The sequence below is a fragment of the Diadema setosum genome, chromosome 11 (assembly GCF_964275005.1).
Source record: "Diadema setosum chromosome 11, eeDiaSeto1, whole genome shotgun sequence".
Classification (NCBI taxonomy): Eukaryota; Metazoa; Echinodermata; class Echinoidea; order Diadematoida; family Diadematidae; genus Diadema; species Diadema setosum.
The window spans coordinates 19,314,088-19,458,266 of NC_092695.1; the positions used below are offsets into that span (position 1 = coordinate 19,314,088).

Consider the following 144,179-nt stretch of genomic DNA (forward strand, 5'->3'; position numbering starts at 1 on the left):
TTTTGTTTGTTTGTTTGTTTGTTTGTTTTTGCTTGCCAAAGATTTTGTCGTCGCTTAGGCCTACGAAGTTGCTTCCGGAGCCTAACACCATCGGTGGTCAAAACAATGGCCTCTCGAATGACAGCAGGTTTATACGATCAGATCCGAATATCAACATTTTCTATGTCGTGTGTCCACCTTTGTTCAATTTCTAGACAGTATGTGACCAGGATTACAAAAAGGGTAATCTTTCTGTGCCAGAGATAATTTCATGCGAGTGTGCACGTGCGTGCGTGTGTTTAATTGCTCGCGTGTGTCGGTGTTTAACTTTAAGTATGCGTAATGGCTATAATGAGTTTTGCGAGTATGTGAGTCAACAGTAATATTATGGCCTTATTTATCAAACGAAGCCTGTTCTTACTTTGTACTGAAGGGCATTGTCATTTTCAGCGTTCATAGCATTGCCAGGAAACATTTATAAACGTGGATAAACAAGGATATTGTGAGCAAACATCTTGTCCAAGGACGGGTGATGTTCGTTATTCTGAAGATTCATTTTTTTCAAAACACACAAATTCCGCATTATGCTATGTAGATGTTCGCTAATTCGAAAACGAAAGAGGATTAGTTAATCCGAACATTTGTGGCATTATTCCCGAGGTTCGTTAGTCGGAAAATGCAGTAACGCTCGTCATTCCGAAGTTTGGTTAATCCGAAAATGAAATAAGGTTCGTTATTCCGAAAATTTTATAGTCTGGAAATGAAATGAGGCTCGTTAATCCGAAAAATGACCCCCCCCCCCAAAAAAAAAAAAAAAAGAAAAAAAAAAAAGAAAAAAAAAGTGTGCGTACCTATACCGAACCTTCGGAATACGAACCTATTTTCTTTCATTATTCGAATTAAACGAACCATTGAGATAACAAACTTAATTTAATTTTCGAATAAACGAAACTTCGGAATAACGAAGCTTCGGAACAATGAACCTTCGGAATAACAAAGCTTTGGAATAACGAACTGTAACCGTTGTTGGGGCGGATGTACCGGGTTTTAACTCACAATCCACCCAGAGTTTCATCCACTGCACCGCAATGTAAAACAAATAAGTGAACTACCTAACAAGCAAATTTAATATTCTGCAAAAAATAAAAGTATGTTATTGTGTAAGTTTGTTCTCATTTCTATAATCGTTGTGCTCTAAAAACTGATACGGCACTGTATCTATAATAGTGGTGTGACAAAAATGTTTTTAAAATCCATTAGGTTGTCAAGGAGTCGGGACATCCAACGTGTAAGATGCAAAGGCTATACATTCAAAGACATCTTTCGGACGATGATTTACGGCAAACACTCAGTAACCTTTTACAACATGAGTGATGAGACTAAATCCAGCCACCCGAGACAAGAAATAAATATATTTGTAAAATTTATTTGATATACATGCGTCTTTTATTTTATTTTACAGACTTTATAGGCGTACATGGCACCCACACGCAAATTCATTCCGCTTTCATTCAATCTTATTTTTTTTTCTCAATAATGTATCAATTATTTACAAAAAGAAAACGATAGTCTCCTCAGAACATTTTGAATTTATAAAAACTCTTATTAAGTCCACATTAAAGTCAATACTCAGATTTAAACCCAATGAGCTCAGAAACGGCAGTTGTTAGTCCACTGAGCTTTAAAAACAGGAGGCCACCTCAATACACAATCATTATTAGTTGTGTGTTGTGTTTCATGCTTTTTTGAAGAGCCTCAACACAACACTCAAGGAGTATGAATATGAAATTGAATGTCAGCCTGTATCTAACAAGAAAATGTTAGATGCTAAATGCATTCTTCGGGCGATTAAGCATGCTTTCATGTGTCTGATTTGAAACTACCAACCTGCCATCGTACCTTAAAGGTCAATTTAGGTTTTAAAGTGAGCCATTCTACAACAGTAAAAAAAATACTGCCCTCTACCGATGTTGTGAGTGCTATTAAAGGCCCGATAGCGTGGGAAAAACCATATGCAATTGGAAGCTGGCCCGGCTCGGATGTCTTCGGAAACGACTGTTGTGTAGATCTTTATCCTCAATCTCTACGCAAGTACATACACAGCAGAAAAACTCCGACTGGAGTCGAACGTTACCATGAGCTTTACGCTTCCTCGCACATATTGAATTGAATTGAATTGAGTTGAATTGAATATTCGCTAGCTGGCGATCTTATTCTAGTAGTCTTGTGCTATCGTCGTGGCTTTCAATCAATTCGATGGAACCAACCTTGTCTTCCCACGCTACCGGGTATTTAAGTCTAGTTTAACACCAGATGGTGATATTATGATACTCCCATACCATCAAACAATTTAAAAAGTACGACAAGACTTTTCCTTACATTACTTTCAAATTAGCATGGCTAAACTTTAAACTCATACCTTGCAGGCTTGTTCTTTATGGAGTGCATCTTACTATGCATTATTCTTGGTAAAACAGTTCCATACCTCATTCGGATTAAAACGTCGTTTATACAAAAAATGCGTCTCTCGGTTTGGTTTGCTGAACATGAATTCGGAGACAACCTGCCATTTTGCACCCACAAAGATAAATCACTCACCAAATTCATACCTGTGAGCTCAGTGATGTATCTCCAAGGCAAGCTATTTATAGATGAAGCGAGTTCGTACCTCCTTTTCATTCAATTTTATCTCTTAATCATTGTCCCTATGATATCATGTATCTCTTCAATTGACACCAATGTTGAAAGTGTACAGCTGTGAAAAGTAGAATCAATCGTTCATATTTGTTAGACATCGATGAACAATCTAAACAGAGTGCCGCAAAATCGTTACTCTGTCATTAGCTTCTTGTTTCACTGAAATTTGAAATGCTTACAGCGGCACGTTGAAACATCTTCAGTCACCAAAGTTACAGAATAGTTGTGTGAAACACTTTAAATAGTTACCATGCGCTTTAGAACAGCGGTAGAACATTATGGATTAAAATAGTTAACATTCACAAATGACCCTAATCATTTTGACAGCATGATAAGAAATCTCACAGTATTTACAGTCATTTACAAGACTTATAACAAGAATGGAAGTATATAGCATGGCATGATGCAATGTAATCTTATTTACAAGATATCTCACTTAATTTCTTTTTATTCATTTGCTGTCTTAACCAAGATGAAATGAAGTTCTTCTCTTTGTGCCGTGTTTGTTTTTGTACTAAAATCACCAAAGTGGTGATAAGATTTCCATAATCTTCAACATCCATCTTTTCTCTCTCTCTCTCTCTTTTTTTTGTACACGGCAGGGAGTTCTTCGGCACATTAGTAAAATAAAACAAGTACACAAAACTTTGTTTAACGCTTTCATATAAACAGTAAAACCTGCTTAGAGAATCTAAAATATGGTTGCGTCAGCGGGACTGATTGTTACAAAATGAGCTCTATCTATGTAGATAAGCTGAATAAACGCATTTTCCCTCGTGCAATATAAATGTTTAATGCACGTAGCATTCAATAGTATATCGCTTTAAGACGGCGGAAAAATAGTGAACAAACATACTGTAAACTTATAGTAATAGGCACCAATAAACCGCACGCAAATTCGAATAGGTATCAGCGGCAAGAGACAAAAAACAGTATAAGGACACAGTCGTGTAATGTATAGATTCACAAACTGGAGCAAGTTTGTCACTCATTTTGATTGTTAATATCGCACACCATGAACAGATCGACCTACGACAACTCTCGAACAGGTTTCTGCGGCTGTGTCGATGCTAATATGTGAGATGATGTAATTCATACATAATGCAAATTATATAAAAAAAAAAAAAAACCTTTCTGCTACAAACATATTTACTACCAGTTTAGACTGGGAAATGTGACAGGCGGGCACATCTTGAAAAAAAAAAAAAAGAAGAAAGAAATGAGCTACATTACATAACTTCGACGAGTGAATAATTCTTAACCCACAGGTGGGCCTTAGCTGTATACCAGTAAATCTATGGGAATTTCAGACTTTCGTAAGGAACAGATAAAACGTTGTCATTAGTTTCCCTTTGTCTGTGTGTGTGTGTGTGTGTCTGTGTGTCTGTGTGTGTGTGTGTTTGCCTTTGTATACGTTTGGCCATTCTCACCAGCCTGGTACTGGGTATTCGACATATCCAATACATAATATACCACTCAGAATTCTACACTCTTAACTACGCAATGTTTTGACACAGCACATGAGTCATCATCCTATTAGGAAAAAAACAAACAAACCGCTGAAAATCGACAGAAACGTTGCCAATTCAAATGACAAAGCTTCTACGTAATGAATTTCATCAAGGTTGCTCATAAACAAAATAATAATTTTCGTCTTCCACTTTTGCGGTTCTTCTTTTTAAAATGGGGAAAAAATCGTAACAGAGTTTGAAAGCAACCAAAGGAAAGAGAGCACAGGAAAATGGAAAAAAAAAACCATGAAGTACAATTCACAAAAACCCTCCGGAATAAACACAGAAAGATAACAAGCTGGTATAGAGACCAAACATCATAATACCAAACATAATACATTAAGGAATATACTTGAAAAAAAAAATTGGGACAAAATGCTCTCAAAGTTGTTTGCAATTACAATGATTCAGTTGGTCAAGTATACATTTGCATATCATAAATAAAGGGGTTGAAATAGGAACAAAAATGATTGTTCTGATAATTCAACACAAAAATTCACTTTATATCAACTAGATCTTAAAGTGAAACATCACTCTATGTTTGAAATGACTTTCATTTACAAAGTACATGAACAGAAAACAGCAGAACTGGAAAGGTTTCATCAAACTCGGACATTGAATAAGAAAGTTTTTCCTATTTAAATCTTTAGATCTGCATTTTCACGTGTTTTCACCAGCATTGATGGTGGTCAGAATCACGTTCGAAAACTCTAATTTAGCAATCAACTCATTTCCACTTATATTATGATTTCCACGGTATTATTATAGTCCAAAATATGATAAAGAATCCTTTAAGAAAATTGAAAAAGTCTGGATCCAGACGGTGATCCAGACCACTCGCAAAATTTAATGATCTATTCTTTGTGTCACTGTCAAATTTTCCTGCAAAATACATCCAAATCCATTGATGATTTTTTTTTCTCTCGTTATTTTGAAAACAAACAAACGGACAGACAAACCAAAGCCGGCAAAAACATTAACTCCTTGGCAGAGGCAATAAGATGAAGTGATGATATCAGTTTTACATAGAATGAACTCTGCAAGAGTAATTTCCTGTCCATAGGTATGTGTGCGAAATTTGTACACATTTGACTCATTGGTACAGAAAAGGTTCATGAAGCTTATCTCCTGTTGCTTTTATTCTACTCTACTGATTAGTTACACTTGAACTTGTAGAGATGTTTAACTTGATTTCTGCCTCTATAAAAACAACACATCAATGGCGACTATATCTTGGAGAGTTCTTGCTTTTAGAAGAACTCTTCTTTTTTTTTCAAGTTCTTTACAGTTTGGCGCAATAACTATATATTGAAAAAATAATGGGTCTTCAACAACACGACTATATCTGTGACACTCGATTGAAACGTAAACCGCAGTCATACTATGTATATTGTTAGCTTCCCACGTGGCATGTGCAGGCGACTCAGCTTCAGACATTTCGCAAACCATTTTTTTTTTTATCTGATGAACTTTGGCTTGTGTCCCATTCTCCTCCTTTCTGGCTCACATAGAAATCCGCTTGCCGATTTTTTTTTTTTTTTTAATCTCTCTCTAGTGATCCTCATAATGTTATTCTTCCATTTTCCATTTTCCATTTTCCATTTTCAGAGCGTGTTAGTGTTTATCGCCCAGTTCAGCGGCGAGCAATAATTGCAATCGAGTCATGGATGGGCGATTTGACAACAGCGTCCTCTTTCGCTCAACACTCCACAACTGTCCGGGGCCGTAAATTGCGGCGATCGGTTCGATTTGGCATCGTCTGTTTCGGGGTTTTTGTCGCCCCTTGCCGATGAGAGCGGGAGCTCTGCAGGAAGTTTTCTTTGAGAAAAATAACAACAACTCTGCCATCTACGTTCGTCCACAGAAAGGCCACATTATTGTTGTCAGCGGGGTCGATATCCATAATATACGTGTTTTCTACAAGGGTAGCTGCTAAGCACGGATGTCGTCCTGTTGCCATGGAGAATGGCATCTTTCTGAGTTGACACTCGTCTCTCTCACGCGGACACTTCTATCGCGATTTCGTTTCACCCAACAAACGTTGACCATTCACGCGCTTTCTGCCACATCTATACCACATCCTTGACCGCTGATTAACAATGAAGGAGTTACTTCTCAAAGAACTTTAAACATCCACCACACCACCGTCGGTATGCCATGACGTCAAAGGACACTTCCAGGCCTTTTGCCGCTCGATCGTCCGCTATAGCCATAACTTTTCATCTCCTTGTCCGTTCCGGAAGTCAATGTTTTGTTTTTCAATATCAAACGATCTGTCCCACCTGCCTTCTAAAGCTAATTCTATACCACTCATATTGTGTCGTCTGTCTATGATTGTCGTAATGCCCGCTTAATACGTCTACAGCATTTTTCCATATTTCGAATCCCACCTGCTATCTCGGGTCAGCGTTTTCTCCTAATGCATTGCAATACAAGCTTTATCGTGTTGATATCCTGTTGGGTAACATCGGGCGCTCGCACAAGCAAACAACGAAAGAGAACAAAATCATTGGTTTTATTCGCTTATCTACCATCTAGCATCTCCCACTAGACCAAGATCACACGGCTATTTGTGCTTCTGAAGTCCTTTCTCTGTCGGTTGCTGATTGGCTGGTTTCGGCAGACAATAGCGTGCTCTTTTTCTGCGATCTACTCCCGCCGGGACCGTTGCGGAAGCCCGAGGAATAAGCGGGGCGGCCGTTGAAATTCGACATGACCCTACTGCCAACTTCTTCCGGGGCGTAACCATGGATTATGCTGAAGACCTTGAATCCACAATAGAAAGGAGGAAAAACAAAAATGAGAAAGAGGGCAGCAAGTATTAGACACAAATAAGAAAACCTTATTTGATGAGCAACAGAATAATTATACAGTACTTGTATTGCACTTGGCATAGAACCGATGCACAGATGCTGTTAAAATTACGCATGTAGGCCTACTTCGAATCAACAAGCGTTCCAGAGGACATAACAACATCATAAATACATCATGTACATTGCTTGATTTTTTTTTTCTGTCAGTAATTCGTGTACTATCAATAGGGCCACGACACAACTTCTGTCATAAGTAGCTTTTGATAAATGTGTATACTTTGTAACAGAAAACAAAATGGAGCGCACCCATATCATTTTCTTCTTATATTCTTCCTGCACCTCATGAGTTGACAGTGTGTACATAATTTCTTTCAAATACATGTCACGAAAGTCACTGAAGCTGGCTGAAATCTCCCTCCCCGTCCCTCACCCCCCTCTCTTTCAATATATATATATATATATATATATACAGGGCTCGACATTAGCGGTGGCCCGGTGGTCCGGGGCCTCTAAAAATTGACGTCGGGCCACCAAATTTCAAAAAGGCTATCTTTTGGTGGCCCATGATGGGCAACTAAGATTCAAAATGGATAGCTATGTTGTCTTTTATTTGGGGGCAATAAATTCCTTTTTTTTTTGGGTGACTAAAATTAAGTTTAAGATTTTAGTGGCCTTAACGGGCCACCAGAGAGAAAGAGAGAGAGAAAAAAAAAAAAGTTACGTATGAATATGTACATAATGTATACCAATGTATAAATACATTAACAACAACGACGATGGACTCACTTTGGGCAGAAAGAGGAGCGAAAGAGTTAGCGTAGTGCAGAAGAGTATGAGCCCAGCGATGATGGCGTAGCTGTAGCTGCTATTCTCGGCTAGCAGGAAGGAGAGCGGCACACCCAGGGCACTGAAGATGACGACGGTGTAGACCGACAGCCCGATGTACCGGCTGTCATTCAGCGCGGGGATGCTGACGTTCCTACAGAGAGAGAGAGAGGGAGGAGATAGATAGATAAATAGATAAATAAATTAGATACATACATACATATATGTACACATACATACATACATACATACATACATACATACATACATACATAGACAGATAGATAGAAAGAAAGAAAGAAAGAAAGAAAGAAAGAAAGAAAGAAAGAAAGAAAGAAAGAAAGAAAGATAGATAGATAGATAGATAGAGGAGAAAGATATGTTAATAAATATTAAGAGAATGAGACGGACAGAGATTATTATAGAAGAGGTAGATTTGCGAATAGATAAAGAGAAGAAAAGAGAGAGAGGGAGATAAAATAAAATGTATGTGTGTTTGTGTGTGCATGAGTGAGAGAATATGTATACGTATATGTTTTAGAAAACGCATCGTGTAAGTGTAATAAATGCGATTTATTGTATAATCAAAATAATCAGAGTCCAAATACAAAATAAATCAAACAAACAAAACAAACAAAACTCTGCCCGTTAACCAAATTTCTGTGCAGGAACAAAGAAGCACGAATTACAATGCCTCTTAATCATAATTATTCGTAATGGCGAGGGAGCGGCAGCTCCAAACAAATCCTCAAATATTCGAGAGTCATAGAGGTGTGACATGAACTGTAAACAACGCATTTACACATTTAATTCTTTGAAATAGTCTTTCAAATGATAGAAACGCAAGTATTTCTTGAAATAAAAGTTTTGTAGAAGTAAGATTTCGACACCGTGTAGTTTATAGGTCTTGTCGCGTTCTGTGCAAGCCTGTTTCAGTTATAATCCGTGCCCATGCTGATCAGAAACATGGAGGCAAAGAGACAATACAAACAAGACAACGAAAAAAAAAAAAAACTCGAAGAAAAACATCCACAAAACATGACGGTATGAGCACGTAGTCATACGCCACGGGCTAAAGAAGAGGAGTTTGCAGCACATTAACACACAGACACTGCCGTTACAGATTTGGAAAGCAACAACAAAACAGAAGGGAAAGCTTTATCCCCCCCCCCCCCCCTAAAAAAAAAAACCCAAACAAACAAACAAACAAACAAACTGGTGACACTTGACATAACATTTAAGTCATTCCGTCGAGTGACAGAGTGGTGATTACACCTGCGATAATTCATGTCATGAAAGACAGACCATAGATATTATCACGACTGAATCTAAATCCATTCACCCCCGCCTCTCCTCCCCTTATTAACAAAAAAATCAGTTCCGTCATGCAACTGGAAAACAGAAATCGGTCAAGGACTCCACGTGACGCACGGGGTTCGTTCACGGTGGATGGCGAAGCTCGTGGTCGTCGGATCCAACGAGGACAGCGGAAATCTGGAGCGCGAAGTCGTCACTGCAACATTGTTATGAATCGACCAAAGCCATGTTACAGTGCCGACGTCAAGCGCCAGACTCCCCAGGGTGAATGTGAGAGGGCGCTGCTACAATTCCAGGGGTCATGCTCGCCCGACCATGAAACTTTCCTTCGGCAATAAAGGCGTAACGTTCCCCTGGATATATTTCCACAGTCCCTGGAGTAATCTGCGACTTGTTTCGTCGACGGCATTAGAATTTTGTGCTTTTCAATCTTTGCCCAAGACAAAACAAGTTCCTCGCTTGTTGATGGGTAAATCATCTAAATAATAACGCTACGTTTTGTTCACCAAGCAAAGAACGAAGTAACAAGTTCAAGACGAAGTGAGAGAAACAATTAGATTCCTGAATATAAAAAGACTCGAGTCAATTAAAGAGAATTTTGAGAAAAGTAAAAAAGAACAAAACATCTTAATATTCATAACAGTCAAATAAATGATCATCTATGCTTGCATTACTTCGCAAATGGTCTCCAAATCATACGTATGCTGAGTATTATAGTTTATGACTTGTACCTTTTACAAATTGTTTACTATATAATTTGTCAAATGTAAACTTACGTATTACCTTTCGTTGGATGGAAGTAAAGTATAATTACTTATGTTCAGACGGAGATACTTAACCTGCAGGATACGCTAACCTCGAGGATAAGCTCTATGGGGCGCCAAGTGTCGCACGGTCGATTTACGAAATCGACCATGCGACACTTGGCGCCCCATAGAGATTATTCTCAAAGTTAGCTTATCCTTGAGCTTAAGGATCACCATCTGAACGTAACTAATGAATTGATAATTTAAAATAAAATCAAAAGACGATAGCCAAATTGGACTTGGGCCGTTATCATAATATGCAAGTATTCAAATATAATCTGTGGCAATCTCAATCTGCTTCGTATCACAACAGCAGTGATGAGTGATAATTAAAAGTAATGTTTTTGAATGTTTTGTAGATGAGCAGACACGACATACCAATTGACATGCAGCAATGAAGTGTTTTTGATATAACAGAGAAAACATATCAGTTCATCAAGTAAACATTTCAAATGCATGACCAAAGTGCCTCATTTTTCCTAAAATGACACATTGTTGAACTGAGCTCACGGCCGTCAAAATAGTGGCCAGGTGTTTCTTTCTAATAGGTAAATACAGAGCTATGAAATAATTCTTCTTCATACAATGTTAAAAGGGCCCTGAAATCCAAATGCGTGCTGATTTGTGTTGATTTATGATACCTTCAACATCACTTTCGCGTTAAAACAAATATCTAGAAACATTCCATATATTTGTAACGATTTTTTCTTCTATTTTTCTTGAGACTAGCCGGGTTCACACGTACATCAATTAGCGGGATACAAATCTCGAGATTTGCATCGCGATCGTCATCCCGAGTTTTTTGCACGTGTGGACAGAAAAAACCCGAAAATTAGCGGGATAAGCATCGCGATGCTAATCCCAAGAAATCTTGCGCTGGTTCGCCAATTAGCGGGATAATTGGCCCCGCGCTGGTACGTGTGAACGGTCGGGATTAGAATCTCGAGTTTTTACATCCCATCATGCAATGCGCACATCACAACAGCGAGGCCTCTGCGAGGAGGTCCTTCACCTCTTTGGAGAACAATAACAACAGCGCGCGAACCACACCAATGACGCGTAAAAGACAATGGACAAAGGAAAGTGCGCACAGGTGGTGATAGAGAAGGGCACTGTGTGACCCAGTTTGCAGGCTTTGCTGTTATCTCTATCGGCAATTAGCGGGATAATTCGGTACGTGTGGACGCTCGCCAAATTAGCGGGATACCGATCGCGATCGCTATCCCGCTAATTTGGTACGTGTGGACGCTCGCAAAAAAACTCGGGATGAGCATCGCGATCGTCATCCCGCTAATTTGTACGTGTGAACCCGGCTATTACTTGGGAACGTCCACAAAAAATTCTTCCAAACTAATCAATATTAATATTCTTGACATGACATCATCTGTCAATCATTGCTGAAGTACTGAAATGTTAAACAAAGGACATTGGAATGCACCTTGCTCTCGACTCAGCATAACTTGCATGTTTCTGTCATATTAATGTGACTAACAAAAGACATGGTGAGGGAACATGCAAGTTATGCTGAGTCGAGGGGAAGGTGCATTCCAATGTCTTTTGTTAAACATTTCAGTACTTTACCAATGGTTGACAGACGAGGTCATCTCAAGAATATTAATATTGATTAGTTTGGAAGGATTTTTTTTTTTGTGGGCGTTCCCAAGTAATCTGAAGAAAAATAAAAGAAAAAATCGTAAAAAATATATGGAATGTTTCTAGATATTCGTTTCACCACAAAAGTGATGTTGAGGGTATCATAAATCAACACAAATCAACATGCATTTGGATTTCAGGGCCCCTTTAACATTGTATGAAGAAGAATAATTTCATAGCTCTGTATTTACCTATTAGAAAGAAACACCTGGCCACTATTTTGACGGCCGTGAGCTCAGTTCAACAATGTGTCATTTTAGGAAAAATGAGGCACTTTGGTCATGCATTTGAAATGTTAAATTTGAAATTTAAATTTTGCAGATTGTATAAACCTACAACACATTTAGCTGTCATGAGTCCGTTTCTGTCTAAAGAGAGACCTTAAGTATACTGGATTGCTAACACTAATACACTGAGTATGATGCACAAAACACCCGTCCACCCGTATCTGTTCTGAATTGGAAATGCATGGAAAAATTCTATTCCCTTAGTTGTCTTGCACACAAGTTATAAGAAAATAGCCGTCTTCAAACTCTACTTCACTCTGTTTGCAGTCGAACCTGTCTTCAGCTATTCTCCTAATCCTCAGGGTTTCAGGAATCTAGAATCTAGAATATCTATAAACCATTGCATCCCCCACCCATACTCGAAAATGTACCCATAGCTCTTTCTCCGTGCGAGACTCAAACGTATGGAGTGGAATATGCAAACAAGCGCCATCTTCACAGACAGCTGATCCTGCAGAACAAAGGGTTTTTCCTCCCTACCGCTCAAAAAAAAAAATGCATATGGCACTGAAACCTCCCGAATTCCTCGACAATATTTACTGACAAAGATGAAAACGTAACTCATTCTCCCCTAGCAATCCTCATCGAACGAGATATCTCTTTCGACGAAACATTCTGAATACAAACTCTTGTGGCAAGTACTCTAACAGCTCGAGACCTCTTCTTCCTTTCCCCTTCGCCAGTATTTCGTTCTCTCCACAAGAACGTAAAGGAAACAACAAAACAGGAACGTGTCCCTCTCCGATCAACTGTCGGATTCCAGGTAGTTCTTTGGAAATAGATATACTCGGCCTGCATGGCAACACAATTATTATTCGCTGTGCATTGGCGAGAATATTGGGATGGAAAGCTAAAGCGCGCCGTGTTCAACTCTCGTAGTCTCCGAACTTCATCATGGAAATGGGACGCAGGATGTTGCTCGGGCACGTGACATGCTTGACTTGAGATGAACCGGACGTGCCGAGGAGCGAGGTAATAGATCAGCGCATAACTTGGTTTTAGATGCTCAAGACGTGAATCCGATCATTTATTTTTCCCGCTATATCAATTTTGATTGAATTTTTCCCTCCGAAATCAAAGAGGTTCGGATTCGCGAATCATGCATTGCACGTTTCGTAGTAAACAAGAATTGAAGTTTTCTTTTGTTTGTTTTTTTTTTTCCAGGGAGATGCAGTGTTCTAGCAGAAGGCAGTTCACAGTTAGCGGTGGTTAGCAATGAACTCTATGAACACGGATTAATCCTCTCATTAGAGGAGTGGTTGAAAACAACGAAGCAGAAAGTGTCATTTTACATGAAAGTGCTGCATAAATGGCTTTTGTTAAATTGGTTGAAAAAATATATAAGAATTCAGCTGTAAATTCCGAAAGCACCTATAATTTATTGCATCAAAATTTTCCATGAAGACTTGTCTTTTTTTTTTTCAAATACCTCATCAGACACAAGTCAATTTCAAGAGAAGGTCTGAAATGACCTTTATTTGCACATGCTCAGATTGTAACTGTGAATTGGCTTGAAGGACAAGTTCACCTGCATAGATATGTGGGTTTTGTGAATGCAGCAATATTAGTAAAACACATCAGCGAAAGTTTGAGGAAAATCGGACAATCCGTTCAATGGTTATGAACTTTTGAAGTTTCTGCTCAGTCACGGCTGGAAGAGAAGACTACTATAGCTTGTGATGTCACGCTGTGTTCAACGATATAAAGAAAGAAAAAAAGAAAATTCAACACATTTTCACTTTTCTCGCATAACAAAAGAACACGTGACTTCTCTCTTTCAGAAAGTAAAGGGAATAATATTAACCTTGACATACGTCAGTAACAAATCGAAGAAATGTGCACTTTATTCAAAAGGTAAAGTTTTGTGAAATTCTCTTGTCATTTTGCTTACATCGTTGTACGCATGTGACATCATACACTGTGGTAGTCTTCTCATCCATCTGTGACTGCGTAATTCATAACTTTTGAACGGATTGCCCGATTTTCCCCAAACTTTCACTAATCAATGTGCTCTACTAATATTGTTACCCTTACTACCACATGTATAATCAATGAAGATGGACTTGTCCTTTAATGGTAAGGCCCGGGGTTCGAGCCCTGCCATGACATCCGTACCCTTGACAAAAAATCTTTAACTACAGTGTTCCTATCTACACAGGCTTGTGTGATGGGTAACTTGAAGAAATGGAAAACTCAGTGAACAATCTTGTGGTAAATGAATTTGATCTGTGAGCTCAGGCACGTGGTATCGAGGATAGAGTTCTGTCAAGAGTGTAGGAATTTCACTGACCAGGGTAGTGATGAATTGTAAAGCCATATAAGGACCATATCGGCATAAAAGAGGTCCCCGTCCTCTTTTTCTTTTATTATCAACATGATTACTATTGCTATTGCCATTAATATCACTATTACTCTTACTCTTACTATTACTACTATTACTTTTCCTATTACTATTGGTTTTTCCTATTACTATTGCTTTCACTATTGCCATTACTATTGCCATTACTATTACTTTTACTTTCACCATTACTATCACTATTAGTATCATGATCATTGAAGTAGCAATATAAACAGTAACGACAATGAGGAAAATGAATTAATTGACGTAATTCTGGCAAACTGATATAAATATTATTATCATTATCATCATCATCATCATCATCATCATCATCATCATCATCATCATCATCATCTCTATGACTAAGTTTCGAGAGCTAGCGGATCAGAGATACCAGAGACGCCCTCCACGTGCTCCCCCGTTACCTGGTTTGCCAAGTGATGAAGGTTCCAAAGACCAGGAGCAGACCCTTGTATATGAAGAGCGTCCAGATGAAGTACTGCTCGTGTTTACTGTCGCAGTTATGCTGTTCCGTCTTGATGATAAGGTTTGGTCTGTTTGGATCCGTCTTCACGTGAAAGTGAATGATAAGTAGGATTCATAATTTCATGATTCATAAGTAAAAATGAAAGACATGACACGACAAATTGAAACAATGATTTTTTTTTTTTTTTTTTAGGGCGATATATTTCAAAGTAATATCAACTCTCTGTTTGAGTCATCCTACCCATATTGCTGTCAAGGCATTATTATCATAATTCTTACAATCATCAATAATCAGAACAAATGTTGTTTTCCACATTGGAGTTAACATAATACACAAATGATGCACAGGACAGAGTGGATCGGTGAGAATGGGATGCAAGAGTTTAACTTTGGAACTGTTTAAACTCACGAGCGCAGCGAGTGGGCTTAGACTGTTCCAAAGTTAAACGAGAGCATCCAATTCTCACTGATCCACGAAATAGGCCTGTGCATCATTTGTGTTATAAAATGGGTCCGTAAATTCATAAAATACAACCATTTTCCCCATTATGCGTCCGGTACACCTACAACACTATACAAGACTTGAGCCACGCATTCGGATTTTACCTAGCCTTTTGTCAAGGCCCTCTCGCTGTAATGGGCGAGCGAAGCGAGCCCAGCCGAGCGCGCCAGCGCGAGGGCCTTTTGAGATCTGCTTCACACATTATTATTCATGACACGTGAATTCTTCTGAATACTCATTTTAATGGCTTCCAGTCAACCAATGGAATGGCGCGCTCCCCGCATCCTCAGCCTTGGTGGTCATGCCTGTTCGCATGCATCACTGACCACCCGAGTAGGTCTGCCACGGAACTCTACACACTCTGTGTGTAGAGTTCTGTGAGGTCTGCGGCAGCTGCGTGCATTCGCTCTATTCAAATCGGGTTCGAGCAGACAGACACGCTGATTGGACCCCGACTTTTGCTCCCGAAATCGGGGAGCAAAAGTCGGTAATTCAAAGGGCTAACAAAAGGATGCGAAGCAGATCTCAAAAGGCCCTCGCGCAACCCCACTCAGCTGGGCTCTCTTCACCATACAGCGAGAGGGCCTTGACAAAAGGCTAGATTTTACCGGACGCATGGCTCAGTGTAGATCTGTACATATCAATGCATGACAATTGACCAATCAGACTGCAGAGATTCTAAAGCCCATTTTATAATCATTCATGATATCATTGTTCGAATTATCATAATATTATAAGTATCGTTATTATTAGCATATCGTCGTCATTGTAGTCGTTGTTATCATTATTAAGATTATTTCCACTGCATGTGGTACTGCTAGTCGATTCTTTCACCATCTTTGTGTTCATCATTGCCATCAGAATCACCCTGAATTAATTCCCCGGAAGAAAGGGGAAACAGTTCTAGGAATCCTCGACAAAAGGTTAACGACGCTCTCGCACAATGACTTTTAGAACTCCCAATTCACAGATGAGATTTATATTAGGCAAACCAACATCATGGCCCTGCCACGGGCTTGTAAACAAAAATAAAACCCCAACCAACAGCCAACAATAACTTTCTGCTCATGGATGTTTTGGGCGTTCATGTAAGGATTGCTATTCCTTACACGGGTTGTGAATGCAGTCACTGGCGTAGCCAGGGGGGAGGCGATGGGGGCGGTCGCCCCCCCCCCCCCCCAAGATTTGGACCGGGGATTTGCGAGGCGGAAAAAAAAAATGCGTGTATACTGTATGCATGCACATGAAGCGGGTCTCCTTTTCAACCTTCCATCAAATAAGATCATATTTTTTCAATATTTCATTCAAAGTGTGCACCAGATCGTTGGAATTCTTTTTTTTAATGATTTTCCATATATTCCATCAAATATGCGTATATACGAGATATCTCAATTTCAACCTTAAAAAGGCAAACGCTCCATCGTATACGGGAAGGGTGGAGACAACACTCCCCCACGCCTTCTCCCTGCTCGCCCCCCCCCCCCCCATGCATAGAAGTAGACTGTTGCTACACTTTGAAAATAAAAAGTTTTCAAAATATGACACAGAATGTGTGCACCAAAACGCTTAACTGCAATCAGAAATATTATACAGAATCTCCTTCCACAGACTTGCTACACTTCTCTTCTGATTGAAAAATTTCCAGATATTCCAACAAAAGTGTGCGCCAGATTGTTGAATTTCAGTTCTAAACGCTTAAAACTGAAAAAAAAGGGCTCCCTTGAATATGGGAGAGGTATCTCGCCACCATTCCAATTGCTTGTTACCCACTTTAGACTTAGTACATTTTTGGGAATGACAATTTCCGAATTTTCCACAAAAAGTGTGCTCCAGATCATTTTATTTCAATTCTTAAAACGCAAAAGCTCCGCCGAGCGGGAGGGGGAATCCCCCTTCCCCTAAGCTCTTCCTCACTAGACTTTGTACATACACACAGATGATGCACATTCAGAATAAGAGCTAAATTTCGTGATTTTAACACTTCGATGAAAAAGTATTGCACCAAAAATTTGCACCAGATCACTGGAGTTAAGGTCTGAAAATGCAAAATCACCTTCGTGTGGGAGGGGAAATGCCCCTATCTACACTCTCGTGTGCATGCTTTTTCTGTTTGATTGCTGAACAGACAGCGTTCACGATATTCAGTGTAAGAATTAATGCAAGACGTTTATTTAAATAATACCATCTTATAGCCATATTGTTCGATGATAATCGACATGAAAATATATTGCTACTTTAAACAAGTGGGACTATTTCAAGTCGATAAAACACGCAAAAACACGCAAAACATGCATCAAATTGCACCATTTGCAACATCAAAATGCAAAAAGTTCTCACCCTGGGAGGGGGACACCCCCTCCCACATCCTCCCCTTCCCCCTCGCTCGCTCCGCTCGCTCGGGCTCAGTCGCGTTCATGATATTCAGAGTAAAATTTAATACAAAACGTTTATTTAAATGATACTATTTTATATATAATATAGGCAAATTGTGCAATAATAATCCACACTAGAATATACTGCAACCTTAAACACGCGGGACTGTTTCAACTCGTTAAAACACGCAAAAACATGCATCAAATTGCACCATTTGCAACATCAAAATGCAAAAAGTTCTCACCGTGGGAGGGGGGACACCCCCTCCCACACCCTCCCCTTCCCCCTCGCTCGCTCCGCTCGCTCGGGCTCAGTCGCGTTCATGATATTCAGAGTAAAATCTAATACAAAACGTTTATTCAAATGATACTATTTTATATATAATATAGGCAAATTGTGCAATAATAATCCACACTAGAATATACTGCAACCTTAAACAAGTGGGACTGTTTCAATTTGATAAAACGCGCAAAAACATGCATCTTAAATCGCGCCATTTACAACATCAAAATGCAAAAAGTTCTTACCGGGGGAGGGGGACACCCCCCTCTCACACCCTCCCCCCCCCCTCCCCGCTCGCTCGGGCTTCGTCGCTTCGCTCCCTCGCAGACTAACCGCCCCTCCCCCCCCCCCCCCCAAGATCAAATCCTGGCTACGCCGTTGAATGCAGCATCATTAATGGCACGAATATAGCAGTTAGATATTTGGAAACGATGCCGATGTATTCAAAGTATACACATTATACGGCATTGATATGAGAAAAGAAGCGTGATATCCAAACTAGCAATAGGTATTTGATAAAAGATGAGAGGTCGCACCTATTGTGAGCAAAGCCCTTATAGGGATATTACAAATTGACTGAGTATTTGATTCCGGTTCTCCAGAAATTCCTGTTCTCCAAAAATTCCTGAAACGGAATCTCTATGGAGCATGTTTTGCTGATCAAAAACCGACCTGTTTACTTTGACGCGCTTCGTCGCTGTCAACAGCCAGTGGGATCTCTATCTTTCTGTATCTCTCTCTCTTCAACAATAGATGGACGAAGAGGGGACGAAGAGAATTTGTTTCCCATGAACGGTTGTATTAAAGGTCAGATTTGCTCAAAAAGACCGCGACTTTAAGTTATCAGAAGCATTCGTTCGTGTTTTTTTTTCCCCAACCCTGTCTTGCCAGTTGTTTCTATTTTTTCTCCCCCTTTTAAAGAGTAGTTCGGATAGTGTCGGCTTCTCTTCATAGGACGAAATGGCCACACAAGAAATAAGACTGGTCACAACAGAGAGGCCATAGGAAGGGAATTGTGTATACTGCTTGTATTTTGAGGCTGGCGCTTAAGTACCTCGCCCCAGTTTTCGTTGTACGACAATATTTATCACTGGAATGAACGTCTTACTTCTAGAATGATGGAAAGTGTATGTCTAGTTGGTATAGTGGTGTAGCGCGAGGGTCCGACGTCACGTGTTTATCTAATGACGTCATGTTCTTTCCGATATTGTCGGCACTCTGTCAGCTCTTGATATGTTTGTTTGTTTGCTTGTGTGTGTGTGTGTGTGTGTGTTTTACATATTGCCAGTACTTTGTAAGTTCACGTTTATTTGTAATCATGATTTCTGAGAGGGAAGATCAATTGCGAGAGTTAAACGAGTTGTATAGCTACTCTCCCGGGTTTCTCAAAGAAATCTGCAGATCTGGAATCTACCGCAGATTATGTGCAAGAAAATAGAAAAGAAATAACAACAGCTAAAAGTCAAAGACAAAGGAAAACATCGGTAGGAGAACACAAAATTATGACTAGATGATTATAAAAACTATTATAGATCATCGGAGGACTTTGCAATGCCCAACGAAAAAATGGATACGAACGGTAGTGTCGAGAGCGCCCGCGGGGATTAAAAAAGGACATGGGGACTCAAATATATGCAGCTGATGCATCGAAAAATCAATTCTCGATTGATGAGAAGTCTTGACTTACCTTGAAATTGATGACCGTGACTTTTACAAATAGCGGGTCGATTAACTGCCAAACCAAAATGACGATGATATCTATGAGGAGAAGAATTCCAACCATGACGAAGAGGCGATAGTCCTTTATCACCTGTTATCACCAAACAAAGAAAAAAAAAATGAAGATAAACGAAAACCCAATATGGAAGAAGGTGCGATGCCCAGACTAAAAATCGATTGAGCGACATACATGTACATAATTATGTATAATATATATATATATATATATATATATATATATATATATATATATATATAATATTATATTTATATGTAGACCTACTATACAAGTAATACGTATATACAGTGTTCTTCCGAACCTCAGCCAACAGTAGCAAGGATCAAATGATTCGTCTCAGTTATAAGTGCCTGTGATGAATGTATTATATTTCGATTCCAAAAAAAAAAAAAAAAAAAAGCACACCAATAAAAAAGAAACCTGACAACAAATTACCATCACGCTCAGACCCGCCACCAAAGTATGGGGCGCAAAGTGTCGCATGGTCTATTTCGTTACAAAATGATCATTTCGTTACAAAATAAAGTCATTTTGTTACGAAATGGCCATTCCGTCTACGAAATATAGTAATTTCATAGCCAAATGATTATTTCGTATAACGAAATGACTGATTTTGTAGCGAAATAGACCATGCGACACTTGGCGCCCGATACCAAAGCGACCACGTTATTCATTATTTTCCTTCCTTGTTTCAAACGTGCGTCAACAGTGTCCTTGGTATTTACTGCTTCTATACCTCACTCTCGCTTTGAGGTACGAATTTGAGATATATGTGTATCATCAAGATCACTACCAAGAAATATAACTTTGCTGAAGACACAGCTGTAGTATATGCATACATATGTATACATATTATATGATTTCAGCCACTTGACATTGGGTGTGCTATCCTTTCAATATATATCAATTTATATATATATATATTTATATGAATATACCTTATACAAGACCAAATGAAAGACGAAATGACAAATGAAAATGATTATGAAACTTCTTGTTCAGTGTAAAGCAAACTCCAGCCATATTGTCCAAATCATGAAATGCAATTTCATTGCAAGAAGGAATCAATAACCGCAAGGTATAAAGTAATTGCTGACACTTCACACAGGGAGAGTGTTCATATTTCTTTTTCATTTTTTCCAATGTAAATAAGATTATCTATCAGGAATATACGGTGTGTATCAAGATACGAAAACAACATTACCTGGTATTTTACGTCTTGCATCCATATAGAATTTTATTTTTCCCCATATATCTCCGTGAATTTGGGAAAATTACATGTACTGCGTGGTATCCGATTTCCCAAGCGATAGCTTGCAGGCTATATACGAAGCCTGATTAGAACGTCGAGGTGCGACTTTAATTTGATGTCTGTATCCAAAGTCTGAATCGCAAAATTATCCTCCGTTTAATGCTGAAATACGCAAAGTGTCTATCTTGTTCATCCGCAAAAGTTGGATTGGTTTCTTTTTCTCTTAATCGGTCAACACAGTTATAAAACTGATGAGTTCCACCTTTTACAGAAAGAGTGTACACGACTATTTTCGGATGTCCCTCCGGATATTTACAGCCACGTTATATATACATATAAATATAATATATATATATATATATATATATATATATATATATATATATATATATATATATATATATATACATATATATATATACATATATATATATATATATACATATATATATATATATATCATATTTATATGAAACAACGACAACAAAAGCATTCAGTTGCTCCTTTTAAAAAAAGAAAAGCCTCTAATGGATCATCCGAACCTCGTGGCCCCACAATGATCGTCACGACTCGATTTCTCGTTAACTTGTCATCTACAATGACGGAAAGATAATTTCTTTTTGACACCCTCTTATCCCTTTCATCACTTTCTTTTTTATCGTCTTCTTTTCTTTTTTTTTTTTTTTTTTTTGGGGGGGGTTAAATTCCTCTCCTCGAATAAACATGAACAAGGTAAGTATCTGCTGAATCTAAACTAATCCACGGCGTCTAGACCAGAGGTGCAGGGGACAACGCGGTAAGCTAATACTCCGAAGATGAGGAGAAATGCATTAATTTCTAGTCTGTCATATTTTGTCCTCTCTTGTTTCATGTATTTCTGGGCCAGACACTTTCATATTTCTTGACGCTTCAGAAGCATGCCTGGGTACATGATAAATCTGTATCTCATGTATTCAGTGTGCAGTATTCTAACTAAAATACGATTTGAAAGAAAAACGAGATTATCATAATACCATGGCGAAAACACTGCTGCTGCTTTAGCCGAATTCGATTGCTTTTTTTTTTTCCATTGAGCATGTTGGGAGGAATAAGGGGGGGGGGGAGGTCTTCAGATTACTCGAACACAACATGAAATGACGGGATGAATGCACCAAAGTTTAAATGAAGTAAATGTGATTAATCGTCTGTCTCGAATGTGGTCTGATTATTTCCATCACATTACAATATTTGCGCGGAAAGTTAGCCGAGTTAATTCAAACCGACTTTGCAGTCGTAGCCCGGTTTCCTTATTTTCAAACCCTGACTTGTTCTCTCTATTACGGGCCCACCGCTGTCGCAAGGGACAGCACATTTATACATGTACATGATTTTCGAAGTGGCACGTGCCTACTACAAGTTTTATGGCATTTCTTATTTTATAGGCACAAAGACACAGCGATATGATGTCTGCAATCGTGCTGTAGGCGAGAGGGAGGATTCGGGGAAGTGGTCCCTTTGCGCCGACACGTAAACCGACCGTGAAGCGTATAATCAGCATGCTTCCGAAATGTCAACTGTTACATTCTCAATCTTTTCAACTGAGGCTCGCATCATGTTTTTGTTTTCTTGTCGCTTTTTTTTTCATATCCAAGGGCTCATGAAATTCGATCATTTATTTTTCCCCGTTTCTTTTTTTTTTTCTTCTTCATTTCGCTACCTCTCTTTTAATAATACACTTTTCCTTCGTACTATATACGCATCCCCGATGGGAGCACTGAGGACCCAAACTCAAGCCCACTCGTGGAGACAAAGGGGGAACACCCGATCCGGTGTTCGTGACCAACCAAACACTTTGTCGTTCCACTTCGACAACATTTTCGGCGCTAAACAGCATAAAAGTCTGTCCGTGAGTGGCTCTTGAGAAGCGAGGGGGGAAGACGGGGGGGGGGGGGGGGGGCTCTTATATTCGTGAGGAGCTTGATGTGTGCGGAACGAATGAAAAAGAGTGAGAGACGGAGATGTTTAAATGAATATAGATGGTGATGGTAAATAATGTAGATATGTATGTCGAATATAGAGAGAAAAACCGCAATGCTCATGGCTGGAAATTGTATTAATGTGTTTACGTACAAATTTGGGCGAGAAGAAGTTGAAACTCCTCGAGTACTGACTTACGTCCCATATCAACAATCACAAGTGCCCACTTTCGATGATGGCTTGAAGAAATCATATTTGGGCCCTGGTACAGTAAAATGTATACACGTTAATTTCGAGGGGGGTTCCCGTGCTTTTTAATAGACGAAACATGTTGACCCATTGTAGACTATAGTCCCGAGTATACTTGGGCAGGCATCTACATGTATGTGAAACGCTTGTTGACGCACAATCAGCTCGTCCTCAACGGGTAAAACTAACATCAAGAGAAGAAGTACCTTCAGATCTCAGAATCTCAGAATCTATTCAAAACTTCCCCCATTTTTCCTCTCCCTCCCCCCCCCCCCATCTCCATCTCTTGCACGGATTCTTGCACGTCTACACTGATACATCGTCAACATGGATCCTATTAAAGGTATAATTTACCATTTTGAAGATGAAACAAAAACCCAGCTTTAGTGCTTCATAATAATTCTAAAATGTGAGTTAGGGATAGAAACAACCAATGTAAAAATTTGAATCAGTATCATTAATGTTAAGTATTGTTACATATACAAAATTATGAACAATAGTTATAATAAAAATGCTTCTATCCAGAATAAACCGTCTACACTTATGATTTATGTTTATTGAGAAAATAGTGATATCTCCTTATATTTTAGACTTTCTTGCAAATTCTTTTACATGGTAGGATGTTTTGTGATACAGCTGACCTACACATAATTTATGCTTCAAATATGATATCGAGAACATTTTTTAAATCACTGCTCCCAAAGGTAAACTGTACCTTTAACACCGATTGACACTTACCCTTTTCTGCAGCTTCTTGTTTGTAAATATGCTGTACACGCGCCATGTTTTTGAAAACATTGCGCCAAATGATAACGTGAACCCAATAGCAAATATCCACGTCCTCGCCTGCAAGGAACATAAATAGAGGAAGATAAATGAAGAAATCAGGTAAAAAGGGAACAAAAATAACCCATCAGAGATAATAAAGGCAAGTCTTTTTTTTTCTTCTTTTTTTTATTTTTTTTTTTATTTTATTTTTTTTTTATAAAGGCAAGTCTTATTGAAGGTTGAAGGGGTACAATGTGTGAAAACAAAAATCTAGTAGTATTTTGTGATGATTTCCAGTTGACATGCGATTTTATAATGATAACAAAGAAACATAAATATGCACTGCTTAGGGAGACTCAATACATTAATGCTGTGTTCATTTGTTGGGGGACGATCGTATATTTAATATATATATATATATATATATATATATTATAGATGTGTGATGGACCTTATCGTTGTATCATATGTGAGTAGGTTTAAAGCAGACTTATGAAACATGCGGTGTTGGATGATAATCTAAATGAGAAGTGTCAGCTCTCACACTTCCATTTTATGGACTAAACTTTATGTGGTAACCACAGCAACCTTTCTACAGAGGTCCAAAAATATCACTATTAACGCTTCTCTTGGATACTAGTGTTGTAAAATGTTTCTGAGCGTCCTACTCTGTCCTCGGTAGTTCTTTCAGAATAACAAAAATGACAAAGGCAGGTTCAATTACACAAATACAATTCTGAAAATTATTGACATATTACATAGTAAGTCATATTTTGTATGTAAAGACAAATGAAACGTTAAATAACATACAAAATGTTTATATGGCCAATAATGACTTAATTCACAGTACAATATATAATATATACATATGATGCAGAGGGCCGCCGTTATAAGCCGTGCTTGAACAGACGGACAGCCAGAGTTAAATTACCATTTTTTATTGTAGTACTTGAACACTAATACAGATGGGCCATGTTAAATCGTGTAAATCCAGTTTTATACAATTACTTGGTAAACAGGAGTGGTGCCTGTGAGTGCATGTGCAGGTGATGAAGCACGAAAGTGTTGATGGTCAGCACTTCTAAGAAAATGATTGGATATGTTGTAATATGGGCGAAGGGTCAAGCAGCAAAGTAAAAGAAAAGGAAAAGGGGGTGGACCAAATATTGCCTTGTTGTTGAGTATAAGAGGTACATGTTTAATGATTACTGTACCGTATGATATTGTGCCAAGAAATATTTCTTTGTATTTGCCTTAAAATATTTCTTTGTATTTGCCTTAGTTACATACACACAGACACAGACACTCACAATACACAAATACAACACACACGCCCACACATACACGCCTACACACACGCGCGCGCACACGCACACACATAATCAGTACAGGTAGGACCGAGTGAACCACCTGCTGGTTTCGCTCCGCAGGAATGTCAGAATTTGTAGTATCTTGTAAAGTGATGCGTTCCCCCCCCCCCCCCTTTAGCCTTAATGAATGCAGTTTTCGCGAAATCCAGCCTAGCATGAATATTCGACCGGCCGAGGCGACAAGGCAGTTATGCCTGGAATGAAGATGAATTGGAGTCGTAACGAAGGAGAACGATGGACGTCTTAATTTAGTGGGCAGACATTAACAACTTTTTCCCCCACGTGCTGCCTAATTTCTCAGCAGTCACGGCCGAGTGTGGCCACATTACAATCGTTTCGCCTCCATCCATTGAGGTGTGCCATCCCCCTCTCCCTCCCTCACTACCTTCTCTCTCGGTTAAAATTATACACGATTACCTGACGCGGTTATATTGGCGATCTCATCGACTCGACTAAGGTTACAATTCCCGAGGATAATTTGAATATTCATTGAATTCAAGTCTGGGGGAAAGGCTTGGCAGTAGCTATTTCGGACAGAGCGGTTAGTCAGTATTTAGTCCCTATCCCGTCCGGCATCATGCTCTCGTATGTAGGCAGTCGTTTATTCGATTATCGCAGTTCTTATTTGGTTATGTGCAACGACAACGAATTTGGTAGGTCTAATCGAGTCTTACTGCAATCACCTGATATCTCTGTTGCCGGCAGGAAGTGGGAAGTCCAAATAGAATTACAACTGCGACTATGCGTTACGTTGAGAAATCACAAGTACAAGCATACACAAATGCACAAAAAGACACACATATCCATGAACGCACGCCATCCTTTAGAATTGAAGAGTGTACCAGTAATACCAATGCGTGCACATTGCGGAACATGTTAAACAAAAGAAAACACACACACACACACACACACACACGCACACACACACACACACACACACATATATATATATATATATATATATATATATATATATATATATATACATAATCATATATTGTGTTTTCAAACTTTAAAGAAGCGCAGATATTAAGTATGTACGCAGGCTAAAGCTTACAGCTGAAAAAAAAAGTTTTAGTGCTTCAAAATAGTCTAAAATGTGAATTAGGGATAGAAGCAGCCAATGTAAAAATGTTAATCAGTATAATGAATGTGAGGCGTTGTTGGATATACAAAATGCGAACAATGGTTTTATCAAAATCGTTTCCAGAATAAACCGTCTACAGTTGTTAAAAACATTAGTAATGTCTCCTTTATATGTAGCTTTATTGCGATTTTTTTTTTATGCGGTAGGATTGTTTGTTTGATACAATTGAACTATACATACGCATCAAGTGTAATAACTCGAACATTTCCTTTAACATTGCTCCCAATCATAAACAGTGGCTTGAAAGTACGTAGGCCCTATTCCTCACTTCTGTTGTCAGATGTTACTGCCGAAAAAAATCGTGTGAGCCTCTGTAATGTTCGCCGAAAGATGGCGGTATTTGCACGGGACGGGGCCACAAAACTACTTGTTCCTCGGCAGACCAGAGTTGAAGTTCAAATCGTGAGCAGTTCACCTCGCTGCGCGCCAGGCTCAATTACGCGCGCTGTTTGTCAACCCACCTGACACATTATCTTAAGGTTATTTTCGTCGAGTAGCCTGATGTCGACACCGAGTAAGATGGCAGTGACGTAGATCAGTATACAGCCGCCGATAATGATGTTGTTCATATTGGGGCTCGACATCTTTATCAACCTGGAAACGGGGGAGAGATAGAAAGACAGAATAAAATCGTACACGACAGGTGAACTGAACGACGTCACATACTCAGGACTAGTAGCAGTAACTTTCGAAAAAAACAAACAACCTAACAACGCAACGGTAAATTGGCTTTTATAATTACCGTGCATTGCACTTTCCTAGGCTTTCCCTCACTGTTCACTTTTTTGTTACTGTCTAACTCGTTTTCTTTCTTTTTTTTTTCTTCAATGCAATGGGGCCCTGCACGTGTATTGGCCTCCGGCAGGTTTGCGCGCGCGTCAGGCTCACTGTACACAGTGAATGAAGAATCTTTGCAATCGTCCAATATTAAGGTTAACAAAAAAAAAAAAAAAAAAAGATATGAGGTGCCAGGATGTGTGAAGAAACCATGATACCATTCTCACTTTGAAATATTTTTTTTTTGTTTTTTTTTTTGTTGTTGAGGAAATCGAATATACACTCGTCTCCACACGTTCGTGGAATCGGGGGGGGGGGGGGGGGAGATTAAAAAAGGACGCCACCCAACGTCTTATTTGTGACAGGTGAGTCAACTTGGGCGTGAAAGTACACGAGGAGGTGAAGTGTAAGTCGGAAGGATGAACAACGTGATCGGCGACTCACTTTTCATCGCGGTAATGCACGTTGAAGGCGAGGAAGGCGATGGCAAGCACGATGCCGATGATGGAGAACGTCAGCATGCTGATGAAGAGCTCACGTGACACCTGATCGACCACAGTCTGGTGGCTGTCTGCGTCTTCGGGCGGTTTCCCGCCATTCGATGCTGTCAGTGCACGTACGTACGAGTAACAAACAGAACGGTTACAACGATTAGATAATACTCATTCAGTAAGACTCAGGTTATCAGTACTGAAAATAATTGCACTTCTGATGATGATATGATTCCGTATAGATCATTACTTGATTGCTTAAATCTTCGTGTTCGCAAAAGGTAGCAAAATCACCACTTTGCAAAATATGAGAATTGAGAAAATTTAAAGGTAATAGTCGGCTTATGGAGCTTACGTTAGCACGGGACAGAAGCATATGTACTGTAATCGATCCATCCGATTTATAATCATCATGAACATCAGCACTCGAAGAATACGTATGAATATTGACAATCACGCACATACCCCCGGATACACGCAACTTTAGGGTTTTTCAAAAATCTTAATTTGATTTTCCTCAAAATAATTCAGTAACAAAATAATCACAAAACTAAACGCATTTTCTATGACATAAACTTACAACATGATGGTACGCAATATTAGCAAGTACGCAATAGCTTGAGAAGATGAACATAATCATACTATAATTTGAGCAACGTTTGTCTGTCTGTCTGTCTGTTTGTACCTCTACTCCTCCCAGGTCCTTGGTCCGATCTCCATCAAACTTAGTGGGTGGATGCAGGTTGACCGCGAAATTTCCCTTGAGGGGTTCATTTTTGAAAAGGTCAAGTTCACTGGGGTCAAAGGTCAAATAACTTCTAATTTTCGTCAGCTGCAATCAGACACCCGATAGAGGGTGCTATGTAGGCCTACTTATATGGGGATTCCCCCAAAAATATAATCAGACACCCGATAGAGGGTGCTATGTAGGCCTACTCAGGTGTACGCCTACTTATGCTTCAAGGAAGTTCATCATCATGGGTCATCATAGGTGATTTTTATTTAATAGTTTAATCCAATTAAATTCAATTCAATTTTATTCAAAAACCAAATATAAATAACAAGATGAGCAAGTTTGGCCAAGATCGGACCAAGGAGTAGCGCAAACAGTTATTTGACCTCCGTAGACCCATAGAGGATTTCTGGCACTCCACGGGTACATTGACTAGTTATCTAGAATGAGAGAAAAAAAAATAACACGCTTAATGTGGGATTTGTACCTGTATTAATAAAGCAACCAACTATTACTTGGCCCCTGCCCATCCCATCCCCCATTATCACATACACTCACACACCCACACACAAGTCACTACAAACAAACACTCCCAGAGCCGCACACACAATGCACACCAGATACACATACACACACACACACACACACACACACACACACACATACACAGTATATTGACACACCTCTTACACTTTACACCAAGCACCTGATATGCATTAACACCTTCCTGCTAACATAATTAGAGATGACGGCTGTGTTAGGACGCACAAACACACACGCACGCACACACACACATAGTACCCACACACACACACACACACATTATAAATATACATATTTTTCTGTGTCTCTGTGTGTTAACGAGTGTAAGTGCAGATGTTTTTATGTTTTGATTGCACGTTGATTAAAATGATCATTATAAAATCTGATCATTGACAGAGTCACAACCAGTGCGAACATTATGTGAAGAAAGGACACTTCGTCACTATTATATACCGATGTGATAACCGTCAAAATCAGCCTCCCACGAAATTATTTCGTGTAATGGAAAGCTAGAGCGTGATTCGCATCATCTCTCTGCTGAAGGTACAGTAGACCGGGTTCACCCTTTTCGTCCTGCTTCGATCATATCTCCCTCTGATACCGAATTTTCCCCTTATTTCACGTTGGTCAATAGATTTATCGGCTTTTGGCTGGTGAAAGTCACTTGCGGTCACTATGTGAAGCGCGATGCATGGGCGGTCAGTAAGATGAAAAGTTCCCAAATGAAACATAAGAATCCATGAATAAATATCTCTAAATTGAAGACAGAGTTCACCAAACGGTGAAAAATTTTCTCTCTTCCCGCTGTTTCAGGTACCACCTTCTCTGTTCCTTGTATTTGTCTCGTTATAGTCCTATATCAAACTTGATGCACTAAATTTATTGTACAGAGGCTGAAAATACACCTTTTTTCTGCCGTTGATCCTTCTGTTCTCATTAGACTTTTGACTTTTTTTAATACCCTGAGGCCATCATCCTAGTCAAGCATACTGTTGACGGTCTCCTCCACTTGTATGTCAAAAGAAATGTTCCACGTATGATAAGTTACAAAATATCAGATCCAGGCTTCTACCAACCTTTAATGATTTGCTGGCTAGCTTTCATCCACTCCTGTGGACTTCTTCAGGCCAGGTGATTACACCGTTTCTCTAGCACTGCCTGCTTGTTTCTTGTATAATAAGCTATTTCTTACTTGTATCTGTATATCTTTGTACATGTTATGAGTAAGTTTATCTAAAAAGGATTTTGTCATATTGTAGTTTAATTGTCGTTGATCCATTACTTTTTTCTTTGTACAAGCGGTCAAACAAAGCAAACTAAAACTGAAATTGTAAATGAAACATTCACCATGTATTATGGTATATTTTGAAAGCTGGAACCCACGTCATTCTTATATGGAGGCGTTTTTCTGTCAATGAAAGTTAAGTCAAACGACTCCTTTTGACCTATAGTGATAGATCAGGTAGTTTGAACACAATTGATAATCACAACCTGAGTTATATTTCCCAATGAGGCCATCAGCCCAGTCAAGCTATGCTTATGCTGACGGTCTCCTGCTTCCTTATTTGATCAAATGTATTGCCTTATTTGTATTATGTAACTATCAATGTTTTACAAAGTTGTTTATGCATGTAGTATAAACTGCACTTTTGTTTTGTATTGCTCCTTTGTCATTTGGTTATGTTTGGTTTAAATTTGTCACATTGATGTCATTCATTTTTTATTTGATTTGATTTGAGAACCAAAATAAATACGAACGAACGAACAATCATCGGATGCATGCACCGACGTAAGACCGAATTCACTTTCGGTGAGATGTTAATCCATTCATCGTCATTGTTTCAGTCTGTGCGGTATTTGACTATAGTGTTCTCACAAAAAGAAAAAAAACCTAAAACAAAACAAAACAAACTACCAACTGAACCATGAGCTGGACGATTTTGTCAGCTTTTGCTTCATCTAGTTTTATACACGAAATTTCAAAATACCCTTCAACTGGTGCATCCATCCCTTAAGACTTTCCGGACTATTATCGGGACTTCTCACACAAAACGCTAGCTAATTCATGGCAGGCAGAGACGCCGACGAGCTTGTGGGCTCCCCCATGTTTCCGCCAAATTATCATCGGCGGGAAACATGGACGTGATACTGTCGGAGGGAGGTGATGGATCATCGTCTGCGCAGAGGGGCAGATTATCATCAATCACACAAGAAAGGGGGAGACTGTGGGATTTGAGGGGCCTCTGGCTCGGTGTTGATAATGGTGGTGGTGGTGGTATTGATGGTGATGGTGATGATGACGATGATTTTGCGGGGCATATGGATTCGGCAAACATATCTCTCAAAAGGAGTCAGCCCGGCTTAATTTCGAGATCATGACCATCCACCTACATGATATTTGCGACATAAAAAGCAAAGTGTCACATAAGATCGACAGAGAGATAGAGATGGAGATAGAAATAGAAATAGAGACAGATAGATAGAGAGAGGGGGGAGATAGAGATAGAGATAAAGAGACAGAGACAGTGGCAGAGACAGTGATAGAGGTAGAGATAGAGAAAGACACAGATATATAGATACAAGTACAGATACAGATCCAGATACAAATGCAGATAAAGATACAGATGCAGATACAAATACAAATACGGGAACAGATACAAATACAGATGCAGACACAGATACAGATACAGATACAAATACACATACAGATACAGATACAGATACAAATACAAATACGGGTACAGACACAAATACAGATGTAGACACAGATACAGATACAGATACAGATACAGATAAAGATACATATACATATACAGAGATAAATTCAAATTCAAACTTTATTTTCACTCTTTTTCCAACAGAATGTACAAAAAAAAAAACACACACACAATATGATACATTTGGCATGCGAGTCGTTGATTATATACATACATATATACATAGTCAGACAGGGATAACAACATGCTCATGTCCTTATGTTTGGTACAAAAAGAAATATACGCTCTATTTATACACTCTGTGAGAACAAAAAGTGGAGGTACCCACTCAAAAGACTATGCTTGTAACATGTGGGCACCTCTGAGGGAAAAGTGGGAAAGAGGGGAAGTAAAGGGGGTGAAAAACTTACAACTACAAAGATTGCGGGAAACTGGGAAAGTCGGGAATAAAAAAAAAGAAAGAAAGAAAGAAGAAAAAGAAAGCAAAAGTGTGAAAATAGGGAACAGAAAATGGGGAGAAGAGAGAGAAAGAGAGAGAAAAAAACCTAAATTATTTTGATGCATACACAAATGGGCGAAGCCCACAGAGACAAATAGACAGAGCTCGAGGTGAAGATGGAGATGGAGATGGAGACCTAAATAGAGATAGAGATAATGATAAGTATGGAAAATGATATAGAGATAATGATAGATATAGAGATAGAGATAGAAATACAGGTATAGATACAGTTACAGATACAGATACAGTGATAGAGGTCGAGATAAGCAGGTGCAGATGCAAATAGAGATGCAGATACAGGTACAGAGAAAGAGATAGGGTTCGAGATGGAGATAGAGACAGAAGTAGAGATATATAGATATGGGAAGAGATAGAGATACGGATACATTAGAAATAGATGTATAGATATAGATAAAGAAAGAGATACGGAAACAGAGATACAGGTACATATATAGAGAGGTATAATAGATAAATAGAGGCATAGTATATAGATAGAGACCGAGATAGAGATAATTATAGATGTAGAGATAGAGATAAAAATGAGGGAGACACAGATGGCTTTGACAGCTCATTCCAAGTTAAGTCATTTCCTCCGAGACGTGGGATGCCGGCGAACGAAATAATTTGTGAATGACTTGAGCGGGAAGACAAATGGTTAATGGGGTGTCTGCGAAATGAAGATCTCATCGACACTAACATCCGCTGGTACGTTCTGCAAATGATTACATTTGGACACAACGCGGTTCACGAATGAATGAGGTGAACCCATGTTTTAATGAAAAAGCTCTTATCTATTAATAAATATAGGTCGAGATATGAGGTCTCTAAATCATTTTTGTAGAAATTACCTTGTTGGGCCTTCACACAATAAGAATACATCTTTGTAGGTCAGTTTCTTTTTTTTTTTCGGCATCTACATCCACATTCTGAGCAACGGGTCACTTTCTCGGATCACTACCACTTCTCTCTTATGATGTACGGTAAGTGAAAGTATACGAGCAACGATCAAGATTGGAAGAATCCAGTGACTCAAGCATCAGCGAGCAGGCATTCCAGTCAGGATTCATTAGCTACACCTCTTCCCTCTGGTTTTGATCTAATCGTGTTAAACGAGGAAATGTAGGACAGATAATTCTTAAAGGGAAAATCCACTCTTTGTTCAGGCTGGCAATTTGATGAGACGGGTGAAGTAAAACAAAACTTTTGGTAGGACAATCGGACTAAAGAAACAGGACAGTTCTGGAATTTTGAAGTTTACTACGCTTCCACGTAAAGATAACATCGTGGTCATAGCAATACAATATGTGTGCATGTTTGTGTGTATACAATTTTATGCACATGATTTTACAAATAATCATCGCTTTACAACCCTCCCACTGGATAAAACACTCGCAATATCACTATATCTTTCTTTTTCTCTATGATTTACATTCACGCCCCTCTAAACTTTATTAAAAAAGCCCTCTAAACTCTAAACTTAAAAAAGTTTTGCTAGATAGTTGCATATCTTATTGGATTCATGTGAAAATTTACATACAAACGAATACATATATACAAAATACGTGGAAAATTATTAATACAGCTATTAATAAAAATACGGAGAAACCGCGTATTACCACAATCAAACATAATAATCTGATTATCAATGATGCTACATCCATTTCAAATATTTTCAATCAGTATTTCTCACAAATTGGCAATAATCTTGCTTGCAATATTCCGGATAGTCAAAAGATTTTTTTTTTTTATTTTTTACAAACTCGTAATCCTAACTCATTGTTTTTTGTTTCCTTAGAGAAAAATGAATTGTTAGATATTGTTCAGAATTTGAAAAACAAGAAAAGTGCCGGGCATGACAGCATTGATAATGTTCTTTTGAAAGATATTATCAATTCTATTGTTGATCCATTAGTACACGTTTTTAATTTGTCTTTGTGTAACGGAGTTGTCCCTGAGGATATGAAAATTTCTTAAGTAATTCCTATTTATAAAAAAGGGGATAGGGAAGATGTTTGCAATTATCGACCTATATCTTTGTTGACTTCTATTTCGAAATTACTTGAAAAAGTTGTTCATTCTAGATTATTGAAGTTTTTGGATATTCATAAAATAATTTCTGATTATCAGTTTGGTTTTCGGCAAAACCACAACACATCCCACGCAATACTTACCTTTTTAGATAAAGTTTCAAAAGCTATTGATCAATTTCTTCATACAATCGGCGTTTTCCTGGACTACTCCAAGGCCTTTGATACCATTGACCACAATATACTTTGTTATAAATTATCACATTATGGTATCCGAGGAAAGGCCTTGGAGTGGTTCAGGAGTTACCTTTCTAACCGTAAGCAATTTGTTTATGTTAATGGACGTACATCTGTCATGCAAAATGTTAATTGTGGAGTGCCTCAAGGAAGTTTGCTTGGACCTCTTTTATTTATCCTTTACATTAACGACATGCCGAATTCATCAAGTATTCTTTCCTTTCTATTATTTGCTGATGATTCTAATGTTTTTTGTCACATTCTGATCCTAATATGTTAATTGATGTTTTAAATGTTGAATTGGATAAATTACTTCAATGAATAAGAGCAAATAAATTGTCCATAAATATAAAAAAAAACTAAATGTATGATTTTTAGTAACTCTTTAGAAAATGTACCTAGGAATGTATATCTGAATGACACAGTTATCGAAGAAGTTTCTTCAATCAAATTCTTAGGTTTGATTATTGACCGTAAACTTACTTGGAATTTACATATTGATTCCATAAGCCGTATTATTTCAAGAAATATAGGTGTTATAAATAAAGTTAAATTTTGTTTACCCAAAAATGTTCTTTTAATGTTATTTTCATCTCTGATTTTACCTTTTTTGAATTATGGTATACTCGCCTGGGGAAACACACATTCTTCTCATTTGGAAAGACTACTTTTGCTACAGAAAAAAGCTCTTCGCATTATTTGCAATGAATCGTGGAGAAGTCATACTGATGTGTTATTTCATGAAAACAAAATCTTAAAAGTTAAGGATTTGTATTTTTTACACCTAGGACAATTCATGTACAAACTTACCAATAATTCTCTCCCATTTGTGTTTGAGTCCATGTTCACTAAAATAGATCTGTCCATTTTTATCCTACCCGGCAATCCAACTCATTTCATTTGCCATTAACTAGGACTATGTTTGCTAAATCTATGTTTTCTTTTACTGGCCCCAAATTCTGGAACACTCTCGATAATAGTATGAAACAAGTTCTAAGTTTAAACACATTCACATTTAATCTGAAGAAGTTGTTCATAAATTCTTATATAGTTGAATGAGTTATATTTTAATTAGCCTTAATTTTGAGCTCTCTTTTATATTCGTTATACTGATTCTTTTCTTTTATCTATTCCTTTCCTACATTATGTACATATACCTCGGTGATCCACCGAATCATGTGCCTCGCGTGTGCTGGTATAGATCTTTCATCTCTTCTCCTTTCTCGCCTTTCCCTGTCCTCTTGTCTCTTTCTGTTTCTTTTTTCAAAATAATTTCCTCTTTTCCTCTTTTTCCTTTACTGTGTTTTGTTTTTCTCCCTCTATCTTTCTCTTTACAAGAGAGGTTGCTTGTGTTTGTTTGTCCGTCCGTCTGTTTGTTTGTTTATATGTATAGGTCTGTATGTGTTGTACACCTTTTATATTATGTCTAGCTAATTGCTTTTTGATGCTATTTAGTCTTTTTGTCCACGAGGAGACTGCAAAATACAAGCTCAGCTTTTTAGCATGTCTCCTCCATTTCCTGCAACTTTAGTTTCAATTCAATTTTCATTGTTTACTTTGCTTTTTTGATGCGTAGTATTGTCAACTTCACGTATTTTTCTTTGTTACTACATTGCATTGATGTTGTGTTATTTTGTGTATGAAAATGTTGTTGGAAATGAAATAAATGAAATGAAATGAAAAAATGAAAATGAATAGGAGTCTTCTAGTTAGGGGATGCCAGGAATTTGTATATCAATATCACCGATATTACCATTTCTTTGAAACACGTAAAAACTGAAAAATGATAAATGTCTCATTTTCAGTCCGATTTTCAGCGGACTTGCTGTGTTCTGCTCGTTTAATTCTTTGTCAACGTCTTCTTTGAGCTATGGTGGATTTTCACTTTAAAAGACTTTCACATTGCTGTCTTCTAGCGTTGTACAAGAAAGAAACTGGGGAGTAAGTATAGTGAACAGAGATGTCTAAATTTACGACTAAGGCATCATGCGTGAGTGGGTGTATGTGTGTGTTTGTATGTGTAACGAAACCACCGATAATCATTGAACTTTGGAATGTTACAAATATAGAAGAGACGGATCTGTCAAGAATGACTCAGCGAGAGAGAGAGATATGAACGCAATAAAAGGCTATATTTTGATTTCCTGTTTGGGGAGAACTTTGCACGGTCCGCTGGAAACTTGAGATTAGACCATTTTTGTACCTATCTATCTCACTGTCACTCTATCTTTTTGTCTACTTCCCCCAAATCTAGCTGTCTGTCTGTCTGTCTGTGTCGATTGTACGGAAAGACTATGCTGACATGCTTATATACCGTGGCTGAGGCATGTGTCTGTACGTCGAGCCCCGCGTTGCCACGAAACTAACTTTCAACCGCTCTCACCAAGCCTCATTTTCATAGAAGTCTATCAATCAAGTTATCAAACGAAATCTTTTGAGAGGATAGACCTTACTCCGAGATTTCTTGGGTATCAGACTTCGACTCGCAAATCTTCCTTCAATCTTCTCGCAAATTAAGGACATACATGATTGAAGATAAGGGAGTTGGTCCCACGCAAGAGCGAATAGAATGGGGAAAAAAGCACGGCATCTGATCTAGAGAATATGTTTATCAAAAAGTAAAAGTTGCACGGTAAGAAACAATCTATAATCGAGAGGTTGTTCATTGCTTGAAGCGGATTTACATGTGAATGCGCAGCGTATGTGCATGGCTGTCATTTCAAAGTTATCTTCTCCAGTGAAGATAATTGAGTGGGAAGATCGTCGGGATATGTTTTTGTTTTTGTTTCTTCGCAAAGCCCACTTAAACTTCGGTACGAAATGCGTTTGATAAAGAATTGGGCGTTTGTAGTCCTTGAAGTCATAGAAAATTAAATCAAAGGGAATTCCAGTGCAGTAGAAAGTTAGTCTGAAAAGAAGGAGTAACGCTTTTATAGCAAAAACAATGAAAATTGGATCGAAACTGGATGAAAAAATAAGGAATTTATGACATTGTGAAGTTTCACTAATTTTTTAGGAAGCAGTTCGTGAACAGTCAATATGAATGTGTAAATAGTGAAGTGATGATGTCATCCCCTCACAACTTGCCTTATAGGCTGTACATATAACATTTTGAAATGTCTAGTTTTTCAAACGCAATTACGCCCGAGTCTCAAATCCTGATCGGATATGTCTAGCTGATCATTGTTCTGAAGTTAGTCATCCAGGAATAACATCATGTTTTGCACCTTGGTAACAGAAACATTGATTTTTTTGTTGTCATTCTATTTTTACAACTATCAATGGAAAATTGTCAGGTAATGACATCATCAGCTCTCTCACTTGCATATTCATATCACCTGTACACGAGAAATGTTTTGCAGAAATTAGTGACACTTTGCAATTTCATAACTTGCCTAATTTTTTATCCGATTTTGATCAACTTAGTTATCACTGTTATATACTCGTAAGATTTTATTCTTTCTTATCAGACTAATTTATAACTGGACTGAAATCTCTTTTTAAGTAAGACAGGAATAATCCTAGTAGTAGCATCACTTAAAAGAATGACAATCGTCATGACAGTCGTCATGACAGCGAAAGCAATTCTAACTGCTATGGTGGTATTAAATCGGAACTTGGATGCTAAAAGACGGCGACGACAATACTAAGACTGACATCGGAAGTGACAACATTGATGACCCACATTACGCAAATAATTCATCGTGACGGTGTCTAATCAAACAAAACGAAACAAAACTGACGAATACTGATGAATGGTGATCAAAATTATAACTGAACGAAGTATCAGTTACATATAATCAGAAAAATGCGTGATCAATTCAGGGACTTTTGGAAGAGTACATGCAAAATATTAAGCTGTTGTTTGTTTATTGTTGTTTTTTTAATCAGACAATCACCACCCCACGTCCAACTTGACCACAGGGGAGAAAACACGCAGAGCACATAATTATGTGAGTTTCGATAAGATTGCCTATATGTGGACCGCAGTGTCAGTCAATATTATATCAAAAGACTGCAACTGCCGGGCGCCATTCCTTGAAGAGGCAACTCAATCTGTATTTTTTCAAACACTTCATTCAGACAATCAATTTGTACATCAACCAATTTGAAAAGATACCGAACAACAACTTCTCATGGAAACTACAGGGAAAGTGCTTCGCATTTGCTTGTGATAAAACGGTATTTTTTTTTGTTCCCATACCTGTGTATCATATTTTCACTATAGCAATATTTCAAAGTATATATGCACTAAACTTCAAGTTGGAGTAGTAATTAGAAATGAAATGGATGGCAGAAATCCATCAAAACTTTCATTTAATAGCGAATGATAATTAGCAGCGTTCATAATTGATATTATTCATTAATAAATTGCGTGTGTTGGCGTCGGCAAAGTTCAACGACTCAAGAGATTATGAAATGGGCAAATACACATCCATCAGTAAGCTCGCATCAAGTATTATAGATTAGAAAGCTATATAGACCTACCAAGGCCATCAACCGTCTTGATAATTATATACCCACCTGGAGCCCGTTGCATAAAAGTTACTATTATGGTAACTTTGCCATCCAATGGTAACTACCATGGCAACAATACTCAACAGCCAATCAAAATCAAGAATTCCATGGAAGTTACCATTGGATGGCAAAGTTACCATAATTGTAACTTTTATGCAACGGGCCCCTGATGATTATGTCACAGTTTTCCTGAACTTCGGGCGGGGGGGGGGGGGGGGGGGGCTGTAAATTCTGCAAAGTGGTAGGGAATTTAAGGATTGGTTATAGAGGCAGATGTCCGAATTCAACGCACAGTGACTCTATGATAGGGGAAAGTACGCTGGGTTATGTAACGGCAGAGAAGCGACGGGAGGACGTGCGAAACGTCCGAACCAAAGGGACAGACAGACAAACAGACAGACAGGCAGTCAGATATACAGACAGACATACAGAGACACAGAAAGAGATAGACAGAGAAGGACAGAGGGATCAAAGGGGTAAAGAAGGAAAGATTTTTGCCTGAGAACACACGTGTACTCAACAAATTTGTCAGCTGGCGTTGGTTGTAGGAAAACGAAAAAAAAAAAATGAATGGGTCGTGCTATGATAGGATCATTACTATTCTTTATGCGCAGGAGCAAGTCACGCAGTCTCCCTTATACCCAGTTTAAGCAAGGAAAAAAACTCATCTGGAAGCGACTTTATTTAGAACATTATCAAGAGCAGTTAATTAGGTCACAACCTTTTCAATTTTCATCACTCTTCGTGCACGAGTATGACTCCTTAACACACATTAGTCCCATAAACCTGACGTAGGCCGACGAACCTGTCGTTCTCCGTGCTCAGTTATTAAAACGCCGCTGCGCTTACTACGGCCTATAGTCAACCTGGACTGATGGCGCCTTCATGTCTTTTAGGTGTGTGTGTGTGTGTGTGTGTGTGTGTGTGACGGCGCCTTCATGTCTTGTGTGTATGTGTGTGTGTGTGATGACGCCTTCATTGTGTGTGTGTGCGTGTGTTTGATGGCGCCTTCATTGTGTGTGTATGTGTGTGTGTGTGTGTGATGGCGCCTTCATGTCTTGTGTGTGTGTGTGTGAGTGTGTGTGTGTGTGATGGCACCTTCGTGTCTTGTGTGTGAGTGTGTGTGCGTGTGATGGTGCCTTTATGTCTTCTGTGTGTGTGCGTGTGTATGTTTACACGCGTTTCACGGAATGACAACAGTGTAGTTGCGCGTCGACAGTTGGTAAAACAGTAGTTCGCTCCTGAAGCGATAATTCTGACTAATTTTCAAATTTCAGTTCAAAGAGTTATATTCCTTGATACGGAGCTTTCATTGAAAACCAAAATTTCTATTTGGATTGTTTACCATCGAGAGAATTTCGTTACGTAATGCGATTTTACCAAGAAAAGTAATGGACCGGTGTCACAGGCGATCCGTTCCGGCCAGTCGATAAGTTCCGCCGGAACTTATCGGCGGACTTTGGCCAGTATATCAGATCCCCCAGATCCAATCGGCGGGATTTTTGCCTCACCGCCGATAAGATCCCCCACCGCCGATTCGATCCGGGTCTCTACCGTACATTGTATACAAAGTGGTAATTGGGAAACACCCCTTCAGTAAAATGTACTCTTCCAGTCTCCCTCTACAGCCAATGAACTTCTCCAAATCTCTCTGACCAGCCAACCGAACAAAGTTGCCAATTTGAAACCCGGACTATAAAGCGATTCCTTTTTTTTTCTCCTCCCTTATCTCTCTCGTCGTCGTCATGGTGGCCATGGTGCTAGTCACAGAACTCTGCTCTGTAGAGTTGAGCACGATGTGACGTTGGTCATGCCAACCTCTCTCTGATTTGAATCATTTTGAACAGAATAACTGAATGAGTTACTGTAATTGGGATGTTCGGCATGCTTCATGTTAACTACTGTAATACAAGGAGCTTCATATTAAACATACTATGAGCTCAAATAGTCCACCTTCATTTTAATGTCTATTTTCAGGGCACAGAGTCTAATCATTTTAGTGCGATATAACGACCAATATAATCGCAAACGTCATACATGCATGTTCGTTTGGTTCATTATTTTTTCAGTTGTAACAACTAAGAATGACTGGATGAATTTTGTTTTTGTGTGTTCAGTTGTCTTTATCATATCTAATTGTGTCCGTGTGTATGTGCATATGAATGTGTGTGTGTGTGTTTTTTTTTCTCTTTGGGGGAGGCGGTCTATCTATACACAGAAATTACTTCAAACAGGCAAGGTATTCTAAAGAGATACAGTATAGTTTTAGTTGAGATGGGCGATTGAAAATTTAACGTTTTGCAAGATAATTAGAAAGCACATTTGAAATAGAGAGCATACGATTGTAAGAGAAATTGAAAGTACATTATACAAAATTGGTTTGGGCTGAAAAAAAAATACATGTGTAGTGGGCAGATAAGGTGGGTCCATCCTTTAATTAGGATCTCTTTGTTTATGCAGTGCGCATAAAAAAAAAAAACGCAACAAGATTTGATTTCAAATTTGTGAAGATTGTGTTAACTTTACACCAAAGTGAGTAGCAACATCTTAAAACCATACATGATGCTCCTCTTCAAAATGATATTTATGCATACACGGTCATGGATGGCTAAGTAATCATTCTTTTTAGACAATGGGTAAATTGGACTTGGGACCAAGTTTAGACACTGCAAGAATCAATGCACCTTATCAGAAATTAACTTAACAAATGGAATAATGAAATTAATTATCACAACTTACCATTGTTTTTTTTTTTCGGATATCTCTTTTTAACATTACATCCCATGCCCCTCAACATGGCCACCATTCCTTCCCACACAGAGATTAGCTCTTTTCTACATCTCACGCACAGCTCTGCGAATCATTGTGGCTTGATGGCGTAGAGCTTCAAATTCATCATTGATTCTTTGTCTCAGAGTTGCAATGTCAGGTTGAGGGATAATGAACACTTTGCTCTTGAGATAACCCCCAAGAAAAAAAAAATCGCAAGAAGTCAGATCCAGAGATTCTGGTGGCCAATCCACATCATGATACAAGGCGATCACCCGATTTCCAAATACCTCAGCCAATCTTGATATATTTCTTACTGCAACTAGTCGATGGGCTGGTGCGCCATCCTGTGCCCACCATAGGCGTCTGAACACACCCCTTTGTTGCACAGGAAAATTTTCCATTAATTCAGGAATCACATGTTCATTTAAAATTTAAGAACCATTTTCGTTGCGGTTGTTTTCAAAGAAAAAGGGCCCTAGGTGTGTCTCACCAGTCTGAACATTCCAAAAAAAAAAAAAAGAAAAAAGAAAAAAAAAAGGTGAATTGAAAAGGATTTATGCTGGTCTCACTAACTGACATATTGTCCAAAAAGAATGATTACTCAGCCATCCATGACCGTGTAAGAATAAATAAGATGTTCAGTTCAAATATCATATTTCCATTTTCTCAATGATGAGATGACAAGATTATTGACAATAAAACAAGAATCATGTCTTTTGATTGAAGAAGAAGAAAAACAAATTCTTGACACAAATGTAGGCCTACATGGTCATATCAGAAGATGTCACAAATAAGTATCAGAAATATGATAAGGCCTACATAAAAAGCTTTAACGCTTGTAAAACTGTAGGTTCCCAAATTCATAGACATATACTTACACGGAGAACGGATATGTTTGCCTTGACCAACTAAAATTATATCATTACAAAAATCGATAAAGAATAAAGTAATGAACCACATAGATATCGTACAAACCAGACTGTACGGATCTCGCGGTGTTTGAAAAGGAATGCTATATATTAAAAAATGCATCGGTACCATTAAATAACTTTGATAACTAATTGAAGCTGCGGACAAGGACAAAAGACTGGGAGTATAAAAAAAAAAAGTTGCTAAACACTTGGAAGTGTATATGCACTAAGTAATAACTGTTTTGATTTGCGTTTGAAGGTGAATAAAGACAAAGAAGAAGTAATATCTTGAGGGAGGTCATTCCAATATCTGGGTCCAGTAAATATAATTGTTTTCTTTGCAAAAATAGTGCGAGTAAGGGGAAGGTGATAGGCGTCACTCTGGCAAGTGGAGTAACAGTGGATAGAGCGATTCCTTTTGAACATGTGGATAAAAACAGATGGTAATTCATTGGTTGTTAGTTTATACATGAAAATTCCGAGATTGTAATGAAATAGGTCTGGAATTTTCAGAATTCTGTTTTGATGAAAAAAAAAAGTTGGTATGAGCAAAATATCCGTGTGGTTTAAGATTCTTATTGCACGCTTTTGAATACAGAGAAGGGAATCTAATATTAGCCGGGTTCACACGTACATCAATTAGCGGAATACAAATCTCGAGATTTGCATCGCGATCGTCATCCCGCTAATTTGTACGTGTGAACCCGGCTATAGTGTGAATTGCATTTCCCCACACCATTGGAAATGGAAAAATTGGATGTCATTGATGGAAAGAGGAGATGGCTTTATGATGTTGCTACTTACTTTGGAGTAAAGTAAACACCATCTTCACAAATTCGAAATTAAATCTTGTTGCTTTTTTTGTACGCACTGTAGCTACATATATCTCAGCAATTTGAAGCTAATTTGTGTAAAATGAACTCTGAATTCTAAAAGAATTGAATGCTGTTTAGTATTGCAGGTTTCTCATTATTTGTTTGTTCTGAACACCATCTTATAGTCAATACTGTACCATCCGTTCAATCTTGTTGAATGTCTTCCCTCTTCATGATAGGGACTGCGGCCCAAAAAATATCTTCTGTTAACTGGGGATGGCTATTAACTGATCATTGGGAATCAGTGGGAATGCTGGGTCGGGGATGATTGTTCCAATCCTTGGGGGATTCAATTAAGAGTACATTTTTTGTTCTGTGAAAATTATTTGCTTCATAATGGTCTCATATTCAAGTAATGTGCAGTCTAATGTTTCCGGGTTAGCATGCCTGTACAGTGACGGGGAATTAAACAACACATTACTTGAATGTGAGACCGTTCTGAAGCAAATGATTTTCATACAACAATAAATATTTTAATGTACTCTTTAATGAATCCCACTAGAATTGGAACAATCATCCCCGAGCATTCCTGCTGATTCCCACTGATCAGTTACTAGCCCTTCCCTTGAAAGAAATTAGAGTGCATGCAAAATATGGGGTATCACAAACTTTTTCTGACTTCTAGTGATACCCTGAACTTGAATATCCAAACAGTGCACCTATGTCCGAAATCTGGTGTTCCACAAAAACAAAAGTTACATTTTCTCTTCGTAAACATTAAGTTTCATTTATATATGTACATACATTTTTAATGGAAATACATATTACATGCACATGTAAAAGGTGTGAAGCCAATAGTGGCAATGGGATAGACAGAAATTGAAAGAGATAAGAAAATGAAAAACAGCTATAGTAAACTACGTGTAACATGAATTGACAAGAAACAGACAGAAATATGGCTTAATGTATCCTAAAATGGAATCTTACAAAGTAAAAAAGGTAAAAGCGGTATAGGCTAACAAAAAGAGAGAGAAAAAAAGACAGAATTAAAAATAAATATATGTGACGTAAATTCCATTCTATTAATGAGATATGATTGAGAATGTGTTTTCATATAATGACGTCATAGTGACGTCACGGTCGACTGATCACTATGATTTTACTAGATCTGTCGTCTTTGGGACACGATACATACATGGTATAAGTTTGAACTTGATAGGCATAGCACTTTCTCAAATACGACATTTTAGCATGGGGCAGCGCTCATCACATTTTATTAGATGAATTATTGTTATTGCAAAAAAGTAGGCCCTACTTCGTATTATCTGTGGGGTTTCGCCACTCAGATTCATTATTCATCAAAAATATAAGATTTAAAATATTAAAGATTTGTTTCTTTTTCAACTGGGTCAATTTATGTTCATCTACAACACAATTGTTCTCCCCAATAGTTTTAGTTCAATGTTTCCACGAAATCAATGGTTTCATGATCATCCTATACACCTAGGCGGTCTGAGTTTCATCTACCCCTTTTGAGAACCTTTAGCTCAGAAAAAATATATATACACCGGCTTTAAATTTTGAAATTCCTTGAGTTCTGAAAAAAAAAAATCTTCATCATTATACTCTTTAAGCGTTATTTATTTTTTTTTAATTCTGGCTGAGATATTTATTTTTCATTATCTATATAGTTTACAGCAAATAAAGATTCATCATCGGTAACACCCTATAACGCAATGAAAAATCACATTATAAAGTAATGAAATTAGGCATTTTATTTCCATAATTTTTCCACAGCTGCATGCAGTCACCAGCTGCTGTCCGAAATACATCCTCAATCATCAGGCAATAATTATTGAGCAAACTGAGGCTGGATAGAACACTGATGGTTCTTTTCTATACAATTCCTTTATCCAATCTATTGTCATGTATAACTTGATTTGTTTTTATGGCAATCTTACACAAAAGGACAAGGCTATAGAATCGATAGACCGCAAAAGTGGCAAAATATCATTGGGTTGGAATTGCCAGTGGTACAGGATTTACACGGGAAAAGAACGATGGTCAAGGTAAACAAGATAATGACCGATTTAACACACCGTCTGTGCGGTTACTATTGCCTGAACAGATCAGGTATCAGACTCTGTCCTCCTCGCACAAAGCGTACCTGTTTTAGAAGTGCTTTTGTCCCGGATTCCATTCACACGTATAATGCCAGAGTTATTAGATAAAATGTAATGATTAGTTTTTGTTGTATTTATTATTATCATTACTATTATTATACTCCCGCATATCAAAGAGTATAAGAAGGTATATAGGAATTGTGTGTGGTTGGTCGGGCGGTCGGGCGGTTCGTCGCAAAGTAAACGTCGCTAACTTTTCTACAGCTCTGAATTAATTCTGATGAAATCTGTGGTATATGGTGATATTGAGTGATTATCTTTATACTGTTGAAGTAATTGAGTTCAAATTTGGTGATGATGAAAGTGAGGTGTATGTTTGTAGGATATAATGTTTCTCGTGTGTGTTTGATAGAGAAAACATTGTTATGGTAATTTTATCTTTTTTAATTTCTTTGTGTGTTTTTATTCCCACAGTATTTGAGTTATGTAATTTTAAATTTCTATGCAATGATTTACACGTGTACATGCAAGACACATTTGGTATTATTTTGATAAGGCGCTGCCGTGGTAATTATTATATACACTGTATGTATATATATATATATATATATATATATATATATATATATATTTATATACATATATGATTATATATATATATATATATATGTATATATATATATATGATTATATATATATATATATATGTATATATATATGATTATATATATATATATATGTATATATATATATGATTATATATATATATGTATATATATATGATTATATATATAATTATATATATATATATATATATATATTGGAATTTTTTGGAGTGAATTATACAAATATATTGGGATATGTAGGTGATATAATTGTTTGGTGTATAAGGATGATGTATGAAAGGATAATATCAAATACATTTATGGGTGGAATAATTATATGAAAGTGATAGAACAGCTGTATATTAATAGTTTTTGTATACATGTAGTTGTAAATGTCGGGTTAATGTATTATGTTATTATGGTGCATACGTTACTGTATGTTAATGTGAGTGAGTTTCATTTTGTACTCTATGACATGTCTGATTGTGGTGTACCTGTGATGTATTGAATGTTAATTTTGTTGCGATATCCAATGTATAAAGAATTTCAGAGCGGACAATTTGAGTAAACAATCTCCTCTTCCGTTTATTCCGTTCAGCGTGTAGGCATTCTCTCTCTCTCTTTCTCTCCTTCTTCCTTTAATTTTGTTTTTGCTCTAATCCTTTCATTCGTATATTCCCCTCAGTTTAGTCATGTCACGTTGTTGTGTCTCTGTTGTTTGTTTCATTTTGTCTTACTTTTTTGCATTATGCATGATTACGTACTTGTAATTATAATAAGTATTTTTGAAGATATTTTAGAGTGGTCTAAAATCTACAAGCAATGCTTTTTAGTGGACCTCTTAGTTCTCATTTTCACCCTGCAAACATAACTTTCTAATTCCAGGATGTGTGCATATCTTTACCAGTTTGTTAATTACCACTGAATGTCATACTTTGTAATGTATATTTGCTTATGATTACATTTTTGATTTACTTTGTGTTATGTTTTGTTGAAAGAAAAATGAGAATAAAATAAATTTGTTTGCAGACTATTAGACCAACATTCTTTTTTGTTTTGAAGTAAAGCTGAACAATAATTTTCTTATCAGAACAAAGCTCACCGAAAAAAGAAAAATGTTTATCCTTGCTGTACCCTATACCAGCAAAACCTCACTCTCTCTTCCTTCCCACTACAAGCAGTCTCTTATAAATGTAGGACCTATAACTGTAGTACAACTGTATTATCATGCTCTTTCGTTGAACTGTTCTTTGAAGTTTTGTCTATAAATAAAGGCTAATCGCACACTGTCTGTGCAGCGGCTCCAGATGATCGACTCGTACGTATTTGTGCATGCTCTTTAGCTAATACATTGTAGGCCCTACAGTAATTCATTTCTTCGCGCCACTAGTACGAGGCTATAATATGATTCATTTAAAGGGAAATTATCAGAACGTAAAAATAGGTTTGTCCTTGATATCATTTAAAAGATGAAGAAATAGCTTTCTTAGATTTTTGGGTTTAATATAGACATCCACAATAAACAGATATTATTTTGTTTTTAATGAGGCCTACTCGCACAACCCGGATAGGATCGGCGGTTGCGGAACGTTTCTGCGTACTGCCTATTGTGCGGTATATTCGTTCCGCGGAACTAATCGACTGGATTCGGCCAGTATATCGGTTCCCCCGGAACCCGGAACGAATCGACTGTGACACCGGCACGAAGACGAGCATAGTGTAATGTTTCCCTCATCCTTCTGACAGTGTGAACAGTCTGAGTTTGTTTGAAACTGTCAAATTATCTATTACAAATCAAGCGGGGAAAAATGTTGATGACCACTCTTTTTTTTTCTCGAGACACATCTCTTAATAGATGCATAACGCAAACATGACGTGTATAAGCACGCGCTGGAGAGAGAGAGAGAGAGAGAGAGAGGGATAGGGAATGTGTGTGTGTGGGGTGTGTGTGTGTGTGGGGTGTGTGTGTGTGTGTGTGTGTGTGTGTGTGTGTGTGTGTGTGTGTGTAGAAGGCTTTTCTTCTCCTAGCTCAATCGCTGTTACAATTTACAGTGTATGTAGCATTTCGCGTGAGAAATCAATGCTCGCACTCTGAGCAAAACTGCATCCAGTGATGCGTTTGTGAAGACGGTAACGCTGTGGTTGTTGTTAATCTGAGATAGATAGGTAGATAGATAGATAGATAGATAGATAGAAAAAACAAGAAAGAAAGAAAGAAAGAAAGATTAAACCATTTGTAATTTTTTGGTGCTGAGAGAGTCCCAACATCGACAGGTCGGGCCTGCATCGCGAAGAGAGTGAAGAGAGGCGCTTTTCTTTGAAGGCACCTGCTTATTTCATAGAACTCTGCACCGGCAGCCTCAAATTTCACGCCAAATTTAATAAGCCGAAGATAATCTCCTCCTCTTGAATTTCACCCGCTTTCTTGCTTTTTTTTTTTACTCAGGAAAACCGGCAAACAAAGAAAAAAGTGTTCGCACACCGTGCAAGGGCTCGTTTTTGCGGATTCAGTTTTTTGTTCCTGCGGTCGTAAGTGAGAGATGATTTGATGAAGAATGAATTGACGAATGTAGCGGTCTTGGGATATCAACAGTACTTAAAGGGGCGCGAAACTAGGAATACAAGAGGGCGCTGTTGTGATGGCGTGATGATCGCCGCCATGTTAATTATGACGTAAAGCTAGCATGCAGTTGAAAGTCATAGATCGCCGCGCGTATTGCGTGCACTCTCTTTTGTACAGGTTCGATAGTCGTTCACGACTCGCTGTACGTAGCGTAAGTATGGTTTGTTCGTGCATGTTATTGATCTTAAGTAGATTGAGATGTAGTCTTGTACTTACACAGCAATCCGTCCACTACTTCATACACTGTACGTATCATAAGTATTTGCGCGCAGGTTTCCGCGGTTAGTTAGCGTGCAAAACTTGTCTTTGAAGGATCCATACTATGTAGTAGGCAGAACCAGACAGGAATTCTAACATAACGTTACAGTGTACCACATAATGTTATAGAGATGGGCTAAGACGCTGCCCTACATGAATGGGGTCATCCCAAGAGCCAGATACCTACGAGTCATACGGTCCACGAGCTAGACATCAGTTAACACATGTCTACGAGCTGGACACTATGCAATTATGTCGTCTAGCTCGTGGATGGTTTATAGCTCATGGGCCTATTTTACGTGATGTCGAGCTCATGTGCCTTGTTCATTTAGTGTCTGGCTCGTGGACTGAATGACTCACGAGCTGTATAGCTCGTGGGCCGTATGAGTCGTAGGCAGTTTGACTTGTGGGCTGAATGACTCGTGGATGTCCAGCTCGTGACGTAGTGAAATAGGCAGACGGTCTTCATGTGAGAATGGGGTCCAATTCGTGACGCACACTATCGGTCACAAATGATACAAGGGAAGGAATCCAAAGGACGGAAATTTTATTTCCTTCTCTACTTCCTTGACTTTTCATTGTGGTCATGACAAAAACTATTATCTCCTTTATTATTGTTATCACAATTATCATCGTTAAGATTATTACTATTCAATTACCATTTTCATAACCACAGAATGATAAAAATCATCATTATTATCATTACGATCAGTAATTTCAATTCTTGTTTGAAAACGGCCTTTAAGTTTTGGCCACGCGTTTTGCTTCGCTCATCCCAAATATCTGTCATGCGCCACACATTCCTAGGACTCCACTTACCCCAGATCTGCTCCATGGGTAAGAACCACTCGATGCGGTCATTTTGCTTGTAGTAACGGCCTATGTCAACCAGAGTCCCGTCTGGAAGTTGCAGGGAGGAAAAAAGAAAAAAGGTAAACACGTCAATGGTAATTATTTTTTTTTTTAGTCTACACTGAAATGGAGAGCTGGAGAGCTCCACATTCACTTCTCGATGTAAATCAGCAACAAGGTATGAGAAATAGCCTTCTTGGATTTTTTTTTTCATCGCTACTAAAACCACAATCATTTCATTTCGAATTAAGCTTCTGATAATTACAGCAATATAGGCCTACACTCTTGATACCTGATATCCCAAAGTTGCCCATCAGAGTACAGTTCACATATCTATTTGATGTCTAAGAATATATGAATACGGATAAATTGAACGATTTTATCCTAATCATTTTCATGCATTTAGGAAAACAAAATATCAGTCGATTATAAATAGCGTCAAGGGACTTTTGGAGCTGACGCCAACCCAGCAATTATTCTCTTATTCTCTCTCTCTCTTTCTATTGAGCATTTCACTTTTTTTTTCCCAAAGGATTTTTGCCCAACTCATGCAACCTGAAAAATAAGTATTCGAGCTAGAGAACTGTCGGGTTTCGATGCCCCATGGAAGAATATTATGTGCTTTTGAATAATGCACTATGCGCATAATCATTTAAGGCAACAGTCGCCAGGGGACACGGGGCTTGGCGTCAACTGTTGAACCTGCTTTCCTATCGATGGGGACCAGTCGATAACTGCTGAAGCATAAAAAGTCTGTCATACGAACCCCTATAATACATGAATACATACACATTTGTGCGTGCGCTTTTTGCGGTCGAGTATTGATATGTTCATTAGTTCAAGGATTATACCAACAGCCAATCCCATTGTTTGATGCTATGTAAAACATTGATGAAATACCATCTCTTTTGAGATGAACTCCGACGTTGGTCTGTGCATTCTCGCAACACATTACATCATGTGCTCATTGATATCTGCACTCTTTCTTTTCATCGAAATTCAACCGTGAAGCTGGTAGCGCTCCCAAATTTATAACCCACGTACACACAGACACACACATACACACATACATCACATATTAATACAGCCACGATGGGCGTAAGAGAATTTCTTCCAAATAGCTTTGATATACAGAAAATGGCGACAGAGAAAGATAAAAATAAATCAATAGTGATAATAACAATACTGCATTCTCTATCCAGGGTAGCCTCTTCAATGTTGGAACTGGTCTACCAGAGGGCCCTGCCATGAATATTACCCTAGCGTTGCCACTCATATTATACACCTGGGTCGAGAGGGACATGGTGGGTAAAATCATGTTGTCCAAGGACGTAACCACTGGGCGGGAACCGAACTCAGGTCCTCCGATTGGGAGTCGGGAGTCTTATCCACTATGCCACAGCGCCCCACAGAAGATGGAAAAAAACGACTTAAAGCTGCTAGCGGGGAGCTAAAGAGACAGCGACAGAATTTTTTGTCTAGTGTAAGATATAGGCTGGAAGACTAATGGATGGGCAGCGAGAGAAAGAGAGAGAGGAAAAAGAGATAGGTAGAGAGATAAGATTCGGAGAGGGAGATGGACAGAAATAGAAATGGATATATGTGGACAGATAGATTAATAGAAAGCGATGGACAACAAAAACGACAGTGAGAGTGAGTGAGACAGAGAGAGAGAGGGGGAGAGAGAGAGAAAGAAAGAGAGAGAGAGGGAGAGATGATATCGATGTGAAGAATATTCACCAATGCAGTGAAATTGAGGGGTCAAAAGGTCAATTGTTAGCGGAGTTGTCGTCCGCTTATTTTGGTACTGAGCTGATCAAGAACTTGATCAAGGAAAACCAATTTAACGAAGGTATTTACGAGACTCCCACACTAGAGGCTCCGTAGAGGTAATACATGGCTGTCTTGTCAGGGACCACGGAACCGGGTGACTTGGGGGCTATACCAATTCCCCCCCCCCCCCTTCCCACCCACACTTTCTTGGATCTTACCAAAAAATAAAATCAGAAAGAACGGAGAAAAAATCGGAAAGGGAAACAGCCACGGCTTTCCGAAGATTCTGTCCTTAGATTATTCGCATCTAAATGGGGGGGGGGGGGGGGGGGGGTGTTACCATTGACTCTTAACCCCAGTGACACCCTTAACCTCCTCTCCCCGCAGTCCCCCCCCCAAAAAAAAAAGCAAACAAACAAAAAAAACAAAAACAAAAACAAAAACACGTTCCGCTGCCCCTGTTAGTTACTTGACAGGACGTCACAATTAAACTACCTATTAAATCGGATTTGAAATCTACTGAAGTCACCAGCAACAAAAATGACATCACACAATCTTCATATCAAATTCATCAAATGGTTTAACATTATTTGACAAAAGAACTATGTATCATATGACTTCCAGTTCAGTTGTCTATAAAGCTTACAATAATCTTGCTGTTCTTATACACTTGATAAGCTGAAAATTATGACGTACCATCTGCAGCAAAGAGGCGAGAGGTTAAAACTGATTAGCACCAAGGGAATGATTAGCCATCTTCAGAGTAAATTACGAAGTCTGTCTTATGACGCACAGAGACTTGTTAGATAAGTGCCATCTTTTTTCCCCTTTTTTTCCTCCTTACTATAACAGTATGGTGGTGGATCGGCCTTAACAAAATCTTGCACGAAGTTTAGCTTTCTCAAATGGCATACCCAACCATTGTTACCCAAACATACAGGCATTCAGTCCCCGGTCATGTGTAACAGTGCCTGTAGGCGGACATTGTTATGCTAGCTAGCGTTCCATCCTGGGTCGGGGCAAGTTACGTACCTCTGTCTCTTGTTGCTAGGAAAAAAAGTCATCATCATTATCATCATCATCATCGTCGTCGTCATCATCATCATCATCATCATCATCATCATCATAAAAACAACAACAACAAGAACATCATCATCATCATCATCATCATCATCATCATCGTCGTCGTCGTCATCATCATCATCATCATCATCATAAAAACAACAACAACAAGAACATCACCATCATCATCATCATCATCGTCGTCGTCATCATCATCATCTTCATCATCATCATCAAAACAACAACAACAACAAGATCATCATCATCATCATCATCATCATCACCATCATCATCATCATCATCATCAAAACAACAACAACAACAAGATCATCATCATCATCATCATCATCATCATCACCATCATCATCATCATCATCACCATCATCATCATCTTGATAGGCTACCATGTATAGTCAGGGCATCGGGCGGAATGAAATCTTAACGAACCACCTTTAGTTTATCAAATGTTTGCTTTTCTCGTCTTACATACGAACACCGCAAGAATACGATATGAATGTAAAGAAAGTTCCTTTTTTTGCGTACATTTATCTTCACATGACACACGTATTACCATGCAATCTCTATCCAACTTTAATAGGACTCCACGGAAGCAAAAAATTAGATATGAACGTACAGGATAAATACACTCAAGGAACAAGGGCAAGCAGGACAATACTAAACTTACTTATATTTTTGTTGATTCGAAGTACACCAATCCGGTCCCCGATTTCGTTGAAGACTACAGGGCCCTGCCATAAGAAAAAAAAAGAAAAAAATGATACAGTATTTTTATGGTAATGATGATAATAATAGCAGTGATAACGATTGTAATGTTGGTAATAACAACAATAATAGTAACATTCATTAAATGGTGTTATCTTACCAAGGTTAATACAATTCTGTTGGGTTTTTTTAATAGACAGAGGTATTTCACCGCATTGAAGATCTACAATGAAATATGTATGCAGCCATCTATATGGCTGTCACTGATCTCTCATATATACGTATCTTGAAATATTTCGCTCATTTGAGGATACTCAGAATTTGAGCGTCGCAAATTTATTCATTGGGAAAGATCAACAGATTTCAACAGATATCTCGCATATCAAGCAGAGAACACAGATTATCATTCTTGCTTGTATCAATGCAATCGTTAATTTTATCGCTTGATCTCCAGCGTTGCCACATAGATAATTGATTGTATTTATTATACATATGCATATAACTAATATATATATATATATATATATATATATATATATATATATATATATATATATATATACATGTATGTGTGTGTGTGTGTGTGTGTTTATGAAGCAGAGAAGACAGGAAGAAGTCTGTCTTCGTAACATCTCTGTCCTCAGTTGTTGGTAATTTCCTTAAGTGAATTCACCTGAAATTTCTAATGAGTTTTCTTCTGATTTTTTAGCCGGAAACTGCAAGCAACTTTAACGGCGCACGACAGAGTTTTGAGGGAAAAATACTGATGAATGACGGACGTGTGACTTTTAGTGAGGCGGATCAGGGAAAGGAAAGAAAAAAAAAATGTGGAACAGGTAGCACCGTATATGACGTCAGAGGGATGGGTGATGGGTTAAAGATTGAGAGAAAGGAAATGTAAAGGCCACGAGAAGTTTTATTGGGCTGGGCGAGAACGTCCCCCGGTGGGTCGCCCTCAGGAACCGGATATCCGCGACCCTCCGTGTTGAGGACCGATAGAGGGCGGTAAAGGTATCAGATTTAGAATGAATTCTAAAAGAATCAAAGCTTGACTAGTCATATAGTGGGGCGTAGAGGAAGGCTGAAGGTGTAGGGGTAGGGGACGGGAGGGGGGGGGGGGTGTCGTCGCCATCGTTTACTGTTGCGTTTTCACTCTTTTCTCTTTATTTTTTTTCCTGTCCATTATAAACCAGAACGCTGCCTGGACATTTGCACTTTGTCCAGGATACAAGCCATACGTACTCCAAGATATTTCATCTCGCAGAACGGCACTTAAGACGGGACTGATCCCCGGCGCATGAAACCATACACCTCTGATAGATCCCCACGTTGAGAAAGCGACCAGTTGCATTTTATAGGTTTTAGTGCAACGAACCGGCCGATTCACTTCAAATCAAGGAAAGATCAACGAGTACTCAAACCTATAGCTGAATCACAATAAAATGGGCCGTGTACAAAATGTAACTTTAAAGAACGGCCTCTGGGGGAGGGGCAGGGAGCTGTTAATTTTATCGTGAGCAGAATATTCAGTGGTGTCGACGTTGTACGTTAAAAATACACACACCCATACATCGTCATTGCGATCGCTCATGGAACCATTTCAAGCTATGATTCTACAAAGAGAGAGAGAGAGAGAGAGCGAGAGAGTGAGAGAGAGAGAGAGAGAGAGAGAGAAGTTCTGTCTAGAAAACCTACGAAACTAACGAAAGAAAATAACGTTTTGTGTCGTTATATGAGACGCTGCTTGGAATTCCAGGGATCGAGAGACGCCATGCATATTCTTTCCGGCTTAAATAGATACCTAGAAGTCTTGGGTGCCGGAGGGTACAAGATAAAATTATTCAAGAAAGAAAGAAACAGACAGAGAGAGAGAGAGAGAGAGAGAGAGAGAGAGAGAGAGAGAGAAAGAGAAGGAGAGAAGGAAAAGAAAAATCTTGCTCGTTTTTCCTCTCTGGTTGGCCGCTTGTGATGTTCATGACAAAAAAGTAGGAGCGTTACCAAGGAAGTTGACCTAAAAGAAGAGGGCAAAGACAGATTTTTTTTTTTAATAAGGTGCCCATATTTTTTTCTTTTATTTCTAGTTTCTTAAAAAAAAAGAACATAAGGCCTCTGAGTTATTAGCATAAAATTTGCGGGAAATTGTCCTATTTTCGTCAGAAAATGGCATTTATGGGTCAGCAAGTTACGAAGTATTTCGGCTCCTTTCAATATCTGTGTAATAGTACATGAAAAAAAAAACCTGTTGTAGAATGTCCTCCACAAAAAAAATGAAGAAAAAGAAAGAAGACTACTTCTATATGGAAGGAAATACTAATTGTGTTGCGGTGTACTGCAATTTGATAAGGCCAACATGATTGATTTCGTCAGCACCATCATCTATATTCTAACTCACATAACGCCTAGCCTGCTTTAAACGGAACACGATACACAGTGTTACTACCGTCATCACATGACTTTTTACCAACGTTTACAGTTGATATGTAATCATAATAATGTTGATATATTTCATATCTTGAGCAGAATGAATCTTAACGTCGTGTAACTGTCAATGTTCATAATCACTTTCGTTTCAGATTCCTGGGCAGCGAAGTGACTATCAGGTCAAGAATTTCGTTTTGGTACAATGCATCGAAGCTTTTACAGAACATTGTTCGTGCAATTGTTCGGCTGGAATTCTTTACTCGGGCACTATACCGGTACTAGAATACGTGCGATTTTCAATTACCTCTCCATCTTTGCGAGGTTTCGAGAGTAAGATAATATAATCGTTAATCTGCCTCCAAAATGTAAGAAAAAATGCATGCACACAGTACATTCACACAATCAAACACAGTACATTGCTCATTCCTCATTAACTGTCAGTTTCAATTTCCAACGCCACAGCCACATTAATCATCGTTTAATTATTTCCGAGAAAACGTAAGGAGATATCAATATGAATGCATTGCTATATACGGAGTGTCAGCGTGATCACTCCCAGACGACTCATGAATTAGTTTACTTGTCTGAACAGTTTACGTGATTCTCATCTCACTGAGTTCGGCTGAGTTCGGGGAAACTTGCATCCGATATGAATACTTTGTTTTTGAGAATTCAGCGACCATTATTTCATCCGTTTATTTGATGGATCACCATAACCGAACTTTACGCTATCTATAAGTATACTGAAAAAAACAACAACCACACAACTTATGCTGGACTGAATGGTACATACTATGAAGTCGGTAACGCGGTGGAGTCAGTTATATGAAGACTTGTATTATAAGTTAGTTGGTGAAATGATAATTATGGAATATATATATACAGACAGAGACAGTTATGGGTACAAATTAATAGGCGATGAATACCGTTTACAAAAGTTATATCCCCCACATCCAAAGTAAAATTATTTACACAGAGGGCCAAAGCGACGTGTAATATCTCACATGCTATTAGTGAATACGCACAGAAGGTTTTAACTGTGCCATGAAAACATGAGTTAGATCATTTTTTTTTTAATAGAAAGTGCTATCCACCTTGTGAATGGGAATAAATTAAAAAGGTATGTAATGAGGTTGATCTCACCCCAAGGCCCCCCCCCCCCAAAAAAAAAAAGTTACCTCACACAACCATACTTCTCACTAGGAAGAAAGCACTTTTGTTTTGGCTAAAGCCCTGATCGGAGCAATGACATGATTTACCTCCATATTAAAAGCATTTGGTATTAATGTCACTACGGCATCTTTCGAAGCCCTATAAAGTGTCTCCGACGAAAACATCACCCCGCCCCAGCATTCAGCAATAGAACAGGCTATTGCACGCAATACTAAATTATGACAGGCAGTAGACGAATACCAGGCTTCACATCATTCAATGTCATCACAAACTTTACAACGTGATTTCAAGATTTATGAAAGAGCAAGACAGATATAATATGTACGTTTGTACGTAAATATACACGTGTGTGTGTGTGTGTGTGTGTGTGTGTGTGTGTGTGTGTGGTGTGTGTGGGTGTGTTTAAAGCTAATTGCTTGCTGCCTTGATGTTACAGTCTTACTTCTTCAGAGCAGTGGCTGTAAAGTTTTCCATGAGACGAGACACTTTAATATCCCCGTCACCGACAAGATTCTGGAATTCTCATGGACTTTGTTTATTTATCTATTTGTTTGATTGTTTGTTTCATTTCCATCCGAGAAAATGGCTCAAAAACCCATATTCAGTTGCAATAGGTGGTCTTCCATGGGGTCCAGTAAAGCGGGACTACTTCTAGGTGTTAGACACTCTGCTCTTTGCGATGAATAAGTGAAGCGAGATATTTTACGTGCATGAGTTGTAAGTCTCTCTCACACTGGACCTCCATTTTATGTCCTATCCGAGGGACAGAGCGTTTTTTCCTCTTACCAGAGGGGACGGTATGTTTACACACAACATTTGCTCAGCGGGACCCGGGAATCGAACCGGGGTCCTTTGGATCGTGAGGCAGACGCGCGTCCGATTGCGCTAACTCACCGCCCACTTTGAACAGCCCTCCACAGTTTGGCAAAGACAGTGGGTTATAGTAACTCTATAGCCCAGACAATATTAGAAACTTGTTTTCCTGTCTAGACTACACAAGAATAAAACGACTACAGAAATACGAAGTTACGAGAAAATCATACTTAAAAACAGAATAGAAAACCTTTCTAGTTGTGCAGAAAAAGATCTACATCTTAACGTTTTAAAACATCTTGTTCGAAGAGTTTAGTTTACATCGTTTCCACTCTTATGAGTGTTGGTTTTGTCTTGTAGCGGTTTTCCATCTCGCCTCACTTCGGATATCATATTTTGTTGTTAATAGATATTACTTCCGGGATCGATATTAGGCAACCATCATTTTTTTTTTTGGTGGGTTTCCGCCGTTTTTTTTTTCTCGGAAAGCGGTAAATTGCTTACGATGCCATGAGAGGAGTGAAATTTAATCTAATCTTTGCATCATGTTGTCAAGACAGTAGTGTGCCCACATTCCCCATATTGTATTTTCATGTTGTGTAGAAAAAGAAAATGAAATAAAGAAGATCTGTAATGAAAAAAAAAAATGTATGGCGAAACAACCATGACATGACTTCGTCTTCTACATGTTTTTTTCTTTTTAAAGTGATTTTGATTTTGAGACGCTTGGAAGTTTTCTTTCGTATGAAATGTAAGAAACTTGTAAATGTATACTCTTTCAGTACCGTCCGTAACATGTTTCTACAGAATGTCACTGCTTCTTTTAGGCGGCGGTTAGAGAGGGTTATGGGCAGAACTTACCGATACGCCCAGGAATTGCATCGAATCCAGTTGTTCTCGAAACAGGTACGTCATATTTTGACCGATTTGTCCGTACGTGAAGTTTTCGAGGGTGAGCGGCTTGAGGGTTTCGATGGTGCCATTCATGGCCAAGGCGGCCGCCCAGATTGCATCGTAGGCAAACGGACCGGGCTTGGTTTCCCGCGCAAAGTCAACACCAGTCACTCGATATAAGATGTCCCGGTATTCTTGGGCCGTCTATTTGAGAGGGGGGGGGGGGGAGATAGGGGTTGGAGGGAGAACCAACAAACAGACAATAAACGAAGAAATGAGATGAGGAGAAAATGTACAATCAGTTATTGCCTCACCATGTTAAATCATTGTAAACATACACACACGCACACACGCACAGGCAAACAAATGAGCACTCGCGTATCTGTCAACGAAACGCGATCGTAATATCTCGACAGACATGGCAGAAGCGTACAAGATTGAAGGTTCGGTGCGACGGAATGACTGAATAACTGTTTAAGAACTGTTTAAGAATCTTGTGATATTCTCGGCCCTTGGGAATGTGAAACACCAGGATCTGTGAAGACCACTACTTGATTTACGTTTAATTTGGTCATGAAATGAATATGTATATTATAACAATGATTGTAACGAGATTTTTATTTGATAATACGCCGACTCCTGCAAACAATGTGATCAACGATAGTATCCATTCTCTTCTTCTTTTTTTTTATTGTAAGTAGCTACAGTTTCCAACTCACAAGACGAGGCATGTATGGCTGTTTCAAGCCACAGTCCATAAAAAAGTCGAAAGGTCTAAGCTTTCAGTACAAGATTTTTCAAAGTCGTTACCTCATGAAGATGTCATTGTTCATTGTGATCGTAATGTTCGTCAACTTAAGAAAATCAGAAGACAAAGCTTTTACCAGGAATGCTGTCTCAATTGATTTTGTTGGCATCATTCGATGGATTCAAATGCATCATTCTCAAACGAGATATCACGTTTCTTTATTATGAATATTGTAATGTGTGCACTGTACTTAGTTGATCCGAGTCTAATATGAATGGCAAATTGCTAACTGTATGTATGTACTTAACTATGTGTGTATGTGTGTGTGTATGTATGTATATTTGTATGTACGTAAGCGTGATGTGCACACAAATTTTCGCATGCTCCCTGCTTTTCGTTATACCGAAGGAAATATAATTCTTGATATTTGGTCAGAAAAAAAAAATTAAACAAAATGAAAGCTATTTTGGTAACGAAGCGCCCCCACCTAAATGAGTTCTATTCAGACACTCAAGCACTGTCAAGTCCATCACAAATGTAAAAGTCACTCGACGAATATACAGTAGATAAAAGCGTAGAATGGGAAGATGATACATCTCTGAAAGCGCCTAATGCACAAAGTCACACGCAGTCATTTTCAAATGGACGGACATATAATCCACAGGTTGTTGACCAGCCCTACGGCAATCTGTAGGAGTATTTCCCCAGTCCCCATGGGGGTACGTCGAACGTCCAGAGAGTTATTCTCGGGGGGGGGGGGAGGGTTCTCCGTCACATCTGTTTTGATATAGCATTTACGGGTTCCACTCGAGTAATTGCATGCATAGCTAAGAGACTTGAAAGTGAAAAGTAAGGTGTATGTCCCGCGTGAAGAGGAAAAGGCGCGATTTAATTGTGACGCGCGGTAATTGGAGATACCAAATCAGCTGGCGATCGTTCATCGCGTAAGTATATTTGGGGATCTATGATTGGATGAGACGCCAGAGGGCACGGAGAATCAGCAGAGAGGGAGGGAGAGAAAAAAATCCAATTAAGTTTACGATCGAGGCATGCGGAAGACGACAGGAACCGAGTGTGTCGTGATCAAGGTGTGACGCCCTTTGAGTCGTCCACAGGGAGGATTTTCTTCGAAAGAGAGACCTTCAGAAGACCCTGAGCTGTGCTACCTGCCAGTCGAGGAGGTGGATCTCCCCTGGCTCTCCGCTGCCACAACGAATCCCACATCTGCTTGACGGAACAAGCCACTGCCCGAACCGACAACACACACGGGAGGTCTGGACGGTATCTGAACTAGTCAGAGCTCTTACAAGATAAATTCTTCAGATGTAGATATGAACGTATAACTCCACTTGATAGAGGCGTTTCAACGGGCAGCAAAGGTACCCATGGTTAAGGTGGAAAGCTCCAAGCAAAGAATGCTACAGATACTCAACGAAAGAACGCCCGGTGAGCCGAGAGTTGAATCAGGGGTCCTTAACTCAATGATGTGAAAACCTGGGCACATACTAGTATCCGGAAACTTTGTCTGACAAAAGCAAAACCAGAACCGAGAGATAGACACTGTTGAAGCGATATGTATAAATGGCTCCAAGGGTTACCATGCAGATACGTGTACTTTATGTCCAATTGAAAAATGTGATGAAACTTTGTGTAAAGTTTAAATCTACACCGTGTTCAATTTCACTGAATAATGAACTGATTGGAATCAGATAAACAGAATTTGAAAAGTTTCATCGATAGAATATAATTGAGAAATTTTGGAAATTTTGATTTTAACATGTTTTTTTAACAAATACGCTCATATCTGAAGAGGCGAAGATATCTTCACCTTTCCCATTGGTTTGTACAAAAAAGAAATACGATTAAAGGCACACGAACCCTTCATTCAAGAGGGCGTTGTTTGATAGCGTGATGATTGCCGCCATCTTTATTCGAAGTTTAACTATTCAAAACCAACTCATTACTGTCGGTCACAGCAGATCGGGGGCGCGTATACTGCGTGTGCTCTTGCATTGGTTCAATAGTCGTTCACGATTCACTGCACACTGAATCAGCGACGAATCACGGGACGATATCGACACACCGTTCGACTCCGTTTAATATGGACGTTTGGAACATGGCACATTGTAGAAATTACGCAACAGCGCCCTCCTGAATCCTGGGTCCTTGTGCTTTCAAATGATATTTTTGGTCTTAAGCATTCTGCCTTAAACATTGTCCGGACAACAAGCATAGGGTAATACTCCTCTCCTTGGGCAAGTAAAACACAGGAGAGAGAACAAGAGGTATAGTTTTGACAAACACAAACCGAAAAGCCTTCCCCTTGTAGGTTTCCACACGAACCTAGCCGTTCATGCATGCTATCCAACCAAAATCGCGAGAAATGGAATCGACGAATAGCGAAAAAAAAAGAAGAATGTACAGACGTTGTCTGTTTCGAAATGCTTTGTTAAGATGGGGTAGGTCCTGTACTAGGTTGTGCAAGACCACAAATGAAATAGATTTCCTTATCAATTTCATGCACAAAGGGAATTTTCTAACAAATTTGTGTACAGTCCAGTAGGAAAGTTATTTGCCAGTGTGTATATGTGGTTGTATTTCTTATCAATGGTTTGCGGAAAATAAAAGATTCTATAAACTTTCTTTACGAAGGATAACTGGAACAGGGTGTGGAATTGATCCTTTGATAGTCAGGAACAGTGCTTCACGCGAGGAAACACATACAACTAGTGATCACAAATCACATAAAACTGTGTACTTGTGTGTGAAATGATGCGATATTTGATTGCTGTTTGCTTTTGGAGCTACATTCTAAACTTGTTACGTGATACACAAATATGGGTGACAAAATTAAGGACATCTCTGCCCTTGGTCACGTGGTATCGATGCGATCGGAATGTTCATGACTATCGGAATCAAAAGCAGGGCTTACAGATGTTTCGTAGTGATTTATGTGTAGTCAACAAGGTGCTGGATGTTTGCGAGCTTCCAGAGAGGCTATAGTCTTGAAGGGACGTATGATATACTGCATGATGGGGTTGAGTTTACCCCCGCTGTCTGGGGACCAAATAAGTGAAATATCTGTTTTGGCGCCCTACACCCTCAATAATGGGAGGAAAGAATACAAGACAGAGAAAAAGAGAGGAACGCGTTCGGTACATCGGCTTCATACTAACTCACTCCCTAATGGAATCTCTCCTGTGGGTATCACACAAAGCCGATGGGAACATCATAAACTCACCTGGAACGGAGTATGAATATCCAAACGTTTGGCATAACATCGGCGTGTCTGAATGGTGGTATCGAAAGGTATGAAATTCAAAACGAGAATTTGATCTCTTGGGGGAAAAAATATGGTCTGCATCTTCGAACGCATGAAATGAGAGGGGCCCGTGAAACCATTGTGAAAAGGCGTAACGAAGCACTGTGGTTCAGGAATGGAAACGCAAAATCCTGACTTTTTCATCCCCATGTATTTGGGTATACATAGACTCCCTGTTCAGACGCATGCCAGTTTATACCAAAACTCGATAAAGAAACTACTTATAAAGAAGCACCGTATATCCGACAGACCGTTCAGAAGCTAATCTCGACCGTTCTGGCAAACGTCGTGTAGATGCCAAGTTTCCCACTGTTCATGTTGTTATGGTCATGACGTCGCCACTAGTGAGATGAATAGGGTCAACTTCGCGCGAGTCCCCACCCAGTTATACCGTTCTGTGGTCGCCATACGTATAGACGGATAATGGACACGATGGAATACTGATTTGTTATCGAGTTTTAGTTTGAATCCATGCTCGGACCGTCGTTTCGTTATATGTCGTTTCATAAGTCAGCGTTCAAACGTATGCATTCATCTCGTATAGCTATATTGTTTTAGTATAGCTATGCCGTTTTCTATGTTTATATATTTGGCGTAGACCTGTACACATTGAGAGTTACTTAGCCCAGGTTGGCAGTACATCAAAGGGAAAAGAGTATCCTGGTCCTATTAAAGAGACTTTCACCGTCATCTTCCACCTGTGCTCACCACTATCCTATTCTCTTACTTACTTTGAAAAGTCTTGACTTGTGACGAGCTTAATAACAATTTTTAGATCATACTGGATATTGAGTTGGCATCACATCCATCAGCGACGTATACAACTTCGACGGTTCCGGCGGTACGTCTTACCGCGTCGCTCTCATTAACCTTATCTCATACCTTGCCCAGTAATGGAGAAAAGTAACAACTCATTAGAAGTATAAAAGCAAGGATAACAACATACAATGTCCTTGCGGCCTATCGTTCTACCTTCCACAGTCATCAGAACTATGGATGATGGGGTTGTATTGCCAGTGGAGACGGATAATGGAAGAGAATTCCTTCAAAGAGGATGATAAAGATGTAAGTGTAGATACGACGCATTGAAGGGCCTGTCAAAGACGTCGGAAGAGAGAGAGAGAGAGGATGCTGAAACATCATTACCGAGAGGAACCCATCAAATCCATTCATTGCTGGCGACGGGGGAAATCCTCCGGTGATGATGCGAAAACCTGTTTCACTCGTCACGCATAACGACCGGCAGACATCCCGCGTGACGTACAGCCCTCTGCCGTAAAGCACCAACATGAAAAGGTCACTCGTCCATAAATCACAATTTTGTGAAACGCGTTTTAACCATCCGATTAAGTCCTTAGGAGAATGGTAGGCGCCGTGCAATGCTGGAGGATGAAAACTGTGGATGTACAATCGGGAAGTACTGATCCCCTTGGGGCATGGATCGTATCAAGATCAGTATATGGCATGATGTCGTGGAGTCATTACAACAACCCAGACATAGTCAGAAATGTCACCATGTCCTGAAACTTTCCAACAGAAACAACCGCTCCTCAGGAAGAAGATCAAGTTTACGGACGTCTTTGAAGTAGATGCGAATGATTAACGCACGGTCTTACCGTCCAGGGTAGTAAAGTCTAGAGTGTAATTTGGACCTTGCCAGCATTAAGTACAACTAATCCAGCATTGCCAGGTTCCAAGGGCGTAAATCCGTACTGAGAAGTGGGGGGGGGGGGGGATGGTCACCATCACCACGATTACAAGCCCATATAACCGGACGGGGGGGGGGGGGGAAGAAGCTTGGTGCCCCCCCCCACACACACACACACTTTACAGGGACCGGATGTCCCACTCTTTTGCATGAAATATAAAGTGGGAGGAAAGTGGCAGCAAAAATATGAAGACTTTTTGTTCTTGTTGCTTTTTTTTTTTTTTGCTTGTCAGATGACTTTCGGCGGAAAATCAGACCTTAAAAGTATGAAGACATTTTTTTGTTTTTTAAATATCTGTGAGAGGGAGCGGAGCGACCGAACGGGGGGAGGGTGTGTAGGGGGGTATCCCTCTCCCACACGAGGAAAATTTTGCATTTTCAGACCTGGAATTCAGCGATCTGGTGCACACTTTTGGTGAAAATTTTATTTTATTTTCTTAAAAGAAAAATAAGAAAATGAAATATTCACAATATATTATTGAAAGACTTAATCGTGGTATTTCAGCTCTTGCTCCGCCTGTGCGACATCACTGTGAAGGCCTACTTAATAATGGGGCCTATCACCGGCGTAGACAGGATTTGACCTATAGGAGGAGCGGTTATGTGAGGGAGCGAAGCAAACGGGGGGGGGGTATAAATCTTTTTGTATTGAAAATTTTGACATTTTACAGTCCAAAAACTGCCGTTTGTAGCTATATTTTCGCTTTGGAAATTAAGGGGGGCACACCGGGTGCAACTGCTGTCAATCACTGGCAGCAACATCAGGAGAATGACCGCTATTTGATAGCGATTAAATGCGAGCGAGCTTGAAAATTTTGACATTCTACAGTCTAAAAACTGCTATATTTGTCGCTATACTTTTTCGCTTTGGAAATTAAGGGGGGCCGCGCCGGGCGCAACTGCTGTCAATCACTGGCAGCAACATCAGGAGAATGGCGTAGCGGTCAAATGCGAGCGAGCGGAGCGAGCGAGCTTGAAAGTTTTGACATTTTACAGTCCAAAGACTGCCGTTTGTGGCTGTATTTTTTCGCTTTGGAAATGAAGGGGGACACACCGGGCAAAACTGCGGGCAATTACTGGCAGCAACATCAGGAGAATAGCATAACGAATAAATGCGAGCGAGCGAAGTGAGTGAGCTTGAAAATTTTGATATTTTACAGTCCCCCAAACTGTCCTTTGTTGCTGTATTTTTTCGCCTGGGAAATAAAGGGGGCGCACCGGGCGAAAACTGCTGGCAATTACTGGCAGCAACATTCATGGCATAATGATTACATGCGAGCGAGCGAAGCGAGAGAGCTTCAAAATTTTCACATTTTACAGTCCAAAAACTACCGTTCGTAGTTATATTTTTCGCTTTGGAAATTAAGGGGCCGCACCGGGCGCAACTGCTGTCAATCACTGGCAGCAACATCAGGAGAATGGCATAGCGATTAAATGCGAGCGAGCGGAGCGAGCGAGCTTGAAAATTCTGACATTTTAGAGTCTAAAAACTGCCGTTTGTAGCTATACTTTTTCGCTTTGAAAAACTGCTGTCAATCACTGGCAGCAACATCAGGAGGATGGCATAATGATTGAATGCGAGCGAGCTTCAAAATTTTCACATTTTACAGTCCCAAAACTGCCGTTCGTAGCTATATTTTTCGCTTTGGAAATTGAGGGGGGCGCACCGGCCGAAAACTGCTGTCAGTCACTGGCAGCAACATCAGGAGAATGGCATTATGGTTGAATGCGAGCGAACGGAGCGAGCGAGCTTTAAAATTTTTATGTTTTACACTCCAAAAACTGCCGTTTGTAGCTATATTTTTCGCTTTTGTTTGTCCCACTTTTATGGGAGAACCATCCCCCCCCCCGATCGACGCCTCTGCATATGAGGGTGCTTTTGTTAAGTGAAAGATCTGCTGCACACTCTTTGATGAATTAGGGATATATACGTCAATGTCAAAAGTGTACAAAGTTTATCGAAAGGGATCCTGTATAGCGGAGCTTTTGCATGCTTATGATTGCAATACAACGATCTGGTGCATAGTTCTGGGGATATTTGGACAATTTTCCATTAAGAAAGTTCGAGATTTGTCCTCATCTCGGGAATTGCTTGGGGGATAATGATTTGTCTGCCTAAACACTTCCAAAGGGGCGGGGCAAATGCCCCTTTGCCCCCCCCCCCCCCCGAGATAGATTTGACGCCCCTGATCTTCCCCGGGAATGCCCATAGATGTATCCTGACTGAGTAATCAGTCACTGTCGTTTCTCAGGAATGATTCAGGAAATGGAGGGGGTTCAATTATGACGATATAGTTTTTGTTATTGTTTGTTTGTTTGTTTGTTTTCGTACATATTTTGCAGATGGTCCCCAGTTACTCGCGTCATAGCATGTTTACATGTAGGCCTATACTATTTGACGTTGTCAACGTCTGAGCCATACCTTACAGTAACTGTATGTCGATGTTACTTTCTTCGCGAGCGAGCGAAGCGAGCGAGCGCTTGAGAAAATTATGTATACATTTTCCTACAAGATAGAATACTGTTCAGCTATGTTACCTGTCTGAAGGCCGGCGTACAAACGTCATGCAATATTTTTATTATGTCAAAATTGTTACAATCACATTTCTGCTTCCTCCATTTTTTTCCTCAAAATTCAGGGGGGATGATTGTACAGGCCATCCCCCCCTCCTCCATTTCAGGGGGGGATGTATCCCCCCCATCCCCCCCGGGATTTACGCCCATGCCAGGTTCACATTCTTAACCTTGGTGGAAAGAGCCAACGTGGGTAAATACAAATACCAAACCAAAACAAAACCCCAAACAAACATCCTGATCTAAGACGTGGGCACTTGGCAGAATTCAAATTCAAGTCCTTCGCCTGGAGGACATTGTCCACCACACCACTGTACCCCCTTCATCAAGATCAATCATTTTGGTTACAAACGTAACTGGTTAGTTGACGTTCACTGAACATAATGGACGTATTGAAAACATAACATTCGATTTGTAGTAAAGAAGTATAAATGTGTTTGAGAGAATAATACTCCCGACTCCAAATCGGAGGATCCGAGTTCGATTCCCGCCAAGTGCTTACGTCTTTGGACATTTTTTCCCACCCATCCTTCTCGGCCCAGGCGTACAAATGGGTACCTGGCAATGCTTGGGTAATGATGATGGCAGGGCCCTCTTGTAGAGCAGTGGCACCACTGAAGAGGCTAACCTGAATAAAGAATACATTATTATTATCATCATCATTATCATTGTTATTATCATTTTTATCACTATTATTGTTATTATTATTATCATTATCATCATCATCATTATCATAATTATATTGTAGTTTAGTTAGGCTGCTCCCTTGGACTGCATGTGCTATGGACACACAGTGCTGGGTTTGTTAGGCATCAGCTGGCAGTGATCATGATGATGTACTACCTGACGCCCCAGCATTAAGTTCACAGTATCTACAACCACCACTGGAGCGCTGCTTTGATGCCACCCAGGCTGATGGCTCTGATAATCTAACACAATCTTTCCATTTTAGTCAGAAAAAAAGGGGGCATACTATGTTACAGTCGGTTCCATGACATTTGCTCCTGCGACAATTGCTCCCATGAAATATATGCATACTAAGCCAAACATAAATCCTACCCACAAACATAACCCTAACTAATTGTTATCCTCATATCATATTAAAACCTAACACCCTTGCAAACTCATAACCCTAACCATTTTTCATTGCACTGATAGCAAATGACAATTGAAATCATATGTCCCATTGCCATTCAAAGTATCACTTGCACGGGTTGGTACATGTGTGTCCTGTACCACGCCGTCACGCGTAGACATTTTGATAACCGCATTTTGATCCTCAGCTGAATAGTTATTATGTATACGCCATATACTTAGCGAGTCTAATTTCTCGCAAATCAGAACTTCCCAACGCTCAAGCGAGTGGTTGAATTCGCTCTCGGGGATCACACCAAAGGATGCATTCATGTCGGGATTATTTAACTTTCGCCTGTTATGAAATTCGCAAGTAGCAACCCAACTCGCGAAATTCGAAATTCGAAAACACGAGAGGGAAAGTATGACATGTCAAGAGTCAGAATTAGAGACAACCCTCGGAAGCAACGATATAGTCAGGGAGGTGGCCCACCTCCCTGATAATATAGTTGGTTGTTTCCAGGCATGCCTCTAGTACGTCTATGGGTGCTTATCACTTCTACGCGTGAGCTCTCTGCTGAAAAAGCGATTTAACGTAGCTGGATTATGATGCCACTGTAAGACGCGCTCGTACAGAGAATCGATCGAGTGAAGATTGTTTCCGGATCGTGAACAAAGTCTATCATCATAATCAGCTGTCACAGATAGAAAATGAGGCATGACTTGTCGTGCACTTTGATATAAGAAAACAATACCGTAGTGTGGGACCGACATGTAGTTCATGTGAACAAAACACACACGGAAACATATATACATACGATGACGAAAATCATATCCTCAGGTAGGTATGTATTGTTTCTTGCACAACAGTGTTTCTAGGTAGAATTATGGGTTGCGTTTTGATTATGATTGTTCATAATATATCTCAAAGAATATTCCGTGCTTATGCATGACTGGTTTTGCATCAATGTTTGTCTCTATTTGCGTGGATCCCTCTTTGGTCGTGCATTTACGCGATATTAATATAAAATAAAATCACATCTAGGCGTGATTAATTGTTGACACTTAAAGTGAGAGAGAGAGAGAGGAGATATTCCACACTACATGTTGGCAAGCACTGGTGCTGCAATGACTTAGGATATCTCCTGCAATGACACTGTCCCAATACTACAGTACAGAGTGTATATTGCACGGAACACGAAAGGTTAGCGGACCATTGCTGTCCCACTCGTGGAGCCAATCGGGGAGCCAACGCCAAAGTTCGTGTAGGGAATAGAGTGAACTTTACGGCTCGGTATTCTGTGAGAAAGAAAAAGAAAAAAACAGTCACACGCGCGTGCATATGCGTTTTTTTTTTCCTCGTGTGTGTAAGTGTGTGTGCTATAGTGTGATTAAAGCTTAAAGAGTTCGAAAAAGGACAAACATTTTGTGCGGTGTATTTTTAAGTGTGAATGTGCATATTTTCGAATGAAATAAAAATTGTCATGCTGCATCTGCTCTCTTACTTTTTTGGTATTTCTTCTTCTTTCTTTCTTTTTCACGAGAAATTGCAAACTTTGATCTGTTGATGTAGTAACGCGATAACCCTGCCTGTTGATGAAGTAGACCGTTATCTCTTGCCAGCAGAAGGGGAATGCAAAGAAGTCAAAATTGAAAATGAAAATACGTTGCGCAAATGATCATTTTAAAAGCGCTTGCAAGAGATCAGGTTTCATATTGGTGATAGATACCGCAACAAATCCATCCCTGAGAGTAACAATACGCTCATGTTGTGCTCTTTGAACAAACATTGACATTTTGTCTGTTGGAGTATCAATATCTGATGTCTGTCTGATCTTCTTATTAATATCTACCTCCCACAGTGTCAGGAACACATTTCCCAGAAGGGGACGTCATCATCTTTAATGAGTCTTATATTTTTCTATTATGATTTTACGAGTCTCGTATTTCTCTATCACGATTTGGAAGGCTATATATCGAGAGCCATCGAATGATGTCAAGAAAATTCTCTAATTTAAGACTCAGTTTTAGAGGGCTTACATGAAATCTTGCCAAATACATTGTTTGTTTGGTGGTTGTTTTTTTTTTTTTTTTGACGTCTAATGACGAGATACATGACAATTTTCATAGTTTGTCAAAATCTTTACAAGCAAATGTATATATATATATATATATATATATATATATATATATGCATTTTTAAGTGGAGATGTGATCATCCTATCTAAAAGGGTAAATGACAATTTCGAACCCCAATAAAAATGACGAAATTTTGAACAGACGGGAAAATGATATTATGTTTTCACGCACACACGTGTGCTTATATTACGCACTCACATACACGGATTTCAGGTGTTGTGAAAAGACTGTGATATGCGCGGCAATGATATTGAAGGGTTAATTTATGGAAATATCGTCCCTAAGTGGCATCATCGTAATCAGATTTGCGTAGACTTCGCCCACAGGTAATAACCGTTGTTTCAGAGGCCTCAATTGTTTGGCATTTGCTAACCTTTCTGATTCTTTTTTTTTTTTTTTTTTTTTTACAAAGAAAACGACATTAACATTAAGATCGGGAAAACCGACAGCGATATTATGGTGAAGTGATAGACTCGGTACTGAATGCAGACTGCTCGTGCGCATGGTAACTCAACGAATAGTTACCTAGGTACACCGTCTTTTCGAAAAGTTTGGTTTGAATTGAGAGCCTTTATCTGAATCAGTCGTGTCTACATTATGCAAATATCAAAGTTTGCCTTGATGAATGATGTGGCTTTCAAAAGGGAACCGATTCCACTCCCCTGCCACTTTTTTTTTTTTTGGGAGGGGGGGGGGGGGGGGATAAAAAAGGAATAAACAAAAGAAAGGGGTAAAGCTCATGCAATGCGAAGGTATCTCAACTTTTATTTTGATTTTAACGACTGACCTTGATTAGCAGTACAATGACCAAGAGCGACATTGGTACCGGAGGAAATGGCAGGATAATCTTCAGGTGATATTATCGGGAAGAGAGGTATAAGGCGCTCTTATGGAGCAGACGTCATTTCCGCGCACTTTGCACAGACGCGCGCCCTATCACCCTAATTTAGCGCCACCAACCGCGCTCCAATGTCGCATCTAATGGGGCTGGTATATTACTCAAACTGTTCTAAATCATTAAACAAGGTCCCCCTAACGAGACGAATGATGGCTTAAACAGAAGCTGGGGAGCGGCAATCAAATTACCGTTCCCTCTCCTCCCGTCCTCCGCGGGTGAATTCAGTAACAATATTAAACTTCACATTTGATGAACTTTTTCCATTCTGCGCGGAATAATTCGATAGAATAACGAAGTAAATTAATTTCATATTTTTCACTTCCCCCTCGCTGAATACGTAAACGCTCAATCGATCACGAGTTACGAGTACGCATGACGCAGTGAGTGCTGCGAAATCCACGCACCCCCCCCCCCCCTCCTCCGAACACACGATGTAAAAAGGGCGTTTCCATATAATGCAAATGTTGCTTAGCGTTGACTTGCTTACAGAAAAGGCTTGGATGTCTTCATAAGTGCATTCACATTGACCTTTTTCTCTATTCCAACTTACAGGACACCAAAATTGGACTTTCAGACTATGCAGGTACTATAACTTCGTATAGCAGGAATGTCATCTGATAAGCTGTCACGTGATTTGATGCACTTTCGTATTTCGAACACTCTTCGCAGAGAATGATTATTCAAACTCCCTTTGCTGTTTCGTTAAAACTGACTTTAGATTTTTTTTAAAGTTCAAGTTCAAGTTAAATAACTGCAACAAAATGCAAATAAAATGAAACGTTTGAATATTATATGCACATAATGCCACTTTTACCAAGAGTCCATAATATAACCCTTATGTACATTGAAGGCGTGAAGACGTTTTCAACCCGATTAAGATTTTAGAAGAGAATTGTTTTATTCAATTATGATCCACGCATTACAAATGGTATCATCCAAGCTTTCCGACCACAGCATTGTAAAACCGTAGAGATTAAGAGGACTCTGAAAAGGGAATTTATGTAACTTTTTATAGCTGTGTTGTCGCCGGAGGAATTAGGTCCATGTTGTCTTTTTTCTTTTTTTCTTTTTTTTTTGGGGGGGGGGAGGGTCACCACTAGCTCAATCAACTATTTTCTTTCGTGTGTTGTTTTCGGACGATGGTGACATGAGAAGTGTAACTGAGTTAATCAACTGTCAAAAGTCAAGGCAGGTGGAATTATTGGTTATCCCAAGGTTTCTGTTTCCACATTGTTAAGCAGACGAATATCATCCCTCCGATTATGTTTTTCGTTTTCATTTCTTAAAACTTGTTCCCAAAAGGACGAATCACAACAACGCGTCATGATCACATTATTTTGAGGGCAACCGCACAATGACAAGGGGTTACAGATCAAGCTAAAACTCAAACCCGTGCAATATTCACATGAAGACACCCATGCTATATTTTTGCTGATTTTAATGCTGAGATTTGAGCTGGACCGCTGTCACAGGTACAAATCAAAACGTGCCTTTCTACATGCGTGTGGCGCACATCACGACATGAACCTTTACTCTTCGGCGACCCGCGATACAAGCTTCGGAGTAGCGCCTTTGGTCAATATTCGCAAACTGATCCTAAACCACGACTAGGGGATAGTTGAAAAACCTGAAAAACCTCAACCTAAACCGACCCTCGGCGTAATTGGTTCGAAGGTGAAATGTGAGGACGTTTTTGAATTGCTATGCATAGACGGCCCTTTACTAATTGGAATGGAATATACCGAATACATTTTTTACTTTTTTTGTGGCATATTGGATAAGACTAATGACCCGAGTTCGAATCCCGCTCAATGCTTTATACGTCCTTGAACAAGATGTTTTTACCCACTTTGTCCTTCTCGACCCAGGTGTATAGGCCTAAATGGGTACCTGGCAACGCTAGGGTAATAATAATAGCAGGGCCTTCTGGTAGAGCAGTGGCAACACTGAAGAGGCTACCCTGTGTTCATAAGACATTACAGTATTATTATTATTATTATGTCAGTGGCCTAAGTTATCCTGTAATTTTGATACAAATAGTCCACTGTCAATGCAACAATTGGCGATGTGTATTAAAACTTCACGCTTTAATGATGCACAACATAATGATTGGGGGGGGGGGGAGTTATGATATAGGGCAAGAAAAAAAGTAAAAGAAATTTGGTCGAATGTAAAATTTCACTGTTCGCACAAACTTTAAGTTACATTCGGCACCAAAATTCAAGCAATAGGCGGTGTGGGTAAATATACATAACATTAGTAGTACGATGGAGGTCAAGGTTGGTCGGGGTCAAGGGTCAAAGTAAAATCGTAAAATGTCATTATCCAGTCCATAGACCTGAGGAGTATGTATCATCATGTATTACTGCCAATGATGCTAGATAACAGGACTCATCACATTTTATTTTTTCCGGCCAAAATCGGATGTCAGACAGAACGGCATACCGATTGGATGAACCTAGGAATACAAGCTGAGGAAAAGCAATCGACACCGTCATATGATACTGACAGTATCGGATCCTCTATTTTCATCTAAAATGGACACCTGATCCCGTTTTGCTCGATTTGTTTGTATAATGCAACTCACTCCGTTTGAACACGCCTCCTCATCAACCTACCAAGCTTTGGGAGGTCATGGGCAATACGAGTGTTCGCGTAAACGTATAAGAGAGGCAACGATGTTCACAGCAAAAGGTGTATTGAGATAGAGAGTTCACGACATCCCTGACAGGTGGGATACACACACACACACACACACACTCACACCCACACACACAAATTCATACAAGTACCATACACACACTTTCTTGACGACATTCCTATAGCAGACAAACCACACACACACACACACACACATGCCATACACACGATTTTCACGACATTCAGAATATAGGTGATATACACATGCACATGCAAAAAGTAAAAAAAAAAAAGAAGAAAAAGAAGAAGACACGCGTAAAGTCAGCGTGTTTAACCCGTTACCACTCAGATACACCAACATTCCCTTCACCCGTAAATTCCTCCAATCCCCGTCAGCAGTGGATAGACCATCTTCATGCTGAGAATACTCTAGGGAATAAATGAGATGCAAATACCAAGCTCTTAACTGTATCGCCGTGTAGAAAATCTGATCTGGTATCTGTTTTATATACTTTCTTTTTTTTTCAGTTTGGGTGAGAAATCTTTTATAAAGTGCTCCAAGAACTCATGGGGGGGATGTGGATTTCTTCTGCTACTTGAAACTATACTCAAGTCATCCGACAGTAATGGCCTGATTGTAAGTGTTTTTTCATAGGAATACGGATAACATTCGGTATTGCGACTACACAGTGCAGACACCTATATCCTTTCACTGCTTATTCATTTTCTTTTCCCGTAAAGGTCAATGCACCTCTTCGAAATGAACCCTGCACACGTACATCGCACTTTTTTTTTCTCTCGTCATTTCATTGCATTTTGATGTGCATTTTGCGTGTTTTCGATGTCCGGGTGTGGAAAACGAGAAGTAGAACAAGTCACATCGAAGAGATTGCATCGGTCGGGAAAAAGGATCGACTATCACGGAAGTCTTCTTCTGCAATGTTGCTTGTCTCGCAGTCACGTGATGTCGACTTTCGAAATAAACTTAGCCTCATCTCAAGGACCACTTTCTTTTTTCATCCTTCGTAGCAATGCCAAAAAACACGGATAAATGAATGCTAACATTATTTTTTTTTCTCTCTCATCAATGCACTTTATAAAGAGAGACAGAGAGATGGGTGTGTGTGCGTGTGTGTGTGTGTGTGTGTGTGTATGTGTGTGTGTGGATGTGTGTGTATTTGCGTCTGTATGTTTGATATATGTATGACTACATAGTTATTTGAGTGCCAGAAGGGTGTCCACAATATGACCACTTATCGCTACCTATTGTGCTGGCTCCAACACCATGTGTTTTTGTAAAGGGTTGCAGTACTGGGTAATGGTTATGGGAGTATTAACCGCTGTATAGCCAAACATTTAAGATTAGTAGAATTATAATTATCAATCTCGATAAGCATTGCGATTGAACTGACTAGAAAAAAATAAGAGAAGATATTGAGTGGGGCAGGGTAACTATGCTATGGAAGTATTTTTTCCACTATAAAAGTCGAAGTTCGGTAGTAGGAGACTACCGATAAGGAAATTTAGCTCAGCAAAGTTCGTGTGATATCAGGTATGTGCGAAGAGCTAACGATCACGTTTGCCGGCACGTTGGGAAATGCCACATACATTATCTTAGCCTTGTCTCATGTGTATATTTCCATGTGTGTGCGCCGAGTAAATGAAATGCATGAACGGGAATCAATATTTGTACACGAATTGTGTAAAACAGCACATGAAATGTCACAAACATACACACACATACACACACACGCATACTCATGGATTTCTCTCTCTATTCGACGCACGAGCAACGTTGGAACTGAGACGTAAATTCTGGTAAGCTCTTATATATACCTCGTGAAACAGAATATCCAGTACTGCCTGCCTAAACGCTCAAGGCTCTTGGTAAATTTGCATTGACACTTACTTTATCTTCAGATATGCCAGACAGACGAACTACAAAAATGATCCTATTCAAAGTCGATGATAGCTATCTGTTCATCCCAAACGGCAAGAACGCTTGCATTCTCCTTGAGAGAAATAGAAAAAAAGTGGAAATGCCACATATATCATCTCATGCTTGTTATGTTTATGTGAAAGTTGGCGCAAAAGTGTCTAGTTTCTTCACACTGAAAAAAAAAATAAATACAAAAAATATCACAGAGAAAAATGAGAGCGTTAAATGTCAAGTCTAACCACACGTTTGACAATTTCGGCCCATAAGGAAAAGGGCAGGCCATGTTTGCGACACTCTCTTGTTTGCAAAATATCAAGGACTCTCAGACAAAAATAAAGGCTAACGGCCGAATTGATATTCGTCAAGAAAGATGCTCAGAATGCCTTGTAACCTTATCACTATGTTTGATATTTATGGCCTATAGAGCAGTATTGCGTCGTGGCTTTGCCGCGTTTGTCTTGAGTATTATGACTTAGTAGTTATCAACAATCACCAGAATGTTTCAGGAAATTTAAAAAAAAAGTTTCTCATTATTCTAATCTCTTTAACTGATCTCTCCGTGCCGTTTCCGATTGTCGCCTAAACCAGTAAACTAACAGATGGTCTATCAAAATCCATGAATAGGTGAATCCTGTCTGTGTGTGCGTGTGTATGTGTGTTGTTTTTTTTAATAGCACACTATTCCGTTCCCTTTAAAATGCTAAATTGTGACAGCATACGAAGTCGATCAAGGGATACCGAGACATACCAATAACGATTATCAGGGACATCTGTTTCTTGACTGAGAGCCAGAAGCACTAGCAGTTTGTACTTGCTATTTCAGTTAGGACAGATCGAGCTTATACGCGGCACATCCTTACGAAAGCGACCGTCCCCACCCCTATATCCTGCAAATTTGATTGGCCGAGAAAAGGTCACGTGGTTGAATTGTTAAAGCACAGCCAAGGCAATAGTATAATAGTGTCATGGTCACGACATCATGCCAGAGAATCAATGGAAAGTTGATATAAGATCGCATTGCAAGTTGTCGGGATTCGAAAGTACACGCCCTTTCGAATCCCACCAACTTGGACGACAGTAACTAGCCCATTTCCAAGTTGTGGGCGATTGATGCAGAGAATGCCTACGGTTATATTTCGTTTGCTCAAAGTTCAGGGCCTCCATTCGTGTCACTAAATGAAATGTTTGTCTTTGGTGAAAGCGGTCATGTGCTCACTTTTGATCTGAGTGTCGTGGGACAGATACCAGAACTGTTGCCATTGTCAGGTTCATTGGGAACCTATTTACTTGAGACCGACACCGTGATGTCCCCGTAATATCTTCATAAAGGAGTGTCCCAGAGCCCTGCATGGTGGCTAAAAGTTGTACCTCAACAGTATTCCTTGAATGCTCTGAGCATGGCCCCCTACTGTCCACGCTCTGAGAGTGCGAGGGAACGAATATGCACACGGTTTATACAGTGCATCAAAATGTATTGGACCAGCCATGGGTTTAAAAAGAGAATAGACACACCATGCTGATGAATATTTCACCTGTACTTTACAAGCTGCTGAAGCAAAAGTCGGCACATTGGTTTCTTTGATTTTGTGTACGTATTTTCCGCGGGTCCCATACCCTACAAGCTTTGCTTTTCAGTGGGATGTATTATGTATATGTATATACCTTAGAAAGGAATTTCTGTTGTTACTAGTGACCACTTGTACATTTTCTTTGAAAATGTTACAAATATGTTCTGTAAATGTATTGTATAAATTTTTCCCTGTTTATTCAATGGAAATGGAAATAAAATTGAAATTGAAATTGAAAATACATTTTGGCACGAAGTAGAGATTTCGAAACTGATTGTTGAATCACTTGATCACAGAGTTACTGAACGTTTTTTTATGTGATCACTAAGCAAAGCAAACCGGCAGTAATTCATACTGGTAACAACATCTGTAATGTATCTAAATAACATTGATTCAATGTTATCTAGCTGCGCGTGCGCTGTGCGAATATCACACGTATGCGACATGGTGAACCAGTAAGAAGCGTGTCAAAGTGTCTCTCTATAATGTATACGATTTGTGAGCTACATGCGTGCATGAACATATTAATATCTACGTGAGATCATTGTCGAAATAAAAAGGGATATTTTTGCTACGTGTGTAATAAAGTTGCCAAAAATTGGAAATAACCTTTACAGTAAAGGTTTTTGAGCATCTTAATATTATAAAACACATCGTGGAAGATGGATATGTCGCGTGCGCGCGCACACACACACACACACACACACACACACACAAAGTGATCGGTCATAATGAGATGCCTCATAAAATTGGATGGACGGAGTACATTCATGGAGGTAGAAACATCCGTGTACAATGCAGAGCAACATGAACGTCGAGAATGGATGTTCGCTGTGGGACATGCTGATGAATTTCAATAATGACGGTATTCGCGTCTCGTAAAGTCAATCCCATAATATATCTCGGGCAATGCTTTTTTTTTTCTATTTCGAGGTTATTGTACTGCTTGCCGTCCATTCTGAAATCGGATGAGTGGCGTAATTGTAGAAAGAGACCAATGCGAGTGAACGCATGCACGCAAATTGTACTCGACCTGAATATGCAAGGACTGTGCATAAATGGAAGTCACTGGTGCTCCGTATATTACGAGTAAGACCCAATGGATTACGTCACAACTCACAAATTGCTGAGGCGGTGCCCAATCACAATGAAAAGGGGGGAAATGAACGGTGACCTTCAAGTACTTTTCTAATCAGTCAGATCGGTCGGCTTGGAAGATAGATATTCGTGTTTCTGTTGAAGGAACGTTGACGATGAGATATTTTAAATGAAACGATTTTTTTTTTTTAATGCGTGCATATAGACAAACTCGAGATCAGCAGACGATATATTTAAGCGGGACATCGTAAGTTGTGCCATGGCAATGACTGGGAAGGCCTTCATAGGAAAGACAAGATAATGGAGGGAAATCCGCGCGCTTTTTCATACCGGGTTTCCCGACTTTGAAATCAGGTTTCAGAAGCGACAACTCGAAACCTCACGCAAGACACAAATTTCGAGCGTGTAATTTGCGGAAGAATGTTTGGAATTAAGTTACGACATAGACCATGCTCAAAGTGATAAAGGTTATACGCATTTATCTGATTAAGGAAATAAATGATAGGATTACAGACGAATCGCAAATGGTAATGTGAAAGTTCGTCCTATCGCTAATACACAATTAAAGTAATTAAACGTATGAAGCTTCAAAGGTCGTCCGTAATTTCCGTATTTGCGGGAATTTTTTTCCTTTTCTTCTTTGATTTCAATTGATTCCCCTTCTTTATTTCCTCTTCAGAACCGAGAAAGAGGAAGGACATCTTTAAAGTAATATAGATTATTCATAAAGAAGACAATGTCTTTCCAATTAGGCAACTCCTCATATATAATTCAGCGCGAATAAATCATTGGCGAATAAAAACCACGCAGAGATTCAATACAATTCTCCCACCGCAAAGAGGTGTGATTGGTAACATAGATTTTATTGGTTTTAGGAGCGCGCCATTCGGCTACATTTTGCTCTTCAGGGGTCAATCACCATAGAAGGGAACATTTTCCCGCTTTCTTGTCTTCTGTTTGCCTGTGTGTGTGTGTGTTTGTGTGTGTGTGTGTGTGTGTGTGTTTGTGCGTTTTTATTAAGGCTGGCCTCTTACTTTCACCTATATATACATCGTTATAAGAACCCTTTTATATGAAAAATAAATGAATGCCAATGCTGTCTGCGTAAAACCTGACTCTGCAGCAGTGTGATTGTAAGTGGAATAGATGACAAAGTTGACTTGGCAGAAGTTGCGATTGCTCGCGACTTGCGATTATGTATGACAGAAACGGATTGGAAATATATGAGAGTTGGCGCGAACCAATTTTGTGTCGCATGGAAGGTGCTCACAAATGGCAAATTGACACAGAATTGAGTGGCTGTAAGACGCTGTAGCCGAAGAATTTCTATTGCGTGCGTCCCTTCTCTCTCCCCCTCATATTTATACAAATATGAATATCTATATTTATAGAGTTATATGTGCATTTGTGTAATGCGATGTTTATAATGCAAGCGTGTTTGTGCGAATTTACATCTCCATGATAATAACGCAGTCATATTGTCAAAACAGTAACATGCTAGCAATTTTACAGACTATTTCTTCCTTCAACTATACACGAATGAGATATTGCTGCTAACAGTCCCATTCCTCATTCATTACATAGTCAAGAAATATCAAATATCATATGGGGTATGTTACAGAAAAACACTGACAATATTCTTTTACCTTCGTTTGCTCCTTCACTTTAAATTAGAATCTTTACATTTCTTATATGCCTAGTTCCTATATGCATGATATGCTTTGTTACTCCGAGGCTGTCATCCCAGTCGAGCACACACGTAGAGATATGCAAATGTTCACGCGTATGTCCCTGTATGTCTGTATTATGTTATGGGTACGATTGGTCAGCTCAGATTCTGTCATTTTCATAGTTACATTGTTGTTAATCTGTTACGTGTGCGTTGTTTCATTTGAACAGGTGCTGAACGAATAAGATGAACTGAAAATGAAATTGAAAATGAAACGAGGAAAAAAAATATTGGTCCTGGCTGACGGAGGAAAGATGCGAGATGCTACAACCTCATGGCGAGTGGATGCAAGGCGGCACACCCAAAGAGCATGAATGGAGGGATGAGGAGCGCATCCTTATCATAAGCCAGCAGTACCACTTCTAGTGGGTGTAAATATGGTCCGCCTTTTGAATTCTTGAGAGCCGCAACTGCAATTATATACTCACGAGTGGTGTAGTAGCATGAATTACGACCGACGCCAACCGAGCCTCACATTACGACGCGGCTAGGAAGTCAAGGGGAAAATAAAATGGATGAAATGCTTATTCATTCCGGAATAGGATTTTTTTTTCTTTTTCTTCCTAAAGATCCAGGGAGTTGACATACTACTCGTTAACGGAACCTCTGGATGAGAGAGAGAGAGAGAGAGAGAGAGAGAGAGAGAGATAGGGGAAAGAAAAGAAAGGTGAGTATATGGCGCTACACTTTCGTTTCTCTTCCGCGTTAAATCAAGCTCGCGGTGGCGCTCCGATGCGGTAGATGGTAAATCCAAAGTGACGGAGACTTATTGGCTGGGGATACCCTTCTTGCCAAATCGTGAGTTCCTGCAAACCAACTTTGACGGGTCATAAGGACACGCCGTAAAAAGCAGATCCTTACATAAGGTTCACGCGCTAATTTTAACGATGCCTTTGCGATGATTGTCCTGCCGCGAAAGTGAAGAACACAAGTCAACAACTTTCACAAAAAAAGAGAACCAACACATAATAACACTCCGGTAATAATTGAAATAGGCTTAAACTAGGGAGTTGGGTTTCCACCTCCATGGTTAGACGAATTATCCAGTCCTGCCGGCTGTGATTTACTCTCAGCCGTGTGTTACGATATACAGCGAGATTGGTTTATATTCGTGAAACAGATCGAATCGGAGTTATGGTATATCCTTTGTGACACAGATCGAATTGAAGTTATAAAGAAATGCCCTACCACATCATGTCACGCTCTGCGTTGCGGTTCTGATAATATGTTGTTTCAACAGAACAATATTATTTCCCGACAAAATGTCTAAAACATCACAAGATATGTGAGGTCACTGACGACAGTGTTTGTTTGATTGTTTGTTTGTTATTTCGTCTTAATCAAAGGTTGCTCTACAGAGATGTATAAAGTCGTGTAAAAAAAATGTATGAATTCACTTGTTCCAAGATGGAAACAGGCAATCATCTTCAAGCACGGCCGTTATTGTAATACTCATGAAGGAGCCTTGTAAATCTTGTTCAGATGCTGTAAGATTTGTTGTGTAAAATAATGGAAGTTTAAGCTCCAAAACATTCAATATTATGGAAATTACCCTCAATCTTTCCTTGTATTTCGGTGTGGATGATTCACTATTTCTATCATATTTACCGACTACTCTCAAAATGTAAGTCTAAGTATAAATAATCAATATTGTGGTTTGTGTTAAAGCCCAACACGTCCTGTTCAGCCGTTGAAATGCCTTGGAATAAGCCTTTAGAAAAAAAAAAGATAATTGACAGGGAAACAAAAACAAGTACATAAATATCAAACCAAACGACCGCCCTAATAAGTCAATTATATGCAAAATGTTCTATGGAAGGAATTTTAGAATAGCAATATTATTGAAGTATCCGTACACTATGCGACAGCTGGCTCTTGGCGTCGGGTAATTCACGCCGGTGAGGAGGGACACAATATTCCTAAATATAGGTGTATACCCTGTATCTATTCATCATCCTGTCTCGGGGTAACCCTCCCCCTCCTCTCACCCCCCCCCCCCCCCCCCCACCCCCCCACCTCTTCTCTCTCCCCAGAGTTCGCGCTGGTATCTTCTCGTAATCGCATCGTGGTCTCTTTATCATCTTCTCCCGTGTCGCCGCTTCATCATCCTATTATGTCACTCTCCCACACGCGGTTGGATGTTTGGGCCCGAAGTCGTGGATGCGAAAATAAACATTCGCTCCGTTCGCGCCCCAGTTGCTGCCTCATCGGGGGGAAAGCGTTGGACGGGACCCCCAAATTATTCGAGAAGCGGACTCCGGGATGAAATACGTCACAACAATGTATCACCTCAGACAAAGAAAAAAATCATAGGCAAATCACATCACATCGGAAAATTTGTGGGTTGTCCATTTTGCTGTTCTGCCCTTCAGATAAGTATAAATATTCCTTGACGAGTGAATGGTACCTATGAATAGTCCTATTCCAGGCGATGATTTGTTGGCTGAGGTCGCGATAGACACAGTATATCTTAAGATAGGACAAAGCTAAAGAAGTGCTGAATCAATATGGTATTGCAGCCAATCATGCTTGCGATCTTATGCGTGGTATGATAAACACAAACCGAAGATGGTCTATCCGAGTGCATCAAACGTCGACAGAGAGTCAAAAACATCTTCAATAGGGCGATATTTCACTTCCCTGGTGGCATTTGATCGTTTTTGATATACAAGCTGACAAACAAGGTACATGTACATGTACACGTACAAGGCTCGTAGTTATCGCGTGCTCGCGCGCTCGTGCACACACACACACACACACACACGCACACACAGACACACACACACAGACACACACACAGACACACACACACACACAAAAGCTAAGCTGTCCGGAAACGACAATAAGGTGGCAGGCGGACTTGTTCAAACATTCGCATTACTTCACTTCATAGTCAAAAGATTTTCTTCCAGGGATCCCTGTTGCATAAAAGAATGCAATCACACATAAGTCAAAAAATCAAACTTAAGTCTGGTATCAGCCAATCAGAATTGAGTACGCACAAACCTATGTGTGATTTTCTGACTTAAGTTTGATCTCAACTTTTATGCGACAGTGCCCAAATTACAAAAGCAATGCTCTTTCGCTTCTCTGTTGTTGTAGATCTTTCCACTGATTGTGACTCATGGTAATCGCAGAAAGCGATAAGTCTGTAAGACTTATTGGTGAGCATTGCATGAAATTCGATTGATATACCTGGTTGTTTATGAAATAAGATGAAGCTGAAAGTTAAACGTTGAACGTTCAGGTTCTCCATTTCATATCCAAGAACGACAACAACACCAACAAGAGCAACAATTGGAATTAACCGAACCTCACACCACTGCACTAGTAACCGCCCACAAGTTATTAGTGCTACAGACGTGCCACAGACCTATATTCACTTTGATCAGTATTCATCTTATATTGCTATATGAAATGTCCATCAGCCTTTGGCTTCAAGGGTAAGGGAATCCGGTTTCGTCCCAGAGTCCTTCGTATTACTTAAGCCATTTTAACATGACGCATGATAGATGCAGGTACCGTTATATTTCTTCTTTTTATATAATACGATACGTTTTAGTGTAATTGGGAAACTGATAATTCATCGGCTCGTGTTGCCATAGAAGTGTTCCTTTATGGTGCAAGTGCGTGGGTGTAGAACAGTAAATGTCATGCATTTATTTTGTTTTGTATCGTCTTCCAGAGTTCCTTTCAATCCATCAGAAAACGTAACAATAATTATCTTGTTGGTGACGCTGTCCAGAGCCGGGTGTTAAAAAAATAATAACTCGCAATTGATTATCTATTATGCCAGCGACGCAGAGGCAACGATGATGGTATATGAATCATCGGTAATTGGCACCACGATCTTTTCAACCGCAATTTTGTTTACATAGCTGCATGTAGATATGTTTGAATGTTCATAGCTTACAATGAATCTGCTACATAGAAATATAGCATTGAGGCCTACTCCGGCATATAAACGGACTCTCATCTTTCACGCACGCACATACACTGACATAATCAATCTAAATGCGTATTTTACTATGCCATTAAAATGCCATACGATGAAAAATTACTATCACCTCCAAAAGGGGAAATCCAGTCCAAATATAATTTACAGTAGTCTGATAAGAAAGAGTAAAATTTTACGAGTTCAACGGTAACATTTTGATCGAAATTGGATGAAAAATGACGAAGTTATGACATTTTAAAGTTTCGCTAATTTTTCAGGAAAGAGTTCTTGAACGGTCAATATGAATATGCAAATGGCAAAGTGAGCATGTCATCCCCTCACAACTTGATATATGGTTTTACATAAAATTCTGAAATTTCCAGTTTCTCATTCAAACGCAATTATGCCCAAGGTTTAAATCCTTTAATATCTAACTGATCACTATTCTGAAGTTATTCAACAAGGAATAACATCCATAACATGTTTCAGACTTCAATGACAGAAACATTGGATTTTCGTCATTTTTTTTTTTTGTGTACACGATCAATGTAAATTTGTGAGGGTATGACATGGTTAGCTAACTCATTTACATATTCATACCCACTGTACAAGATCTGTTTTGCCGAAACTAATAAAACTTCAAAATGTTATAACTTCATTATTTTTCCTCCGATTCCAGCCAAATTATCATCGTTGAACTCGTAACATTTTACTCTTTTTTAGCAGATTATTCCATATTTGGACTGGATTTCCCTTATAAAGCATAATTATTTGTATAAATAATATATATATATATATATATATATATATATATATACGGCGGAGACCAATTTTTCAACTCTTGTGCTTTTCCGAAAAGGAATAGTAAGAGGAATAATGATGTCAAAGCTACGCATCGATTTCTCCTTCCTTTCTCATATCTCATATATATATATATATATATATATATATATATATATATTAACATGTATTTGTACATACTGATATAATTATATATATATATATATATAGACTAAGAAACGAAATTGAAAACACACACCATGCCTGAGATAGTTTCGTTGTCGCTGCTACCCAGCACGTCGAAAGTGACTGCAATGTATCCATCCACGGCCTCCGAGATCTCGTCCGTGGTGCATCCAGTCAGCTCACTTCCCATTTTCTTGAATTATGATAACAGAAAAATTACAGAAATCATAAAATGTTTAGAAATATTTGTCACTATTTGCCACAGCCCTCATTGTAGGGGTTAAATAAAATCGATAAAAACATTACTTCATTTCATGCATTTCATGTCACGCGCATTTATGTACACTACGCCAATATTTACTATATAATTGTACAACGCCTGCATGTACAAATTGATGTTGCACGCTGTCGATGTTGAGCGTTCAACATTTGTCGAGCAGTTTTGAATATTACCCTCTGACGTCATCACTTTACATTTACTCTCACGATATGCTCTGAATGATGTCGTAGACGTAGTTTTGTAATGAAATAAAAAGAACTGGGGTGTTTCATACAGAATTTAAGTTGATCATAAATCTAAGATCAACTTAAAATTATGGTAGGCTGTGCGTGACTTTGATAATTTTCTAAATTTCATATAAGAATGAAAACTTTGGAGAGTTTTTCATACAGGCATTAATTAACGAAAATGAAATAAGGGACAAAGGATTTTTGTTAAAATTGATAACAAAATGAAGTGGATTCTGAAAACATTAGATAAAATTAAAAAGGGAAACCAACGGCATACCATAGTTTTAAGTCGATTTCAACTTTAAATTTCGACTTATTTTTTTTTTTTGTGAACCCCCCCCCCCCCCCATTTAATCTGATAATTATACTCACCCACCACTCCTTTTCGTAGTGTCCCCAGATGAGCCACACGTAGTTTGGGCCGTAAAGCTTAGCCTTGTACGCCTGGTAAGAAACAAAATAGACTGCATTAACAGCAATCCGTAATCAAATACCTAAAGCACTCTACCTGAGCTCCAAATACACGAAGGACTAAAATCTAACCAACAATCTATGACAAGTACTGTGCCCGAAATGGTAATAACTCTTCAGGTTAGAGAGAGAGAGAGAGAGAGAGAGAGAGAGAGAGAGAGAGGAACATTTATTAAATGGTATAGAGCCCTTTTGCAATGAGCAGGTGGATCTAGTAAGTCGTAGCTATCACAGACTCTAAAGCTCTTTCTGTCATTAATCTGAGTCGAAAAACGACACCAAAAGAGCAAGAAATGATCAATTAAGGGCGTTTATCATTCTTCAATAAAATTGGAAACAAAACAATCACCCTTCGCCTTCTCCCATGTCAAAACTGGCGATGCAACCTGAACGCTGTGTATATATTTTTTTGTTCTACTTTGGTTCCTTTTCTTCCTTTTTTTTTCAGAACATCAAAAGTTCCGATCAAATGGATTCTTTCACAGAATAAACTCTAACTGTGGCGTTGACGGAGCTTCATTTACGCTAATTTGGCGCCAGAGTCACACTGTTATTACTTTTCATTCAATAACGGAAAAAGTAAATAAAGATAAAGAATAACTCGGACTCACGAAAGAAATTAAAGTCATCACATTTTGATTTGTCAACGATCAGTCTGAGTCCAGCACCTCATCATCGAAAAAGCATGAATATGATAGACAACTTTAAAAGTCAGGAATACGTGTCAAAAACTATGAATAAAAATGCAAGGCAAGGTTTCTTATTCGAATGCTTGGGTGTAACTGCAAGTAATGATGATGACAAAATACTTCTCACCTCACAGAAAACGAAGATGGCTTCTTTCTGATAGAAATTGCTGATAATCACTCTCACGTCTTTGTCCTGCGACCGAAATGGATAACAGTGAAAAGAAAAGAACGAATTATTCACATGCTTGGTAACAACATTCGCTACAATGTGCACATTTTCATACAATGGGAAGATGGGATCTAGGTAATTGACTATGATGATTGAAGATCATCTCAACCGGTGCTATAACGGATTTTGCTACTGCTTATGTAATCCCACGAAATGTCGAACACAAATCGAGCTTGATCACGTGAGATGAGGACTTTATTCTTCCTCAAGAGGACTCTTTCACACAGGAATAAAAACAATGTGATTTGTGGTATACCGTGACGTCAAGAGTGATATTGAAGAAGATTAAATCTGTTTTGCTGGACCTACTCCAAAATCAGAGAGAAGGGTTTATAAACATTCCTTTAACCTCGCCAATATGGCAAGTTATCAACGCTCGCAGGTTAGCGGCGGTGTTCAGTGAAAGGTCACGTTTACATATCGTATTGTCTAAATGTCGAGGAATCTATTCGATGACTGATTTTTGTCTGCAACTTTAACAACCTCCAATGAAAGCTTGAGCTGTATTCTCCTTATCATCCTCCTCCTCAACCCTCTCTCTCTTTAGGGATATACTCTTCGCTGTCGGGTACGCTGCCTAGAGGGCCCCCTCGACCAAGCCAATATGAAGAAGAAGGAAAAAAAAAAAGGAATATAATATGAAGAAGAGCTAACTCTTTGTCCTAAGATATCTATGCCAGAGGCCAGATGAATTTTGAAGGGTTCATGAAGGTTCGGTAGGGACAGCCTCGCAGTGCCAGTAAAAATTCTCTTGTTTATTAAGCCGTTTGGTCGCTCCGTTGTAAATTGACTACTCCATGTCATCGGGTCGCATCTATCAAAAGTCTTCTGCTGGATGTAAACAGAATAACTGCATTAAAGCACGAAAAAGAATCATCCAGCGTAGAAGGACACAGACTATCATCGGTGTAACGAATCGGTCGTCTTAAAAAATTCCTCGACGTCTAGACAACTGGGTAACGTCTCCCTTTCACTATACACACAATAATTACGATCAGGAGATGGAAAATCACCACCGCAAGTCTTGGAACAGTTTTCCCTGACAGCAGAAGATGTCCAAAGGTAAATGTTCGGATTAAAGAAAAAAAAAAAGGTTGCAGTTTAACTCCATGATCAAGAATGCTTTGATAGAAAGAGTGAATTTGGACTAATAGAATCGCAGAAGTTTCATCAAAATACCATGTTTGACAGTTTTGAGATCTTAAAGTTTCAAATCTCGTCACGACACATAGATGTCGGTGGTATAATCACATTTGCCAATTACCTGAAGTGTCATCACCTAAAAAAATCCCCCCCCCCAAAAAAAAAAAAACCCGGCACATGTATCTTCATCAAATGTCCCAATTTTGGAATGGAATGTTTTAATTTCAACCAAGTTATAATGAAATGTCCTAATTTTAACATAAAATAAGAACAAAAAACTTCATTCACCATTGCAATGTTCTTACAGACAAACAATGTGGAATATTAAGGGGATGGGATGAAGTATTTAAATGTCGACCAGAATATTATCTTTATGACTCTTGTTTACGAACAAATGACACAATTACAACGTGGTGACAGATGGCCACCATCTGATCTATATAATTTGCTCTATGTGGTTGCGACCGACGGTATTCTTCCCTAAAAAAGCGCAACACTTTGAAACTCCCTAACATTACACCCTATATTGTCTTGTCTTTTTCTGTTTTCCTATTTTTTCCCCAAATATTTTTGTTTCATAAGTTCTGAACATATTGAGAATAAACATTGTTCATGGGGGGGGGGGGATTGCAAATTATAAGACAAGCTTTCAAGCAGTCCCCTCTATTTTCAACCATTTGTTTCTTTCATAGTACAAATTCCACAGTATATGATTGTAGAATTTCATTACAATATGTTTTCCCTTTCAATTTCATTATACTACGTTTTTCCTTGTCATCATAAACGAGCCTCTTTGATATTGCGTAACCATGTATCAGCAATGATCATGCTGTGTTCATACTTTGTTGGAAATGAAATAAATGAAATGAAATGAAATGAAATGAAATATTCGAGTTTCACGAAAACTGTGTCATTCTTTCAGTTCACTTGTTATCTATAGCCAACCTGGGCGTCGAATGTCTTTGCGTTTTATTTTCTCGTTTGGATTTTGCTGCGAGGGGTAATTTCTCCTTATCCCATGGTGTATTCATGCTCGATTGAAGCAAATGAATGTAGCAATATAGCTGATGCTTTCTGTTTCATTCCAACATGTATTTCCAACATTGCTACAACATCACTTTTACAGAAAGTTTCATTCTTTCTTCTAGAATAGTTGTTTAGTGGTTCATCAGCTGATTGAAGTGCACATGCCCAACAGCTCGATCATCTCAATCTTGGCTTGATATATGGAATATTTCTTACCCCCATGCATTTAACGAAGGAAATAACTTCAAGAAAAGGGACACGCCAGGTAGGAAAATATCAATGCATTTGCTTTTTTTAACATAAATTTTATTGGTTCCGTCTTTTGCCATTTCCCGGGTACAGGCACAAGTTAATGAATGTCAAGTTTATGTGTGTTTTTTGACGGAACCGAAGAATCAATTTGAGAAATAAATATCTATGACTTTTTTTGAGTGCCACATAGGGTGGAAATATCGTTGCCACCTCTTCAAGGCACTGGTCGATATTGCTGATTAGTGACTTAGATGCTTTAAAGTGTATATCAATATTATCATATGTAAACAATATCATGATGTTAAATAGTGAACGGTTACTGAGATGTTTATGCAAACACTACTTTCTGTCTGTAGAAACAAATCCAGTCACTTTCTTTATAGTTTCTTTTAAAAAATGTATACAATATAAAAAACACTTGCAGCTTGTAGAACCATACATACAGTTTAGATTATGAAACAGGAAAAATTGTTTAAAGGGACATTCCAGACGATTTTCATAATTTCACATCATGTAGTACATAAATCGACAACTCCATGTATAGATTTGTGGAATTTATTGTGGTTCTTGAGCAGAGAAACAATACTTTGAAAAACCTTAAACAAATTACACTGAACAAGGATGATGACATAGAAGGTTCACATATTTCAGAAATGTAGCAGTGTAATTCCATTACAATACCGCTTGCTTGCGAGTTCACCTATGTATAATCTATGCATGCCTTCTTCTTTTGTTCTGCTTCCTTGAGCCCTAACTCATGCATTCTTATGGTGACTCTGCCATATCATCATCCTTGTTCATTGCAATTTGTTCTAAATTTTGAAAATATTCTTATTTTTCATCCCAATCATCATAAATTCTGAAACTCTGTCCTCTGTATAACTAATTTATAGTTGTTAAAATGTAAAAATCTGAAAATTATCCGGAGGTCTCCTTTAAATGGTGCTTTGAAGTACTAACAAGAAGGAAATATGAAGATCTGACCACGGCTGAGAGGGATGGGGGAGGGGGATTCAGGGCGGAGAAGGTAGGCCTAATAAGATTGACGGACAATACAACAGGTGTCCTCCTCTGTTAACGCTCGCAATGGATACATGAGGAAAAGCAACAAAAGCCGGCGTGCTCGGAGAGCACATTGATTCATTTCATTAATTGAGAAATTGCCCGGCGGAAAGAGAATGCACCCTTGGGTTTCCCCGCGCTAAAGGGAAGTGGTCGGTTGGGGAAATCAATGCGGTACTTGATTGGTCTGTTTGTGAAAGTTTGAATAAACAAACCTCCGTGCATTTTTTTTTTTTTTTTGGGGGGGGGGGGGGTAATTTTGGTCCAAACTTCTATTGTGAGATTTCCTCGGTATAGACACACACTGTAAGGTATGGACGCAGCTTCAAAGTTGCTAGCTTTTCATTAGATAAGATATATATTTCTTATTCAAGAATGATAAATTCACCAGCACTTTTGATTGACCCTTTGACCTATAGAAAAATTTCTTCCTGTGTTTGGTTTTAATCATTCTTGTCTAAGACTTCCAAAAAAATGCTAGTATATCTTGAATTTGGATTAGATTTAAAAGAAAAATGAATTTTGACAGGGCGCTGTCTAGGCGCCTACATTTTCTTGGTCCGTTAATACATAGACGCCACATAAAGACTCCTACGTATCTAATTAGAGCAACATAACACAGGCGGCATAATATATACCGGATGGTTGGAAGAAAAAGTAAAACGGAGACCATGTTGATTCTTGAAGCAAACAGTGGGTGTCAAAACTTCGAAAAAGTGGGGACCTCCCTGTATTTTCTCCCCACTCTGCCGGCTTAAAGATCTCACCAGCGTGTAGACACGCACTGGTGAGCATTAGAGTCAGGTTCACCAAAAGCAAAGAGAAGATTGGAAACTACAGATGACAAATGAGAGAGTGCATCACACACACACACACACACACACACACACACACACACACACACACGCACACACACACACACTCACACAAACACACACACATACACACAAAACACACCCACATTTAATGGTACATGTATGTGTATTCGTTTTTTATACTTCTTTTTTTCATTTCATTTTCATTTATTCATTTCAGCACGGCACATGATTCTGCATGCCACCACGGCTGTTCCTCCTCCTATCCGTGCATCACGAGGTAAAATGTTATAAAAGTTAAATACAAACGAGGCAAAATACATATTTTATAAACAACTTAATGAACCATAATTATGACGACGAATGGATTTACCTTGAGATATGTTAGTGATTGCTTAATGCTCTGGATCTTCATGTCGTTGTCGACCTCGACGTCGAAGGCCTCCTTGACCATCGTGTGAATGTTGGCCAGGGACAGTTTGGTCTGCAAATCGTTGACCACCTGGTGGAAATGAGAAGTGAAAACTTATGATATTCGAGCATCGTTACCAGAACATTACACAATTTATGCAATTTATGTTATTTGAAAACACTACAGACATAATGTACTATCAGAACAAAACTCTGGACACAATAGTGATGATGATAACATAAAAAAAGAGGAAAGTCAACTGCTCGGTCCTTATGCTACGAAATTGAAAATATGTTGATTTTTTTTTAAGAAATACATGTATTTGTTTAGATCGTTTTCCATGTTGAAGTCACAAAAAGTTGTGGTTTTCTCGCTTGTCGATGCACCAAAACTATATAATTAACTCTTGAACGGATCGTCCAGTTTCCCTCAAATGTCGCCGATGTTGCTTACTATAATTGCCGCTTTCCCTCAGTTCACATTACAATTATTCAGGGGGGCATTTCATGAAGGAACTTGTCGGAAAAAAATGTCCGACAAGTCAATTATATCCGACAAGTTCAGAGAAATCAGCCAATCAGACTAAAGAATTTCTCAAAACTTGTCGGATATAATTGACTTGTCAGATATTTTATCCGACAAGTTCCTTCATGAAATGCCCCCCAGATTTCATTCTCCTTGATAAGACTTGACTTCAAATCAATGAGTGGAATGCATTTTGCACTTTTTGTGTCTAATAATATCATTATGAATATGATTTCTATGATATTGAAGAATAAAGAATTATTTTTAAAAAATGTGTGCTTCTGTGCTGTTGTGTGTCCGAGATTCAATAATCTTCGAAGCAGTAACTTAAAACACACAGCCGACTCTCAAACGTACTTTAGGTAATATTCATAAATGTTAACAATTTCATGGCCCATGCAATTCAAATAGCGCGATCTGGCGCATAAGTGGAAAGTGAAAAAGAATACGAAGCAAACGAGCAATATAGAACAGTGTTCTCTGTTTATTGATACGAGTAGGCCCCTACGTGTTCATCGTACACCAATAATCTTGAAACTCTTTAAATATGCATTTATCTGTTTTCTGTAACTAATGTAAAAAAAAAAAAAATTGCATTTCAAAACTTCTCCTCATCCTCTTTTCTTTATTCTCTTTTTTTTTATTGTTGCACTGCGTAATCTTACGTCATCTTACGTCCATCGTCATTAAAATTCAATGGAATTAGTCAAAAAATGGCTGATAAGTTTTTAAGCAAGGCTATGGAAGGAGACGGAAATTACTTGGACAATAATAACGACAGCAACGACAACAAACAACAACACCATGACAATAACATTCATGACAGAAGACCACAATGTGCTCGTAAAAGGGGCGTACAAACGAATACTGATGCAAGGTCGCAAATCTCGTGGCGCCTCCATCATAACTTCATGAATAAGTCAAAACTCATCCCCCGTCTCCAACCCCCCCCCCTCCCCTTATGCGCCTCCTCCTGCTCCTCTTATCCGTGTATGGCATATGACCTCAGAAGAGCATATTGAACACACCCCACAATATGTTTCTTCGAAAGTTCCTGAGGGCTCTCGAGCATTTCCCCTGTCCCGCCACATCCCCTCCCCTCCCCTCCCCTCCCCTCCCCCCATCGACCCCCGACAACATCCTCTCGAAACAATTCCCACCAGAATCATGATTATACGGCTCGATGAGATGAAGCGTTCAGTTTGGTTTGTAATTTCAGTCATGCTCCTGGCCGTCCACGGGATCAATAATGGAGACGTGTCTGCCTCAACTCATCCTGCGACCTGGTCGTCGCCCCCGTACACCGCGTCTGCGTGTACGCAAAGAGAATGTCCGGCACGTATTCTGACTTACCCAAGCGCCACATTAACTTAGTAATCCTTTTTTTTTCTAGATAATAAATGCGTAATATTTATCGGAATTCTGTCAGCTTTACCCTCGTTAAAAAAAAGCTGAAACCTAGTTCTCTTCAAAGCAAGATCCATCGCTTCGAGCGCATTGTTGTCGTCGATGTATTTCATGACCCCCTCCGAAAAACTGGGCCATAAGGATAAAGTACCTTGCCTGAGGGTACAGCTACCATGCAGCGGACTTGAACCACGGACCTCACAATTGAGAAATTGCAGTCCTATCCACTAAGCCATAACGGCTCCTCACCACTTCTAAATGAAATGAATCACCACACGTCAAAAAAAGATACCTTGCAGGAACAAAACACAAGCAAAACAAAAAACAACAACAACGAAGCAAAACAAAGGTAGACACATACAAATGATGATAATGATTGCGATAGTGTACTCGTAGAGGTTTATACTACTTATTTTGTATTTCTTATCTCTTTTATGATTCAGCTTCTCCAGATTCTTCGGATAGTGTGGTGATGATGATGATGATGATGATGATGATGATCATCATCATCATCATCATCATCATATCATCCGCATGGCTCTCTTCTCTATTATTAACCTACAGAGTTTAGTCTTGTTTTACGACAGGTTCCCCCATACCAGAATTCCATAACCTACATAAAGCAGTAAGAGAGTGGAATCCAATGAAGTTATTTAAAAGAAAGGTACTGCTTTAACTTGTACAAGTATGATATCTTTACATTTAAGCGTGACGTGACGAAGATGAAATCCCGCATTGCGCTCGAACTCATCCCACTACCACAGGCACCATTTTAGTTCTTACATGACAATCTATAATCTCGACATATTGGATATACTATAATATGCATTTGTAAATTCACAAATACAAAAAAAGAATCAATATTTTCGCACGTTGAATACATTCTATCCCAGGAGGAGATGGGAAGCTTAAAGATGTAAACCTAGTCAGTATGATTCTCACGTACTCGAGAGTGCGACAGAAGCTTCGAATACCAGAGCACATCGCAAGATGCGCCGAGTCGTCGCAGACCTGTTTCGAATGGTACTTCACCACAACTGGGTCCTCACAATGATGACAGGGGGGTAGGCCAGATTTTCATCTTTAAACTTCTATGCCCGTACGTTATATTGTAGACCATGGTTTAAACCCAATTTAGACTCATTCATGGCTGAGCTAAACCTAACGTTTAATTTTGTATTCTGCGAGCGAGGTTTAGTAACAACCAAAGTATATTTCGGACTTAAATTAAATCCGAAATAGACTGCAGTCTAAATCGAGCTCGACTGCTATAATGAATAATTCATGAACGAGTTTAGCCACCACGGTGCGCTCTGTGAATGCAAAAACTCTCCCCCTCCGAGTATTTTTCGCTCCACGACTCCAGCTAAAGGTCCCCTCACACCTGAGCGCATTGCCTGAAATATGACTTGCGATGGCTGGCGAAAGGCATTTTTGGAAAAATCGTTTTCAATGGTAATTGATAGTAAGTCATATTTACCCTTCGTGTTTGGGTTCGTACACCTTCTGAACTAACAGTTGCGATTATTCAAATTCGCACGGGATTTTTGAACATGTTTAAAATTTCCGGACGAATTGAAAAATCGTCTGTCATTTGCATCTCTTATTTAGTCTGCGGTAATCGTTCGTTTATCGTTCGTGTGCTATTGTCACGCATAGTCCCTCATCGCGCTTTTGCCAAGGTGGACCGATCTCGAAAGAACCCTAAACGAAGCAACACGATGACTAAATATGACTTGCGCATAGAAACGAAGATACTATGACAAACGTATTTTCGCTTGCCATCTTCTATGCAAAGGGAAACCAAGAATGACCTTTACTAAATTTGAATAGCGATGCATACACGAAGGCAGGTCTAAGAGATACTATGACAAACTATGTATTGCGAAGTGATACGAATACGAGCGAATGACCTGACGAAAAAAAAAATTGGCGAATGCTGAGCTGCTCTCTGTGAACAGCCACTCACCACTCTTCTCATATATAAACATTCTACCCGAAAGTTTCAAAGTTTCTTCAGAAAAATGGAAGATGCAGCCCGCCTCAGAGTCCAGTATTTACTGGCAATGGTTCAGAATGAAGTTATACATCAGCAGCTGAACCTACACCAGTTCATCAGAGGCCGCTTCAGATGGAGACGACGCTTCAGACGACGTCGTATCTGGAGAAGGACGTTGCTGAACCCTGCCAGAAGAAGGGCTTTTGGAATCTACGACCAGTTGTTCGTTGAGCTCCGAAGAGAAGACCCTTCGACTTTCAAGAAATTTCTCTGCATGCCCCCTGAACTCTACGATGAAATCCTGGAGAGGGTCTGAGGAAGAATCAGGAGGCAGTACGCCTGGTACAGGGTACAGCAGCTGGAAGAAGGTCTCAAGTTGGCAGCTACTCTCCGTCATCTTGTGTCTGGCACCAAGTACTCCGACATGCAGTATGGGTGGAGGGTGCCTGAAAACACCCTATCTGTAGTGGTCAGGGAAGTGTGTCAGGCCATATGTGGCGAGTATGCAGATGAAGTCATGACAGCCCCTTCAACCCCTGATGGATGGAGACAACTTGCTGGTGGATTCTACAAGCGGTGGAATTTTCCCCACTATGTGGCAGCTATTGATGGCAAGCATGTGGCCATCAGAAAGCCTCCTCTGTCTGGCTCGCTATACTACAACTACAAGGTTTTTTTTAGTATAATCCTGTTGGCTATAGTGGACAGTGACTACAAATTTGTCTGGTGCGATGTTGGTGGTAAGTATGATACAATAGGGGAAAGGGGGTAGGTCGAGTCAACTTAGGGGTACGTCAGATTTGTTATCAACTCACCTCCATTGTTACTGTTTAAATATTAATTTTTTTGCTAAAATGATAGCAATTGGGGCAATTCATCTCAGTTTTTGCTTGATACCCTTTTTCTTCTTCAAAAAAGTGCTTTAAGAATAATTAACAATGTTGGATATTTATTTCACACAAATGATCTTTTGTGTAGAAGCAAAAATCTGAAATTGATTGATTTGTTTCATTATAATGTTGGTATTTTTACGTACAAATTTTCAATTGATGAGCTTCCTGACATATGTTCATAGGAAATAACTCTCTTCATAGTGTATCTACCCAACTCGTCATCGTGAACTATCACCTTCCACGTACTCGCACAATTTTTGCGAAAAAAAAACCATTAATGCTTACAGTGCCAAAATACTGGAATCTTCCGACTGTGGTTGTGAGCATTCCGAAGTTGTGGATTTCTTCCCGGTTGATGCAGTCTTTCGTGCGTTCCCTCTGCCTTTGCCTCTTCCTTTCATGTTGCGTGGATGATTTCTCTGGTCGCACTGAAATCTGGACGGAACTGGTCGCTTTTATAATCCCCGAAGAGCGCACACGCACGTACGAGAACGCCTGATCTATTCTTTCGTCTTCGTTTCAAATCGCACGCCATATCAAACCATTGCTCATTGTTCGTTCGTCTTATCGGGTCATATCAACCCTTCGCTCGCCTTCGGCCGCAATTTACTCAAAGAAGTGAACCGAAAAATCGTTATCCTTCCTATGTCATATTTATCCTTCGCTTACCGTTCGTTAATCATATTTGACTTTAGTTTATAATCGGGTGATTTGAAGGCAATTTTATTTGAAATCGTTGAATTCGCGCGCATTTCGTGCGTTTTTCCCATTCGTCCCCCTTCGTCCCCCTACATTCGCTCAGGTGTGAGGGGGCTTTACGGCAGTGTATCAGCCACATGCGTATGTCTTTGTATTCATTGTGAATAAATATGGAAGTAAGTGTCTGCTCATAAACCCAGCCGTTTACGTTCAGTAGCGCCTGCTTGTACCAAGTAGGTAGGCCTACTCGCCTATCAGTACTCCCTGCCTTTGTTTACACTCTGCACGTATGAACAGCGCACAGGGTACGATTGTGGTAGCACTATATAGTCATCCTCTATGGCGCACCATATTTTGACCAATAGTTTCGAAAAAACTCAGTTTATCGCTAATAAACTATTATTTCATGGCTGAAAAATTTAGTTTATCAGTCGATAAACTAAGTATTTCAAGAGAAACTCTGTTTATCGACCAAAAAAAAAAAACAAACAAACAAACAAACAAACAAGCAAACAAGCAAACAAGCAAAAGAAAACTAAGTTTGACGGATAAACTCTGTTTATGAAGCGAAAAACTAAGTTTATCTTGAGAAAAAAAAAAAACATTTTTTCAATCAACGGCGATTGCAAAACATAGTTTCATCACCAGCGATATCCAGGTTAATCGGAATTATCGAGCAAATGACCCACTGTGACCACCGCGCCGGGGCCGCGTGACTGCTGTGTGCGCTGGTCGTCGATTGGATCGTGAATTTGGAAGGGATCGACCAAATCAGGGACCTCGGGCTAGGAAGTAAGCTCTTCTTTGTGAACGCGTATATTTTTTTTAAACACACGAACGATTGTGAGAATAAAGTGGAAACCATTTTGATATCTATATAACGAAGTTGTCGATAATGTAAGAAAAATAAAGCTTCTTTTTCGTCGTAAATGGTGGTGCATGATGTGTATTGCATTTCGTGTTGATGTGGCTGTATCTAGCCGGCGGCCTATGCGGCGCCGCTAGACTATGAATATACTGTATCAAGATACGTACGTACTCTCCGTACATCTCTACAGTCACGTATCACGTATCACGTTGGCCTAACTGACTGTACCCCGTCGGCCATGCCATGGGTCCATACAACCACACGCGTGTAGCTCTGTATACGCTGCTTTGATTATTTCGTCATTATCTTTATTGCTTTTGCCGGGCATCTATAGATTCAATAATCGTTAAAAATCGTAATTAAACCTGAATTAAACCTCCTCCTAGTAGGTTTACTTTAAACCTCATTTTAGACTGCAGCTGAGTGAAGTATGAAAATGAAAATCAAATCTCACACTAAAGTGGGTTTACATTTAAGTGTCTCAAACCGTTTTTAAACCCACTTTAGACCAAACATTGGTTTGAACTCTTAGCAGAATACAGGCTCAATACTAGATCCTTCTAGGCAAGTATGTATTCACCGTGCGAAAATATGAACTATTTTGGTTTTTATTGTGGATAATGAATTATACAAGTATATATTATGTGTATATTGTTATGAACAAATTATACATTGTAATGTAATGTTGCCTGGTGATAGTGAGATGAGTTCGAACGCAGTGCGCGATATTATAAGGAGGCTGAAGTGCAAATGGCAGATGCAGGTATTAAAAAAAATGGTAACTAATGCTCGTAGAGATGAACGTGACAAAAAAAGGTACAGTTTACCATTGGGAACAGTGATTTTTAACATCTTTGAGTTATCACATTTGATGCATATGTGTAGGTCAGTTGTATCACAAAACATCCTACCATGCACAAAATTTGCAATAAAGCCTAAAATATATTATTATGGAGATATTACCATTTTTCTCAATAAACCATAACTGTTGACGGTTTAGTCTACTATTGTTATTATAACTACTGATTACCTTTTGTATCTTTAACAATACTTAACATTAATTATACTGATTTAGATTTTTACATAGATGTTTCTATCCCTAACTCACATTTTGGAACTATTTTGAAGCACTAAGCTGGGTTTTTGTTTCATCTGTAAATGGTAAATAATGCCTTTAACCACATAAAAGCATGGATATGTACGAATTGAGATAACAATAAATACGCGCAGCTCTTCAAGATGTCGCAATACATGGAATATTCGATCTGTTTTAAAATATGTCAATATGAAAAGGTGATACACATTGCTGATAAAAGAAGGCTAATTTTGATATTTGGAAGGTGATATCATGCTGGGCAGGGCAATGGAATGACGCGGCATTAATAACGCGACAGACTATGAAGATGTACCATATTATCCACGTGTTACGCGGATCTGGTTCGAGACTATAATCGATCGGAGAAAGCGTTGTTTTTTTTTCTTTTTCCGATGGAAAAACGCACGTACTCGCTGATTTTAGAGACAAATTATTTGCGGAAGGCTCGAGTTCGCCGTCGGGCGCAAAAAGGGGTCGTTGAAATAGTTCCATTTGCCTACATAGAGATCGGAAATGGAAACCACGAAATTTGTGGACAGATAAAGAGAAATCCTAGCAATACGCTTGAGTACTAACACCACTCTAAGCTGACGTTTCCATCTACGTACGTATTCTCTCTTCGTCGTCGTCTTCTTCTTCTACTTCGTCTCTATTCTTCCATTTGGCTGGCAAAAGAGCGAGCGATCCCTTTTACCCGGATGCTTTGAGATTGTCCGATATATTTTTCCATGCTAGTTGTAATCAATACGTATAGAAAAAAGAAAAAGAAAGTATATGTATCTAGAGAGTACAAAGGTAGATTAAAGGACCAAAGCAGGTGAGCTGATTAAAACGCCGACAGCCTTGGGTACGACTCCAATCCATCTCCTCTGGAATTGAGGGACTCTGTATCAGAAAGAAATGCGAAGTAGAACACGATATTTTTGTCTTCCCTCTGTTTACTTCGGCGGATCGTTGGCTTACTTTCTTGCCTATCTTCGTAACTCGAGGCATGCAAAGACGCTCTTTAGGACAAAGCTGTAAACACGTTTGTTTGTTTGTTTGTTTGGGTTTTTTTTACGGAAAATTATTCTTCGAAGACGGGGGGGGGGGGGGGCGGGGGATCGATTTGGGCTGAATCCGTGAAGTCTAAATATCAGATTAGCAAACTCTTATTAAAACAAGTAATGGGTCACACAGTTTGAATGCTAGTCATCTGATTGTGCATTGAAGGGGCATTCAAGACGATTTTCATAATTTCACATCATGTAGTACATAAATCGACAACTCCAATTGAATAGATTTGTGGAATTTATTGTGATCCTTGAGCAGAGATACAATACTCTGAACAACCCAAAACAAATTACACTGAACAAGGATGATGACATAGGAGGCTCACATACTTTTGCATCATTTTGCATTCCAACATAACAAGACACGTGTAAACTGGGCGTATTCGAGGACTGGTATCTGACTGTAGTTGGTATATGGGCACAATATCGATGCAAACATATTCCTGAGATGTACTCCTCTCGTCAGATAAAACTATAACTTACAAAATAATCAGTGCAAATTGGGGTTATGTTCGGATGAAATAACAATAAATTGGGAATAATGGAAACCCCAATAGGACTTCGCATGAAGCTTACATAATAGACAAATCGATTTCCTTTCTTTTTGGGGTGGGGGGGGGGGGTGGGTTTGGGGTGGGGTGGGGAGGGAATTCACTGTAGTTATTCCTAAAGCCGGTAGTCGGCAGTTCCACTATGAAATCATGAGATTATACAACTGACAGCGAGGTAAGGGAGCACAATCTGAAGTATCAATGACTTAAAACACACCCACCTCATTCCCAAACACGCACACACACATACACACCACACACAGACAGACATAGTCTTCTGTATATTGGACTCTCCAAAACTCCTCCTCCGCGCCCTTCATTTTTTTTCTTTTCTTTATCTTTTCAAACCAGACACCAGTATGCCGGAACTACCCCGGCCCGCATTACGTTCATGATTTTGTGTAAAACTAGTGAAATCCATCCCGTTCAGATTTATTAATCATATCCACTGGAAATATGCACGTGCGATATTCGAGCTCATCTGACACCACATGCCCACTTACCGAAATGAAGTTCTGAATAGGGTTGTGTTTATTCTTCCTGAGGGCCTTCCCTCTTTCTAATCATGCCAAACAGCCAAGTAAAAAAAAAGTTAAAAAATTAGAAAAAAAAATACTGTTATATCACAAATTATTTATCTCTACCCAATTAAACAAATCGATCTAATGGTCTTAATGGCTTTAGAGCGTAAATCAACAATGAACCCAGACGAAAAACAAACAATGCTGTAAGTTCTATACATAAAGAGTCAATACACACACACACACACACACACACACACACACACACACACACACACACATACACATACACACGCTCCCACGCACGCACACGCACACATACACATGCACACATTATAGACACAGACAACTGCCATAAAATTTCACCTGTTGGTAAGATAGACATGACATCACATGTTACTTCATCTTGGATTTCTACTGGATGTGTGACTTGGCTTATGTAAATACTATGTGTGTGCGTGTGTATGTCTGTCTGTGTGTGTGTGTGTGTGTGTGTGTGTGTGTGTGCTCTCTGCAGAGGTCACGAGACTGCTTGTTGAATACCTAAAAATTGAAACAAGCAAACAACTTCCGCGACGGAACTGAAAATTCCTTCCATGTACATGAAGTAGGCCTATACAAGTTATGACTACAGGAAAGCAATGAAACGAGGACGACATTTAAGATTATGCGGGTTTTTTTTTTTTAATATGATAACATTTTTAATGATATTAGATAAGCTATGTTTGCTATCGCCTTACTAGTCTCTCCTTCTCATTGAATGCACACGGATCTTCACTAAATTTCCTGTTCTGAAGTGTTTTTTTGAAAACTGAAAAAAAGTCATAATCAGTTGTTTGAAATCATTTTGAAGAGTTTGAGTGGTATGGCACTGATAACATCAAGCAATCATCCTCTAAGGTTTCTTGCATCTGCGAGCATCAAGTGCTTCAAGTACCAATTTAAGAAGCAAATCTTCTTGGGGTATAAAGGGCCATCGCACATCGAGTACTGTTGACTTCGGAATGAGATTTCCCCTACCATCCTCCCAACCCCACCCCCATCACTAAAAGTGAAACATTCACTCGTTGGATCTTCAAGATGTACCTGACCTGAAGGCATCATTGCTCATTTTTGTTAATGTAAAAGAGATTGGGAGATTATCTGCCTGTCTCTTCACATTATCTTCATTGTGCTTTGTCGTGTTGATGATTTCTCTCTTCACCCTTATCATCTTATATTACGCGGAGGTAAATTTCACTTGTTATTCCTGGGTCCCATTTCATAAAACTTGTTATCAGTAACAACTGCCACATTTATATGACAAATTTGCTCTCAGCCAATCAGATGCAAGGGTTTCAGTAGCTTATAACAACTATCGTAACTTGTTATTGATAACAAGTTTTATGAAATCTGGCCCTGGTCTCGCTATGATTGAAGATGAAAGAATTAAAGCCACTAAAAAGTAACAAAATTTGGAAAAGGAAATATTATAACATTACACGATGTATAAACCAGTGGAACGTTTGTAAAGTCACGGCGTCATCTCCTCTTGTAGCTGTCATTATGCAAGGTAATATTGTGATTGAGTTCACTGTTCCGTCAGAACATTAGATTGCGTAACCTATATTTTCTTTTCGTTATTCGTTGCAATCGTAGTGACATTTTCATTGTTGCTACTCTGAATAAAATCACTCGTTCACTTAATTCCAGCATATCAGGGTGTGGAGACTGCCTTCAAAGATATTGATGAGTTTAATGGATGGGAAACTGTGTTGTTCAGACACGAATTCATTACAAGGAAATATCATCCTTGGGTTTGAAAGTGAAAACATTGTGTTGTTTTCTGCTCTCCCGTCCAGAGGACGGTAATAGTGTGTAATTTTCATCCCTTGGAGAGCACACTGGCAGCTTTCCTTTCGCTGAGATCGAGCCATTAGCATTGATTGAGTGCCCAATGAACAGTGTGGCTTTTTGTCATTCGAAAGTATAGAAGAGAACACATACGAACAAACAGACAAACAAATTATACGACGTCAGGATGATCATCTATAGCCAGCTCGGATGTCATGTGACAAAGACACGGGGAGATGGACGAATAATGATATACTCACGGCTATGTTATCCGGCGTGTTAACCCCGAGCACCCCGACGTTCGACCACTCCCATTTTTGGCACATCTTGATCCGGGGATCATTGTAGCTGTTCGTGGACGGGATGGTCCGGTACAGATTGTTCATGTTTTGCGTCAGTTTTGGTGCGTGGGACCCATACGTCACCTGAGGGTGGAAAAAGATGGCATGAATACAATAAGTTCTTATCAATTTGTCAGAATTTCGTCTCCCTTACAGAGTCAAACTTAGCGTCAACTTGTTCATCTATTACTCACCCCACCTCCCCCACCCTCGCCATTTGATTCGATTTAGGAATCAAGCAAACATAATATGTTCTTTGCCATTGTCCAAAAGAGCACAAAAAAGGATCGTATCTATATATCTATGTGACTGTTGCGCAAATAATGTAATTTTTTTTTTGCCCAATCTTTATAAATTTTGCAATCAAATTCATGAAGGAGAATTCAAATTTATCATGCAGCTGTCGCTCCCAGGCGAATTGGATCATTCGAATTTTCGAATGCGAGCAATTGAATTCATCAACCGACACGGGGAAGGTCATCGATTAGAGAGAAAGAGCACAGGGAAAGAAGGGCAGCAGTGCTTATGATTAAAGGGCAATTCAGGACCAGTTAACATAATCATAAAAATAAAGTTCAATTCAATTCAATTCAATTCAATTCAATTCAATTCAATTCAGTTCAATTCAATTCAATTCAATTCAATTCAATTCAATTCAATTCAAAGTTTATTTCAATAAGTTATGTCAATAGAAATAAAAAGAAAGAATAACATTTCAGCATGTAGGCTTATATGAGTACAACAGTGAAAATTTGCAAAGAAAAAGGAATAAATACTGTAAAAGTTATAAAATTGTGAAGTTTCGCTAATTTTGGTCAAACAGTTCTCAAAAAGCTGATACAAATATGTAAAAAAAAAAGGACAGTGAGTTGATAATGCCATCAACTCCGTTTGATGGTGTGCAAAAAATAACAAAATATTAGCCTTTTCTGCAGTAAAAGTGTAAAAAAAAAATATTACTGGCTAAGGTTAGAGATCAGTCAGATATGCTATAGAATTTGAGACCCCGGTTTGACAGCGTTAGACCAAGAAAAAAAAATCAATATTTTTATATCTATATGATACGTTGTAAAGCGATGACATCATCAACTCATTTGTATATTCATAATGACTGTTTTGCTTTTTCAATTCTTATCCCATTACGATCAAATTTTCACTGTTGTGTTTATCAAATTTTACTCTTCCTTTTCAGACTAACTTTTAAATTTTCTGGAATTGCTCTGTAAGGGTTTATGAATGCACTCTATATATGCCTAAAGAATTAACAAAACAGCACATTGCATACACACATACAGTACTATACCCATTCATACACACAAACACAAACACATTAATCATTGACCATCATACACACTCAATCGATCTAGCTGTAATTATGGTCAGCATTCAATAAGCCCCAGGTTTTCAAAAGCATCACTAAAACTCCATTATATAAATCTTCAATGAGTGATAGGCTTGGAGCGTACACATTGCTCTGCTACTTAACCAAAATACATGTAGCTTGATGAATGGAGCTAATGCTCACGAATCCTATATCTAAAGTCATCTATTATATAAGTTATTAAGGATTGCGGGGGTGTTATTAAACTATCCTTTTAACGCGTCAATCCGTAATCGAGTGCACTCACATTATTAGAGTTATAAAAAAAAAATCCCCAAATAAACCAACAATGCATGGCTATTTGTGAATTTGAATGACAAAGGGGTGTAGGAGCTGAAAGAAAATGGATGCGAATCCCACTGTCGAGCCTGAAATGAATGCTTTTTTCTGGTGTACTTTTGAATGACCCACATGAACAATGGGGCGCACAGATAGTGAATGCGAATGACCGGATATAAAATTCAAATGCTGATTAGCTGGAAGAAGCGCTGATGATTGATTGCTTTGACATATCAAATTGAAAGAAAAAAACAAAAACGACATGAAATTGAAAAGTGACAACCTATATCATCAAGATCATAGATACCAAGGCAGACATCGGCTTGGATCTCACAAAATGTGTACAGGTGTGGTGGTATCAGACAAACTACTTGCATACGTTCAGAGGCATGGGTACAAAGTAACAAATTGCACCTGATTTACTTAATTCACCATTCTGCACACCATGCATCTCACGTTGCTTTTTTTTTCACCTTCCTCATTCGTTTACATTTATTGATTCCATTAAGTCAGCACAACAACTTTCAATGCCAAATTATATTGTCTTTTTCTGTGTATGTTTCTTTTTGTTTTGTTTTTCTCAGGCAAGCATCACTGTCAAGTACGTTGTCTTGCTTAAGACGGCAGACTCCTGCATTTGTTCTTTCTCTCTCACAGTGGATATATGGATATCACTGACTTATTTTTTTTTCATCATATTTGTTCAAATACTGGAAGATTATCGTGATCATCACACTGTGAATTTATTACGTACATTTTTGTTCCAATTACATGTGCCGTTAATTCATGTATGATTTTCATGGGGTAAAAATGCAAAAATAACATCAATCTGAAATTAAAAACTGAAGCTTAAACCAGTCCATTGAGTTTGCCTTAACCTGGTAAACTTAACTCTACCTTCAATCATTGATATACCTTGTTGGTACATAATGTGAAGGCATGCTAACAACGTGGTTGTGATAGGGTTAAGCATGACCCTGATATCGAAAATCTGATCAGGTGCTAAAATAAAAACCACTGCAGCAAGTTAATGTGTTACCTGCAGTATGTCCCAGATGGCTAAGGGCTTCGCGAGCGATTCCGTGATCTCGTTGCGGAGACCGCCAATCACGAAGAGCTTTGGTTTGATATCATTGTAGAGTTCGTCGAAGAGGATGTTGATGGCTAAGCCCTCATCATTCTGAAGGGAGTATAAAAAAAAGAAAGAAAGAAATGGATAAATTATGAGATATTACACACAAAAAGTCACACAGTCAACGAATCAATAAAACATAACACACTAAAGCAATGTTCGGAATACAAACAAATACTGCAGGTTGTTGCTGTTTGTTGCTTCAAGCTCAGTCTGAAGCAGTTTTAAAAGTAGTTTTTTCTTATTTCTGCATACCTTTTGCTTAAAATGAAAAAGAATCTTTCTAAGCAGGGTATTTGATACTTAAACGAGGTCTGTTACATAAGTGAATAAATAAATGTATACAATGGATATACAACTTAATTCAGATCACCAAAGCGACTGGGATATAGTGTATTGATAATAATGATAATGATGATGACGACGACGATAGTAATAATGATGATAATAACAATGGTAACAATATAACAATAATAATGATAATGATAATGGTAATAATAATAATAATAATAATAATAATAATAATAATAATAATAATAATAATAATAATGATAATAATATTAATAATAATAATAACAATAATAATGATGATAATAATAATAATAATGATATCTCAAAAGTAGCCTCTACAGTGTTAGCACTATTCTTCCAGAGGGCTCGCCATTATCATTAACGTAGCATTGTCAGGCACAACTGGCTCGAGTAGGGGCAGTAACCTGATGGTTAAACATCTTGACTAAAGGACTAAGCCTTTTGAAGGATAGAATTCGGACCTCCGTTTCAAAGTCAGAGTCTTGTCCACTTCATGGTCCACTTTATACAACAGTGCCCTCAACGGTATGAAAGAAATCAAAGCTGATGATCAATGCATGATACCTTAGAGAAATGAAAAGTGTCGCATCATGCTGTGTCCCCGTAACGACTAACACAACATCTCGACGTATAACTGTCAAGATGTACCTGTGATGAATCCGGTCTAACACTCTATGCGCTGCCTTTATGTGGTTAGCTCTTTACCAGATGAACTCTGGGGGACAAATAATGATGGGGCTGACCAATTTTTCTTCTCTCCATCCCTCTGATCTCCAAACGAAAACGAGATTCTCTTGCGTCGATCGAAAGTATTGCGGGGATATAGTCTTTCAGAAATTGAGTGTATGCAGTCGCTCTAATTATCTTCTACTTTTTTGTTGTTGTTTAACGCTTGTAGAAGTTTTCATGGTCAACCGCGATAACACAACTCAATAAAGCCAGTGCTTTGGGAGAGATCGGGTGAGAAAGAGGGACTTTTTTTGTAGGACACAATCAAATAGTCCGACGAAGACGAGGATCGTGTGGAATATTTTTCTTCAACCTCCTTGCGCGAGCCCTTGCACAACTGGGACCCCTCATATAATCAGTTTCAATCTGACGGCTGGTAATAAAGACAATGGTTCGGGAGAAAAACAATCCCGGAGTATGAGCATGAGACGAGAGCCGAGGCACTGCTGGCTCGGGCGTGCAGCGAATCAAGGCTCCGAGTCTGGGGGGAAAAATATCGCACGACATGTTCGTAACTCAACGCGGAGTGAAAGAATGAAAGAAAGATCTCACGGTACATTTCCCGCTCTATGCTCCAGTTGGATGAGAAAAATAGAGTAACACCACACGAATGAAATGGCAGAGGTTTCATCGGATTCTTACCTAGAATATGAAAGCTCTACAAGTTCTAGAAGAAGCTTTAGAAGAAGCACTGATTCTACAAGCATTGACTTTTTAGAGGGTTCCTCCATTTACTGCACATTGTTATTTTCATGTTGTTTACCCCACTGCGATCATTTCAGTTTTCATTACTATGTATCATTATCATATGGTTTCACTGTTGTTGTATTACATTCTGTTCATTTTACATTGTCTTGCTTACCTTATTCTCTCTTACGAAAGAAAGTGATATGTATGTTTTTGTCGAAAAATGGCAAACAAATTGAATTGAAATGAACTGAAGTCTAAGGTTTCATATATTTCAATAATACGGTGTTGTCATTAGCAACCACGTATTAAACATGAGACGATGAGGTGAAGATGCCAGAAGTTTCCTACTTTAAAACCGCAGACAAACGACGTGACATCAGTCAGGAAATGTGTAGCCTTTGCATCATATCAGGGAGGTGCCCCCTCCCTGATCAAACTTTTGATCGGTTGCAATAACCCTGCAATGACTCATAATAACCTCAGTAACTTTGCCTACAGGCGATTGAAATCATCGTAACTACATATTTGATGAAAACATGGGAGGACATGCGAAAGGCTATAATTTAACCTATCATAGCTTAGCGCCAGATTTTGACGGCATTTCTGTCACTCTGATCGTCTGGTTCACTTTCTTACAGCGGACAGCTCGATCATGGTGTAGAGACGCACTTTGACATCAAAGGAAGACTGGAGGTTAAAGCAGGACAGACGTCATACATACAGACAGACAAATAGACAAACGGACAGACAGACACACGAACAAAATGTAAAAGGCGTCCATGTTAAGTGGTTCCACGTCCGCTCATCCTTTTCTCGCCCTACCTCCCCCCCCCTCCCCTTCGAGCAATCTCTTGCATGTCTTCGCATCATCCGTCAGTTCATCTGACATAATATCTTTCAGTGTTTAGGAATATTCTTTTGCCATGGAGGGGGAAAATCAACGCCAGTCGAGAGAACGATGTTTCATCAATATCGAGAGAGTCGTAGACTTACGTGAAAAAAAAAGTCACTATCCATTTCAGGGAAGGTGGGGCATATAGTAGGTAGAGTCTGCATTGAGCTGTAAGCAAGGAAGAAGCCGTATTTTAAAGGGATGGTATAGTTTTGGTTGAGACCTGGCTTCAGGTTTCTTACTTTTGTTTGTGAGATAATGAGAAACCTCTTAAGAAATATGAAAGAGCATGTAATTCCAAAAGATATCCAACGTTTATTTGACGAAAATTGGTGTCGAAATGGCCGAGATATTCAAAACAAAGTGATACTAATGAAAGATGGGACCCACCTTTAATTGGGATCGCTTTGTTTTTACTTTATTTTTTGTTGTTGATATGTCAGCCATTTCAGAACTGATTTTCATCAAGTGAACTTTGAATACCTTTTAGAATGGTATGCTCTGTAACATTTCATAAATGCTTTCTTAGTATCTCGCAAAAAGCTAAAACCTCAATCTTCATCTCATCCAAATACTGTGCCATCCATTTAACTATATTATGTCCTGGAAATTATGGCATCATGCAACTGAGTCGATTGCTCTATGATCATGCAGGAAACAAACATTGCTATCTAGATGGTGGGTCACGTGACGCAGTCTCGGCAAACAGTCCCGGCGGCAGAGTCTTCTTGACCTGATGGATGCAAAGAAGGAGATGGAGGGGGGGGGGGGGAGGGAGGGGGGGCGAGATGAAGGGACTTGGATCATTGTCTGTCAGAAGCAAGCGGCAGCTCAGCAAACTTTTTTTTTTCCCAATTTTTTTTTTCTCCTTCTAGACCAGAACATCTTATCTGGGATTTGCGAAGAGGCTCACTCACTCAACCGGCAGATCCAAAGAGGTCGTCTCCTCCGCCTCCACCCTCTTCCCTCTCTCTCTCTCTCGGCTGGAATCATCTCGTGGCGCTCATGCAGACTCCTCGATTAATGCGCGTTTTAATTTTCCGACGCACCGATATCATTCCGTATATCGTCGTCGTCCGCCGATATGCATCCAGATTGTGTTCATCAAGACCCTCTTTCCCTCTTTCCCTCCTTCTCTCTATAACTCAGTATCTATTTCTGTTTGTCTGTTTGTCTGTCTGTCTGTCTGTCTGTCTGCCTCACTTGCTCTCATTTCACTTCTCTCTGTGCCTAATATCTCCTCTACAAGAACCCATTTCCTCTCATCGACCCTCTCCTATGGAGGAGCATGCTGTCATCAAACCCTCATTGCATTGAGAAAATCAAACAAACAGCCTCTCCCCACCCCCCTCTTCTCTTAAAATGTGAAATTTTGAACGAAGAAACATAGAAACATCTTTAACTCAGCTTGCCTGGTAACACACTTGCCCTGATGTCTCCGTTTGGTCCTTTGTCGATATCTCGTCTTCATAGTTAATAAACATGTCGGCATACATGAATTCTCTTTCATAAATCACCGCTCAGGACCTCTCTTCTCCGCTCTAGTGTTTGTGTACACTGCCTAGAAGACTTAGAGAGTGCTCCTGACAGTGCTTTTCATCCAATTTCTCGATCACTCGCATTCTTTTTACAACCGTCGCTCTTGGCGAAGATTCATTCATAAGGTTAATAGTTCAACCCCATTCACATTCTTCTTCTTCGTCTTTTTTTTTCGCTGCTCCACTTCTTCTTGTTTCTCCCGTCCTGATTTCTATGCGCCAGTGACAACGCCTGACCGACACCGAGGCTAAAGAAAGCATTCAACACTACTTATATACGTGGAACCAAATTATGCGCAGGTTCCCCCAAAACATTCCTCCGGCTGTTTATCATAGGTGTCCTCCAGAGTTGTGATGAATGCCGAGATGCGAAAGATGTGGGTGGAGGATGATGGGAGGAATCTCATTGAACGACTTCCCCTTCTTTTCATCTCGCCTCTCTTTCTTGCTCCTTCCTTAACAGGTTTGATTGATTACAACCAGAAACCATTACAAAAATCCCCACCCCCTTCCTTTTAAGCACCCTTTCACAAACTGCTCTTGCAAGTATCGAAACATCTTTGGAGGCCTGTCCAGATGATGATGATGGTGATGATGATAATGATATTTCTTCTTCCCTCCCCCCCCCCCCTTCATATCGCGGCTCGCCATGTTTGCTCGCTACTTTGCTATGAGTGGAGACACGATATTCGGCTGTCAGGGTTTTCCAAGACGGGACGGTGGTGGAAAAGCCTGTGCAAATACAAGAGCATCAGAGTGCCATTCAGCGACGAAGCTGCTGAGACAACTTCATCCAACAGGATTCAACTCCCATTCGACTATGGTGGCTGCACCTCGAAAAAAAAAAAAGGAAAAGGGAAACAGTACTTCTTACAATTCGGCATTCGTATCCGGCAAGACACTACAGGAAGTCCAGTCACTATTATGTTGAAATTTGCGTTGCACCTATATCTTCACGCAGTTACCTGACTGATTACGTAGCTCACGAGTTCGCCTCATTATCAAGTGTCCTGCACGGCTCACAGTATGACGCATTTTTATGTTTTCTCTGTACGGTCGACCACAAATGAAACTTGCTGCCATTTTTTTTTTTCGCGTGGACCCGCCTTTGCGCTTCTGCTATATGGTAGAGAAAATAGTATAGTAGTAGCAGGAGTGGTAGGAGTAGTAGTAGCAGTGGCAGTAACAGTAACAGTAACAGTAACAGTAACAGTAGCAGTAGCAGTAGCAGTAGAAGCAGCAGCAGCAGTAATAGTAGTAGTAGCAGTAGTGGTAGTAGTATAGGAGACAACAACGTTAATGATGAAAATGATAATGATAATGACAATGGTTACAATACTAACGATGATGTCAATGAATGCAATTGTTGAATAGTAAAAAGAAGTAAGTGTAACAGTGATCACGATAGTCTACTACTACAAAAAACAACAAAATAACAAAAACCCACAATTAGAGCTATAAAACATAACTACCAGCACAGCTATTATTATTACCAGTATCACCGTCACTTTTATCTACTCCTATCATTACAATTATTACTTTTTTCTATTAATATCTACACTACAAATATCCATAGCTACAATGGAACATGATCTACTTCTTCTCTGTCAACCGTTGCTACTATATATTATAGTTCCTGAAAGGCTGCATCTGTAACAGTGATGACAGATTGTAGCAATCTTTGTCGTCACGTATTTTTGTGTCGATGACATGGTCGTCGGTCATACTATTTTTCCTACGTTTGCTATTCCATTTTTTCCCAAGAAAATGCATATTTTATGTGAACGAATCTAACATGATGCGAATGAATCCGTCAAACAAAGGAAAGCAAAATGATCAATCTGTGTGGGATTTTTTTTTTCCTTGAATTTTTGAATTTTTTTCCCTCCGACTATTTCTCATGATGCGAATGAATCCGTAAAACAAAGGAAAGCAAAGTGACCAATCTGTGTTTTTTCCGTGAATTTTTTAATCTTTTTCCCTCCGACTATTTCTCAGCAATATTTTTTTTTCTTTATATTTTCTCAGCAATAGTATAGCTACAGGCGCATTGTCTGATAATCTTGTTAAGCTAGAAAACGGAGGACTAGGTTTCTGTTAGCTGTTAAGAAATTGAAAATTTTGGGAACTCTTGAGTGCGCAACTACAATATATGAGGAGACTGCAATTTTCCCCCTTCGATTTAGTTACCACTTCGATAACTATCAATTTGGACGTAGATTTTTTTTTTTAAAACTTAGGGCTTCGGTGCAGACTGAACAATGATATGAAGGAGACGTCGCAGCTGCGACCGCGCAATTACATTTCGCCCTTCCTGGAAACATGACAGCGGTGATGATTTGGGCTTCTTTCAGACAATTACGGTGGCATTTCCCGCGCACTACGCACGACTCCTACACAATCAGTCACAGACTGAAATATTGCATTCGCTCTACCAGCGAATTCCTCACTTTTGGCAGCGCCACGCCACTATAAACACTAGCAATTGCTTGCTTTCATGCGCAGCGCTATATCAAGGGAGGCCCCCTACAGACAAAGGATCATCTTCCTAGCCCGGCAGTGGTCCCGTCTAAGCAGCCCGCACATCGCAGAAAAGAGATGCCTATCGCCAGTGATTGCATCCGTAAACGTCTTACGAGGGGTCTTCGGTCTCAATACCCGAGACTCCCTTCACGGATGGCGCTATAAATCCAATCATGAATCAATACGAAGTGATACTCCGAGAGCAACTCGGGTCGACATCGAGAGGATTGTCGCTGGATATTTCAATCGCGTGGTTGACCATGAGCATCAAACGACGCCAACTATATACATCCTCCAAAACGCACTGTCTTTCGCTCGAGGCGCTACCTCCCTACAGCGGTGATCGCAACGTGAAACTGATCTTGCATCATGGCAGTCTGATGTCTGTCGTAATTTTAGCAAAATTGAAACATCAGCATATTTATTATTAATTCTAATCATGACAGCAAGTGGAAAGAACATTAAAGGGGCATTCCGGACGATTTTCATAATTTCACATCATGTAGTACATAAATCAACAGTTTCATGTATAGATTTGTAGAATTCATTGTGGTTCTTGAGCAGAGAAACAGTACTTTCAAAAACCTTAAACAAATTACACTGAACAAAGATGATGACATAGGAGCCTCACATATCTCAGAAATGAAGCAGTGTCATTCCATTACAATACCACATGCTTGCAAGCTCACCTGTGTGTAATTTATGCATGTCTTCTTCTTTTGAGCTGCTTCCTTGAGCCACATCTCATGCATTCTTACGGTGAGGCTGCCATGTCATCATCCTTGTTCATTGCAATTTGTTATAAACTTCGAAAACATTCTTATTTTTCATCTCAATCATCATAAATCCTGAAACTCTGTACCCAGTATAACTAATTTATATATGTTCAAATGTAAAAATTTGAAAATCATCCGGAGGTCTCCTTTAATTAATCATCGCCACAAGGACATCATTTTGAGAATACATTTCAGCCTGCACTATCAGCAATGATCAACATTTTCAGAGACATGAGCTGAAAAAGCAAAAAGTGGCATCTATTGCGCGAAAGTATGTAAAGGGATTCCGCTCAAATTGGGAGTCCTAGCAAGTGCAACGTGATAATAAATGTACATTTTCGATCTTTCAATGACAATGATAATGTTTTTCATTTTAGTTTCATGATATAGAACAGTGCCTAAAACTCTCATGTTTCAATGATGATGATGATGATGATAACAACAACAATGATAATAATAATAATAATAATAATAATAATAATAATAATAATAATAATAATAACAATAATAATGTCTTCTTTATCCAGGGTAGCCTCTTCAATGTTGCCACTGCTCTATCAAAGGACCCTGCTATTATTATTGCCCTATAATAATAATAAATCCTGTAAATTGGATTTAAAACTACAATAAATATACGCAATGTTTCTGTGTCTATCATTTCATTTCATTCTCATTATCTTCAGCATCACCACTATCACTTTCATCTTCATTATCACATTTTTCTTCATCATTAACCTGTTAACATCATCATACATCACCATCATCATCATCATCATCATATTTCACGTTACTCTTATTCGTACCTATGCACTATACATATGTAAAAAAATATGTATTTACAGTGTTTTATATTTTGTAGTATTTCTCCATTCCGCAAACAATATAATTTTTTTGTGTATTATGTAGATAGGTCCCTGGGCTGCCACGTGCTCAAGCTTTTGCTTATAGTGGCAGTCCTTCTTCCGCATAATTTCTCAGATAATTATTTGGAAAATTGGTAATACGATTTATAATTTGTTAATGAAATTAATTTACACATCGATTTTCCTTCTTTGAATCATGTACTGGTAATCTGCTTACTGATATTCCATGTGATATTACGGAAAATAATTTTGATTTATGTATGAAATTGTGTTGGAAGAAAAATAAATCAAACAAACAAACAAAATAATATTGTCCGATACCCATTTATACACCAGAGTCGAGAGGGACATTGTGGGTAAAATAATCTTGTCCCAGGACGTAAGCACCGGGCGGGAATCGAACTCGGGTCCTCCTAGTCGGGAGTCTTATCCACTGTGCTACAGCGCCCCCTCCCCCCCCCCCATGTTCATCGATGATGGAACGTTATGATTTGAATTATCATCAGGTTGCCGAAAACTGTCATGATTCGATATTCATCGATGATGGAACATATTTGATTGATGATCAAGACAACGATCATGATATCTGTCCTCGCTTTGAACGTAAAGATGTACTTTAATCTCCTCCACAACATTTATCTTCTCCGGGGAGGTCGGAGAATCCGAAAATTCGAGTGGCTGACATTCTAGTTACCAAACTATCCCCCCGCCAATCCACCCACGCGTGTTAGAATTCCTGAAAATCTGTATTATACTCCTCTGAATGTCGTCTCGCTACAATTATGGCGCACATCCTTCTGGAGTCACTGTATAGGCATGATAGGTGACTATCGTGCAGAAACATCCCGGAAGCACTATCATCATCATCATCATCATCATTATTATTATCATCATCATCATCATCATCATCATCATTATCAATCCCATCTTCATCATCTTTTCCGATACAATTTGATTTCCTTTTAATCCGTTGAGGACGAGTCTCGAGCATACTCGGGCAAGCGTCTGTGGGAAATGCGTGTTGAAGCACAATCAAACCGTCCTCAACGGGTTAAAGCAATCCTCATCAGCGAATTTCCGGTAATATACGTTATCATTGTCAGTCCGGTCAAAGGACCCAGTCCATTATGAAGATGATTTCATACCCGAATGTAGTATATACATAGGGCAGCGATATTAGTAGATTGCTTCCTTACCAATGAATATTGGCCATACGGATTCGCATGGCAATTAAAACCTTTGCTCTTTCCAAAGCAACATAATATGATGGCGACCTTCAGAAACAGGGTAGTATAGAAATTAATATACAATATGTGCAACAGGTGGGCTGATATGAACCCGCCCCTTTGTTGTCTAACCCAATTTTCCAGTTACTACCCATTGTAGTTGCTGGAGGGTGGGAACTAAAAAAAAAAAAAAGCTAAGAAGAAAAGAGGATGAATCCCCCTTTTCTTTCGTCATCGATAAGCAGCAATCAATCCTTACCCGAGATGCACTTTGCCACGGTATAGCGTTCATTTATTATTCAACGTTATGTATTATGTATTTATTGTCCAAGCTTCCTCCTGTCGGAATGTTCATCCAACAACTTTCCTCGGGTTGGATTTTTTTTTTCTCTTTATTTCAGGAAAAAAGTGCATCGAAAAGCCATTCTTATACCCGACATGCTCTTCTTCTAAGTGCATATCGTCCGATGTATGAATATTCGGCCTGGTTACACAGAATCGGGTAATCCATCACGGGGCGAAAGGAATATCCTCCGTGAGACATACATGACGTTAAAACGCGGGGAAATTAACTTCGGGAACGGACAGGCAGTGCGCCGTCTCTCAGATTTTGTTTCTTGTTTATGTTTGTTTGTTTTATTTCCGTGAGTATACAGACAATGCTGGAGACAGGATTTGACACGTGAGATTCTCGTATAAACCAGGATGCGACTGTTGGCCCAGTTCGGCGTCAGATATTATTGCTGTCGCCAGTCTTCAATGAGGCCAGTGTGATGTTAACTTACTGTCCACAGGAAACCTTATAGGTCGTACGTAAAGTCTACAGTATGTGATTATTAAATTTCGCACGGAACTGGTTAAGTTCTCTTGGTCCTATAAAACCGGTGTAACAGTGTTGCATACATACCTATGTATAAGATGCGACCCCCAGCTGAAGAGGTAATATCGATTTGAAAGAACTGCGGACAGAGTTATATCGTGGGCTCTTATGAAATGCTATCATGATTTGAAATGACGTACGCAAACTCTTGCAAGAGCACTAGTGACCATCAACTGTTGTGAGTGTCTGTTGCTATTAGATACAGAATATACAAGCCTAGAGGGAGAGGAGTGGTTTTGATTCTTTTGTCCTTGGTTTTGGCATCATCATATCATGTTATACCAATTACAAATACGATATAGGGCAAATTTAATCAGAAACAATATATGCTTGTCATACTGTCAGGTCTTTCTCCACGTAAAACTGTACGAATCAATGATAAATGATGACAATAAATTTACATTTGTTATGTTCTATACAACATCCCTTCAATATATATCATGCATGCGAACATTGGCATCACTCTAAGGTGGGTCAACCATCAACATTATTCAACTCGTTCAAATTTGATTTTGCCCCGCAATTTGATCGGCGTGATGCTTGTTTGCCGACTGTCAGACGGCATCACGAGGGCTTGGCGGGAAAGACTTATGGAATCATAAATCAAGTTCACTTCGGAGCTAGTTACAAATAATCGCGTTCTCTTGAAATGATTCGCATGGCTCCAAATTTCGATTACACCAGTTCAATGTGCACTTCTCTTGAGCAGTTGCGGCTGTTGCTCATTACACGATGTACTTAGTATGCTGTAAGGTATAGCGTTGGACCCACGGATACAGCCACTTCTAAAACCATAGGAAACCATTAGAAGGACGAGTGTTTTTGTCCAGTAAATATTTTTGTGGATTCTGAAATGTAGGTCATCTCGTCCTCTTCAAAAACATTTAGGTATAAAGAGTATTCACACTGATCTCGAGAGTGACTTCCAATTCTCCGTACTCTCCCTATTTTCCCTGTTCTATCCTTTATTTTTTTCTGCTATACTTGTTCTGTATGTGACGTTTGCTGTCGATAAGTGTAGAGTATTAAAGGGGATGGCTAGTAACTGATCAGTGGGAATCAGTGGGAATGCTGGGGGATGATTGTTTCAATCCTTGTGGGATTCATTTAAGAGTGCATTATATATCTACTGTTGTGTGAAAATTATTTGCTTCAGAATGGCCTCGTATTCACGTAATGTGCAGTTCAATGTTTCCAGGTTGCCATGCCTGTACAGTGTCGAGGCGATCGTTAACAGGCTGTTAGACAACCTGTTATGCACGGTGTGCAATGATCATTTTGCCCTGTAATTCTGCTTCATCAATTCTTTAATCGTAACTAAATAAAAACCCTTTATTTGCACACACACATATCACAAAAAGACATCCATGTGTGACATAGACGAATTGGGTAGATATATGTATCTGAAATGCAACTCCGCCAATCTGACGTTCTTCTTCACGGCAATCCAACAATGATTGGGAGAATGAAATTACGGCCTAATTCTATTTTCCTGGGACAAGAGTAATCTAATCCCGTTTCTTTTTCAAAACAAACGCCTTTGTCCCACCAGCGTCATTCATAATTTGCTCAAATTTTCTTCATTACGCTTCAATAAGCTCGCGATGTATAAGTGTTTCGGCAGATCCGTTTGTTGCTTGTTGTTGTGCTCGGCGCCCCTTTTCGCGTCCCTCTTTATACTAATTCCTGAGAAAGGTGTATATTTTAATATAATCTGCCATCGCGTATACGTTCCGACGGAATCAATTTGGGCGGAGAGACGAGATAATGACCGACGACCAACACGCCTGAGGAAATATACCACACGCCATTACACTTGTCAGCCGGATTACTTCTCGATCGAGACGTTATGTATCACTCCATGCTCGGGACTCCGCCCCTCGTCAAAAGGAAAAGGCGCGGGGAAAAAAAAAAGAGCCCATCCGATAAGGTGAATCTTCGTTTCGCTTGAGGTTCGATTTAGTCGTGATGGATGCACAGTTGGGTGATTCTTAGCTTACTCTGGGGCTCTCTTGATGCTAAAGGTAAGCTTGGTTGATCTTGTGGGGTCTCCTGTGACATCACATACCCCCCCCCCTCTCTCTTGAAAAAGGAACTCGCTATATAGTGCTATCCATCAAGAACTTGACAAACCATTAATAAGGCTTAATAAGGCACACCAAGTTTTTATGGAGACCGGCTTACGAGTTAGTCAGTCATCCTGTGGCATATTATTCGTCAAATTGAATTAGGAATAAACTAGAACAGCAGTTGCAGGTTAAATGATCGTGAAAAATAAGGTAAAAACACGCACGCACACACACACACACACACACACACACACACACGTAGTATTGCCATGATATAGGATTTTTTCTTTCGATTTTCGTCGAATGTTTAATAGAAGATTAATGATATATTATTTACGATTGTTTTAGTGTGTAAGGGGGATGCATACAAGTACTGTTTTTTTTTAATTCCTCCCATCTGCATTTTCTAAACTTTAGCATGCCTTGTGTGTGTGTGTGTGTGTGTGTGTGTGTGTGTTTTTACTTTATCATTGGTATATCCATACATTTCATTTATCATATTTTGGGTAATATTGACATATATATGTACTTATAAATGATGTGAAAAAATATTTACAAGTTTTGATGGAGATGAAAAAAAAATGAATGAATGAATGAATGAATGTTTGCCCAACCTCTGATAAATCAGAGGTGTGTTTTTTTTTTTTTTTTTTTTCTAGGGGGGCGCACAGGGAAAGGAATGCGCAGCTTTTCTTTGTGAATGAGTGAGCACGTGCGTTTGTGATAGCGTTTGTTTAATGTTATGTGTTTGTTAGTTGTTAGTTTGTTTGTGTGTGTGCGTGTGTGTGTATGTGTGAGTGTTTGTGTGCGCGATTAGAAAACGTCTCTTAATCTACTAAGCTTTCATGCGTCATTGCTGTGAAATTACATCTATATAATGAAAATATTTGAAAAATATTAAGAAATATGAGGCTCATTTTTATGTCATTTTTATCAATAATAGAGCAACCTTCACCTTCAAACGCTGTATGCTTCTGGTTCGCATAATATTCGTATATACCCACGCAAGCTTTGATATTCAATACGCAAAAGCGTAAAGTGTATTCGCTTCTTCGTGGCTCAATGCGCCGCAGTTACTATTTGTGTCCGGGAATTGATGATGAATATTTTAGTGACTATCCTTCCGCGTGTGCTATGGGAAATCCGCCAGAGAAGATTTGGCATTTGGAACACCTTAAGCTAGGGTAAGTCGCTCAAAAAAAGGACGGAAAATCCCTAAATGAGGTTAGTATTGATAGTAGGCCTACTTCCCCATAAGGTATACTACCTCGACATCACAGATTCACCCAGAAAATACATTGTATATTTGAAATTCGATTTTGATTGAAATCACATTCACAGAAGATGTTTATCACATAATCGGTATTACTGAATCTAACTTGCAAAAAGGAAATGAACAAAAACAAATTCATAAACATGAAACTACAGTAGCTTTATGGTGTAAATAAGTGTATGTGTGTGTATGTATATTTGCGCGCGTGAGTGTATAATTTTATGTGAATTTTGTATACATGGTATGCTTTGCAATATATATATATATATATATATATATATATATATATATATATATATATATATATATATTGTACTGTAGTACTGTATATTTAAGAAATATATGACTTAGCAGCACAAGTGAGAAGATTACAGCTGCTTTTTTTGTTCATATTAATTTCATTGTGAACATAGGCTGATATCGAGTGAAATTCAGATAAATAATATCATTAAAAAGATAATGAAATATGTAAATATGAATGTACAAAAATGAAATAAAAACAATACTGAGAGTGACAGAGAAAGGAACAGAAAGTTGAAGAGTTCATACCGAGAAACAGAGCTAGAAACCTAGTCCATTTGGCATCCTTGCTGCCTTATATCGTACAACAGATTATGGAAGGGTATACATACCTGAAAGCAACCCGAGTATGCAAAAGACACACATTCTAAGTTTCCTAAAAGCCTCTTGGGAGACCAGAAAACGGTGTCAAATTTGCTTCTGACCACTACCGTAGCGAAGGGGAATCGACAGCTGTGGATATTTGACTTTACAAAAACATAATAAAGTGAAGAAAACAAAAACAACAAAGCAAAAAGACTTCAAACTCTTTGCACTTCTTGCCCCCACCACTCCATATGCGAATGGCAAATTGCCCTCTAAAAGCACACCGTGTAGACACACACGAAATGCCCAGCTCCGAGAAAGCCTTTTATGTCTGCGTGGGAGCATAATTCAATTCACAAGATTACAATATTCCCGAACCTGGAGCAGGAGAGGCAGCGGCGGGTCCCGCCGGGACCCCGTCGATTGGGATAGCAGGGCAGCTTGAAGTTGTTGTTGGGGGGGGGGGGGGGGTTGGGGGGTTAACGCCCTTGGAGGTGAGCCTGACCAACGCACATTATACCTTGCTGTCGTGTGGATGACAGTTGAGGGAATGGTGTCCACATTTCGAGTTTACACACAAACAAATACACACACACACGCACGCGCGCGCGCACAAACACACGCACACACACACCCATACACGAACACATACAAACATTCAAAATCTTATTCGTTTTGTTGAACATAATACATGTGGTCTTTAGCATGGATTTGTTTTCCCTAATTCATTTTCGTGTGTGTGTAATGACAAGTGCAATCTGCCTGTAGGTGAAGCCTATTGACCGTATCGATACGATAAGTGTAAAAATTAGTAATGATACAAATTAATTAGTTATCTTCATTCATTGATTAACCTCCTGACAAGGTAAGGAAAACATGACTTGGAACAAGCACTTGGACAGAAATTCCAGCATTGTAAATCGGAGTTATAAAAACGACCGAAACGTCAAGCGATCAGAATTTATGACTACTTCTGAGAACTCAATATGTTAAAAAAAAAATCAGTTATGCATAGCGCTACCAGTTATGTGTATGTCATTACAAAACTTAAAGTCAGTTGCCCCTTAGTGACCAATATCCTTACCGTCTTGGACCCACAGCTCTAAAACGTCACTAATATTTTATGTCGTGTGGTTGCGTGTAAACGTGACATGCTTGTGCATGGATGGCGTGATTCGAAGTTGCCTTCGAAATCGAGAAACCGGAAAAATCTGTCAGAATGTCCGACATTTACATTACGTCACAGACGAAACCGTGCGTGACATTTTTCCAAACGATTGGAAAAAAAAAATTACCAAGAAAGGAACTATAGAATTAGACTACTCAACAACAAGTAACATGACAAGAAAAGCTGCCCAGTCCATCCTGTATAAAAACCAAATAAACAAAGAAGCGAACAGACACCAAACGACGGAACATGGCTGATTCGATGGGAATTATAATAGAGAAAAAAAAAAACATGCACAGCATGAGAAAGCTTGTTGTCGTGCCAACGGGAGTTGAATGCAAACTGAAAAAAAAAAAATCATAGAAACAACAACATGGCCTAACAAACGCCCAAAGGGAAGCGGCACTCTTGTCACTTCGATCACCCGTGATACACGGGGCACTGTACCGTGATAAGCCGATGCCGGCGCTACTAAATGTTTTTTCTCCAATGAGTCAATATTAGATCAACGCGCGGAGCCAAGCTTTTACTCGAAAGGACACAGACACTCTGAAGCGATCTTCATCCGGTAAAAATTGAGTTATGAGTGTGCGGTAAAATCAGTGTGGAATCACCGACACTTCGGCAGGAAAGATCAGCAAATTTACAGTGCAAACTATATAGTGGTGTGATTTGAGTATAATACTAAGATTATAGTAGAGTATTTTCATGGAGGATATTGTACCTTTGTAATCAAGATGTGAAATATACAGTTGTGTGAAAACTGGTGCGAAATCGCCCTTTCTTTTTTTTTTTCTTCTTCTTCTTACTGAAGCCATCACCCATGCCATTTTCGCCCATGGTTAAGCGTTCTCCTGTCTACTTCTCATGTGCTTAATAACAGTGTCCAATTTTCATATTGCTACTTTTAACGTAACTATTGTTTTCAATCTGTTTTATTTCACCAATTTGTTTGCAATCCTTGTCAATATTTGTTAAAGCAGTAACAACAGCAAACAAATTGAATCAGATCAAATCCCCCGAATCACCTTAAGAAACCAAACTTTCATTACTAAACTCATCACTTCGCATCAAGGCCAGAAACATCAGTGAATGTAAATTATACGATAAACAGTGCAAGGTAAATCGCGGGGGAAAGAGCTCTATCGGGTGCAATCGATTAAGGAGCGATTCATCTTCACTGTTTCGACAGTATCGCTGACAGGCTGCTCATGCTGTTACACCTCGTTTTAGCTTGCCCTTTACGATAGACACAATAACTGCGATCGATTACATCCAGCTCTGGGAAACTCTCAACTAATCACTTTGTCATGCTGTTATGCCTCCTCCGTGCTTTGCTTAGTTCAGCAACAAGTAAAACATTACAAGCATTTTATAAACGTTGTCTTTTCAGTAGGTTCCTCTATTTTTTTTTTTCGTGCATTACACGTACTGTTCTCCTTGGTAATCTATTTCAATATACCATTACATTAATGTATTAAGATATTTCGTTATTGTTGTATGCTCTGTTCGTTTCATAATTATTTCTTAGTTTAAAAAAAAAAAGAGTGAAGTGCATGCAATTATGCTCTAACAGAAATGGAAAGAAAGTTGAATTGAATAAACAACTCTTCAAACTAAACTGACCTTAATAAAATCACCATGTTACATAATTATATTGTGAAGAGGAGAGAAAAATATAACAAGAATGTAGTGTAAAGGATAAAAACATGGCTATGCTGTTTCCGTCATGTGTGAATTTCAACGTCCATACATGCTTACAAATCATATGAATTTCAGCATCCATACATGAGTACATCATATGACTTTCGACATCAATACATACGTGGATTCTGAACGCTGATAGAAGATGCGAATGATAACCCAGAGACGTCCTAGAAATAGATCAACTGAGCTACAAAGAGGGAAGAAATAAAACGTCAGAAACCTTCAAAAGAGATGTGGTTCTGCCCTTGCGAGGTTCGTTTCACTAATTTTCAAATTAACCCTGTTTGCCTGAAAGCAGCGAAGTATCAATTTGCTATCAAAACAGAACGGGTTCTGCGCGAAAAGTAATTGCATATACACCACCCGTAGATATTTCGAATGGAAGTCATAATGTGATATTTGTCAGAATAGAAATACAATTCTCTGCCTACAATTGGAGCTTCCATACACCTCTCGAAGAAAGTGAAATAGGGCTGGCGGAAAGCTTTATACAAGACAGTGAATAAAATGTGTGCATGCACAGAGGGCAAAAAGGGGGCTAGAGTCTCCGCTGCCCCGCCCCCCCCCCCCCACCACATTTTCATTCTCGTCAACATATAGGGGCCCTACTGTTCCTTTGATTGTAATGGCGGTAAAATACCTGTGGTACAAACATCTATCATGCGCTACGGAGTGAAGAGCGAAAGTTAATAACGTCAACAAAATTAGGAACATAGCGTTGCAAACGGCGAAAGAAGAGCAAGTGGCTACCGTTTGTCATAACGAGGACAGCACTTCACCGCTTTATCGTACAATCATTCTCTCGGGTGTTTTATTTTGTTTTTACGATGAAAAATGAGGGTACTGCCAACTGTTACGATGATGATTAAGCCTGTAGTGATGGGTGTAATCTGGTGAACAGACTATTAATGTGGCTTTACAAAGCTCGCCTAGGGTATGATCACGATGCTCTACCTCATCACTCAAATCTGTATTAATATGATGGATCAACAGTGGCCCAAACAGCACTCTTGGCGATAATCGACCTTTGTCCACAATCTGAGAGTTCGGTAACGCCGTCCTCAGCCAATAAAATATGGCAGTTGATGGGAGGGGCGGGGGAGGGGACCGTTAAAAGTCGTTTCAAAGAGGACTCTGACCTCCTTGGTTGAATAGCTAGAATGAATTAGACTATTAAGACTGCGTGATGATCACGACAGAAAATGAAATACTGGTTACATATTCAAAGAGGGCTACTTCGCTGCAATCTGAAGGTCAGTGAATTCAAACAGACACACGATGTAACTCATCAAAGCGTAATGATGATGATGATGATGATGATGATGACAGTTCTGAACAAAGACAAAATCTTGGTTTTTATTAGCAAACAACTTACAAACGTCACCCAATAGTCCATCAGGGCGTTCTATAAGCCAGTTCGGAGATAGCTCATGTGCTCATGGGTACAAATGACCTTTATTTTTTTTTTCTTGTCGGTTAGACACTTCATTCGATTCAAAGCGACATGATTTTTCAGCTTGCCCAACATATCAATTCATGGAATTCGTATTCAAACAAAGAATGGACCTGCATCGACCAGGTGACCAGAATGGTTTGTCAATCAACACTCAGTGGAGCATTCATTTCATTGTTTTGTATTAAAGGCATTAACAAACTTTTTCTTTTAACACTGCCAGATACCAGGCTTGCTGTCAGGTGAATGTACTGGCAAGCACCATCTATAGGGATTACATGAATAATTATAACATCACAGGTGCTTATCTTAGTGAATTTAAAAACCAACCTGTCTCTCAGTACAAATGACCTTTTTCTGCTCATGCGCAGACTGGAACCCCGAACTGTCTTATTGTATTTTATTTCCCTTTCTGTCCTGCGTTCAATCTTCCTTTAATCAACATTACGATCTTCAGTGTACGAAATGTTACCATAACGGAGTTTTCAAAAGCCTCTTGATTGCTGAATATGTGATTATATGATTATTACATGATTATATAACTGGCAATATCTTTGAGAACATTCCTTTTTTCGCTCTCAAAATGAATGTTTTGTAAATTGTTTTCTTTCTTTCTTTTTGCAAATATTTTGATTTCACTCGGTTGAATCACATATTTCTCAAAAAGAAGACATGCAGTGAAATCAAAAGTAGGCAATTTAATGATGACAATATTAATTTTTGTTTTCTGCAGCAAATTTTAAAGGCCTTGATTAATTATGTGCCACCATGATGTCACCCTAATGCGAGTTCGATTCAGTTTTACAGTTTAAATCATGTTCATTTTTTCTTCTTCCACAAAACGTATCATAAACAGTTCACTGCACTAACAGTATAAAGCTTAAAATTTCAAAGAAACCTGAACAAAGAAACAGGCCTTGTAATATATACATAAAGAGATTATGTCGTACTAAGTGGTATTTGCATGGATATGAATGCTTCCATGAAAAATAAATGAAGAGTACCCAAAACCTTAAGTGCTGTATCATCCTAGATGATAATCTGTTGTTGTTGTTGTTTCTTTTGGCCAATCAATACGATCTTCATTTTAGGCGGCAGAACTTTGCAATGCATTGTGTATGCAGGAAGGACATGGCTAATGCGTAAGTATGGCTATCATTACCGTTTCCACCTGCTTCGAAAAACATCAGTGATATCAACTAGATATAGTTGACATTTAGGGAAGAATCTCGTCTTTCCCTATACCATTTCCACTGGCAGGAGAGTAATTGCAAAATGTCATCTTTGTCCCTTTTTTATCATTCCTCGTTGCTCTTATACCCCTGTACCACCCCCCCCCCCCCTCGTGAGTTTCTATGTATCGCTGTGCTACCGTGGTTTTCCCGTTTTCATCGAATACCACACTTCAGCACCGCGCGGAAAGCGAATGACCGAGGCGCAACCGATATGAATAATGTCTTGTGGTTTTTACCTTTTTTTCCCCTTTGGTTTTGGTCTCAGCAGAGTTCTTTCGTGACAACGCTCTGAGCATGGACGAGTGGAAACTGTGCTTGCGTGATAATCTAACGATGTTATTCGAAAGAAAGAGCAAAAAACTGCAACGAAAACAAACGCAAAATGAGACATGATGACAAATCTATCACGTCATCAAAAACAGGACATATGATTCTAAATGTGACGTTGTGACCGTTTAAAGGTAAGCTACCAGAATAACACACGGGAACAAGCAGACGGAGGAGGAAGAGGAGGAGGGGGAGGAGAAGGAGGAGGAAGAGAAGAAGAAGAAGAAGAAGAAGAAGGAGCAGGAAAAGGGAAACGTTTGACGCTCAAAAATTCAACAATGACAAAACATGCATTTTTGCTCGGTGAATAATAATCGCGTGGGTTGGGCTGTTTGTGTAGTTCTAAGCAATAATTTGCTCTATATTATAATGTAAATAACTATCGTGTGATCGGGACATTAAGTTTGATTACGTGCAGTAGAGCTTCATTGTTAGACTGAAATTGCAAGCCATTTTCTTTTTTATGTATCAATATATATCTATTTAACGTCTTCATCTACAACAAAGCAATTTGATTGAAGGAAAAATTATGCATGAGGAAGTTGAATAGATACTGGAAGAATTTAAGAAGGCTGCATGGCAGACCGGCAACTTCGGAAATTAATTTCTTATTTCATGGAGAACAGGGAAATGAACGTTGGTAACACAGCATGATTAAGTCCTTTATGGAGTGCAACAGTGCACTGAAAATATCTCGCTACGAAGTGCTTCGCTTGGCTACAAGAATTACACATAGGCCCCTACTACATTATTTGATGTCATTACCAATGTTTTCTGCAAAAAGAATACACATAATAATTCCCTTTCTCTTATGTGTGTGTGTGTGTGTGTTTGTAGGTATATGTGTGCGAGTGCGTAAGGGGGCTTGAATGTAATTTAGTAAAGATTTCATGTATATCTTGATCCTCGTTTCACGAATAAAACAAAGCATCAAATACAAGTACAAGTAGGTAGATATTCATGTGGGAAAGGCAAGGGAGAAACTACCTCCCCCCCCCCCCAAAAAAAAGGGGATGGTCAAGAGTGTGTCGACTACCTCATGGGATAGTGGCCACATATCGCCCATATTAACCTACTACGTGTCATTTAATAAGATAATAATATCTTTAGAGGATAGAGAGGAGAAAAGCTTAGGAATAAGATTTCGTCCCAGTACAACCTGCTCATGAAAAACACCAATAGCAAAAAAAGAAAAAAAGAAAAAATCCTTTTCTCTCTATTAAGTTGATAGGTATAATTTGAATAGCGATTCGTTTGTCTGTGATTCCTGACTTTATTAGCTCTGATGGCACCTGTGGACATAGATTAGGTTGAATGAAATCATAACTGACAAGCCTAACTGCATGCGACATGCTTCGTGAATCTTATCTACAGAAGATGTGAAGTTAGTGTCTCATATACTGTTGATGATTAAAGGACATTTTTTTTTTTCGTTCTTCCGGATTTTCTGAAAGTCATCTTATTGTTTCGAGACTCAGCCTTCTAAAACAGGCGCCATAAAACACTTTATATACGGCTACATATACGTTGAAAACTTTACAGATTGATCACCTATGACCTGATAAGCATGTTATCTACCTAAGATATGAACCTAGTGTCATGTGTGCTCACTGGACGTTCATATCACACGAATAGCTCTTTCTCTCATACTTTTTTCGGATTTTTTTTCTTCAAAAATATAGCTTGGAAGAACCAAATCACACATAGCTATCGCTTTGAGTACAGTGACACACAGTTTGAAACAACCATGACAACAGGTCGTCAGGCCCGTCAATTTTGTTTGTTTGTTTGTTTCTGAAGCACTCTATTAAACACTCGATGTTACAGCTACACATTCAGAAAAATCCTGATTAATGATCCATTCACTCTGATGAGAATGCCCGATGTTCTGCATGTAAGAAGTTAATGATATGATATAATATGACCGGTGCCCCACATCAACTGTCGGCCTTTAAAAATTCACTAAAAAACATCAACGTCGGACGCTGCGATCAAGTCACCTTGAGCCACCAAGTCACCTTGAACAGTTTATGCGCCACCTATTCAGAACTCCCGGATTTTTTGTCTTTTTAATTCTGATCAGTTGAAATTTAATGCTCATTGTAAGAAAATCGAAGTCGACGCGATTGGGGTGAGATAAATGACCTTTTGAAGAATGCGAGAATGAGAAAAGGGCTCGAGCGAGCTCTCGTGCCTGCGGGCAGATTGCGGAAAATTGTGGATTATTCAGGCGGGGTGACACACTGACTTCTCAAAGACAGCACGACCCGACTTTTATCTGTTTGATTTCGCAAAACCGACATGTTGTGAGCTAAAACGACCTACAGCCGGAGGGCTGGAGGTTTAATGATTGACAAACTCGATTTTTCCGACTTCAGCGAGTATAAGACCCACATTTTTTTTTCTCTCGTTCCCTATCTCTGAACCGTCTGTCTATGTGATGTATGCTAACATACGGATGTATTGTGCAGCAACTGTCATTGGAAATGTGTCGTGTAATCGCTGGTAATAAGCGGCAGACTACCCCCATTAGTTTTCAATTTAACAATTAATCTATTAGCACTTAATGTGCTTCGTTCGCAGATTGGTACAGATGTCTGAAAACTAACTTTCAATGAATACAATTTACATAGTAATCCCCTAATCCCTATCGTGTTTCCATGGTCTTCCCGTTGGGACGAGATATTGAGCGGGCTTGCTAATCTACAACTTGCTCAAGTTTAGATCAATTACTGATTTACACATTAAACACTTATCTAATCAAGCTAGAATATGGTTAAACCGAAGACTACTAATACCCCCTGAAAAGAATAAAATCATAAGGCACGCACTGCTATGTGACACGGGGCACACGCCTGAGTAAATTTTTACATGACATTTTGCCTCTTTGAAAATACACTAAGAATGGGTAATCTGAAAGTCTATTCTATGAAAAAATGCTTAATACGTATGATTTATAGACACTCACACACTCACACTTGTATGTACATAGATACATAATATACCCTACCATGTATATGTATATATATATATATATATATATATATACACACACACACACATATATATATATATATATATATATATATATACACACACATATATATATATATATTATCTTCATACATATCTAGGCAGTTGACCGGTGTATATGTACTAACTACATACACACACACGCACACACACTCACACTGGCGACACATAATAATATTAATGAGTAGGGACTGGTTAGTGTGAACTGCTGTTAATAATCCAAGCCTCGTAACGGAGACGCACTACGAAGTCGATCTCATCGCACAAGAGTAACCGCACCGCGAACTTATGCGAAAAGATATCTTTTCTATTTTTTGTTTAGATACTTTTACACTCGTGAGAATCTAGACATTTGAAACACGGTATGTTAACTTTTTATGTACTGCATCCTCTTTAATGATTTGCTCCGGAGGATATTCTATAAGACATAAAGGCGAGTTATGGAACCCCACTGGTCATCTTTTCGCCTCTTCGCGCCCCTTGGGTAAATGTAAATCCTTCCCGGAAAATTAAAGCACTGTGATAATCTTGGCGGGTTTTTAGGTTTTTGCCACCTATTGATTCAATTACCCATGACGCACTGCTCCGGAGACGCCCGTGCGTTCCTTTAAGTTCAGAAAGTATTCCAAAGACACGTTTAAGTAATTACTTCAGCATATTTCATTGTATCACTGCAGTTTCCTGTTTTTGGCTCAGTAAGAGAGAAAAGGAAAGAAAGAGAGAGGGAGGGAGGGGTGGGAGAGTGATGGAGAGAGAGAGAGAGAAAGAGAGAGAGAGAGAGGGAGGGAAAGAGAACTTCATTTTTTTTTTGCCCTCTGGCCTAAATGGAGAGGAAAAGGTGTTTCGGGAATAGATGGAGAGGTATTGTGACGCCCCGAGGGAAAAATCGACGATAATGGAGATTACGGAAATGAATGGAAAATTTGACGGTAGGTGTGCCTTGGCAAGGGGCAGTCAAAAGCTGGAACGGCCACTGCTTTCTGACACTAACACGCACCTACACATCAGGGAGGAGGGGTGAGGTGGGAATTGGCGCTCAAATTTGAACAACTACCCAAACAGAACTATGAACTCAATACTATCATGATATCATTACCAGTTCGAGATAGAAGTATTGCTTTCAATATTATAGTGTGTAACTGCATTTCAAATCTATTATACATATTTGAGAGTGCTTTTACGGATTCAGATATGTTAGCTTTAATTGCTTGATACTTCATCATCACATCTGCACTTAGTTGTTAAGTTGATGGTATTTTCAATATGAAACTTGATGTATCTTCGTTTGTACAAAGCATGTTCACAATTTAGCCAACTTAATTAATGATAAGAAGATTTTGATTATTACAATGATGATAACAACAGAAATGACAAAGATGAAAATAATGTTTATTATTAAGTGATGAGTATATAACGAAGCATCATTTCCCCCGGATATCGTTGTTATGAAACTGAATCACTTAAGGTATGTCTTTATTACGTAAACCATGCAATTAGAAGTTCACAACACTGAAGCTGAATGTCAACGATCTTCCTGGATTTATTTATTCCACCAGAGTGGTGTTTATCTCTGTGTCTCGAACGCCCTCAACTGTGGACGCGAGAAAGAGGCGTCGGAAAATAAACTGAAATGTTGCTGCTAGAGTTTCAGTTAACTTGTCCGTCTTACTGTCCTGTTGATTACAGAAGAGAGAACATTGATGGATATCCCGATAAAACAAAGCTTTGAGTGACAGCAGTGTCGTCGATAAGCCGATGATATGCCGAAAAGCGCCAATAGACATTGAGCTCATCAACTCGACGAGAAGTGCTGAGCTGAAAACAAGCCCAGACAGATGGAAACTCGGCACGGGGGACTGACAACTTCACGATGTTCAAGTGGTGGCCTTTCTTTATGATTCAATTACTCCGTAGCATACCTCGTTATGGGGCTTTGTCGAGGACTTGATGATGTCAGAACGAAGTGCTAAATGGAAGGTAAACAGACCGCGCAGTTTAAAGTAGTTCCGTGGCAGCCAACCATGTCTTTCTGAAATTCTTGGACTCCGAGACACGCGACAAACATGAGTGACGAAGCTCGTGGTACATTGATCACTTTCTGTGATGACGCCGGTATATTCTAGATAATATACTTTGATTGCAAGACGCAGATAAATCCATCAAAATCTTTGATAGTTACCCCAATACTGATATTCACTTATATATCCATCTTTTCTTCAAATATCATGTCATTCCTGTAGATAAAAAAACAAAAAACAAAAGCAAGATGATTACAATGCTGTGCGAAAATGAAAAAGAATAGCTGTAACCTTGGCGCATGGAAAGCTGGCTTTATTAGTCTGATCCCTAAACTCAAGTTGAACTGAAGTAGATCTCTTTGGAGTTATAAGTCTTTATGATAACGAACGTCAGAACATCAAAACGGCGATATAGATGAAAGGTTTATCACAAAACATATAAATTGCTGACTTTATTCTCCTTTGTCATCCAGTTTATGTCAGACAATCCAAGATTTTGCTTGAAGATTTCCCGCCCTGTGTTAAATTCTTTTCGGTTAGTATTATCCTCCTCCTCACTCTTATGCTTTATGCAGTTTGAGGAAATTCGCTTTGAAATTTACAAGAAACGATCAGCCATGTGAAAAAAAAAACCAAAGTAACATCCTCTTTGAACACCAAAATCTTTTGATCATCAGACAAAACAAACATTGTTGCTCATGTATCTGATGAAAATAATTTCTTTTGAATTTCTTGACACACAAACACACACTCACTTTTATTCATATCATAAATTTGGGTTATGTGCAGATCATCACAAATTATGGTATATCTCTTTTGTGAGTGCAATTGAATAGCATTCGAGCTTTCATAATATGCCCCAAGTCTACATGAGCATCCAGAAACTGAGAAATCGAGAAAACAGAGATATTTCACTTGTCTTCCGTCCCCTCTGCACCAGGGCAAATGTTTGCATGACAAGTTATCAAGATATCACACACAAACACGCACACACACACACACACACACACACACTCACGAGTTCGCAACCATATCTGCCTCGAGATCCATTAGCCGAAGCCATAAAAAGATGGAAAATTGTGACGTTACCATGACAATGGGTCGCCGGCGATCTCTTCAGTTTATAACAAATTTGAAAAAAAAGCTGAATCTAATAAGCGAAAGCAGTGTACAATTCTAGGGAATTTCCCTCCCAACGTAAAGATATAATTTTATTACTGAAAAAAAAAATCTACGGAAGTGTGATGGTAAAATTTATGATGAGAAGTAAGCTCTTTTTTCTAAGACCTTGAGCTTCCAAATGAATAAGGTCTCCATCATAACAATGCAAAGAAACAAAATGGAATAACTCTATCAAGATAGCATTGGGCTAGAGAATATATGGAATACATAGAAACTCTCGCGCTATTTAGAATGGCAATCATTCTTAGGGTAGCTGAAAAAAAACCCTTACCTGAAAGTATAAAGGTCAATGTCTATGCACGTTATGCATACATGCTTTTATACTGTCATACACTTTTGTATATTACTATGTCTCATTCACTATTTCTCTGTTTGTGACATATAGCAGTATACCAATGGATATTACTATTTTGGTAGCCGATGACGCCTCTCAGGTCGTACAGTGGGCATTCTGCTTAAGATCATCACTGATTACCTAAGTACAGCGATTATTTATACACTTTCCACATAACTGATCAATCTGAAATCACTGCATAAAGTAGTCAAGTACTTTCGTAAGGTACTAAGTCTTGCAGCTTTATGCACAACTGCAGCAAGGACACGAAATCATTGACAAGTTAAAAAGAAATAGAATCATATCCCCAAACCGTCAGGATTGATTTCGAAAATACATGATAATGACAAGAGCATCGAAATCGAATGTTTGTAATCATTGAATCTGTTAAAAGTAATGATAAACCCAAAGCTGTCAAAATACAATAATAAGCTAATATAAATGTCAAAATTGTGGTCCTAACTAGCTGTATAATAATATGATATTGATAATAGCACAACTGATAAAAGCGAGAATCTATACCTCGCCAATTCCAGCAGAAAAAATAAAAAATGAAAATGATAATAGTAATAATGATAATAATAAACATAATAATAATAATAATAATAATAATAATAATAATAATAACAATAATAATAATAGTAATAATAATAGTAATAATAACAATGAATATACTACTAATACTACTATACTACTACTAATAATAATGATAATGACAATAAAAGCGCAGGGAAAACTTCAATCCCAGCACAGCAGAAAAAGAAGTTTAGACTTAGAGAGAGCATGAGCTTGTGGAAAGGAAGAATTAAACGAACATTTGTCTCTCTTTATTCTTCAGTATTCATCAATTTCTCGAAAGATTTCACTTTTACCCCTTTTATACTGGGCACAACTTTTAGCTCGCTTCTGAAGCGAGCTAACTTTAGTCGTTTTATACTGCCATTCTCAACCACCCAAGGTTACGTGCGAGACCAGACCTATCCCCCCCCCCCCATTAGCCTGCTGTCTTTCCAACGAGCGCGAAAATTCAGTGACAGTTTTCATGCTTACTTACGAGTACGAATATAGCGTATACGTACTGAGCTGTTCTTTTTCTTTTTTCTTACGATTTAATCATGTCGTTTGCTAGTTCAAAGAGTTCATTGCATTGAGAGTTTTACCGAACAGCGAACACACCAATGCGCTGCGTAATACACAGTACGCCGGTGGCAACAGAACAGAAGTAAACGTACATATTGGCAACCCGAAAGTACCGTACACGCTTTCCGGTCACGGGTCAGTGGATTTAGCCGTGGCTAAACTCGCGAACCTTTTATACTGAAGTTAGCTCGCTTCTGAAGCTGACCTGACCTGATCCACCTCCTAGAGGGGACTAACTTTAGCTCGGACTAATTATTTTTCGACCTATTATACTGAGAGAAATGCTCACTTCAGGTCCGCACCTGAAGCGAGCTAACGCCCAGTATAAAACGGGTATTAGTTCAACCAAACTCGATGTTCCTGCTCTCGAAATAGCCCTATATCTCGCCACCGAGTCATGCGCTTAAGGGAACAACGTTAAAAAAATCAGCGAGATCAAGACCTGCAGCATGTATGTTTATTGTCAAATCAAAAACAAAGTATGGAAACAAATTCCTGTTTACATTGTTAGGAAACTTACGGGGAATAGAAAAAGAAGTTTCGATGATTAGAATAGAAAGAAAAAGAAACATCTCAGATGATTTCTCAGAAAAAGAAAATGGAACTGGAAGAAAATAATACACAAGAATACTATCCAAAATTACGCGAAAAATCGCGGTTCGCCTCATGGAGCACATAGCTTCACTTGAGCTCGTAACTGAGTTAGCCTACTTAACGTACAGCGAGTTTGGTGGCTAATAGCGCTGTGATTGGATTTGTGCTTTCTGTAAGTGGGACTGTGTGCCCTCGAGGAACTCGTTTGGTGTGTCTTCTGTATGCAATCTTTTTGTCCTATTATACTGCATTTTCTTTTTTAAATGATTCATTATGTTGCAACACTTTCACGAACAACAAAGATGATAATCAAATACACCATCATGTCACTCTTAAAACATTACATTTTTTGTAACATTACATTTTTTGTAACGTTCTTCCACTTCCTGAGTCTGGTATCGTCCTCTCAGATATCACTGACCATTATCCTATATTTGCTCAGGTTCCAATTAAACTGACTAAACAAAATAACTATTACAAGCGACGTAAGATTACTGCAGATAAGCTTACAAGTCTCCAAAACAGCCTCAAAAAAATCGACTGGTCCTTTGTATACAACACCAGCGATGTCAACTTGTCTTATGACTACTTCATATCTACTATTCCCTCCGAAGTCGATAACCATATTCCGCAGCGTAACATAAAAGATAGATATAAGCAAATTCCAAGACTCCCGTGGATAATCCAGTCCATATTACGATCTATAAATAGAAAAAATAATTTATTTTATAAATACAGATGCAATCCTACTGAAAAAAAAAATAAGAAAAAATATGTTTCATACAAAAACACACTCACCACATTATTACGTACGCGGAAGAAAATTTTTTACGTAAATCAGATAAGTAAATATAAAAATGATATCAAAAACACATGGAAAATATTAAAAAATGCTATGAATGCACCTAACAATTCATCCAATATTACTGAAGTTCGATGGGGCGATGCCTCCAGCAACACTCCCGCTGGCATGGCTGAAATTTTTAATGACTTCTTCTCTTCAATTGGACAAAATCTTTCTCAAAATATTCCTCTTTCTAGTAAAACTTTTAGTGATTTTTTAGATACACCTAACTCCAAAACTATATTTTTTGACCCTACATATAAAGAAGAAATAGCAAGGATTGTTGCCAATTTCAAAGAGGAAAAAGTCCTGGCCACGACGGAATTGATAACCACCTGATAAAAAACATAATTCCCCAAATAGTGGATCCCTTAGTACATATTATCAATTCATCGCTTACAACTGGCCATGTGCCAAATAGCATGAAAATTGCGAAAGTAATTCCTATTTTCAAGAAAGGGGAGAAGGATGATGTCAACAATTATAGACCTATATCTTTATTATCTTCTATCTCCAAGATCCTTGAAAAAATAGTTTACATTCGGACAGTACGTTTTCTTAAAACCTGCGACATATTTTCAAGTTTTCAATTTGGATTCAGGGAAAACCACAGCACAACACACGCATTAATCGCCCTCATCGACAAAGTCACACACGCACTTGACACATTTTCACACACGATAGGTATCTTCTTGGACTTCTCCAAGGCCTTTGACACGATTAACCATGGAATACTTCTCGCCAAATTATCCCATTATGGCATACGTGGAAAGGCCTTGGAGTGGTTCACGAGTTACCTATCAAATAGATCCCAATTTGTACATGTCAACGGCTTTGACTGTCAAAATAAAACGATAACATGTGGTGTCCCACAAGGGAGCTTACTAGGCCCGTTGTTATTCATTATCTATATCAATGATTTTCATAGATCCTCGGAGAAACTATCGTTCATACTATTCGCGGATGACTCTAACCTTTTCTTTCCCCATCCTGACCCAAATATCTTAGCAAGAACAGTAAACGAAGAACTCAAAAAGGTCATACAATGGATATACGCAAATAAATTGTCACTTAACATTCAAAAAACAAAATTTATGCTTTTTAGTAACTCCTTAGATAGCCTTCCGGGCAATATATCATTTGATACTACTCCCGTAGAAGAAGTCTCTACTTTTAAATTTCTTGGTGTTTGCGTTGATAACAAGCTTTCGTGGAGGAATCATATTTATAGCATATGTAAAATTATTTCACGAAACATTGGCGTAATGAACAGATTAAAATATTATCTTCCTTCATATGCATTATCAACTCTTTACTCTAGTTTGATACTACCTTATCTAAACTATGGGATTCTTACTTGGGGTAATACATATCAGATATTACTTGATAAACTTTTTTTATTGCAAAAGAAAGCGCTCAGAACTGTTTTTAACCTAAATACACGAGAACATACAGATCCTCTGTTTCTTGACCATAAAATACTAAAAGTAAACGATTTGTATGTGTTTCAACTTGGCCAGTTCATGTTTGATTATAACAGCAACTTTTTACCCAAAATATTTCACGACTCTTTTCATCGAAACAGTCATGTACATAACTATCCTACGCGACGATCCGACGAATTCCATCTTCCATTAATGAGAACCCCACATGCCCAAAATACATTTCTGTATACCGGACCCAGACTTTGGAATAATCTAGAAAATAGCTTAAAAGATTCACCCTCATTCCTCACATTTAAATACAAATTCAGAAAACACTTATTATCTACTTATAATTCTAGATAATCTGAATTAATTGTTTTAATTTATGCTTGAGGTTTCACCTGCCCTGATGTCGCAGCACTTGGCGTGTTCTGTATGCAGACCTCTCTTCTCGCTTTTTTCTTCTTTCCTCTTCCTTTCCTGTCTTTTGTTCCTCGTAGACTTGTATTTTCACCGTCTTCTCACTTCTCGGTACTGTCTCGCGTCGTATATGTGTGTGGGTAACTAAATGTATGTACGAGTGTGTTGTCCTTCTCATATTTTCCCGGTACACCAGTTCAATGAACACCGTCTGGGCGTTAGCATTGATACTCTATTCTTATTTCCTATTATTGTCGAAGCCAGCGTATCTCAAAATAGCTATATTTTTACAAACGACTTAAGTAATCTACATTCAATTATCTAGCGATCCACGTCCTACAAGCTTAGCTTTTTAGTGGATCGCTATTACCCCCCCCCCAAAAAAAAAATGAAGTTATTCTCTGAAAGCTCGCGAAGTATACATGTATACCCATCGTTCCTTCTGATTATTGTACATATGTTGATGTATGTAATTTATTTCGTATATTACATGAACCTTTTGTAAAAAGTTTTAGACAACATCATTTCATGATATGTATACTTTGTATTACGTTTTGATTTTCGTTGATTGGAAATAAACTATGATTGATTGATTGATTACAATAATGTGCCATTGCATCACCGTCAGCCCGAAGATCACGGCAATGCGTCCTCTAATAGTCGCAACTTTCTATTTCACCGTTCTTTATTCTTAATGAATCGTAGGTAAACAAAACAAAAGCATAATTTTAAAGCATTTAGATGCTTCTCTTGATGCATATCCTTCTGCCTTTCAACGGCGTACAACGATGCAATAGGACAAGCACAAAAGCACCAGAATGCCTACAGGGAGATCTCATAGTTGTCACGTGCAATGAAACCATTTCAATACAAGGCAAGCATCTCAAAAAAAAAAATGTCACGTTTTTGTGCTGAAGATGGGTCTTTTATGATGGCATCCATATGTGTCCTAAGGAAGATTGCTTCATACAGTGTAATTTTAATCCGCTGGATGAAGTGAATAGCTGAAGTTGCTTCCTTACAAGCCTTTGATCGCTTCGTTAGCGGCTACGCAAAGTATATTCCAAAAACTTGAAGAGTTCTGCTGATATGTGTGTTCTTTTTCCTGATGAGCCATGTAAACAGTGTAAACAGTCTTTTTTAGAAGCCTCCGGTGATGTGGTACAGTGAAAACATATTCCCGACTCTCAGGGAAAAGAACCTTTACAATGAAGAGGCTATTCCCCTTGATAATGCAGTTATCATGATAATGATGATGATGATTATAATGATAACAATATTACTAATAATAATGATAATACTAATGATGATGATGATAATAATGATAATAGTAATACTACTACTACTAATAATAATAATGATAATAATAAAACAGTAATGATAAGGATAAGAAGAATACCCATTTATTATCGAGAGTGATAGTGCTTATATTCTACTATCTCTACCAATGATTATTATTGTTTTTGCATCACGAAATATCATGACAACAGTAAAGAATAATGTTCGTAATGAAAACAATGACATAATCAATATTATCATCACTAAAAAAAAAAGTGAACACTTTTCATTATTTTCCAGTTTGCAATATTAACCACTTGATGCTTTACAGAGAGGAAATTGAATAAAATGCATTAAGTTCAAGACTGGTAACAGAATTTCGACGGGGACAGCCTCGTGCAAAATGCCGGGTGCAATCCACAACCTGCCTAATGGCGGCAAGATAATGATGTTTGGCAACATGAATCAAGCCGATCGTCTGTTTGTCGTGATCGAAACCTGTCGGCGGTCATCTAATCGGCGAGGGAGTCATCAGCCGCCTGCTCTCGCTTGTCGCCTTGGTTACCATTAACTCGTCGCTTGTTATCCCCTGCTTTAGCAGAGCGGCACCCCCAACCCCTTACCTCATCAACCGGGAAAGAGTTTATAACTTTCATGACAATATTTCATTACGAGGATTATACCTGATAACGACAACACGATAGCTTATTCCCTGAAAATTTCAACTGATTTTCTGATGATGTGATTATTCACTACTTCATTTTTGAAACTCCACACTTTCTATACTACCAGGTAGAGTATAACCTTTTTTATCTGTTCAAGAAAGAGGATGTGATTATTCATTACTTTATTTTTGAATCTCCACACTTTCTATACTACCAGGTAGAGTATAACTTTTTTTATCTGTTCAAGAAGGAAGATATCAGACGGGTCTTTACCATTTATTTTTTTTTTTCAATTCAATAGTTTATTTATTTCCATCATCACAAAGAAAGAAAAGAAAAAGTTGCCATAATCCAAAGTGATACAATTTTTTTTTTCATTTCTCTTACACTCGTCCGATATTTTGTTACGGTATCATTCGTAATTATTAAACCGAACAAAAAGAACAATGCAGATAGTCGCGTTCCATGTTCTTATCTCGGATATACCCAAGTATAATACACCTCTTTCGTAACTGTGAATCTGCATTAAAGTCCTGATTACATCTTGCAATAATTATACTTTATAGCACTGAGACTTATTGTTGTTTCCATCTTTACAAAGTATACAAATGCAGGGCTCGAAATAAGCTATGGCGCGGTGGTCAGGGGCACTAATAATATAATGTCAGGCCGCCAAAATTGAAAAAAAAAACAGTTATCTGTTGGTAGCCCAACTAATGTTCAAAATGGATTGTTACGTTTGCTTTTGTTTCGGGCCACCATATATCTCTTACGGCCACCAAAATTTCAGATTTAAAGATTTGAGTGCCGCGAGGAAAAAGTTACGTCTGGCCCTGATATATGCATGCATGAGAATTATGTAGATATATCATTTGCCGTAAACACATGACTATTTTCCTTTTTTTCATTTAAAGCGACGATGCGGTCTTCATCACTTACTAGTATGCCAGTTCTCGTCTACAGTGCATTACGCGTGGTGTGACGAATGCACACCATGCATGAGCGGAAGGGCGTCGCAACCACCACTCTACGGCACGTGATGCAAATAGAGCGATGCCTTTCCCCCCTCGTTTAACATCGCAGCACGCAGATCTTAAGAACGTGATACGGTAAAGCAAAGTTCTCTGTCCTCTTGCGTTCTCCTCCTTTAAAGGTACTGCTTACCATTGGAAGCAGTGATTTAAATAAATGTTCGAGTTATCACATTTGATGCATATGTGTAGGTCAGTTGCATCACAAAACATCCTACCATATATAGACATTTTGCAATAAAGCCTAAAATAAAAGGAGATATCACTATTTTCTCACTAAACCTTAACTGTGGACGGTTTAGTATTGAAGCAATTTTATTGTAACTATTGTTTACAATTTTTGTATATTCAACAATGCTTAACATTGATTATATTGATTAACTTTTTTACACTGGTTGTTTCTATCCATAACTCACATTTTAGAACTATTTTGAAGCAGTAAAGATGGGTTTTTGTTTAATCTGTATATGGTAAATAATGCTTTTAAGCGGCATGGATCTGTGAGAGTTACAGGTGTGTGTATTATTTCCATTTCTCTCTTCTTCTCACACATCCACACTCTCTCTTCTAATGTGTGTGCATATACACATTTATATGCATGATCATTTTATTATACGTCTTGTCCTGGGCAACGCATCGATGTAATGATATTGTTATTTTTGTTGTGTTATTACGTCTTTCAATGTTTCCCTTAGTTGTTGTTTGATTAACTTCAATAGAATGTACATTCAGTATATGCGTTCGTTTATGTGTGTGTTTGTGTGTGTGCATAGAATATGATGTAGATCAATGTAGATGATGTTCGTTTGTATTTATTTTGCTTCTCAAATCAATTAAAATCAGAATGAATTACATGGGTGTGACAATTTTAAACAAGACATAACTCACACCTGAACCTTCACCCCTCTGAATAATATCTTTCTTTCGTTTATTCTATGCCTTGTCCGCCTTGGACTACTTAACATAACAATGTCGGAATTTCGGAGCTTGGTATTTGTTCCATGTTCATCGTGTCACTGCCTGCAATCAGGGACAGCCTGGTGGTAGTGTCGCTGCCCGGAAAACAGTAGATGACAGGTTCGAGTCCCACTGGTTCCTTTTTTCCGACATGTTTGTTAATTTACAGATCAGCAGTTGCGATCTTAACAAATTTAATTTGTAGAGGGAGACAAACTGAAGAAACTCACACCTGAACCTTCACCCCTCTGAATAATATCTTTCTTTCAAGACATAACTAACTGACAAAGGAGCAATAGAAAAGCGAAGTTTATACTACATGCATAACAAAAAAAGTTCAATCCCTCCCTATCCCTCCCTATCACAATCCATCCCTCATGTTCAATTCCTCCCTACCCCCTCCCTTTCGTCCCCTGTCGTCCGCATGAAACGAGTATATGGGACGTCTGCCGTGGTCGGGGTATGACATGAAATCGATGAATATCACCGCGTGATGGCCGGTGAGCATCGGCCCTCTGACGGCTGGCTCAGACCATAACCTGATTGAAATACATCTTCTTCTTCTTCCAACCAAGACGTGAAGACACCACCATTTTTGATCATTCAACGCACAAACGCTCCCGGTGCTCTTTGGGGAGCCCGTCCCCGCGGGGACGTGACGGGGTCAGACAGGGTCTTGTGTGTGGCGGAGTGGTGACACGGAACCCCGCGGGAGGGGAAAAAAATCTTGTTGGGACGTTAAAATCTGAGCGTCCTGCTTGATTTTAATCTCTAGCACGTCGGGGTATACGAGCGTGTCACTGATAACAGATAACAGCCCTACGGTGTCTGCAAAGCGTCCTGCAGGAAAACGTGAGGTGTGGATAAATGTCGCGACTGTTTTTCAGGAAAGTGCCGTTCCCCTCCCTTGCCCCCAAAGAGACTGCAACGATGCGCGGGCGTGTAAATTGGCAACTCCATCAATCATTAAACGACATCAGCAGCAGCAGCTACAACAAGAAACAAATCGCGAAACAAACACACATGCACACATCTGTACGGATTATGTGTGCTGAAAACCTTTTCAGTATTATAGATTCATGATCCCAGTGCAGAGAAGCATTATATGGCCGGCTGCCAGACACATGCAGCAAACATGATTTGAATGCCCAGCGAATCAGAATGGAACCGTATTACCGTGGGATCAACTTTCACGGAATCTTGGAGGTGCTTCTGGCGGCATCATTGCACTCACATTTTCGTTATAAAGCGTGAAAACAAGCTCTCAAAATTTTCAAATTCAGAAGGGAACTTGAACACCTCTATTTTTCAAGAACTAGTCAAACCAGTCACCATCAGTGGTATTACGCGTCATTATTTCGTAAGATATTGTGTCCCTTTAAGGAATACAGCAGTTCCCATTATCTGAAAGCATACTCTTTCGACGTTTCTTTCTCGGGACCTATCAAGTCATATTTTCAAAACTTTTCTACTGCCATATGAACTTGAAATAGGTCGCATTTGACAGTTGTCGATCGCGAATGAGGTGTGTATCGACCAAACACTGTCGCTTTCCATTGTGGCTGGCTGCGGCTTTCACACCAGTTTCTTCGTTTACCGCGGATACGCCTGTCACGTGAAATGACAACTCGCCAAAGAATCACCCCCTCCCCTTTTCACACAAACACACACACACACACACGCACACACACACACACACACACACACAGGTACACACACACACACACACATATATATATATATATATATATATATATATATATATATATAGTGTCTCACTGTAATCTAAACAGATTTGAATATGCAAGTATGAAATTGATGAATGACATTAAATTCATGCAAGTATGAAATCGGAACGACCTTCCCGTTGCCAAACACTTCAACCTCCCCGGCTACTCACTAACGGATGTCAGAGTGTGCATTTTCGGGGGAGGTTACAAATCAGCAGAGGAAAGAAAACTCACCGAGTTACAAGTAATCGTGAAGAGTAAGAGTTTTCAAGGGGAAGGGTTGAACAGGGATTTATACATTCTAAACGGTTACTCATTCTTCCGTTAGAGAGAGGAATAAGTCATGACGAGGATTCTAAGACATTTTTCTCATTGATAATAGTTTCACATACACTGATGTTCAGATAAACTGGTGGGTCATTCTATCTGAGATTATATCATAGAGAAAATTATGATTTAATGTCTCAATTTTTATAATCAGTTTACTCAGGTTTGTTTTGTTTTCTACAGATGAATTTATATATATATATATATATATATATATATATATATATATATATATATATATATATATATATAGAGAGAGAGAGAGAGAGAGAGATAATATATATATATATAGATATATAGATATAAAGTATCAACACTCGCCCATCTTGAAGAAACCATAAAAGGGATAGTAAAGTTTTGGTTGAGATGGGAATTCAGGTTTTAAAATTTTGCGAGATGATAACAACACCACGTATGAAATATTAAAGGACAAGTTCACCTTCATTAACATAAGGATTGAGAGAAAAGAAATAATTAGTAGAACACATCATTGAAAGTTTGAGGAAAATCGGACAATCCGTTCAAAAGTTATGAATTTTTGAAGTTTTTGTGCAGTCACCGCTGGATGAGAAGACTACTGCAGTGTATGATGTCACATGCGTACAACAATATAAGGAAAATATAAAGAGAATTTCACAAAATTTCATCTTTTGAAAAAAGTACACATTCCCTTGACTCGTTACTGACATATGTTATGGGT

General features: G+C 39.0%; 1 protein-coding gene across 1 annotated transcript; it reads right to left on the minus strand.

Moving 5' to 3' along the window:
• Positions 1 to 6,745: 6,745 nt before the first annotated feature.
• On the minus strand, positions 6,746 to 103,503 carry LOC140235197 (gamma-aminobutyric acid type B receptor subunit 2-like). Its single transcript, XM_072315231.1, has 15 exons — positions 103,363 to 103,503; positions 91,620 to 91,748; positions 86,847 to 86,912; positions 85,932 to 86,003; positions 85,123 to 85,242; positions 58,677 to 58,913; positions 53,371 to 53,434; positions 49,818 to 49,898; positions 27,571 to 27,730; positions 26,811 to 26,943; positions 23,803 to 23,910; positions 19,557 to 19,679; positions 14,652 to 14,794; positions 7,787 to 7,979; positions 6,746 to 6,952 (listed from the first exon to the last, which is right to left on the minus strand). Exons 1-15 carry the CDS (start codon positions 103,486 to 103,488, stop codon positions 6,746 to 6,748), a joined length of 1,962 nt encoding a protein of 653 aa, XP_072171332.1. The 5' UTR covers positions 103,489 to 103,503.
• Positions 103,504 to 144,179: the final 40,676 nt, after the last annotated feature.

What these genes read in the sequence shown, in the direction of transcription:
- LOC140235197 (XM_072315231.1), bottom strand. Translation starts at nt 103,488, where the DNA reads ATGAACAATCTGTACCGGACCATCCCGTCCACGAACAGCTACAATGAT. An exon ending in AATCACTAACATATCTCAAG is followed by an intron (nt 86,913 to 91,619) that starts GTAAATCCATTC and finishes TTTCGGTCGCAG; the next exon opens with GACAAAGACGTGAGAGTGAT. An exon ending in GTGCATTACCGCGATGAAAA is followed by an intron (nt 26,944 to 27,570) that starts GTGAGTCGCCGA and finishes CCCCGTTTCCAG; the next exon opens with GTTGATAAAGATGTCGAGCC.